Source organism: Fusarium falciforme, chromosome 9 (assembly GCF_026873545.1).
Source record: "Fusarium falciforme chromosome 9, complete sequence".
Classification (NCBI taxonomy): domain Eukaryota; kingdom Fungi; phylum Ascomycota; class Sordariomycetes; order Hypocreales; family Nectriaceae; genus Fusarium; species Fusarium falciforme.
The window spans coordinates 874,313-988,710 of NC_070552.1; the positions used below are offsets into that span (position 1 = coordinate 874,313).

At 50.7% G+C, this 114,398-nt stretch overlaps 37 protein-coding genes and 1 pseudogene across 38 annotated transcripts, besides 1 other annotated feature; 26 read left to right on the plus strand and 12 right to left on the minus strand.

The window, feature by feature from the left end:
• Positions 1–454: 454 nt before the first annotated feature.
• NCS54_01115300 (Protein kinase domain-containing protein) lies at positions 455–2,792 on the plus strand (the record flags this gene model as incomplete). The annotated part of the gene is made up of 3 exons (XM_053156437.1): positions 455–501; positions 556–2,048; positions 2,101–2,792. The coding sequence occupies 3 exons, from the start codon at positions 455–457 to the stop codon at positions 2,790–2,792; spliced, it is 2,232 nt and encodes a 743-aa protein (XP_053012412.1).
• Positions 2,793–3,269: 477 nt separating this feature from the next.
• Positions 3,270–4,629, minus strand: NCS54_01115400 (Hypothetical protein; the record flags this gene model as incomplete). The annotated part of the gene is made up of 3 exons (XM_053156438.1): positions 3,270–3,610; positions 3,661–4,441; positions 4,498–4,629. The coding sequence occupies 3 exons, from the start codon at positions 4,627–4,629 to the stop codon at positions 3,270–3,272; spliced, it is 1,254 nt and encodes a 417-aa protein (XP_053012413.1).
• A 2,347-nt stretch (positions 4,630–6,976) lies between these two features.
• Positions 6,977–11,063, plus strand: NCS54_01115500 (Calcium-transporting ATPase; the record flags this gene model as incomplete). Its single annotated transcript, XM_053156439.1, has 2 exons — positions 6,977–9,793; positions 9,840–11,063. Exons 1-2 carry the CDS (start codon positions 7,175–7,177, stop codon positions 11,061–11,063), a joined length of 3,843 nt encoding a protein of 1,280 aa, XP_053012414.1. The 5' UTR covers positions 6,977–7,174.
• A 359-nt stretch (positions 11,064–11,422) lies between these two features.
• On the minus strand, positions 11,423–12,912 carry NCS54_01115600 (Hypothetical protein; the record flags this gene model as incomplete). The annotated part of the gene is made up of 2 exons (XM_053156440.1): positions 11,423–12,763; positions 12,832–12,912. 2 exons carry the CDS (start codon positions 12,910–12,912, stop codon positions 11,423–11,425), a joined length of 1,422 nt encoding a protein of 473 aa, XP_053012415.1.
• A 673-nt stretch (positions 12,913–13,585) lies between these two features.
• NCS54_01115700 (Hypothetical protein) lies at positions 13,586–17,918 on the minus strand (the record flags this gene model as incomplete). Its single annotated transcript, XM_053156441.1, has 3 exons — positions 13,586–16,669; positions 16,725–17,385; positions 17,434–17,918. The coding sequence occupies 3 exons, from the start codon at positions 17,916–17,918 to the stop codon at positions 13,586–13,588; spliced, it is 4,230 nt and encodes a 1,409-aa protein (XP_053012416.1).
• A 1,198-nt stretch (positions 17,919–19,116) lies between these two features.
• On the plus strand, positions 19,117–19,714 carry NCS54_01115800 (Hypothetical protein; the record flags this gene model as incomplete). The annotated part of the gene is made up of 3 exons (XM_053156442.1): positions 19,117–19,194; positions 19,248–19,594; positions 19,648–19,714. 3 exons carry the CDS (start codon positions 19,117–19,119, stop codon positions 19,712–19,714), a joined length of 492 nt encoding a protein of 163 aa, XP_053012417.1.
• A 673-nt stretch (positions 19,715–20,387) lies between these two features.
• NCS54_01115900 (CTP-transf-like domain-containing protein) lies at positions 20,388–21,578 on the plus strand (the record flags this gene model as incomplete). The annotated part of the gene is made up of 1 exon (XM_053156443.1): positions 20,388–21,578. The coding sequence occupies one exon, from the start codon at positions 20,388–20,390 to the stop codon at positions 21,576–21,578; it is 1,191 nt and encodes a 396-aa protein (XP_053012418.1).
• A 360-nt stretch (positions 21,579–21,938) lies between these two features.
• NCS54_01116000 (F-box domain-containing protein) lies at positions 21,939–23,602 on the minus strand (the record flags this gene model as incomplete). The annotated part of the gene is made up of 2 exons (XM_053156444.1): positions 21,939–23,425; positions 23,491–23,602. 2 exons carry the CDS (start codon positions 23,600–23,602, stop codon positions 21,939–21,941), a joined length of 1,599 nt encoding a protein of 532 aa, XP_053012419.1.
• Positions 23,603–24,397: 795 nt separating this feature from the next.
• NCS54_01116100 (Cupin-2 domain-containing protein) lies at positions 24,398–24,969 on the plus strand (the record flags this gene model as incomplete). The annotated part of the gene is made up of 3 exons (XM_053156445.1): positions 24,398–24,566; positions 24,629–24,682; positions 24,728–24,969. The coding sequence occupies 3 exons, from the start codon at positions 24,398–24,400 to the stop codon at positions 24,967–24,969; spliced, it is 465 nt and encodes a 154-aa protein (XP_053012420.1).
• Positions 24,970–25,031: 62 nt separating this feature from the next.
• On the minus strand, positions 25,032–26,543 carry NCS54_01116200 (Hypothetical protein; the record flags this gene model as incomplete). The annotated part of the gene is made up of 1 exon (XM_053156446.1): positions 25,032–26,543. One exon carries the CDS (start codon positions 26,541–26,543, stop codon positions 25,032–25,034), a length of 1,512 nt encoding a protein of 503 aa, XP_053012421.1.
• Positions 26,544–29,183: 2,640 nt separating this feature from the next.
• NCS54_01116300 (Hypothetical protein) lies at positions 29,184–30,029 on the plus strand (the record flags this gene model as incomplete). Its single annotated transcript, XM_053156447.1, has 2 exons — positions 29,184–29,889; positions 29,959–30,029. The coding sequence occupies 2 exons, from the start codon at positions 29,184–29,186 to the stop codon at positions 30,027–30,029; spliced, it is 777 nt and encodes a 258-aa protein (XP_053012422.1).
• Positions 30,030–31,217: 1,188 nt separating this feature from the next.
• On the plus strand, positions 31,218–32,404 carry NCS54_01116400 (Hypothetical protein; the record flags this gene model as incomplete). Its single annotated transcript, XM_053156448.1, has 2 exons — positions 31,218–31,969; positions 32,116–32,404. 2 exons carry the CDS (start codon positions 31,218–31,220, stop codon positions 32,402–32,404), a joined length of 1,041 nt encoding a protein of 346 aa, XP_053012423.1.
• A 1,530-nt stretch (positions 32,405–33,934) lies between these two features.
• Positions 33,935–36,006, plus strand: NCS54_01116500 (annotated as a pseudogene). The gene is made up of 2 exons: positions 33,935–35,941; positions 35,989–36,006.
• Positions 33,935–36,006: a sequence feature.
• A 212-nt stretch (positions 36,007–36,218) lies between these two features.
• NCS54_01116600 (Hypothetical protein) lies at positions 36,219–37,745 on the minus strand (the record flags this gene model as incomplete). Its single annotated transcript, XM_053156449.1, has 1 exon — positions 36,219–37,745. The coding sequence occupies one exon, from the start codon at positions 37,743–37,745 to the stop codon at positions 36,219–36,221; it is 1,527 nt and encodes a 508-aa protein (XP_053012424.1).
• Positions 37,746–38,450: 705 nt separating this feature from the next.
• Positions 38,451–39,182, plus strand: NCS54_01116700 (Hypothetical protein; the record flags this gene model as incomplete). The annotated part of the gene is made up of 1 exon (XM_053156450.1): positions 38,451–39,182. The coding sequence occupies one exon, from the start codon at positions 38,451–38,453 to the stop codon at positions 39,180–39,182; it is 732 nt and encodes a 243-aa protein (XP_053012425.1).
• Positions 39,183–39,856: 674 nt separating this feature from the next.
• Positions 39,857–41,422, plus strand: NCS54_01116800 (Hypothetical protein; the record flags this gene model as incomplete). The annotated part of the gene is made up of 2 exons (XM_053156451.1): positions 39,857–40,096; positions 40,145–41,422. The coding sequence occupies 2 exons, from the start codon at positions 39,857–39,859 to the stop codon at positions 41,420–41,422; spliced, it is 1,518 nt and encodes a 505-aa protein (XP_053012426.1).
• A 707-nt stretch (positions 41,423–42,129) lies between these two features.
• Positions 42,130–43,956, plus strand: NCS54_01116900 (Nitrate reductase [NADPH]; the record flags this gene model as incomplete). Its single annotated transcript, XM_053156452.1, has 1 exon — positions 42,130–43,956. The coding sequence occupies one exon, from the start codon at positions 42,130–42,132 to the stop codon at positions 43,954–43,956; it is 1,827 nt and encodes a 608-aa protein (XP_053012427.1).
• Positions 43,957–44,339: 383 nt separating this feature from the next.
• On the minus strand, positions 44,340–48,057 carry NCS54_01117000 (26S proteasome regulatory subunit RPN2; the record flags this gene model as incomplete). The annotated part of the gene is made up of 3 exons (XM_053156453.1): positions 44,340–44,756; positions 44,808–47,715; positions 47,783–48,057. The coding sequence occupies 3 exons, from the start codon at positions 48,055–48,057 to the stop codon at positions 44,340–44,342; spliced, it is 3,600 nt and encodes a 1,199-aa protein (XP_053012428.1).
• A 2,037-nt stretch (positions 48,058–50,094) lies between these two features.
• NCS54_01117100 (MRNA-capping enzyme subunit beta) lies at positions 50,095–52,837 on the plus strand (the record flags this gene model as incomplete). Its single annotated transcript, XM_053156454.1, has 3 exons — positions 50,095–52,080; positions 52,130–52,609; positions 52,664–52,837. The coding sequence occupies 3 exons, from the start codon at positions 50,095–50,097 to the stop codon at positions 52,835–52,837; spliced, it is 2,640 nt and encodes an 879-aa protein (XP_053012429.1).
• Positions 52,838–53,987: 1,150 nt separating this feature from the next.
• On the plus strand, positions 53,988–56,012 carry NCS54_01117200 (Hypothetical protein; the record flags this gene model as incomplete). The annotated part of the gene is made up of 4 exons (XM_053156455.1): positions 53,988–54,105; positions 54,156–54,880; positions 54,932–55,327; positions 55,377–56,012. 4 exons carry the CDS (start codon positions 53,988–53,990, stop codon positions 56,010–56,012), a joined length of 1,875 nt encoding a protein of 624 aa, XP_053012430.1.
• Positions 56,013–56,224: 212 nt separating this feature from the next.
• NCS54_01117300 (Hypothetical protein) lies at positions 56,225–58,742 on the minus strand (the record flags this gene model as incomplete). The annotated part of the gene is made up of 3 exons (XM_053156456.1): positions 56,225–57,337; positions 57,390–58,156; positions 58,547–58,742. 3 exons carry the CDS (start codon positions 58,740–58,742, stop codon positions 56,225–56,227), a joined length of 2,076 nt encoding a protein of 691 aa, XP_053012431.1.
• A 1,356-nt stretch (positions 58,743–60,098) lies between these two features.
• Positions 60,099–63,130, plus strand: NCS54_01117400 (Hypothetical protein; the record flags this gene model as incomplete). Its single annotated transcript, XM_053156457.1, has 6 exons — positions 60,099–60,192; positions 60,380–60,728; positions 60,783–61,248; positions 61,297–61,460; positions 61,512–61,645; positions 61,695–63,130. The coding sequence occupies 6 exons, from the start codon at positions 60,099–60,101 to the stop codon at positions 63,128–63,130; spliced, it is 2,643 nt and encodes an 880-aa protein (XP_053012432.1).
• A 571-nt stretch (positions 63,131–63,701) lies between these two features.
• NCS54_01117500 (Uric acid-xanthine permease) lies at positions 63,702–65,529 on the minus strand (the record flags this gene model as incomplete). The annotated part of the gene is made up of 2 exons (XM_053156458.1): positions 63,702–65,064; positions 65,123–65,529. The coding sequence occupies 2 exons, from the start codon at positions 65,527–65,529 to the stop codon at positions 63,702–63,704; spliced, it is 1,770 nt and encodes a 589-aa protein (XP_053012433.1).
• A 2,815-nt stretch (positions 65,530–68,344) lies between these two features.
• Positions 68,345–69,154, plus strand: NCS54_01117600 (Fe-ADH domain-containing protein; the record flags this gene model as incomplete). Its single annotated transcript, XM_053156459.1, has 1 exon — positions 68,345–69,154. One exon carries the CDS (start codon positions 68,345–68,347, stop codon positions 69,152–69,154), a length of 810 nt encoding a protein of 269 aa, XP_053012434.1.
• Positions 69,155–70,082: 928 nt separating this feature from the next.
• On the minus strand, positions 70,083–71,417 carry NCS54_01117700 (WD repeat-containing protein JIP5; the record flags this gene model as incomplete). The annotated part of the gene is made up of 2 exons (XM_053156460.1): positions 70,083–71,101; positions 71,156–71,417. 2 exons carry the CDS (start codon positions 71,415–71,417, stop codon positions 70,083–70,085), a joined length of 1,281 nt encoding a protein of 426 aa, XP_053012435.1.
• Positions 71,418–72,465: 1,048 nt separating this feature from the next.
• Positions 72,466–76,320, plus strand: NCS54_01117800 (Hypothetical protein; the record flags this gene model as incomplete). Its single annotated transcript, XM_053156461.1, has 3 exons — positions 72,466–72,587; positions 72,615–75,617; positions 75,681–76,320. The coding sequence occupies 3 exons, from the start codon at positions 72,466–72,468 to the stop codon at positions 76,318–76,320; spliced, it is 3,765 nt and encodes a 1,254-aa protein (XP_053012436.1).
• A 390-nt stretch (positions 76,321–76,710) lies between these two features.
• NCS54_01117900 (Chitinase) lies at positions 76,711–78,034 on the plus strand (the record flags this gene model as incomplete). Its single annotated transcript, XM_053156462.1, has 3 exons — positions 76,711–76,835; positions 76,912–77,226; positions 77,278–78,034. The coding sequence occupies exons 1-3, from the start codon at positions 76,732–76,734 to the stop codon at positions 78,032–78,034; spliced, it is 1,176 nt and encodes a 391-aa protein (XP_053012437.1). The 5' UTR covers positions 76,711–76,731.
• Positions 78,035–78,841: 807 nt separating this feature from the next.
• Positions 78,842–80,080, plus strand: NCS54_01118000 (Hypothetical protein; the record flags this gene model as incomplete). The annotated part of the gene is made up of 1 exon (XM_053156463.1): positions 78,842–80,080. One exon carries the CDS (start codon positions 78,842–78,844, stop codon positions 80,078–80,080), a length of 1,239 nt encoding a protein of 412 aa, XP_053012438.1.
• An 806-nt stretch (positions 80,081–80,886) lies between these two features.
• On the plus strand, positions 80,887–81,990 carry NCS54_01118100 (Hypothetical protein; the record flags this gene model as incomplete). Its single annotated transcript, XM_053156464.1, has 2 exons — positions 80,887–80,958; positions 81,007–81,990. 2 exons carry the CDS (start codon positions 80,887–80,889, stop codon positions 81,988–81,990), a joined length of 1,056 nt encoding a protein of 351 aa, XP_053012439.1.
• Positions 81,991–83,095: 1,105 nt separating this feature from the next.
• NCS54_01118200 (Hypothetical protein) lies at positions 83,096–84,617 on the plus strand (the record flags this gene model as incomplete). The annotated part of the gene is made up of 6 exons (XM_053156465.1): positions 83,096–83,300; positions 83,350–83,403; positions 83,453–83,529; positions 83,578–83,954; positions 84,006–84,101; positions 84,149–84,617. The coding sequence occupies 6 exons, from the start codon at positions 83,096–83,098 to the stop codon at positions 84,615–84,617; spliced, it is 1,278 nt and encodes a 425-aa protein (XP_053012440.1).
• Positions 84,618–85,903: 1,286 nt separating this feature from the next.
• Positions 85,904–86,438, plus strand: NCS54_01118300 (MARVEL domain-containing protein; the record flags this gene model as incomplete). Its single annotated transcript, XM_053156466.1, has 2 exons — positions 85,904–85,982; positions 86,038–86,438. 2 exons carry the CDS (start codon positions 85,904–85,906, stop codon positions 86,436–86,438), a joined length of 480 nt encoding a protein of 159 aa, XP_053012441.1.
• Positions 86,439–88,683: 2,245 nt separating this feature from the next.
• NCS54_01118400 (Hypothetical protein) lies at positions 88,684–91,236 on the plus strand (the record flags this gene model as incomplete). The annotated part of the gene is made up of 1 exon (XM_053156467.1): positions 88,684–91,236. One exon carries the CDS (start codon positions 88,684–88,686, stop codon positions 91,234–91,236), a length of 2,553 nt encoding a protein of 850 aa, XP_053012442.1.
• Positions 91,237–92,798: 1,562 nt separating this feature from the next.
• On the plus strand, positions 92,799–93,466 carry NCS54_01118500 (Hypothetical protein; the record flags this gene model as incomplete). The annotated part of the gene is made up of 2 exons (XM_053156468.1): positions 92,799–92,852; positions 92,903–93,466. The coding sequence occupies 2 exons, from the start codon at positions 92,799–92,801 to the stop codon at positions 93,464–93,466; spliced, it is 618 nt and encodes a 205-aa protein (XP_053012443.1).
• A 713-nt stretch (positions 93,467–94,179) lies between these two features.
• On the minus strand, positions 94,180–95,823 carry NCS54_01118600 (2-(3-amino-3-carboxypropyl)histidine synthase subunit 2; the record flags this gene model as incomplete). Its single annotated transcript, XM_053156469.1, has 1 exon — positions 94,180–95,823. The coding sequence occupies one exon, from the start codon at positions 95,821–95,823 to the stop codon at positions 94,180–94,182; it is 1,644 nt and encodes a 547-aa protein (XP_053012444.1).
• A 1,218-nt stretch (positions 95,824–97,041) lies between these two features.
• NCS54_01118700 (FAD-binding-3 domain-containing protein) lies at positions 97,042–98,310 on the plus strand (the record flags this gene model as incomplete). Its single annotated transcript, XM_053156470.1, has 1 exon — positions 97,042–98,310. One exon carries the CDS (start codon positions 97,042–97,044, stop codon positions 98,308–98,310), a length of 1,269 nt encoding a protein of 422 aa, XP_053012445.1.
• Positions 98,311–99,510: 1,200 nt separating this feature from the next.
• NCS54_01118800 (Hypothetical protein) lies at positions 99,511–100,560 on the minus strand (the record flags this gene model as incomplete). Its single annotated transcript, XM_053156471.1, has 3 exons — positions 99,511–100,272; positions 100,316–100,502; positions 100,553–100,560. 3 exons carry the CDS (start codon positions 100,558–100,560, stop codon positions 99,511–99,513), a joined length of 957 nt encoding a protein of 318 aa, XP_053012446.1.
• Positions 100,561–102,508: 1,948 nt separating this feature from the next.
• NCS54_01118900 (Hypothetical protein) lies at positions 102,509–102,773 on the plus strand (the record flags this gene model as incomplete). The annotated part of the gene is made up of 2 exons (XM_053156472.1): positions 102,509–102,522; positions 102,575–102,773. The coding sequence occupies 2 exons, from the start codon at positions 102,509–102,511 to the stop codon at positions 102,771–102,773; spliced, it is 213 nt and encodes a 70-aa protein (XP_053012447.1).
• A 1,470-nt stretch (positions 102,774–104,243) lies between these two features.
• Positions 104,244–104,699, plus strand: NCS54_01119000 (Fungal-trans domain-containing protein; the record flags this gene model as incomplete). Its single annotated transcript, XM_053156473.1, has 1 exon — positions 104,244–104,699. The coding sequence occupies one exon, from the start codon at positions 104,244–104,246 to the stop codon at positions 104,697–104,699; it is 456 nt and encodes a 151-aa protein (XP_053012448.1).
• Positions 104,700–114,398: the final 9,699 nt, after the last annotated feature.

Genomic DNA, 114,398 nt, shown 5'->3' on the forward strand with positions numbered 1-114,398 from the left:
ATAGCAGCTCGGAACCTCTCCTAGTACCATATTCTGTCATAAGCCCACTGAGTTCCCAACCAGTTCGCTTTACCCTGCAGCGCACAACTTGCACGAGCACTGAAATATTCAACTTTGACAGCAGAAACAAAGAAAACTCCTCAAAGAAACACACATTCATTTGCATGACTCACCTCTCATCCGACCTGTCGGATATTACTACGTGGTGGTGTATCCCCAGGGCATGTTACCTAGGTCCCTTCCAGGTTGTGCTCCTCCGTAGGTAGGTAGTCAGCAGCCACTAAACACCACCACCTCTTCCGAGCTTCACACCTGAGAAACCCTCCTCTTGCACCTCCTCCAAAGCTCTCCCACCATAAACCCCCCTCCGCCTCTATCATCGCCTGTCATCTTGCCCTCAGCGCATCATGACTGCGATGCTTTCTCCTCAATTTGATGCTTCTGCCTCGAGAACATGTCGCTGATTCCCTACCAGCCCCATGAGGGCCGGGAGATCGTCCTGTACGTCATAGTAACCTTACCTCGCATTGCTCCAACGCCTGCTGACCTCTACAGCCGCCACCACAACGCCATTGTCGTCCGCGACTCTCAATCTCATCGCCTCGAAATCCGCGCCGTTACAGAGTGTCCGACATGTCATCAGCCGCTTACCCGTCCTGACTCGTCCGATGATCGCACCTTTGATCGTTCCTTTGGTCCTCGTCGAGAGAGCTATGTCGACCCTGATTACTTTCGCATGCTTCGCGCTGTCAACGCGAACCCCGATACGACTCCAGAACATGCACCTCCGAGCCCTGTGAGGAGACTCTTTGGGCCTGCCCTCGGCGCCGCTGGCAGCTCTCCAAGCCCAACCTCGCCGTCTCCAGAGCTCCACGACGGCAACGCCGAGTTCCTTTCGAGTACACCTGGTGTTGCGCATACCGAGGGCAGCAGAATCCGAAGAAACGCTTTCAGTCCCAATTACTTTAATTCCTTCTTTGTCGAGGAACGTGAGCTTGGTCGAGGAGGCAAGGGAGTCGTCCTACTTGTGCGCCACCAGATTGACGGCTGTCCACTGGGCCAGTTTGCCTGCAAACGAGTTCCTGTCGGAGACGACCATGCCTGGCTTGAAAAGGTTCTCATCGAGGTCGAGTTACTTGCTAAGCTCTCCCACCCAAATCTTGTGTCGTACCGACATGTCTGGTTGGAGGACTTCCAGCTCACTCGCTTCGGGCCCAGTGTAGCCTGTGCCTTCATTCTCCAGCAGTACTGTAATGGCGGCGATCTTCACCAGTACATTGTCGGTGGAGCGCCTCGCGAGGCCACTAAGGAAGAGCTCAAGGCCCAAATGCGCCGAAGATCCAAGGGCCAACTCGACCCTCCTGTTGACCTCTTCCATGGCAATCGCCAACTATCCTTTGATGAGATTTACTCACTCTTCAGAGATATCACCTCTGGTGTGGCATATCTCCACGCTGCCAACTACATCCACCGTGACCTCAAACCGAGCAATTGTCTGTTGCACCACGAGGGCAGTAGACTCACCTGCCTGATCAGCGACTTTGGTGAAGTCCAGCCTGAAAATGTTATCCGCAACTCGTCCGGGACCACTGGAACGATATCCTACTGCGCCCCGGAAGTCCTCAAACTGGATCCGGTCTCAGGACGCTACGCAAACTTCACCACCAAGTCCGACATCTTCTCGCTCGGCATGATTTTGTATTTCATGTGTTTCGGAAGGCTTCCCTATAAGAGCGCGAATGCCATCCAGGAAGAGCTTGAGGATGTCGATGAGCTCAGAGCAGAGATCACACAGTGGAAGGGCTTCCAGGATGAGCGACGTGAGCGCCCAGACCTTCCTTCCAAGCTCTATCAGCTCCTCAAGAGGCTCTTGTCGTTGAACCCCGCCGAAAGGCCCAGCGCCAACGAGGTGCTCAAGGCCATGAGCATGAGGGAGACAATGAGCTTTGACAATGGGGTAAGGGAAGAAGCCGCCCCTGGACTTGGCCTGAATGGAAGCCGAGTCCAAAATCTTGACTCGCCCGCTCCCCCGGGTACCCCAGTCACCGGTAAGCTCCGTAGTCTTACTTCCTAACAAGCTTTGCCCTTACTCTCATGTAGGTTCCCGGCACCGTCACCACTCGAGCACAGCGGATAAGTTTGAGGAGCTTGGTGCTTTAGCTCGGCCTACCTCGCGAGACTTGTCGCCGTCCAAGAGCACACAGAGCTCTCGCCTGGATCCGAACCGACAATCCGTCTCTCGTCATCGTACCGCACACTCTATGGTTCTTTCTCGCAGCCAAGAGGGTCGTCGTCGTAGTTCTATCGTGGCCACTGTGGGAGACGCCTCTGAAGTGCCAGAGTTGAACGAGAGGAGGAGCTCGCAGACCCCCCCACTGCTATTGGCGCCTCCAACCACTACCTCCAACGCCTTGAGAGACAGGCTGCGCATGTTTCTCCTTCAGATTGTTGCTATGGCAGGACCGAGCTTGCCTCTTCTGAGCTACATCATCCGCCTGGGCCTCTTTGCTGTCAAAATCACTTCCTTGACTCGCCCTTGCTGGCCCTTTATGGTGCAGCTCAACATTGCTATTCCCCTAGTGGCCGTCGCCGCCCTGGACCTCGGCCTACCTCGACTAACGAGCTACCCACAAGCATCAAGAGATTACTTCACAAGCGGACCGCGCGCCTGGGGCTTAGGAACGAGTTTGATCTTGCTGGGTCTTCACTTTACTCTGCTCTGGATTGCGTCTGGATGGGACAATTTCTGTGCTGCCCCTCAGCAGGAGGAATGGACACAGCCAGAGTGGTGATGGTATCCCATGAAGAATGACTATTAAAAAAGAACAGTGTATTATGACGGGATTCTCTTGAGCGATTGGTTTCTTTGGATGCTACAACTAGGTACACGAGAGAGTTGGCGCAGGAGGGTTCAACTGGGCTAGATTTACAAGGTTGTACATGGTGATGGAAAGGGGGATCAATATTGGGGGTGCATAGGTTGGGATTAAAATAGTTATAACGTCTACCATGGTGAATAAAATACATGTTAAATGCCTGTCTTTCGATATTGCTGCCATGGGTGCTTCTTTGTTCATCTTTCACAGATTATCCATGTTTTCTGGGAACCATCCCAGCTCAGTCTCGAAAGCTACCATAACATCTTGAACTATTACCACAGAATACGAATTCAGCAGGCAAACGCATTAAACCGTAAATGAAAGCGGACCACTCCAATCGCAACGCTTCGGGCGCGTACCGACCTCGCGGCCAACATTACATCACCCGAATTATACCTTTCTCAACGACTTTTGAGTCAAGATCTTCCGTCTGTCCATCTCCTTCATCGCCAAAGTAGTATCCTTGCCATCAGGAGCGACACGTTCTCCACAGGTGAGGCTTCCAAACCCAAAGTCTGGCTCTCCCCCCAGGCTGCCAAAGATGTCCCCCACGTAATTATCCGCTTTGACGCCACCCTTGAACTTGCAGTCCCAGTTTTCGACGATGCCCTCGACAATCTTGACACCAGCATTGTATATGTTGTCGATGGCGATAGAGAAGCCGTTCTGCTGAGAATCCGTGAGGTGCTCGAGGTCGGATCGGTTAAGAGGGGCGCGGTCAAAGTTGGAGCCTGTGGTTGTCAGCAAGACATTTTCGTGTAGAACAATGTAAGAGCCATACCGCTTCGGAGGACAATGACCCTCTCAAAGTCAACGAGCTTCTCAATTGCAGCCCTGACCAAGACCTCGAGTAATGCGTTGTCTTCCTGTGCACTCATGCAATAGACCCCAGTCCCGTTGGTCCAGACTGAAGTCGTATTCTCAAATGCCTCCGAGAGCCTGCTTCCGGAGTAGTACACATCGCTGGTAGCTGTGTCACACTTTACAACACTTGGTGGTCGCGAAGCAGCCATGTATGACTCGCCCATGCGGACGTACAAGGAGCGGTACTGCCGCGGCCCATCGGCGTCTGATAGTTCTGCTTTGGAAGCAAGATCATAGGCCTCATCTTGAAGTCGGGCGTTGAGCTCAAATACTTCAGTCCCGTATGTGATGAAAGGATACTCGTGAGGCTGATTGCGGCCATACGAGATGTAGCCCGTGGGAAAATTGGAGGGGAGGGACCTAGGATCGATCTCGTACTGGAGAGCGACCTGGACAGAGTAATGAGCCAAGGCCACGGTGCCCAGAGTGCCATGTTTGGGATTGACACCGGCTATCCCGGCGAGGAGAAAGTAGGTCCTGCTGAGGTCGAATCTGGGTGACAAAACAAGAGCCATGAGCGATGCCGCAGAGTTGATCTCCCCCTCACCGACGGTCTGCAGGCAGATGGCACCGCCTTTTATACAGCAAGTCGATGGGAAGAGCATAGACAGCCCAGGGGAGTGATAGCATGACGAAGTCAAGTTACCAAGGCTTGAATCTGGTAGACGGTCGTACCAAACATCAGCCTCTGGGGACCACTGTCAAGACGGATGAGCAAACGAAGTGCTATAACGCCGAGGTAGGAACGACGAACCATTGATATGATCATCACTTTGGGGGCAATCAGTTCCTTTGACCTGGATGTAAAGGAATGTGGTAGGGCCTGTGTCCCAGGAACGAGGAACATTGGGTAGGCCATCGCTAGGAGGAATCCCAAGAGCTGCATTGTGCCGACATGCTAGTTTCCTGCGGGCCCTGAAAGGATCCTTTCGACCTCGAGCGCGGCTGGTGCAATCTTTAATCTTTGTCCATAGACGGATTGAAGAGGAGCGTCCATGTCAAAACACCAAGACTCTGAGAGTCTTGGCGTAGACGGGTCACACATGAGACCTCCTGCCTGGGGAGAGCCATGTGGGAAACAATGTCTTGTCAGACTAGACCATGAGGGAAGATCCGGTGGATGGGACTCCAGGAATAGGAGTAAAATGAGACAAGTGATACTGAATGTTAACCTCAAGACCGTCAACGAACCATTACCGAGACTGTGGATAGGGATCGGGATAAAGTGGAGTGAAAGAAGGACAATGATGGGGCTTGACGGAAAGCCATTGCCCAGATTGTCAATATCCGAATGGTTTGGGAATTGAGGTCAAACTAGAAGTAACACCAAAGCCTTGTGAGGTTGCTAGTTTTATCACCAAGAATCTCATGTACAAACAAGCTGATACAAGACACCATGCACATACCAGACGGAAGCGAAAGACATCGCCATGTCTTGACATGCGATCGATATTCGGGAACTAGCTGGGGAATGTGACCGCTGAGGACCCTGAGTTTCGCGAAGCAGGGACCGGACTTGGACATGAGTCGAACTTGTCTTGGACGTCTTGTTGAGCCATGGCAGCTTCAGGTTCCTCTTACAGCCGGACGAACACTTGTTTGTGGGCCTCGTAGCTCCCAAAGCTGAACAAGTTTCCCGTTAAGGCCTCTGCAACGCAATACGTCAAGAGCTTCCCGATCGTCTCCCGTGTAACTCGAAGCCCCTGGAAATGGCACTCGCCGAATCGACAGAGCGATCCGAGGGTAGCATGTCTCGGCCGGCAGGGTACCGAAGCGATCGAATCAAGAGGGGGGAGAGTCAATTGGCTACTGCAGACGAGACGAGTCTTGGAGGACCCTGGTCAATGAACAGTTCATAACGCACGAGAAGACATCAAGAACAATGCTCATGGATGTCTTGAGCGGTGTCATGTGATGTGTTCTGTGTGCCGAATACGAAGGTGTTGCAAAGTGAGGAAAAAGAGAACAAGGTAGCAATCATCACATTTGTTGTACCTTGTTGTGCCCGTGTACGCTCTGCATTTGGTGGTTTGTGGGTGGACGCGAGCGGATGTGTCCATGTCCATGTGTGAGTGTGAGGCCTCCCCACGAGAATCATGAGGTTGTTTCGGGATGGAGCGGAGGGAGGGAGTGGACTTTTGCGCTGGGGGCACGTGGTTTGTGTCTGTGTTTCTTGCTCTTCTTGACGAGTTTTTTTATGCTGTGGGATGCACTTTCCTTGCTGTTGGATTTGAGTGCCGGCAGGCGCCCTGTAGCTTTGTCCCTGCCTCCAACGGCCAACGGCGGGCTTCCACTCGATACCTCTCCCCTGTACCTGGCTAAATCCTGAGGTTCATGGATGTTAATATCGACCTCATTTCAACTACTGCCCTTGATAGACATATTGAAAATAGACGAGGACCCATACACTTGTCCTATTACCCATCTTGGATATTTACAACATGGCCAGTGCGGCAGGACTGAAGCAAGAATCAAGAATCGGTAGTTGGACTTTCTGAGGAAGGCACGACCGTTGCCACCAGACTGGACTCTTGGCATCCCTCAACGCCAAGACTTTGCCCAGCTTTGCCAAATCTTGCTCAGGAAGGAGGCACTCTCACTGCGCAAGACGCACCTCAAATCACCAGACGTCGAGGGTTCTCGGCACCTTCGGCCGGCTCCTCACATCATCTTTCGCTCTGTTGAGATGATATCCAGATACACGACTCTCCGCCGCCAAGCCTGATGACGACGACGCTGACATGCCGCATGCGCTAGGTCGGCCTCTTTCTCTTGATCGGCACAATATGCAGCAGCCAAGAAAACCAGACCATCACGACGAGCAGGCCAAGAGGATCAAAAAGACCAGAATCCAGGGCCTGCGCGGCTTCTGCTTCGGCGTCCCCGAGATGACGGACAGCGACCCATGGAAGTGGTGCACTGATCAACTCCCAACCCACCAAGCAGCACTGATCCACAGACTGTCGTCCTGTGTGTTGCAGGGCAGACGAATAGCGTCGACGTGCGAGGTTTCTCCGGCTTTTCTTACTGGGGGAACCGTACACAGCGGATAACCTGGCATTAGCTGGGCCATCCTCATTGCCTGTCAACAAGGGCATCACCATCACCAGCCAGTCAGAGACGCTCTCCAGGTCATTCCGCAGTGGGGCCGGCCTGCAAATGACGAAGTTCTCTTAAGGTTCTTTATTCTCCTGCTGCTCTTTATTGACGCTTGAACTGATTTGGGGTAGACAGAGCCCGCTGCTCCCTTCCGGTCCGACACCAATCCCCCACGCGGCCGGTTCCAGCGCTTCCTCCACAGTCAACGATCGCGATCCGACTCCGTTCTCTCCTCTCTTTTTTGGCCTCTCTCCCTCTCTTTTCCCCGTGGCACAGCGCCCAACCCGGCTTCTGGTGCTTCCTTTTCTGACTTCGTTCTGTGTTCTTCATCTATGGACGAAATCACACCTGCTCCTGATCAACGCCATGGCGGCTCCGGCGAATCATCAATTGAGGGTGCTCGACACCATCTCCAACTCCAACCCGAGACCGACGACCAGATAACGTCTCAGCTCACCAACGACGACAACTCCTCCCTCGACTTCGGCGACGATGAACCTATTCAGGGGAACAATTTTGCCTTTACTCCTACGCAGCTTCACAAACTCGTGACTGCAAGGAGTCTTCCCGCGCTTCGCGCCTTTGGCGGATTGTTGGGCTTGGCTGCAGGTCTGCGCACCGATATATCATCCGGTCTCAGTGCCGACGAGACGACCCTCGATGGCACCGTTACCTTTGACGAGGCTGTGGCCTCTGGCCGCCTAGAACGACCTCCTGTTCTCTCAGCAGCCTCGCCTCCCCCGCCGTCGCCGCTACTCCCCAATGGCCTTTTCGAACATCGCGATAATCACTATGCCGACCGAAAACGAGTGTTTGGTGTTAATCGTCTTCCCCAAATAGCCCAGAAATCTTTCTTGAGGCTACTTTGGATAGCGTTCAACGACAAACTGATCATCCTGCTCACCATCTCGGCTTCCATATCGCTCGCCATCGGCATCTACCAGTCGGTCGACAAGTCAATCGATTCTTCGCGCGTTGAATGGGTGGATGGTGTCACCATCGTTGTTGCTATCCTCGTCATCATAATCGCTAGCGCTGCTACCGACTGGCAAAAGAACCACAAGTTCAAAAAGGTCAATGAACGCAAGCAGCAAAGAGATGTTACGGTTATGCGTTCGGGCAGGCTGAAGCGCATATCTGTGTATGATGTCGTCGTCGGTGATATCATGCATCTCGAAGCTGGTGACGTGGTGGCCGTGGATGGTGTTCTTGTTCAAGCCTCGAGCCTTCAGATGAACGAATCCGCCATATCTGGAGAGTCAGACCTTGTTCACAAATCTGTCCCGAACCACTATGATCCATTCCACACAGTCCAGGCCGACCCTTTCATCCTGAGCGGAACTACTGTTGCCAGTGGAGTAGGCCATTATCTTGTCACAGCTGTCGGTGTCAACTCTACCTACGGCCGCGTTCTCATGTCTCTGAGAGACGATGTCCAGGAAACGCCACTACAGGCCAAGCTCGGCCGCCTTGGTAAACAGCTCATCGTCATCGGTGCTATTGCTGGATCCCTTTTCTTCCTGATCTTGTTCATCCGCTTCATGATCAGGCTGAAGGACCTGACAGGGGGTCCCTCCGACAAGGCCGAGGATTTCTTGCATGTGCTAATCTTGTCTATCACGGTCGTTGTTATCACTGTTCCCGAGGGTCTGGCTCTGAATGTCACGATCGCGCTAGCCTTTGCAGCAAAGCGTATGCTTAGAGACAACAATCTGGTGCGGCTGATCCGATCATGCGAGATCATGGGCAATGCAACCTGTGTTTGCTCCGACAAGACAGGCACTCTCACCCAGAACAAGATGACTGTCGTTGTTGGACGCATCGGCCTCGAGTCCTACTTTGACGATACCGACCTTGGCGCCCCTGACCCCGATACGTCCATGTCCCGCGCCTCGACCATCAAGTGTGACAGCTCGGTGGATCTCGCAAAGTCATTGTCACCAGAATCGAAGAGGTTGATCAAGGACAGTATCGCGCTGAACTCAACAGCATTTGAGAACGATGACTCTGGCTCCATGGCCTTTGTGGGCTCAAGCACTGAGACAGCTCTACTGCAATTTAGCCGTGAACACTTGGGTATGGGTTGCTTGGCTGAGGAGAGAGCCAACAGCCCAATCATCGCCATTCTTCCCTTTGACTCGTCTCGGAAATGGATGGCAGTTCTCATCAAGCTCCCCAATGGTCGATATCGACTATTGGTCAAGGGTGCTGCAGAGGTTGTCCTAGAGTATAGTGCCTTCATTGTGTCGGATCCCACCTTCAGAATACCCATTGCCCGCATGTCAGAGACAGATCGTGAAAGCCTTCGCAACACCATACAGGACTACGCTTGCAGAATGCTGCGACCGGTGGCCTTGGCCTATCGGGATTTCAGCGAAGAGGACATCTTCGAGGGCCCCGAGGATGATCCAGACGCCATCAACCTCGAATGGCTAGCCTCTGGACTGATCTGTATTGGCGTGTTTGGAATTCGCGATCCCCTTCGCCCCGAGGTTGTTGAGTCTGTTCGACAGTGCCAAGCTGCTGGAGTCTTTGTTCGCATGGTCACGGGAGATAACTTCTTGACGGCCAAGGCGATAGCGGCTGAGTGCGGCATCTACACGGCTGGTGGTATTGCTATGGACGGACCTACGTTTCGAGATCTGTCTCCAGAGCAGCTGGACGCCGTCATCCCACGGCTACAAGTTCTTGCTCGATCGAGCCCCGAGGATAAGCTGCTTCTCGTATCTCATCTGAAGCGCATGAACGAGACGGTTGCGGTGACAGGTGACGGTACTAACGATGCCCTGGCTCTCAAGGCTGCGGATGTCGGATTTGCAATGGGCATCCAAGGCACAGAAGTGGCCAAGGAAGCAGCCTCGATTATCCTACTCGACGACAACTTTGCGTCAATTGTCAAGGCTCTGGCCTGGGGAAGAACAGTCAACGATGCGGTCAAGAAGTTCTGCCAGGTAAGATTCTCGTTTGCTCTATCAGTGCCAGACTAATGATGGTCAGTTCCAATTCACTATCAACATTACTGCAGGCATCATCACGGTTGTTTCCGAGCTCGTTGGTGATGCCATCTTTACTGTGGTCCAGCTGCTCTGGATCAACCTCATCATGGATATCTTCGCCTCGCTTGGCTATGCCACCGACCATCCGTCACCGGATTTCTTGAAGCGGAAGCCCGAGCCTCGCAACGCCCCTATTGTCAGCATCACCATGTGGAAGATGATCCTGGGCCAAGCCATGTACCAGCTGGCAGTCGTCTTCACTGTGCATTACGCCGGATGGGACTTGTTCAACCCCGACACCGAGTTTGAGATCGAGAAGCTTCAGACTCTGGTGCTCAACATCTATGTGTGGATGCAGTTCTTCAACCAGCACAACTGCCGCCGGGTAGACAACAAACTCGATATCTATTACCAGGGGATCTTGCGCAATCCATGGTTCATTGGAGTGCAACTCATCACGGTGGCGGGTCAGTTCGTCATCATTTTTAAGGGTGGTGAAGCGTTCGACACCAGTCCGCTTACAGGTGCCCAATGGGGATGGAGCTTGCTGTTTGGCATCATGTCGATTCCATTGGGTGCGTTGATTCGCCAAATCCCGGATAGCATCGTTCAAGATCTATTCACCATGATCTCGCACGCGTGGTACGCCGTCTGGAGACCACTTCGTGCGTTCCTCTCGAAGATGTTTTGCTGTGGCAGGCGCAAGAAGGCAGATGAAGAGCAACAGCAACAGCAACAAGGGCCCCAAGAGATGGGACACGTGGAAAACATTCTCCACAGGATGCACTTGACCCCTGGACCCGAAGAGGATGAGACCCCTATGACGGCGGAGCAGAGGGAGGCACTAGAGAGCTCAGACAGGAGGAGAAAAGCCCAAGAGACGGAAAAGCAGCCCAGAGAGATAGACCTACTTGGTCTTGTGGAGGCAGCCAAGTTGGGACGAGAATATGCTGGTGCAACTCTGGAGCTTCACCCAAAGACACTCAAGGACGACCCCATTTTGAGAACGAGCGATGGTACGACGATACCACCAAGCCAAGATGCCCGGTTTATGAGATTTGTGGCATTGAACAAGGCACGACGGCCGCAACCTTCCAGAAGGCAATCGCTTCGAGGACCACGACGACAAGCGCAACAACAACCTCGCCAACAGCAGCAGCAACAGCAGCAGTCGTGGAGGAGGCATTTTACATGGGAAGCACTGTTGAGATCTAAGAGAAGATGAGGGATCAAGCTCACCATCTGTTTGATTAGATCTTACAGGACAGAAAGAGGAGGATATATACCGGACATGTGCATATAATTGTACTGATATGACGGGTTACGACGTTATGACGGACAAAACAGAGGGAACCAAGATACCAATATACAGGTTGCGATTGTTTAATAGCCAAGGAATCAATCAATAATTCCACTGCCACCTAATAAATAAATGCCGTGTTGAATATGTTGTCTTTCATGAAACCCGTTTAGTTGAGATGAGCCTGGTCATTCCGATCCATCCAACTGTCCTTTGTCTTGATCCTCCAACGCCTTCCATCTAATTCCTCGCTCTTGATTATCCATATCTGATGCCACCTCTTGTCATGTCGTGATGATGGCTTCCTCGATAGCACTCCCAATCTCGTCCCTCGGGAACCCCGGCCCTCGCATGAGACACACGGCCCTTAGCGCCAGACTTGACACGAGCTTTCCGGCGCTAAGCCTCACTATGGCCATGTCGGACTTTGACTTGGACTTGGCTTGCTGCTGCTGGGCTGGGAAGGGGAAGCAGTTGACGAAGCTCCAGCTCGCGGGCTGCTCCGCGCCGGGATCCGTGAGGCAGTGGGCGAATGGCGGACTGGTCAGGTTGAGTTCCAAGGTCTCGTGGTCGATTACCCTTGCGCCGAGGGCGAGGAGCTGCTTCTCGACGCCGATGATGCTGAAGAATCTGCTTAGGCCAGAGAGTTGCGAACCCGCGGGCTTTGAAGGCCAGGGCCAGCCGACGTCCTCTACAGTCTGGGGGTTGAGCTCTGCGCGCGAGTAGACGTGGGGACCGTAGCGGCCGTAGGGGAGGTCGACGACTCGGTACATCTCGGGGCGACCGGGACCGAGGAGCCAGCGGAGGCGGGTTAGCATCTCGTCTCTTGCCTTGCCGCGGAGGGGGTTGCTGAAGAGACGAGCTTCGGGGGCTGTGATGGAGCGGATGTGCGGGTCGTTGCTGAGGAAGAGGTATGCGACTGTGAGTGCAGCCCTAGCGAGGCGGTACGTAAAAGAGTCCTGAGATAGAGGGGAAGACGGTGAGGGGACAAAGTCGATCCTGCGCATTGGTGTTGCTGGTGTAGTTCCTATCCAGCCATTGGCAAAGATTTGAGGGGGTATGGGTATGGGTGTGGATGGCGTGAATGCAAAAGGCTGTGGAGGAGGGGAGGGTTTGAGGAAGGGGTGGTCTTGGAGCATGAAGCTTGGTTGTGGTGTTTTGGGGGGAACGGTTAGAGCTGAAGATTGCGATGAATCCGAAGTCGTCGTGGTGTCGTCGTTGGAATCAGGAGACGTGCTCAAAGTTTCCGAAGTTGACCTGGTCGGTTCCTCCTCCCTGTTCCCCTCCACTTCCATCGCCTCGTCCTCGTCCTCGTCCTCATCGCTCTTCTCCCTCGTCGGCAGCGCACTCATCATGACGCCCTCACACCCCTCATCAGGCCCAACAACCTCATGCGCCAACTTCAAGATCCTAGCCATGGACCTCCTCAGACTCCCCACGAGGACGGGCTGACTCTTTAGCACCGCCTCGGTCTCGAGCACCTCGTCGACAAAAGCCATGAATATGGAGCTCATCTCCTCCACCACCTCTTCTAGGCGACGCACGCGCTTGGCCTGCGCAGCCTCTGCGGCTTGTCTACGCCTGCGAAAGATGTTTTGAGCTTCACGGTTGCGCTCGCGACGGGCCTGTATGTGTAAGTTTGAATATCCACCGAATGAGGAAACGGAGGATTTTTGTTGACGGAGGATTTTACCTTGAGAGTTGCTTCATCGACTTCTTGGGTGTTGGAAGAGGGACGGCCCCGCCGCTTGGCGGGAAGAGGCTTATCTGACATCTAGGCGATCGAATGAATTTGTCGTTGATACGTGTATGTGCAATGTGAGTGTGTCTGGTGTTTCGAAGGTGAGAGATGATGTCCGGACTTGAACATCCGATATCAAAGGGCGCGCGTCGTCGACAAGTAAACCAATCGCTCTTTCCCAAGGCAGGCAGATCAATTACTCAGCATCGAATGTATAAAAAAAGAAAAGCACGTGCGTCCCCCAAGTGGCTGTACTGTTGAGCAGCCTAGAATGGATGTTAATGTTTGGTACTCGCTGGCCTTTGTTTGGTGTCACTGTAAGAGACTGGAGATCACTAATCCGGGAAGTGGGTTTCCCCGCGGGTATCGGGGCTTCCCTCTTCTTAAGTGGTTTCGGAGGAGTTACATCAGCATCCCGACCCCCGAATCCCGTGACCAGGGAATACATGAGGAAAGGGCCTCTCTCGGTCCTCTCCCTTTGCCCGTGAGCCCGCGCGAACCACCACGGAGACGCAACCAACGACACAGTGGTGATTTATAGATGCGCTACGGATGCCGATGCCGATGGATGTTGCATTATCAATCAAGGTGGTACAAGATGCAACGGCTCGAGCCAATCATTGAATGATTGATTGTAGGATTGATATCCAAGGAAATTCTTCAACACCACTAAGATGGACGATACCCGCTATCACGACCCTCAAAATTACAGCTTTTCGTCGCCGCTTACACTGGGAAATCCTCCGCCACTATCACTAGCCCTCGACGACTCATCTCCCGTCCAACCTCCGCTACCTATCAAATGCGCAAAAGGCCCTCTTGCGTGCATCAATCCATGATATGTCCCTTCCTCAACCTTGACTCCATCTTCAAGCACCACGATCCGGTCTGCAATCGCCATCATCTCCTTGCTGTGTGTCACCACCACGATTGCCATTCCGCCGCGATTTCGTCTCGACTTGTTGGCTAGTTTCTGCATCGTCTGTCGAATCATCTCGGAGCTTTCTGCGTCGAGTGCGCTGGTAGGTTCGTCCAGGACGAGGAGGAGTGGATTCCTGGCTAGAGCGCGTGCGATACTCAACCGTTGTGCTTGTCCGCCTGAAAGGGCCTGTCCGCCATCACCGACCCTTGTGTTGTATCCTTCTGGTAGTGACACAATGAACTCATGAAGACCAGCTGCTTGCGCTGCAGACATGAGGTTCTGGATCCGTCGTAATGGGGAGAGCTCACCAAGGCCATAGGCAATGTTCTCGGCGATGGTGGCTGGAAAGAGGAATGGTGTTTGCGGCACGTATCCCATCATCGACCGGAGATGCTCGATATCGACGTCAACATATGAGATGCCAGCAAAAGTGAGCGGTGATGCCGCCCTTGGGATTATGGACTGCAAAGGTTTATAAAGGCCCAGCAACATCGAAATGACGGTCGACTTGCCACAGCCAGAACGACCCACGATGGCCAGACAATCTCCAGCATGCACATCAAACGACAACCCCCGCAAGACTGGTCGTTCACAGCCCGGCTTGTACGAGAATCCGAGATGGTTGAACTGCACTGGTAGTGGTGAACTTGGCTTCTGCATAACCCGGTTCTCTGCCGACAGTGGTATACGCATGTTGGCGAAACCCAGCATCTGAGCTGCCGTTGCTTGAGCCATCGTCACCTGCGGGATCGTGCTGAGGATGCTCGTCGACGTGCCTATGCTGAACAGCAGCAGGTTCACCACCTGCACCACGGCCGTTGCTGTGATCTGCTGCTTAGACGTCAGCAGCACCGTTCCGTAGTAAAAGACGAGCGCGGTGAGGGGATAGTTGAGCGACTGGTACAGTCCAAAGAGGGGACTTGTGTATCCTGCTCTCTTCTTCCCGAGGCCAAGAGTGTGGGTGACAGTCTTGAGGTACTTATTGCTCATGTACTTTTCCAACGTGAGCGCTCTCACGACTCGAATGTTGAGAAATATCTCTGTCAAAGTCGCACTCGAATCTTCAGCCCCCTTGTTGCAGTTCGCCTCCCACTTTCCGCTCACAATCGTATATCCCTTGACGGAGCCCATAACGACCGGCAAAGGAGCGAGTGCCACGAGAGTCAGCTTCCAAGACACAACCATCGCCCAGATGACGGCCACCGAGATCATGACTGTCACGACGATGACGATGGGCACGAATCGGCCGACAATGTTGCGCATCTCCTCGGCGTTCCTATCCAGACACTCGTTGATGCGACCGGGAGAGTTGCGCGATCTGTCGAACCATGGTCTGGGCTGTCGGAGGATTCTTTTGAGCGCCTCTACGCGGATGGCGTTGACCCAGGCTTGGCCGACAACTTCGAGGAGATAGCGACCACCGCCAGTGCACAATCCGTCAGCGACGGCGTTGATGATGAGGTAGATGGCCCATTTCCGTCCTTCAGCCAACTTGTTTCCGGGCGACCACATGACTCCTAGGAGCTGTGAGAAGCAATACGCAAACGTGGGAATGGCTGCAGCTCCAACAAAGCACGTCAAGACTCCAAGGACGAGAATTATTCGATGTTGAGATCCGAGTGCAGGCCAAACGGTTTTCAGAATGGCCACCAGGGACATTGGCGGAGGAAGGTCCTTAGCCTCGTTGCCGATGCCGTCTGCAGTAGTCTTTTCGTTGAACCTGGCCAGTCTGAGTTTCGACCTGTTCCTCCGACGATCGGCTCCTCCAAACAGATACCGCGGCTCATCAACTGTCGGGTCTGCTGTTTCTAAAGCGTCTATGGCGTCTATGCTGCTATGACTCCTGAGCGCTATACTGTGCTTCTCAGATATCGCTGCCGGCGAGCTGATGGCTACCGACTTTGGTCGCTCAAGCTCCAAGGGGGTCTCAGACTCCCAGGTCTGAGCCGTCTTGAGACGAAGGGCTGCTGCTGTGCTTGCTCCCAGCGATACAGGTCGTGATAGGCTGGTCGGGGCCGGACTGAGGGACCGTCTCTCTAATTCTCCGACAAGCAACTGAGAGAACCTTGATGCTTTTGTTGGTGGAGGAAATACTGGGGAGATTGGTGTTTCGGGGGATGTGATGATGATTTCTATCGGTGTCTCCGGTTCGCCTGGCATGATTGATGCAAGCGTGGCAAAGACGCCGTCAATTTGTCGTTCCAAGTCTCGCCTGAAGCCCTCCTGGACCAGAGACGCATTGTCCATCACGTAGATAAAGTCATCAGGCTCGATTTGGGACACATCGTGCGTAATAATGATTGTCGTCTTGCCGCGTCGCCAGTCTCGGATAGCGTCCATGATGAGAGCTCTGCTGACTTGGTCCAAACCACTCGTGATTTCATCAAGGATGAGCACAGGAGGATCTCGAAGTCGGGCCCTGGCGAGTGCTAACCTCTGCTTCTGTCCGCCGCTCAAGTTGTAGCCATCAACGCCGACATATGTATCAACTCCCTCAGGAAGGGTTGCAAGTGTAGATTGAAGTAGTGCTGTGTCACAGGCACTGATCACCTCGGATCGCGTCGCCTCATCGGGTTTACTATGGCCGAATGCCACGTTCTTGAAGAATGTTTCGTCGAAAAGAATGCTGGATTGCTGAATCAAGGTGATGTTCTCGCGTAACCACTGTCGATCGAGAACTCGTAGGGGGTGATTGTCTACTTGAACTTGGCCAGTTGCTGGTTCGTAGAAGCCGACTATGAGGTTACCGAGGGTACTCTTCCCTGAGCCACTCCTCCCGACGATATAAGTTAATTCCCCGGCGGGGAAGAAGAAGTCAGACCGGTTCAGCACTTTTTGGTTTGGGTTGGAAGGGTATGCAAAGCTCACCTAGACTCAATTAGCACAGATCAGGCTGGAGTAGTCAGGGGGCATTAAAACTCACATTGTTGAGCTCGATATCGCCACTGCAGCTCTCAGGCTTCAACGATCCAGCCATGGTCTTGACAGCCCGACCGCCTCTCAAATCTAACGTGATGCTCGACAGGAACCCGCCAGCCGACATGCCCTTTGCTATGACCAACCACTGCGGCATCAAGGCTTCAATGCCCTGGAACGATGCGAGAGTGGCGTAAAAGGTTGTCAACACATGACCTGGCGGAAGACCATCATTGACAAGAACAACGCCATACCAGAATCCGACGACAAACATTGTCACAACCCAGAAGGCGACGTAGCCCATCTGTATCGCGTTGCATTGTGCTTGAACGAGGTAATGCTTCGCCGCGGCCTTGATGGCAGGATAGTACTGCCACACCTCCTGATCATACCCGTTAAACACCTTGACGAGATCGATAGCGGTGATGGAAGCCACGGCAAACTTTGAAGCAGCGGCCATTTCTCGTTTCTGGCCTTGAATGGCGGGTTCGAGTCGTTGTGTGGCGAGCGAGAGGATGATGGCAGAAATTGGGAGCGTGGCCAGGAGTACCAATGTGAGTTTCCACGAATAGTAGAGGGCGATTCCGAGGGAGCCTAGGGACGTGATGAGGTCGCAGACGAGAAGGCCTAGAACTTGGGATGTTGCAAGTTGAAGCTCTCGAATTTGTCTGTCAAAATGTCAGCCTGACGCCAATGGCAGACAAAGAGTTACTCACGTCTGAATCCGAACAAGGAGACTAGAAATACCCTCCTTTTGCGCATCAAACCAAGCCATGTCCTTTGCCAACAAACTAGCAAACATGTCACGTCGCACACTGCAAGCCTGCAACTCCCCAAAGACGACCCAGAGGGCGAGGAAAGCGGTACTAGCGATCCAGTTGCCGATTCCAAGGCCGAGAAGGACAAGAGACCACATGGAGATGTCGGACAAGGTTTCAGACTTGCCGAGGGAGCCGTTTCCGAAGCCGGCGATGACATCGAAGATCTTGCCGAGGATGACGGCGAGGACGGTCTTGAAGGCGGCTGTGAAGGCGGCTGTTATTATGGCGGCGATGAGGGCACCTGTGTGAGATTTTCTGGTGAAGAGGAAGAGTTGTCGCCATGATGATTTGGCGGCCTGTTGGGCTGGAGGATTGGAGTTGGGAGAGTCCATGTTGATAGGAGCCTGAGAATCCATGTTAGCCATGTCGATGTTGGGCATCTTGTCAAGAGCAAAGCATCTGAAAAGTCGACATCTGAAGTAATTCAATCTGGATCAAAGATAAAAATCATGAAGAGCACAAGTTGAAGCGCGATGAAAGACATTTCAGTAGCCGACATGACGACGCAGATATGTTACCCGTGTTAGTAAGAGAACAAAGAACAATATCAAGCAATGACATGGATGTCATGTTGCCAAACTGAGGTTGAAGTTGCGCACAGACTATAATGAGGGTGCGTTAGTATTGTTCTTCCCAAGCGAGTTGGAAATATTGTTCAGGCTTCCAACGCTGATATCACACACGGAAGCGGGAGGATAGAAGCCCCGAGCTTGCGGCCTGCCGAACTGGGAAATATTGAGGCTTTTGGTGAAATGTTCGGGGGCTTGGAAATCCCGACGAGCCGATCCGATGTCAGTAGGCTACTAGTTTGACTGGTGTTGGCAGTGAGTGGTGTTGCAGCCCTTGCTTGAGCACAGGAGGCGCGCTTGACCTCAACCACATGATGTAGAAAATCTGATAGGTCGAATTTGGGCCATGTATTAGGAGATGCCTGTCAGGCAGAACAACCTCTTCCCTTGCAGCTATGAGTAGCGATCACGAAGTGAAATGCACAACGCTGCGTTGATGACACTCGATGGCGCATGAGGATACTGAACGGAAAGATGTGTATACAGCTACAAAGTTAACCAATAACTTATCGAATAGAAATATTGACCACCAAATGTGGCATGAGTCCTTAATGGTTTGGTGTTTCTGCAGATGGTGCACAAATATGAGGTTGTCCGTGATGTTCGCCACTCTTTGACCCGGCGGCTGGTATTGCTAACTGAAGTCACATCACTAGATGCGAAACAGAGGCCTCCGATAAAAAGTGATATTACTCAATGTATACGATACAACCGAATTATGAGAAATGCAAAGATTGAGTGAGAGACGAGATGATGCTGGAGTCTGCTACCAGAAACATGAAGCATCCACCAACTTCTCGCAGGCACCATTTGCACAGTGTCAGAGAGACAGTGTTGATAGGCGCATGCACTATGCGCTGATATCATCCCCCCACATCTTCCTCTTCCTCTGCCCCTCCATCAAACATCTGCCCCACGTTCAAGGTTTTTGCCCAACGACAACTTGAACGATAACCTCACATTCAATTATCACTACACGCACAAGCTGAGCTACAGCTAAAATATCAAGATGGATCCCCTCGATAGCATGGCCGGCGGGCAAATCCCCAAGAACTTTGACGCCGAAAACGCCGGCAACAACGAAGACGTAAGCCTCCACCAGCACCAGGTTCACAAAACCACAAACTGACACTTTTGCAGATCGAGAAGCAGTTCGCAGTCAAGGCCGTCCAGCACATGCAAACCTACTGGGCCATTCTCGAGCGCGTCCGCGGCTCCACCCTCCGCCTGACAAAGATCGACGACGAGATCATGGAGCACCTCAAGGAGGCCTTTCCCGAGTTCGACCCCGCCGCCACCGTGAACGAGGACGAGATGAAGAGCAAGAGCGGAAAGGAGCGCTGGCGAAAGTTCATGATGGCGTATGAGAAGACGGTTGACGATTACAACTTTGGAACCATGGTCAGGAACAGTCCCAAGGTTGAGTATGAGGAGGATACGGCTATTTTTGTGCCGAGGATGCAGTTTTATGCTCTTGAGATTGCACGGTAAGTAATCACTGACATCTGTTCCTTTGAGAGATTCTAACGCTGTGGTTTAGAAACCGTGCTGGTCTGAACGACTGGATCTACGAGCAAGCCCAGGCTGAAAAGGCCAAGTCCAAGTAAAACAACCACCAACGCACCACATGAAAAAACAGTAAAAAGGAAAAACTACGACCAACGCTGAGCCATGCGCCGACAGCTCTGGCCCAGACCGGATCACGCCACGAGAAGAGAGAAAAAGGACGGGTCCCAGGGTACAGACGCGGGACGTTAAAAGGGATATCTTGATGACATTGCATTGTATCTGAATGGGAGCATGAAATGCTCTAGGTATAGAGTCTGATGGGTTGCAATCTTCTGGATCATTCTGTGATACCCTTTGCAAAATATACCAAGAAATTGGCTCTAAGCTGGTCCCTTTACCTATGCAACCTGTGTGCCAGCCAATGGCTTTTCAGCAATCACATCTACAAAGTTCTGAACCTGAATCCAAACAAGCACGTTTAGAGTCTATGCAAGGTCCTTGTTGTTTGCTTGCTTGCATCCGCAGCCTGGAACTCAAGGAATGCCATGCAAGTACACGTAATGATAATAGCGGGGTACAACCTCGGCTTCAATCCGCAGTGAACCTCTGTCGCGACAACAACTCTTGACCTCTCATCATGAATTGAACAATACGTGCAATTTCTCATTCAAGCGCCCTCTTCTCTATCGGTTACTTGCACTTGAGTTTCTAGAACGAGAAATTCCTTCACCTAGACCCAACTTCGATAGTTCAAGTCAAACCTCACCCATCATGTCATCTACACCATCCCTCCTTCTCCTCCCATCACCACCCCGTCCCTCATCCCCCATAACACTCTCCGCTGCATACCGCGACACCCTAACCTCCCTCCTCCTCAAGCTCAAATCCTCTCCCACGCCCCAAACCCTCGTCATCGTCCTCGCCCTCCCGCTCCTTGAAGGTCCAGCCCCACGTGTCAAGTCCATCCGCTGGTCCACGGCGCAGTCTCTTCTTGCGGGTCTGTACACCCTTGTCTCCGTCATTTGCGCAAAGGAGGATATTCCCGTTGATATTGGCGCTGGGGTGGGCAGTGTGGATGTTAGGGTTGTTCTTGTTGATCATGACCTTGGGAGGCGGTATGAGCCGGACTTTGATGGCGGGTATGAGGCAAACTGCACTGCTGTGTTGGACCTTGCTGCTTTTGCGACAAAGAGGAGGCCCTGGAAGACTGTCTACCATCCAAGCTGCGAGGCGGGCTACGAGCTGCTATCCCTGTTTCTCAAGTTCGCCGAGGGAAAGCAGACGTTTACACAGAGTCAGCTCGTGGCTATCGAAGGCGGCATCAGTTTGACGACAGAACCCGGCACTCTATCATCAGACCTCCAGAAAGGCTTCAAGACTGTCTGTCTAGGCGGGACTTTCGACCATCTTCACCCAGGTCACAAGCTCCTCCTTCACGCTTCCGCCCTCCTCCTGGCAATCCCGGATAAAAAGTCGACCGAGACGTGCACCCTCATCATCGGCATATCCAGCGACGAACTCCTCGCAAAGAAGAAATACGCCGAAGAGCTTCAATCCTGGGACGACCGTGTACAAACAGTTCTCTCCTTCCTAAGCACACTGCTAGAGTACGACACAACAGCACCTCAACCCCCAACAACATCCAAACCCGGCGAACTAGTAGCCTCCCTCCGCGAGGGCAGGATCCTCGTCCGATGCATAATCCTCCGCGACCCCTTCGGCCCGCCAATCCACGAGGAAGACGCCGACGCCATCGTTGTGTCCGCAGAGACGCGGAGCGGAGGGAAAGCGATCAACGATCGCAGGGCGGAGAAAGGGTGGAGGCCCCTAGAGGTGTTTGAGATTGACGTGCTGGATGCGACAGAGGTTGGGGAGGGTGATATTAGCAAGACGGAGGATTTTGCGGCAAAGATTAGTAGTACGACTATTAGACAGCAGAGGGCTGAGGCCAAAAGACAGTAATGAGGGATGGTGCGTGACTAATTATCAGAAGAGAGGGATAAGGAAGATGGGCATTGTTAGACTCGATGGCGCCGTTTATAGTCGCCATATCTAGTTAGCCTACGAGTTGATGAACGAGACCAGTCACCCCTAGGAATAGAATTCATACAGGACACGGCCATTGTACTTGAGATAGTTTCATTAATTACATGTTATTACAGCCCGAATCGTTTCTTCGTGGAGCCTTGAATAGACCAGCATTCTCCTAGAGACTTGCCCACTGACCTCTCCGTACTACTTGTACTCAATAAGCCCATCAAACCCATCATGAGACTGGGCGTATTATGTGACCATCACACTAAATAGTCAATTCAATCTCGCTCACACGCTCAAAAACTGATCAATGTCCACCCTCTGAAAGCAACTCACATGCCCAAACTCAATCCAATGATGAGCCAACCGGTCATGGCTGACGAGGATGAGCTGACCGTCGATATAACTGCTCGAGGTGAAGCCTGTGTCGGAGACGTGCCCCTTGCTGTTGACGATCCTCGCACCGCCAAAGTGCGGATCATTTGCTTCGCCGACGAAACCTCCTGGTCCGAGATCCTCTGCAACAAACGAGATTTCGCCGCGTGGTACGTTGGGGTCGCCGGTTAGTTTGATGGCTTCCAGTCGTCCTCGGTGGGTGCGAGCCACGGCCTTTCTCTTTTCCCATTCCTGATCTGATTCTATCTCAAAGCGGACGATACCCAGCGCTTCATCTGTCAAGAGCTCGTCATCGTCATCGTCCGGCTGATGTACGAGCAAGAACTCGCATCCGTGGGTGCTATAGTCGCCAGCATAGATTCCCCTCCACGGCTTCAACGGCGTGGGCGTATAAAGCTTCGGATCGAGTGTCGAATACGTGATCAACTCTTCACCAACATGCATCCCAGGTAAACCGCCAACAGCTGCTGGATGCAATTCGCGCAGGACATTAACGATGCCAGTCAACCCAGCAGCCCGACCAAGGCGAGTCATGCCGCCCGCCATCTCCATCCATTGGCGAATGTGAAACAACTTTTCCGATACCTCGTCCCTTCGCTTGGGCCTGTCGTACGGGGCAGAGAAGGGCAAGCCGGTGACCACAAAGTTTGGTTGACCACGAGTGCGATGATCCGAAGGGATCGCAGGGGGTGGCCATACTTGACTGTAGGGGAAGCGCCCAGAAATCATCTCGTCACTTATATCCCTTTCCAGCTCACGCGCGAGCATAAAGTTGCTAAACATGCCGTCGACACGATCCTCCAGCGCCATGGGCATCTCATCCGCATATCGGTTCGCGTCAGGGCGGCTAAAGAACCTGCTCACGTCCGTCTCCACGTTTGCATGGAACTGCAGAATGGGTTTGTCGAGATGAAGCCTGACCTGAGGGTTGAAATCGTGGATCACAACGTTGGGATGGCCTTCCCACTGGAAATAGTCAGGCCGTCCACGAGCTGCCAGCAGTTGGTAGCCCTCGATGCATCCACGGCGAGGGTCATACCGGACAAGCATAACCCTTCCGGTGAGATCGCGATCGCAGAACCAGATCTTGTGGCGGGGGAGAAACCACAGACGGTCATGGGCGACGTAGAGCTCATGATAGCTGTTGCATGGGTGAGGGCTAGTGAGGGTCACATCAGGGACGTTTTCCTGGACGAGAGGGTGCCAGAGGACATCGGATAGCGCATGCTCGCGAAGCTCACGGCATGTTTCAGATACACCTATAAGTTCCAAAGGCGAGAGGTAAGAGAGGATGGTGGTTATGAGCTCTGAGGGAAGATCCAGAAGGAGGCAGACCCCGGACGTTGATGAATGCGACTCTGATGGATTGCCGTCATCTACTGAACGGGTTAGCTGGTGATAAGAGATAGACCCCAATCAGAAGCAGCGTCGCATCGGAACCTACCTGTGGGGTTTGGTCCTTCCCCGAGCAAGTCTGGGCAAAGGCTCGGCGTCACAGAGTGAGGTATCGCAGATGGTCCAGGGGGCACGGACGTAGCGTCGCTGGGATCCGACATTTTTAGGTGACGATGGGAGCTGTAGCAGGGTCGCGGCGATCTTTTCTAGGGAAGAAGAAGAGGGTTTATTCCCGTATGCCAAGATGACAAGAAGCGAGGGGGGTTTCTGCCTTAGGTGTCGTGAAGCTGAGGTGGTGATATCACGGAAGGATGCACGTAGGGCAATATAGCGGGGGTCGGCACCTGCGGGCTCCGACGCCGGCACCTAACGCTGACGAACCTGTCCAAAAATAAGAACGCATATTATGTGGGGACTTGCACAAAGGTGTCACTATTATTTATGTCAACCATTATGCTGTGCAATGTTTATTATGCTGCAGTCGCCTCGGTTGCTTCCTCCGGTACGTACCCAACTAAACGGCTTTGGGCTCGACATCTCGAAGCGCCGCCATCGAAAACAACAAACACCAAATTTGCCCCTTTGTCATCAGGTCATCCCGCCCGTCCCTGCAACGTGCCCTGATCTCTGGTTTGGTCCAGCATAATGTCTATTGCGTCTTGAGTGTCATCCCCAAGGCTGTTGTTTCGCCCGTCGTATCGTCGATCGCAGTCTCGTGAGCCACTTGTCGACGTCATCTGAGCTTCATCACCATATGGGAATACCTTCATCTTTCACCTCTTTTCCTACTTTGCGCCATATCTTTAATACTCAGCGATTGAGAGGCTCATAATCACGTCTTAATCCTTCCGCTTACAATCTCACGCCTACAACTTAATCCACACGCCTCGAACCTTGAAAGTGTCTCACCTGCATCACCCGTTACACCAGTCAAAACAACTTACACCCACCTACCCATGATGAGCGCGTTGCTTCCGCTTATCTCGGAGATTCTTCCGATGATAATGCCCGCCTCTGCCAACATAACTCGTGCCAAACAGCTCGAGCCGGCTCACCCGACTGTTGAAGGACCCGTTATTGAGCGGCCAGCCGTTGTTGGGAAATGCGACAGGATGTGTGTATCAGGTGAGCATTTAAGAGCGCATCCAGGCTCATGATATTCGAGCATCAGTTCTCACGCAGTATAGTCCTCACGGCACGACCTCACCAAAACTCAACCGTCCGTCACAACAGCGAACAAGGTAATCCCCTCACTCTTGTTTTTAAACCTCATTCTGACCTTGTAGACGCCATCTTCTACGCCGTTTCTGGGAATGGTATCTTGGCCGTCAGTGAGTCAGTGGACTCTGACCCCAAAAATCACGAGCTATCGCCCGGGGACTTTGCCTTTGTCCCAGCCTGGACCGAACATCAGATCAAGAACGAGACAGACGAGGATGTTGTCTTTCTCGTCATTCAAAGCGGGCCAACTCCTATACGAGCAGATCTAACTGACTGGGGCGGCGACATGGTCAAGTCGCGTAAATAAGGCTTGATATAGTATGTATTCTTGCAAGCGTTTGTCTATTGGGTACTCTACCAATGTTGCAACTATGGAAGTGCCAGCCCTCCCGATTTGCATCTCGACCGGACCATTTGGATCAAGGTCTTGCGACTCGGAGCGTCGTCAAACACTTGCGCATGGTCTAGCTTCGGGAACACGACCACTTGTACTCCACCTTCATCACCTTCCACACAAGTCTCGGCATCATCCTCCAAGTATTCCGCGACCGATGCAGTGTCGACAATGAGATCTCGGCCAGCCAAGGTCACTGCGACGTCCCTCTTGAAGCCGTTGTCTCCCAGAGACGTCAGCAATTCCTCCTTCCAGAGGATATTCTCCCGCCAGAAGAAATGTCTTCCCAGGCAGAGCGCAACACCTGGGTCGGTACTTGCAAAGTACCAGAGCTGCCACTCGTTGGCCCTCTTAGGCCTGCGCCGTGTAAAGTTGTACGCCACATTGGGGAGGTGCAGCATAATTGTGACGGGGTCGATGAGTACCACAGAGGGAACACGATGCTGCAGGCTGGGTGAGTGCAGCATGTGGGTTGTCAAAACGGATCCGTATGAATGCGACACGAGCGCAACGTTCTGCCAGCAGTGGTAGTCCAGGATCGCTGTCATCTGGGACAGGAACTCAGCCTTGTCTGGGATGGCAGACGTGAGGCGGAACGAAATGGGTAGAATCTCAATGGCGATGACTCCGACGCTTCTCTTCTTATCGTCCGTCTTGTGGAGACCAGCCAGGAAACGCACATAAGTCCAGAGCCCGATTCCGATGCCGTGGAAGAAGACGACGGGCAGTTGGCCCTCGGCGGTGTGTGGGCGATGCCAGTAGCTGAGCTGAGAGGAGGGGGATGTCCGGCCTGGCCACAACTCTTGCGGACGCGGAGGGAATACTCGAATCGCAGATGATCGAGGACGACGATAGTACTCGAAGCCGTGCCAGAGGAATGCAAGATGCGTGAGTTGATCGACGAAGAAGACGATCACGTACCAGGCGAGGCCACGATACGTTGTCGTGATCCCATCGAGAGTGAGACGAAGACTTTGGACGTTTCCTCTGCCGCTCGGCAACTGTCGTCCAAGTCGTTGCTCAAGCAGAGTCACATACTGCTCAAGCTCTTCATCCACCGCCTCATCTGGTTCATCAACGGAACCATCACCTCGCTCAAAGAAAGCCCAGAGGAGGAACTCTTTGATGTTGTCCCGTCGAATATCATCAGGGTTAGCGCCCAGAAACCACCACGTCAAGTAACTCTCTGGAAACGGTACATTTCGAAAGCACCGATCAAACAATACCCTCCGCTCTTCGCGCGACAACGGTGACGGGTGAACGGCGTTCCGTTTAAGCCGTCTAAGGTACGGCCGGTAGATGAAGGCGTAAAACGTCCCCTCAGCGAGTAACGCCGCAAGAAGCACGCAAATAGACGGAAAGGCGATGGAAAAAGGCGCAACAAGAGGCAGCAGCAGGATCAAAAAGATGTAAATAAGAGGAGCGTAACGAAAGAAGGCAACAGAGAGGCGGATGAGTATCCATTCGCCAAACGAGGTGCCGATCATGAGGTTTCGAGTGTGCCGGTTCTACCGGACTTGTTAGGCTTTAACTTTCGACAATACAGATGCAGTTTTTTGTGGTGATAAGAGAGAATTTGAGGGATGAAATGCGTACATGATGACGCATTTGTTGAAACGGCTCTTGTTGGGGCAGGATGGGATGATGCAGCCTTGCAAGGATCTGGATCCCATCCTGGTCGTCAGGCCAGGATTATTGAAGAGATGTGGCTAGTGAGGGAGCACAGCCACGTGTCTCCGTCAACCAGATTCCTTGACATCCAGAGCGGCCTCATATGTCAGCCGTGGAAACAAAAGACGAGACTTGAAATCTCGGGAGCATGACCGAGAGATGACGGCCGGTGGTCTGATAAGATGCAAAGCGTTGAACAAACAACCATTGTTCGAGGCTGCTTGAGTGATTCAACTGCCGTCAAGGCTGAGATTGGTCAAGTCTTCCCGGATCGGTTTATCCGGTAGCTGCTGATTGGTGAACCGTATGAAGAGACCGCTTAGATCTGTTGCAATGGTGATGGATGCCTGGAGAAGCAGGGCTCTTCCAAAAAGAGAGGGAGTAAAAAAGCTAACATGCTTTGACAGCTGCTTTGACACGCTCCTCGGGCGACGTGATCAATACGCGATACCGAAATCGAGTGTCGAAGCAACGTCTGTCGGTCATTGAGCTCTCATAATTTATGGGTCTGTCATGCAGTTAAGAAATACTCGCTTCAGAAGCGAAGCAGCATCTTACTGGAAGTATATCTCATCAGAGGGTATCCAGAATGTTTTCTTTCAATTGGCTTAGAGCCACCCCACTTTTAGAGATCCTGCATACCTACTCAAACAATCCAACAATCTAACAACCTAACAATCTAACAATCTAATAAGATCACCAGGCTTCAAGGTTCAATGTCACCGTCAGTGTACATCCCTAGAGGACCCTTTGCGTGCAGGGCGTTACGCTTCTTACCCAAAATGACAATGGTCAACATGCAGCCAAGTCTTTGAGACGAAAAAAAAAAAACGAGGTTGCGTGTGCACATGCTCGAGGCTGACAGTACAGCAGCAATACGTACCGCTTCGTGTACCTGGCGGCGGCGGTGCACCCCTGCATTTGCTGCTGTTTCTTACCTCGACCCGTGGGAGGGAGGGAGTGAGAGGAGGGGGGTGGGCTCTGCTGATGCACCGCAGGCTCGACTGCGGGTTCGGCTGGGCCTGGAAGGATGAGAAGTAATGGATACCGAATGCTGCGTCATGGGGTGTTATGGACCGGGTTGGGTATTTTTCCTTACCTAGATCTAGGACTACGCACACGCAGACCCTAGATCCAACACCGAAGTAAAGACACCTGCATATTTTATCGCGTCAGTTAGATTTTGCACCCCCTCCTTCTTCAAGTTCTAAGTAGCAGACGAGCCATACCGTGCCCAGGCGTCACGGCCAGTCATCATTTCTTACGGACTGTGATGTACAATTAACACCTCCCCACGAATTTCTCATTACGCCATGTACTCAGTTGATAAAAACCGGTATTAGTGACAGTGATTCACTGTCGATAACCTCTTATGTCGCATCGTCTCTTGCGGTACGTATACATGCAGTGTCGATGTATGCTTGTTTGCGGACCTCAAAGGCAGGAGGGGTGGGTCTTTTCTCTCGCGCCAGGACCCGCTTGAGCCCAGCTGGGCCAGCCCATGGTACATGCTCCATTGCGGTGCTGCCCGCTAAAGGTTATGTACCAAACCGCCGGCCTTCTCCCGCGGGCCCACCCTGGCACGAGCGACAAGACCCACCGGCGCCATCAACCCCCCGACAACCCCAGATGGAAGATGGATCCATGGATCACTGCACTTCTTCATTCAATACAGCAAACCAGCTTCACACTCCGCCGCCCACTCCGCGGGCGCGACATGTACACTGGGATGGGAGTGGACACCAAAGATAGGGGGAGGAGGGGTGGATGACCTAGGCCTCCCAGTTCGAGCAGCATTTACCAAGGTGACCAAGAGGCAACCTAGGTCAGCCAAGTAGATCATCGTTCGCCAAATCGCAGAAGGCGGCAATCGTGGTCTCGAAAGCAACGCACGAAATGGCGGATAGCTGGCAAACGGGCTTCGTAATGAATGGCACCTGAGAATCGCCCACGACGAGCGTACGCAGAGAGTTTGGATTGGTCGAGGAGGTAGTAGGGCAGGGTGCTTCTTGAGGCTCCTTTGCACGCCATTTTTGCTCAAACCCAAAAGAGATACGATCGAGAACGAATGAAGAATTGCAATGAGAACTTGGATGGGAGGGTAGGCTGGGGTGAGGTTGTGTGAGGTTGAGAGCGCGGCAAGCTGATTGGCTCCGCGGGGGACTTGACCTCCGGACCTCTGGCATAAAGCCCAGCTCTGCCCCCCTCGACTCCCGTTCTTCCCATCTCTTCCCTTCTCATCCTCATTCTTTCCCATCATCAATCCACAGCCATAAAATATCCCACCCCTTTTCGTTGATTGACTTGCATCACTTGATACCCCCAAGAGTCTCTCGAGTCCCACTAGGACTTCGTAGAACTCACACTGGGACCTCCTCGTCGTCGCCCTCGGCTGACGCCTTGATATTGCATCCAGACACCTGGCATAGTTCCACCCCATCATCTACAACGACAATATGTCGTCGCACCATAAATTCATCTTGTTCCCTCAGTCCCTGCCGGCACCTGAACTCAATCGAGCCTTGGGCCAAGCCTCACGGCTCGGCCACCAGCAGATTCGTGAAACGGTTAGGCACTCATCGCTACCCGCAGGCCGAGCCGAGCAGCGCAATCTCGGCGATGGTCATAAGCGTCGTTGCACAACCGTCTCGAATGGGGCTGACCACATGGGTGACGTTGACGCTCGTCCTCGCTCTGGTGGTAAAGTGCCATGGTCACGTGATCCACAACTGTTCCCAGATCCAGTGCCGGCCAAGATCGATTCGTCTTCCCCGAGAGCTGGCCGGGAACGTGGGGATCACTCAGAGCCCCGATCCCGTAAGCGACGCCGGGCTCCGGCCCCTCAAAACATTCGGGTTGATTGGAACGATGGTAGCCGGCCCTCTCACCTCCCAAGGGACGAAAGGCTCTCGCATGCTGGATCTTGGTGCCACTTGGCCCCCCAAGAATCCATCGAGGTTCATGATCCCATTGATGATGAGAGAGACATCCTGGCGGAGGACTGGACTCCAATGACGCCTCGGGATAGTCGACTGTCAACGCCAGATCTTGTACCCTTGTGCACCGACTTTGAGTTTTGCTCGTGTCATCCAGACGGCCTAGACGAGGACAAGATCAACGAAGACTTTTACTTCGTTTCGAGGTCCAAGATGGACATGCAGTGTAAGTTGGCGCCCGACAGGTCCAGACCCAAGGCATGCTTGTTGTTGTCGACTTGCTGACATAGTGTAGTGATTGATGCGCAGGCGCACATTGCCCAGACCCGATCGGGGTCGGGGGTGATGGTACCCCGACCTGAGTGATCAAGTTTGGAATCGCGACAGTTAGACAATGCTGGTTCAGAGTCTGTAACGAGGGCAGTGCAGTTTGGCGTTTGGGGTATAGAGTGTATAAGTTCTTGTTAATAGGTTACAGAACAGGATTGCCTGTCAGCTGGTCAGTTCGAACATTTGTTATCCTTACCGTTCTCGCTTTGTAAGGGTGAGGGGAGTCTGAAGGCATATCCTGTCGTCGTATCGCGGGGTGTTATCCGTGGGCCATACGAAACGGAGTAATGACGCGTAGTAGAAGCAAAGGGGCATGTAATACCAGAATTGAGCGATCCCTAAGTAATACACTGTAACTGGTGATGGAGATGAAGATGATCAAGTGTTGTTCATTTTTGAATGACGTGTAGTTCATGAGTGACCAGCCACCGCTTGAGGAGGTGCGATGTGGGGCGTCACGTGGCAACCCTCAATCTAACAAAGGCGATCTTCAGCCTGAGGCACAAACCAGGGCAGCTATCCAGATGCTCCTCAATGAAGTCGTTCTCCGGTGATTATGCGCCACAGCCACCTCTTCTTTGGCAGTGGATTCCATACGGAAGCATTAGCATGGGGGCCGCACCGCCAACGAAAGACGCGTCGCGGCGGTGAGCGTGTCGAGTTGCAGCCGTTGGGGACATTTCGTCCACTGTAAGGCAGAGAATCTAAAGGCTGCAGCTTGCTTGCATCTGCCAGATGATGTCTGCATCCGGCGCACACGCCATGATCCAGCAAAATCGAAAGAATCCAGATGCGGGCAAGTCCCTTATTTGTCCGCGATTTTCATGCACAAGTTTTTGCTGGGAGAATGCCCGTCTCGAGCGGAGCAAATTTAGTGGCCGTCGCCTGTTGGTGATGGAACCAGTGATGGTGCTCTTTGGCATGTGCTGGCGACTCACGGCTTGAAAAAGCACTCACGTCATCAACTTATAAGACCATTATCAGTGCCACTTTCCGGTTTATCAACACCGAAGCGGCGGCATTGCGAAGCCTTCTTTTCTTCATTTGTGTTCTTATACCTTGCCCATCATTTTTTCTCTTGTTATCATCGGTTAGCGGTTGGCCCATACGTCATTGAAAGATTTTACCTCGCTCTTAGCCGGATCCATAGAACGAAGCCCAAGGGCAGCACATAGAGAAAGAAGACAACAGGTAGCAAACGGACAGATACACCAAGCGACAAGCATGGCGGAGAACAACTACGTCCTTCGGGTCACGGCCGGTCCCGATTACGACTCAAAGCAGCAGGTCGATGTCCTTGTCAACACGGTCGAGCCCATGATCATCAAGAGCGACCGAGCTGACATCGAGCTCAACGTCCGCATCCAGGATTACAAGGGCCTGCCTCGGAACTCACCAGAGACTTCGGCCTACTTCTCAACGGAGCCTCACGCCTATAACCAGGACCAGTACAGCATCTCATTCCGCTTCACCCCCAAGAAGTCCGCCAGTGAGGAGGGCACTGGGATCAATGGCGCCAACTTGCAGTTTGGAAATGACTTTGATCACCCGATTCGCGATCGTCTTCCTCCTGGGTTCGGCACTGCCATGAGCATTGTGCGTTGGTGGATTGATCCTGGTCTGGAAGGTGATGCATACGCTGACAAGCCGTTTCTTTACGGCCCGGCTCTAAGCTCCTTCAATACCATCCACGTGGGCACCGGTGAGTATGATGAAGCGAAGGGAGGCCTATGGTTCAAGGAAGGCGGCGATGAGGCTGGTCTCAAGACTCGCGAGGACATTGGCGCTCCTCTTGACAACAAGGCCCGTATGAAGTGGGCTCTGAGAGCAGACAGCAAAGAGAAGTGGGTGTTTGAGTACGGCAAGACTTACGGCTTCGACTTCTTCAACCCTTACCTCGACTTTTCCAACCTCGCATTGAAGCTGCCCGGCTTTCAGCTACCTATCATGAAGTACTGGGATGGTCAAGCACTCAGGTAAGATATGCCCCTCTCCTTACTTTTGGGCACTGCTGCACGCAAGTCCCTTGTTGATATACGTCCCTGCGGCTCAGAGAGCCGTAGAGGGTACGTTCCTATTATGGATATCTCTCTTACCCCGTTTTCGTTTACCCTCGTCTCAGGTCCGGCCGAAGACGCTCACATCAGCTCAGATACGTCCTGCGGAACAAGGAGACTGAGGAGACGTACCTCGTCATTCTTTTTACGCTGTATCACAAGGACTATGTCAATGAGGATGGGACGCTCAAGGAGGGTGCTGAAGAGTCTCTACATCAGCCGGCCCAGGCCCCCATCTCTGGGAATGACGGCACTTTTGACGACGACGAGGCGCTCAAGGAGGCGGGTGAAAAGCTTGGGGTCAAGTATGGAGAGGAAGAAAACGCGAAAACGACTGTGGACGATGTCGACTGAGGGAATAGCGGCTACCTAGGAAAGCACGGGATGGGACCCGAGATGGGGATTGCTCGGGATTTGGAGCCGACTTTTCACGCCATGGTCTTTAGTTAGTCATGATTTCATAATACGGGTCGGATAATGCACTGAATTCTCTTCTCTAGTTTGTCTAGGAGTTGTGCTCCTTTTGCTCCGTAATCTCAATTCGTCACCGGAGTTTGAGCCTCGCCGTGTGGGAGCCACTCTGATACGTGCGATGGACATGACGGACAGGTATCACCATGCACAACACGAACTTCCGAATTGATACGGAAGCAGGAATAGTTGTTGCACCAAGTATGCCGTGTCTGACTTCTTCAAGACACCAAAAATTTAGGAATGTTCAGTTGTAGAACGGGCTCGCCAGAGTGAGCTGAAAGGTGGTCATCTGTTTGGTCACGTGATGACACAGATCCGCCACCTTCTTTCAACCTCAATGGGACCTCCATTCCCATCAACCGAACTGACATCAAAGATGATTTGAAATCAATATCAATTTCTGCCCCATTCCTACTCCACGCGGGCATCCGGAGAACCCTTGGTTTCCGCACCTCCATGCGGCCAAGATCCGAAGCGGAAATGGTGGGGAAACAAAGCCGAAACCAACCCCATCACCTCTCACGAGATCCCTCGAATCTAAGATCTTTGTTGGCGAGATGGCGCCCCGGTAATAGTCGGGAATATCCCATATTCCATCACCCCTACCCCTCATTTCCGAAGTTGCGTCTGAGCGTGCAGGTTTGTCGGGTTGCGCCAAGCAAAGTTGGTGTTCTCGGGGCTGCAAACTGTTGGTTCCTCGTGGCATGGTGGCATTGACGACATGCTCTCTCTGTGCAAGCTGTTGATTGGAGATTCTCCCGACACCCAATCAGTTCGTGGCCCTTCTCCCTCGGGTATGTGCGAAGAGCTGCAACTCCCTGGGCAAGCTCGAGAATGCCCGGTCATGGCGCCCGAAAGCCAAGAGGTCTGGATGCCACTAAGAGGGCTAGGCTAGCCGTTTGGCGTCCCTGGCGCCGACTCCAACGTCACGTCCAGGTTATTCCCGAGGGCGCCAGCCCCGGGAACGGGAGTCGGGTCTTGTTGCTGACAACGGGAGGGATGCCGGATGATGCAACATGTCCATGTAGGGCGGCGGCATGTCAAATTGGGATGCTTGCCCGGGAACTACCGTCTTTGCTTTTTTGTTCAAGGTTTCTGTTGAGAGACATGCTCGATATCATCAGACGTCTGCTGAAAGACTGGTGGCAATCCCTCGTCAACACCAACCATGACGCTCAGTCCCTCCCTCACAGGCTACCATCCATCTCAGTGCCGCGCCGCAATGGAGATTCTCACCCTCGATGCCACTTCGGGTGCACAGAATCTGCACTAGCGTCTCTCGGCAGCTGACGCTCAAGCGAATCGTTGGCCTCGTACTCGCGGTCCGGCGTGGAGAGGGCGGATCCAGTGCCAAGGAAGAGATTATTCCCGTCGAGATCCCGTTTCCTTTTCCTCATCTCCCGCTACCCCAGCATTGATAATGCCGGGGTTGTGCCCCCGGAGACTGGACCACTGCATTTTTCTCTTGTTCCTCGTCTCTCCTCCTCCTATCTCTTTGTCTGTTCCTCCCTGATCTTATCCTGTGACAACTCGAGCCGTCAGGACTTACAACGATCGTTTTCGGCGAGGAACTCCAAGATCCACACGAAAAGAAGTCTAAACAGACTTCGACACAAAGACATGGCTCAAGATATTGAGGCCAGTCAGGATGGCGGTACTTGGAATCGAGATCCTGGCGATCTCGAGATCAGTATCGAAGGAACACCTCCATCTAGGACACCACAGCCGAAACTCAACGAAGACGAGCCCATCTCCTACCTATATCTAACCCTCAACACCGCCTTGCCAACACCGCCACTGCCAAAAGAGGCAGGCCTTTCCGAATCCCAGGAACTCCCACCGTGCCCCGACCTTAGGCCGTACGCATCACCCTTTACGTTACCGGCAGCACGAAAGAACATTCTGCTTGCGTTGTCATGTATTGCTACAATGTTTACAGCATATACTGCGGGAGCTTACTCGCCTCCGTCTGCCGCGATGGCCAAGGATCTAGGGGCGTCACACCTGGCCGTTCTTGTTGGAATCACTACTTTCTGCATGGGGTTTGCCATTGCTCCCATGGTCCTTGCTCCGGTATCTGAGATTTGGGGTCGTCGGCCTGTCTTTGTCTTTGCTGGGTTTGTCTATGTCATCTTTCAGGCCGTCTGCTCTGTGATGCCAAACCTTGCTGGGATGCTGATTGCCCGTTTCTTCGTCGGAGTCGGAGGCTCCGTGTTCAGCTCGGTCGTCGGAGGAGTCCTCGCTGATCTTTGGGAGAAGGAGGAAAGAAACACCCCCATGGCACTGTTCAGCGGATCAGTTCTATTCGGAACTGGTGCTGGACCATTGGTTTCGGCTGCCTTTGTGAAGGGGCTGACTGATGATACCTTGGCATGGAAGTGGTCATTCTGGCATCAGGTCATCATGGATGGTCTGTTGCTGATTGCCATTCTGTTTCTCTTCGAGGAGACTCGAGGGTCTGTGTTGTTGTCGAGAAAGGCCAAGAAGCTGAACGAGTGGTATGAAGAGTCGGAAAAGGCTGGCGCCTATGGAGTCTGGGTTACCAGCACTCCAGAAGAGACAAGCGCCAGCTCATCCACGTCGACCATCAAGACCAACCCTGGCCATCACACGGAACTCGAGTACAACGGCATCCAGTCCAGGGAACGACGCCTGCAACGAGTTCGATGGCTCGTGGCCGCAGACGAGCAGCGACCCCCTTTGGGCCAGATGATTGCAACGTCGGTGAAGCGACCTTTTTACCTCTTGTTCACAGAGCCTGTCGTCTTCTGCTTTTCCCTCTGGGCTGCCTTTTCATGGGGCGTTCTCTACTTGTCCTTTGCCGTTGTGCCATACCTGTACGCTGCAAACTTTGACATGTCGAGTCGTGTCTACATTGCCATGATGGCGTCAGCGATCATCGCGACCGTGGTTGGCATTCTTCAGGAGAACTTGATGAAGCATCCTCTGTGGCAAGGACAGGGCGATGAAAAGTCCGTATCGCAGTTTTGGCTGTTTATCAGGAAGCATTTCCCAGCGGATGCTCCAGAGGCGCGATTGTACTTTGCTTGCATCACGTCTCTACTGCTTCCTGCCGGGCTGTTTGCCGCCTTCTTGAGTCCGACGAGTACAAGCCACTACTCGATTGCCATTGGAATTGGGCTTGCCAATTGGGGTATTTACTCGGTTTATTTGGCCACGTTTAACTACCTGGCTGATACGTATCACCTTTACGCCTCCTCGGCGTTGGCTGCTCAGAGTTTCTGCCGCAACGTGCTTGGTGGAGCGTTCCCGGTGATTACTGGCATCATGTTTGGCAATCTCGGGTTGAAGAATGCTGGCTGTGTTCTGGGTGGCATTGCCAGCGGATTGACGCTCATCCCTTGGGTCCTGGTACTGTTTGGAGAGAGGATCCGGTCGAGGAGTAGCTTTGCGATTGTGAGTATTGACACTGGTCCATATGTTCAAGTGCTAACAAGTCATAGTCTCTGCAGAAACAATAACATGTTACTTGACGGGATGGATGTGTGGATGATGGACGTGGCGTTTGCACCAACACAAACGGAAGAATCGGTTGAAGGGAAAAGAATCAGTACACGCGTCCATGGTTGATTGAGCGCGCTTTGATGAGGGTATCATATGCTCCCATATTAATGTCCTAATGACCTAGATGCATTGCTGCTTCCGTTCTATCTATCTTGTCCCATGTGTCTCGTCACAATGTTGCAAAAGCTTCCCTCGTGAGAGTCCTCTGCTTCTTCTTCTTGCCATACTTTTTCATGAACCGCAGAAATCTATTCTTATCGGATCCATTTCCAAGTCCCCCAGTTTCCTTGAGCATCTGATCGCACGTCCGCTCCGACAAACTCGTGACTGTCCTTGCGTATGGACTCCTTAGTCTTTGTAGATCTCCCACGATGGACGGGAGGCTTGGGTTTCCTTCTTCGTCGGGGGTTGAGGGAGGGAGCTGCACGCATCCTTCCCAGGGGCGGTGCGCTACTGGGGCGTTCAAGGCTGATTGGACTTGGTGATCGTCTAGTATTGTGTATCCATCTCCAGCGTCTAGACAAGACTTTTGCCCGTGGAGTCTAGGCCATATCGTCGAGGGTGCTACCCGGTATGCCTGTCCGCCGTTGACATCTGAGAACAATGTCGCCATTAACCGAGTCGTGTACGTCTCATCGAAGCCACACATTCGTAGGGAATTGATTCGTCCTTTGAGGTGTATTATGTGGTTGCAGAAAAGGAGGTACGAGTTTGGACAGTACCCTGATTGTGGCAACGGCGACGGCATCGGCGTTTCGAATGGACTCGACACGGTTTCTTCGGCCATCTGCTTCAGGAGCTCGTCCATGGACGCGTACATCTCGGGAGACTGGAACCCCATGTCTTCGGCTGAGTTGGCTCTGCTGCTACTGCTCGCCCCGCTGGAACGTCCCGTGTCTGGTCTTGAGAGTGAAGGACCGCGACGGCCGTAGAACCGTCGACAGAGGAGAATCAGACTCTGCAAGGGAAGAGATTCTTTCCGTCTTAGTTGCGAGTCTACAAACTCGCAGACGAGATCCTCAACGTGCTCGATATCGGGAAGAAGACAAGTAGCACTATCTGCCGGCCCACAACCCAAACGCGACATGTCAACCTCGACTGCAATGCTCTTCGCATACGGTCCATAGCGATTAAGCCAGGTCGTGGCTAAGGGGTTAACCCTGCATCCGACAAAGGGCGAAAAGACGGCATGCAGCGTGACGCTCTGGAGGAACGCCACGAGAAAGTCGGCGCAAAAGGCAAACGAGACTTGGAGGTACGGAGCTAGAGGGAGGAGAGCGTCGGTTGGCGATGCGAGGTCTCCTTCACGCCAGACATCGCGGGTGAAGAAGAGGCGGTTTAGACGCACGGGACGATCGACGACGGGAAGGATGAGGTTGCATATTCGCAGGCGGATGTCGTCTGGGAGGCGAAAGTAGCCTGAGTCTGGCTTTGAGCGTCCGTGATTCTCGAAGAAACTGGTAAGAGTGTCGGAGAAGCTTGGAGTGTGGCTGCTGTTGCTGTGGTAGACAGCGTCAAAGGCACGGTCCCAAGCAGGAAGCCCTCTGCGATGAGAAGGCGGTTCTTGGACAAGAAATCGCAGCGTGGTTGGCGGCGAAGCCACTTGGGGGTTAGACTTGCTCCTCCTTCGGGCGCTCGAAGGGTCTTGAATGTCAGTGCATCTCTGTATATGCGCGAGAACATACGTACTCATCATTCTCAAGAGTCCGAGGCGCTCAGAGAGGTCGTTTCTGTGCGCTCTCACGGAACCAACACGACGGAGAAGGGATGGGGTTCGAAGTGATGGAGAGGGAGATGGTGAATCATCACCACCTCTGGCGGCAGATGCTTTGTTTGGGGATCCCATTGTTTGTTACCGTTCGCCAGTTTCTTGACACTGCTCTGACGGTTTCCATCTCCCCTCTTTCTTTATGATGTTCTAACGAGGGTGTTTGTTTCCCATCGACAACGCCGACAACAAACAACATGCGTGAATTAAACTCGGAAGAGGGAGTACACCTTTTATACTTTCTAACTTGCCTGAACCCAATTCATATAGTTCTCAAACAGATTACTTGGCTTTCCAAGTCACGGGACTCTATGTAAATCGACTGAGTCCTGGAAACTCCACGCGGGAGTATTCAGGGACAAGCTTTCCGCAGAATGCAATGCATGTTGATAACTTCATTGTTTACAAAGGTTAAAGATCGAGCTTTTCTCATGCACGATGGCTCTTATTAAGGTGACTTACATAGATGGCATGTTGTCCTTTTGTCTTGTTCCCCAACTTGTCATCTTTTGTTGTGTAATGGCTGAGACTCCATCACCATCGTCAACTCGACTCTCAAATACTCTCAACCAATAACAACAACTCGAAATTTCGATTTCTTCATTACGAAGACGAAATTCACTCGAAGTCGCCATGAGTCCAGTCCCAAACACCGTCGGCCCCTCCCAGAGCCAAAACCCCTGGTCCATTGACCCCAATGACCTCCGAACTTTCGTCTTCTCCTACGCGATCCTCAGCCTCATGCTACTCGCCTTTGTCGGCATGATAGCCGTCGACATGTTCCGCAAGCACCGAACAGGAGAGCTCCAAGAGTCCATGACGACGCTGGGCAATTTCTTCAAGCTCCTGCTCATCACGATGCCCAAGATCATGCTAGACCCGAGAAACCTGTACAAGGCGTGGATCCTCTTCACGGATCAGTTTCGAAATGTCGAAAATAAGCGGTACGACAAGAAGAAGGAGAGCAACAGGAGAAAGGATACACCCGAGAAGGAGTTTGACAGCGAGGCTATCATCAAGAGGATGCACCCCATGTCTTCCTCAGACAAGAGCCCCACCGACACATCCAAGCCATCTCCCAAGGGAAAAGAAAAGGAACCTTTCTTCACCGGACCTCTAGAGGAAGTCAAGCTCGTCACAACAGGTTCATCCGCCTTTAACACCGGCATAGACCTCGAACTCGGACACGGGACACGGCACGGCAGCAGTTCAGCAGACGACTGCGGCGTGGGATCCAGCAGCACTGCCGCTGGAGGCTCTGGATCTGATGGTTATTCTGGGGCTGTTGGTTATGGGTCATATGGCTGTGGTGACTTTGGATCGGATGGTTGTGCTGGAACAGAGGCTGGAGCTGGATGCGATTAACTTTTTCGGTGATAAACAACGAACTTTTACCACATAGATATCCCATTCCATCGGCAGGGCTTCGGTACATCGAGATAATGTTGCTGGGGTATGCAGAGAGCAAGTCGGGTGCTCGAGAACCTTGTTGGCCATGGAAGGCATTGGAAGAGAAACGTTGTTCAGTCGGACTTGATTAATACTTGTTGGAGATGGTTGCCATGGACACCATGACGACCTTATGCCAATTCTATGAGCATTGTTGTCCTGGTCATTTATTTGTTGGGGCTTTGGTCAATATCTAATCCCAGAGTGAACAGTCGAGTTGTCTATTAGACACACTTGGCAATACAAAGTTGAACATCCAATCTGACCAAGAGCCTGAACGGAGTAAAGTCAATGGTCATATCTGAAACGACCGGCTATCCGGTCCATTACAGGGTTCTGTGTCCGTCTTGAACGTCAGCTGAGTCTCACGGCCATCCCATAATTGTTATCATTGAACGCCCCTCGCTCAGGCTCGGGCATCAGCACTAGATCTCGACAAGTCAGATACTCCACCCACACGTGAGCAATGGTGGTCAAAAACGAAGACGCTTGGGTAGAATTCCTAGTGCATGGATATTTAAATAGCGTTTAAGCCGCCCGTGTCGTTCAGGAATGTCATTCAACTCTGAAGAGCTCGACTGTCAACCGCCATGGACGCTATCCGGGGGCTCTTTGGGACCAACCCACAACGAGGCCAGCTTCCTAAAGTTGAAAGCGATTATGTATACCCAACGTCTTTGCTCGACGACACATATCTTTTTCGGGACCTGATTCTTACCTGGACCTTCTGCTTCAACGATGTCCTCGACGCAGACAAACTGCATTCATCGCTGACGAGGCTGTTGGATATTGGTGACTGGAGGAAGTTTGGTGGTCGGCTGAGACTAAATGTACACCTTCCAGCACGACGAGAATGATCTGATCTGACAATTCATTAGGAAGATGGCAGACTCGAGATTCACGTTCCCCGAGAGTTTACTCCTGAAAGGCCAGCTGTGAGATATACCCACGAGGCATTCGACATGAGCATCAGCAAGCACCCCGTAGGCAAAACGATGCCAAAAGCTACTGAGAAGCCATCGATTCATCCTGGAGCCCAAGAGTTTAAAGAGTTTGCCGTGACGAAAGACGATCCAGTGAATGGATCTGACCTTTTCAAGGGCGACAAACCTCAGATGTCACTCCGGATCGTATCATTCTCGGACGCAACCCTGGTTTCGCTTGTGTGGCCACACTCTGCCATGGACGCCGTGGGTTTCCAGGCCATGCTGAAGAATTGGTCTCTTGTGATGGCAGGGAGGGAGTCAGAGGTCCTCCCGGTTCTTAGGGCGAGAGATGACATGGCCTACGAGATTGCTGAACCACCGAGCGGGATGGAGGAGACAGCGCAAGAGGAATTGCATCTCGCCCAAAAACGCATCAGCGGCTTGAAGCTGGTTCTCTTCGGTCTGTGGTTCCTTTGGGATCTGCTCTGGCAGGGAGCTTGTCAATCAAAGTCCATCTTTCTGCCCAAAGAAGCTGTCGCAAAGCTGATGCGCCAGGCTTTGGGAGAGGCGGCCGTGACGACACCTCCCGGTGACGACAAGCCCTTTGTCAGCGAGGGTGATGTATTGGCAGCCTGGACAACGAGGCTCATCGCATCATCAGATCCCCGAAGACTCCCGGTGACAACACTTACAACGGTCAACTTGAGATATCGGTTCAAGTCTCTGATGCAGACGACTGGCGTTTATACCCAGAATCTAGCCAGTGCAGCTTATACGTTTCTCTCGCCAGCGATGGCCAGGGGCCCGATAGGTCCAATAGCCGTTGCGAGCCGTCAGCATCTCGAAGCGCAGACGACTGAGCCCCAACTCAGAGCGATAATGCGGGCCCTCATAACTGAAAAAGAAAAGATAGATACCACACTGCTATTTGGAGAGCCCAACATGTTGCTCGTGCTCATCAGCAACTGGACAAAAGCAAAGATTATGCAGGCTGCCGACTTTAGTCCGGCGGTGATCCGGCACGGTGAGGGGGCAGAGACGAGGACAAACAAACCAGGCACCATGATACAGTTATCTCCTTCGACCATGAAGCAGAGCATAGTGACTAGGAATGTCATGGTGATCAAGGGCAAGGATCACGAAGGGAATTACTGGCTCGAGGGATCTCTATTGCCACGGACTTGGGTCAAGGTCGAAGAGGAGCTTACAACATTGGGGGCTGAGACATGAGGGGAAACAGATGGCAGTTCCATTGCGGTCAGCTTGAGACAAGACACGTGTGTCTCACGCAGGAAACCAAAGATAGCAAAAAGACCCGAGATAGAAAACAACAATGTTTCTTTCGGCGATTGCTTCACCTCTCAAATGAATGACATTTGTTACCATCCCCTATCAACGTCGCATCGCCAATCTCAAAAGTAGCTGCAGGTGACTTACAGGGGCCCCGTCCACTAAATTACCCTAGCTCCCGCTTCTCCAGACAGCTTCCACTTGGGGTCACCTTCGGTGTGTCAGCCAATCATGCCCCTCTCATAGGTGTCAAGTGACGTACTTGTCATGGCTTCCTGCGGCATCCATCGGCGATTGCTTCCCTCTAATCGGCGACCAAAAGGGCGATTCTTGTGCAAAACGCGACTCTTGAGTGTGACCCTTTCACGATGATTGTTCGTGTCTCGGCATCTCTTGCTGTTTTCCTTGTTCCGAGTCCCGGCGTTGTCCACGTGTCGCCTCCGGTTGACCGCTGCTCAACAAACATGGCCTTGACATCCCCCGGACATCGATCTCGTCTTGAGATCTGACCTGACTCTGCAAACGTCATCTTGTAATTGTTCGTGGTCTTGTTGACCGGGGACAGTTGCCGCACGGTCAGGTGGTCTCAAATCACCGTCGCACAAAGTCCCGGAACCTCAATTGGTGATGCTTCCTCCTTCGATATCATGACACCTCCACCTCCAGCTGCCTTGGCCATGTTCTCGCGACCCTTCCTACGCCTGGCCAGGCGCTCACGATCCTTGCCTATCCCACAAGCTGCTCCGAGGGCACAAGCTCGCCTGGTTACTACTTCCCCCATAGCGAGAGCCTCATCAACAAACCCTCATATAACAACACCGAGATACCCAAGTGCTTATATCACCATCCTCCTCGCTGGAGCTGCCTCCTTCTACGCTGCTTACTCCTTCGCCAAAGCTCCTCCCACGCGATGCGATGCTCCCTCCGACACCCGCGACCCTTCTCTCCCTCGGTATCGCATCTCTGAAGTCCGCAAGCACGATGCTCACTCTGACAACCCTTGGGTCATACACGATGACAAGGTCTACGACATTACTGAGTGGATTGGCGCCCATCCTGGAGGCAATGTCATCCTCCGTGCCGCAGGCGGTTCTATAAACCCCTACTGGGACATATTTGCCATCCACAAGAACCAATATGTCTATGACATCTTGAATCAGTATCTCATCGGTTACGTCGACTCTGCGGACCTCGTCAATGGAAAGCCAGCACAGGAAGAGATTGAAGATCCATTCGCCGACGACCCTAGCCGACATCCAGATTTGATCACCATGACGGATAAACCCAGAAACGCAGAGACCCCAGCAGATGCCATGACTACAGAGTTCCTCACTCCCAATGACCTCTTCTATGTTCGCAACCACATGTGGGTGCCGACCATCCCCGAGAACGCAGATACACACACCCTCACTGTTGAACTCCCTGATGGTACAACAAAAGAATATACTCTGGGCGACCTCAAATCCCGTTTCCAACCTCGGAGGGTCACTGCTGTGCTCCAATGCTCCGGCAACAGACGCCGCCACATGAACGAAGGTTCTGGGCACAAGACGAGTGGACTCCCCTGGAGCGCCGGTGCCATTTCCAACGCCTGCTGGGAAGGAGTCTTGCTCTCAGACGTGCTCGCAGATGCTGGCTTCGACCTATCATCTGGTCTTACGGGCGAATCCGAGGCCAAGCACGTTCAATTCTCCGGGCTAGAAGCATACGGCGCGTCAATCCCCATCAAGAAAGCCATTGACCCCCAAGGCGACGTGATTCTCGCCTACGGGATGAATGGCCAGCCACTCCCACGCGACCACGGGTTTCCCCTGAGGGCCATCGTGCCAGGCCATGTAGCTGCACGCTCAGTCAAGTGGCTAAACCACATCGCCCTTAGTGACGAGGAGAGCACGACGCAATGGCAGCGACGAGACTATAAATGCTTTGGACCCAATCAGACACATGTGGACTGGGATACTGCCCCTGCAATCCAAGAGTTACCAGTCCAAAGCGCCATCACAACCTGCAAACTCGGCGATTGGTCAAGTCCAGACAAGGACAGCTCAGAGGCACACACAAAGACAGCTGCGCTCACAGGCTACGCATACTCAGGGGGCGGCCGTTCCATCATCCGCGTCGACGTCTCACTCGACAACGGCAAGACTTGGTCTCAAGCGTCTATCCTCCCCGACTGCACCACAAAGGACGGCGCCCCGTCTCCCTGTCTCGGCCACGGCTCTTGGGCCTGGCGACGCTGGAAGTTTGATGGTCATGTGCCGCTTACCGCATTTGAGGGAGATGAAGCATCAAAGGGCCAGAAGCGATGTGCGACATTTGTCGTCAAGGCCACGGATGAGTCCTACAACACACAGCCAGAGAGCCATGCCGCCACATGGAATATCCGTGGGAATCTGGCTACAGCGTGGCATCGCATGAAGGTCTGCACCGAATGTCCTGCCGGGACAGGGAGTCAACCACCAAAGCATGGATAAAGTTGTATGGGAACTCATAGCGATACTCTTATCGAGTAGAGAGGCGTTTTGGGGTTGAGGAGTTTGGTAAATACAGCCTCGGTTGTCCCTTGTAAATCATCAAAAGCTAGTTGTTACATCAAAGTCAGACAAGTCCATTCATTAATTGACAAGACTCGCCCTGTCATGATGGACAAGTCCGATAATTTCTATTCTTCTGACCGTGTGCACATCCCTTCGAGACGTATTATACACCATGGTGCCTTCTCCCAGAGCTCCTCTATTCCCTTCGCCGACCCTTCTAGTTGTACAATCCAACTTTCCCCCAGAACATGGCCTGCCTGTAGTATACATAGCATGCCCCTGTTCATCTTGGAGAGACGCCCGGTGCCAGCAGATTACTCTTATTCTTCCTCCTCATCATCGTCGTCGTCATCACCGTCGGAGAAGTATTCGAACTCACGAGGTGTCTTGGCCTCCTCATCGCCCTCGTTATCCTCGTCAACCGCCGTTAGCACACCTGCGGCCGCGGCAGCACCAGATCCCACATTGCCAGGGGTCTGGGGCTCAGCTCCCAAGTGGGCGAAACCTCGGCTCTGGTTGCGCAGGAGCTGTCCGATCATGGCGCTGTTGGATCCTGGCCGCGAGGGGTCGACAAGGCCCTCAAGCAGCGACCGTCTCTGGTCAGATCGTCCACCACGAGTGGCTTGCTGACCAACAACAGGGGCCCGCTCGATTGTCACCTTCTTGAGCTTCTCTTCCAAAAGGGACTTTTCTTCATCTGGCTGCGTGTCATGGAGCAGCAGAGGGCCACCGGTAGGCTATAAAGCGTTAGTTCAACTCGTCCCAACTATTGGATCACTATATCTCACCTTCTTGACAGGCTTGTATCGGCCAGCCGGGAAGCTAATGTACTTGAGTTGGCCAGGGAGGACTCGTGTCATGTTCTCAATCTCGTAGCCAACCTTCTCCTTCTCAGGCTTCTTCTTGATGTCGGTCGAGGCGGCCTCTTCCTTCTCTTGACCCTCCTTCTTGTCCTTGGCCTCTTCTGTCTTCTTCTCCTCATCCACGTCCATCTTGTCGCCGACGTTCTTAGGAGGGGCGCTGTCGATGTCCATGCTCTCTCTTCGCTGAGCACGTTCCTTCTTCTGGGCACGTCGCTTGGCCTGGGCGGTTGTCGACAGGATAGCAGTAGCGATCATGGCGGGTCCCTCCTCGGCCTTGACCTCTTGCTCAGGCGGGTACTCGAAGAGGCTGGGTCGTGTCGCGCAGTGGAACTTGAAGTCGGGGATCTCCAGGTCGTGGTCCAGTCCGATGATGGATGTGGGCGAGAAGCTCAGGGACAGGAAGTGTGTGAAGGGGAACCAGTACCAGTACTGAGTGAAGACGGCCATACCGACAATACCTGCCATGTTGAGGTTACCCGTCTGAGTCTGGAGGCCAATGGTGCAGTTGCGGCCACCGGCATCGATGATACCCAGAGCGAGGGCAGCACCAAACTTGGTCATGGCATCCTCGTGGCGATCACCAACCACCTTCTTGAGAGTCTTGCGGATAGACGACACCTTGGGGTTCAGGACCTCGTTCTGCTGAACGAGAATCATGGCAAGGGAGATCAAGGCTCCTTGTCGAACAAAGTCGGTAGGATCCTTCATCATGGGCTCGAGGAGGTCGATGGCCTCGTCAAGACCAGTGCCAGCACACGAGATACCAAGGGCCATGGCGGAACCATATCGGACGTGGGGGTTGTAAGACTCGGACAGAAGCTCAACCATGCGAGGAACACTTCCCGGCTTGCGGAAGAGAATGAAACCCAAACTCATAACCGCAATTCGGCGCACATCATCGTTGACGTCGCTCACGGCAATGTGAAGAAGCTTTCGAATGGCCTTGTTGCTGCCAGTGCCACAGTAGGCAAGGGCAACAGTCATGATACCACCATATCGCAGTGTCGGATCAGGGTCGTTGAGGAGACCCTCGATAAGGACATCGGCTCCCTCCTGGCGACCGTACATGATGAGAGCCATACCAATGGCAAGGCCGCGAACAGTCTTCTCGTGTGTGGTCTCGTGAGCATAGGTGATCATGTCCTCCAGAGCCTTGCCGTTTCCGGTGCCCAGCATGATGAGGCCCATCGACAGACCAACAGCCTCACCATTGAGAGCAGAGTCCTGGAACAGAACCTCTCGGAGCTTCTCAAAGATTTCCCAGTCCCCAGTGGCCATCCCGGCAATACCGAGACCAAGAGCACCGCCATGCTGAACAACCTCCTCCTCCGCCTGGCCGAATTGATTCTTAAGATAATCCAAGGCCTCGTCGCCGTGGTTGGCATGGATGAGTCCATATGCGTAAAGAGCACCACCCTGGCTGAAGATGGAGCCACTGCTAAGTCCACCCTGCCTAGGAAGGTAGGGCTCAAGCAGTTTGCGAGACTGGGTGAGGTTGCCTCGGTGAATGACACCAAGCGCGGCAGTAGCGGTGAACTTGGACCAATTCACAGCCTTGCCCAGCCACTCGAGGTTGTCGCGAAAGAACTTGTCGTTGGTAGTTCCCTGGTTCATGAAGGCATTGCAAAAGGTGACAGCGGTGTGGAAGATCGAGTTTCGGCCCTCGAGGCTATCGCGGACCTTGTTCAGGATGCTCAGATCGGTACGGTTGTTTCGGTAGAGGAACTCGAGGTTCAGGCGGATCGTCTTGCTGCCGTCGAGGATAGACCTGATGTTGCGGTAGGCCTTGGCTGTCTCATCGGGAAGCTCATCTTCGGGAGCCTCCTGCTTGTTTTGCAGGAGAGATTGGTTTTCGTTGGATTCCTCGGCATTCTCATCTGTGGCCAACTTCTCTTGGACTCCAGAGGGAAGGGACGCCATGACGTTGCCCAAGAACTCCTGTGTTCCGTTGTCGTAAAGGTCGAAGGCAATTTGGTAGGCGTTTGCGATGGAGGTGCGGTCGCCATTCTCAACAAGAGTGCGAAGCATGCGGGAGGCTTCCACGTCGGAGTTGAGGTACACGACACACTTGGCAATCGCAAAGTAGTCGGGATTGGGAATTTCGTTCAGAAGGTCGAGAATCAGGCTCAGGATCTCAGTTCGGAAGCCTCTCTCCTGAACAATGTCCATGCAGACACCAAGAGTGTACTCCATCAAGTCCTCGGTGGGGCCAGGAGCGTTCTCCAGAGGATTGGACTTGGCCTTCTTCTCATCGTCACTCGCACGCTTGATGACCCGTCGGAGAACATCAAGGTTCTTGGCCTCGACAGCGATACCCACCACTTGCCTGTACCGACCCTCTTGCAGGCAGCTCTCGAAGAGACTATCGATTACCCGTTGCAGCGAGTCAGTGGCTTGAGAGGGGAGCTCAGCGATAGAGCCGGATCGACCCTGCTTAAACGCAGGCTGGAAGGTCGCCTCGAGCATGGTGTTGTCGATGGAGTCGCGGGACAGAAGTGACTTGGGGGGCAGAGTCGTCTGTGAGAAAGGCGTTGTGGGCGACATCACGGCATCGGTGCCGCTGGCGAAGGTGGTAGCAAGCTCAGGGAGATCGGTCGTCTTGGAGGCTTGGGGAGCCGACTTCTTGGCAGCAGTGGTGGCGATGTACTGGTCGACACACTTGGAGATGATGGTCTCCTCAAACTCGCCAGGAGCATCAAGCTTGAAGAGGTCGCCGGCGGCGAGCGCGAATACCATGCTGTCATTGTATGCCTGGAGGTGGTAGTAGACCTTGGCAAGGACGAGGGCAGCAAGCTGCCGCTCGGGGAAGGACTCGTCTTCGTAGAGAGCCTCACTTGAAACACGAAAGTCAGTTTGTGGAAACACAGGAGCAGCAAGATCGAGTCGTGACCATGACGTACATCTGGCTCAGCACAGCAGCAACCTCGGTCCAGACAGTGTCGATGTCATCGTTCAGGGTCTGAAGGGCGAAAACCTTGAGCTCCGGCTCCTCATCGGTGAGGAAGGCGAGGACGCCGGTCGCCGAGACGATACCAGGCATCTTGAGGGATCGCGACGGGTCGTAGGGACGTGCGAGAGAGGTCTGAAGCAGAGCGAGGGGCGACGCGAGCGGTTGCTGTGGCACAAGTGGTCGAGTTGAAGAGAAGGGACTATTTCCGTACAGGCCCAGGGGCATATGCAGAGCCCAAATACGGAGGAGTCGATGATGGGTTCAACAAAGGAGACGATAAGAGAATTGGGGGAATAAGAGAAAGATGGATCGGTTGGTGTTTTGCTCCAAAGAGTAACTCGAGGACGTCCACGTCAGGCACAGCTCTGCCTTGCAGCGGGTGCACGGACCAGCGAGAGCTTCCAGGCAGGTGCAAGATTACATAACTCCCCTTACTGACTCAGCACCCCACGTGACTCAAGAGGGTATCGCATGGAAGCATCGCGAGATTCCGCGCGACAGGGAACATGTTGCGTCACAGAGACACGGCTGATAAAACGCGGCTTGACTCAGTATTCAGCGCAAAACGCGGGCGCGGGACACTCGATCTTGGCATAATTGAGCAGCCACGCTAGGCGCCTCTGCCTTTATTATCACAGAGATCAGTGAAACCCCAGAAGCACGTGCAGTCTTGTACCATCTCCAGGATAAGGACATCCGCAGGGATGCCATATCATAATCACCGCCACGAAATCGAAGATGAATCTTTCAGTATCTTGTTCATTGCCAAATCATGGTTCTGATAGATCGATTGGACTTCAAAGTTCCATTCACTCTCTCACGTGCGACTATCTAGTGCACATGCTTCATAGAGCTCTATGCATCTTTCAGCCTCGGGGAGTAAGGCCAGAGCACAATGCGATCAGCAGTGCATTTTATTCCATGACTCACGACTTTCCATATCGGGGCTTTATCACAGATTGATACCCGCTCGGGAGTTTTATTTTGCATCAGTATCAGGATGATCATCTCTATCGTCACAGCTTGAGCGCACAGAAGCTCCCCAAGACCCCTACTGACAAGGATGACGTCGACGTACGAGCACGAAGCTTGAAACTTTTTGTAAACAAAGTCTTGCGATGAAGAGAAATGTTCCATGAGGAATCACTGGCGACAAGGCTGAGGACCAAACCATTCATGTAGAGCCCCTGAAATAGAACACAGATTGGCCTCCACAATCAAGCGCACGGCATCTGGGTAGCTATCTAATGCCTGCTGCTCAGTTGGCGCATTACTGCCGGGCCCTGATGAGGAGTGACAAGTAGCGCGTCTCACCTCAGGGCTAACCTGACCTGAAATTGTGCTAAGCTCCCCAGGGTCGAAATGAGCGGTACCTCGTTCGCCATACTGATTCGCTCGTTCGCCCAGGTATCCGCCATCAGTCGCAGCACGACCGCCAAAAGAAAGAAAGAAAATCCTTAACAAATTCTGCCCAGTCACCATGTACCGTGGCACGCAGGTCGACAAAAAGACAAGACATCCGGGCAAAGAGGTTCAAATAAGATTATCCTTCTCTAAAGGCAGCTATGAAGACATAATAAAAGCAATAAAATAATATATAAGAAATATCTAATGCACTTACTAGATTAAGGTATCATTTTAAGACATTTATGTAAATATATGGATAAGTTTTGAGAAGAGTTAGATCATCTTTGCCGTTCTGGTGTCTCGTTTATTTTCTGACCTCCAGGCTACGTGCTTGGGCACCCCTGGAGCTCTAGCGCCAGGCTGTCGCCCATCTTTCTTTGTCGCCAGAAAACGACGACAAGACACCAACAACTCCGGCGTGCAAAACGATCATGGCCATTTGAAGTGACACGCAGCTTCCACGACCCGCCAGCCTCTCCTTCTGTCTGTCCGCCGTTCAGCCGCGTCCATCTCGTCCCGTTTGCGATCATCGGCTATCAATCGTCAATCGTCAATTCGACAGCGTGGCAGCCTCGCCATGGCGGCTTAAAGATCCCCCCAGTCATCCATGTCCGCTTGCGACGCCTTCTCCCTGGCGCGACGACGAACGCCATCCATCATCGCCCACGGCCGCCCAAACCACCGCCTCGACCGCGGACACAATCTGTTCATATTCTGCTGCGCTTCAGTCGCGTCGACGATCTGATGCGAGACGGGCCATTGCCGCTGACATTGTTCTGTCGTCGTCTTCCTTCGCGCCGACCCAGGGCGGCGTAGTGTTGTCGCAAATTCCACCCTCGGCTTCAATCCGTTGCCATGGATCTTCGATCTGTCCTCAACACGTCGGATGCCGGCGACCGCGCTCCGGCCAAAGCTCCTCCAAAGCCGCAACAACCCCCTCCGCCGCCTCAACAGCATTCACAGCCTCATCCGCAACAGCAGCCTCATCATCGTCCGCCCCAGAGTCCAGCTGGGGCTCCTCCTCCGCAGTATTATCGCGACTACAATCGTCAACCACCGCCTCAGCCCTCGCCGGGCAAGCCGGTACCGCAGGAGTATCCTCCGCATGCTGGCCGTCCTCATCATCAACACCAACAGTCCCAGTCACGACCACAGTCGCGGCCGCCGTCGCACCCTCAGCAGTCGCCTCATCAACCCCCTGCCGGGGCATACCCCCCTCCCTCACCGTATCAAACGCCGGGGCCAGGTCCATATCCAGGGCGTCCTGCGCCGCCGCCTCTTCAACCTGCGGGTTCTTTCCACGACGTGCGCTCACCCAGCGGCCCAGCTCCAGCTCAGTCTCCCTATCGAACTGCGGTGACTCCATCTGCATCTGGTGGTGCTGGATATCCTTTCCCTACGCAGCCCCCTGCGGAGATGGCCAGCCCGGTACAGCGTCAACAGTATCCACCGCAGTATCGGGAAAGTTTTTCTCAAGGCCCCCCAAGCGGGCCCCAAGCTCATCCATCTGCCTATGCCGCGGCTCAGCAACAGCAACAGCAGCATAGCGTTCCGCACACTCCACCCGTTGCGACTAACACTCAACCTTTTGTTCATCAACGCTCCCAATCGACACACTCAACTCCTACGCCCACCTCTGCTCAATCTCAGCACCCATACGGGCCGCCATACAGTCACGGTAGCCCCGTCGCCGCATCGCGCCCGCCTCCTGGCGAATACAATCGACAACCTTCCCAACCTGCGACGCCGATTGGGCCTCCTTTGTCTGCTGGCTCTCGACAACCTTCGAACGCAAGTGGCTTTGCGCAGCCGCCCAGTCCCTATCAACAAAGGCTATCCGCGGCCGCCGCTCCAGTAGCGCAAGCACAGGCACAGGCACAAGCACAAGTACAAAGCTCACCACCACCGCCTCCCCCTCCGGTCAAGCGTATATCTAGCAGCTACGGCTCGCCTGCCCCGGACATGCACCGACGATCTCAGTCTCACAGCGAACGAGCACCAAGCGCATCCGTCAGTCCAAAAACACGTGTACCATCGCTCCAAAGTAACCCCGATCCCCTCGCCGCATTTGCAGCAGACGCCAAAGCCAAGCAGGCTCAGGCGCAACAAGCTCAACAAGCGCAGCAAGTTCAGAAGGCCCGGCAGGCCTCTATTCCTCAGCCCATGGCTATCGACAGCGAACGCGCGACAACCCCGGCGAAACGAAAGCTCGAGGATCGCGACCTAAGCCCCAAAGAAGAACCTGAGCATCAGGAAAAGCGCGCTCGGCCCAGTGGGGTCAACGGCAGCCATGCTGCTCAATCCGTTCGTGGATCACAGCCTCCTAGCTCACCCGTGGTTCAAGCACGCAAGAAGCGGAGGAATCGCGCTCAGCCGCCAGTTTGGGCGCAGGATGTCAGAGAGTTGAATAACAAGATGCCCAATCACGCAAACTTTGTGTTGCAGAAGAGAGTGCATTCACATATCAACGGAAAACCCGAGGCCAGCAACCGCACCAGTCGTCACGCTTCTCCCGAGTCAACAAGAGCCAACCCACCCGCTCCCCCTGCTCCTCCAGCCGAAGCCGGACCGCAAGACATTCTCGGTGCTTGGGAGCCCAGCATCACCGGTGTCAAGCCTTACGAGGAGATCTCGAGAAGAGTGGCTGACTTCTTGTTTGTCAACATCATCAGCATTCCTGACATGGGCGAAATTGTCAGCCGAAATATCCAGTTTGAGATTGAGGCAAAGTTGGGCACACTCATTGACAAGGATACCAACCATCGAGTAGACCGTGCTCTTGACTCGGAATGTGTTTTGCAAGAAACCCAGCGCGTTGCCTTCCGAAGCAGCATGACTGAGGTGAGTTTAGGTCTGATGGCGGAGGTTGATTCATGCTAACAACCGACAGGCACAGCACAAATACTTCAACGACTTCCTCAATGAGATTGTCAAACAAACTCATCCACGCGCTCCCAATGGAGGCAACCGTGTCCAAGTTCACTACAAGCATCGACGAGAAGTTGACCGGTTTTTCGAGCTTCCGCCAGAGCTGCAGGCGCGGATTCCCGGGTGCATCCGCAGTCGTCTTGGCTCAAGGATGAAGAGCGTCCGCGCCAGAGTAACTTACGACCAAAAGACCCGCGAGGTTCTTGCCAAGATCATCAAGGCGCGTGTGGCAGATCTCGACATCCATTTCCCTCAGTGTCCAATGGACTGCCGTATCAGCATCAATCTCGAAATGAACTGGGACGGTCCTGCAGAAGAGCTGGAGCAACTAGGGAACCATCCAGATCGCCAGCCTGATCGAAACAAAGATCGCCTCAGCTATACCCACGGACATTACCAAGTTGACCTTACTCAGGTCACACACGCAGCGTCTGGCCCAGGTGTAAGTTTCCATGCCCAACATTCACCCTCAACACACCGTACTAACGATTTTCAGGGCGCACAGCGGATGGAAAAGGAGCACGAACTCGAGATTGAGCTCAACCCCACCGTCCTCGTCGACCAAGGCCGCAGAGCTAGCAGTGGACAACCGCACCGTTACCAAGAGCTCGTCGAGGGCTTTGTCGACAATGTGCGCGTTCTGGCTCGCAAAGCAAGGGATCTCCAATGAGACACCCATGCGCACGGCCACAACACTCCCAATAATGATATCATAATTTTTTGTCCAAACGACAGCGGTTCTTTTTTAAAACGGCGGGAACGAGAAAGGGCGCTCATGGAAGAAGGCAAGCGAGAAAGCAAGAAAGCAAGAAAGACGGGGTAAATTTACAAACAAACAAACAAAACAAAGGTAGTGTTAGTCAAACGAGAACGAGGTTCTGCATCTTAGCTAGAAATCCGGGATTACCAATTGTTACCTTTATGGGCGGGTATATGCGAAAAAAATGGATGGGCCTTGGGATGTCGGGGAGAACAAAGCGTGGCGTCATTCTTGATTTACCGTTTAGGTACCTATTCTATCTTGGTTTCTTTGTCAAATACTTTAACCTCTTGATTCTTTTGTGCTCGTTGTGGCCCTTGACATGGACTTTGTTTGGGAGAGCGAGGATGTTGGCTGTTGGTGTGTTTGTAAATACAGCAATTTATATCCACTTGAATGGTTGATATCTCCCGTTTTGAACCTCACTTCAATCACTACGCAAGGCCTGTTGTTATTGAGTTACAGAAACTAAGGACATGACGGTGTCTAAAGGACTAAGTCCTCCAATATCGATGAAGAAAAAGAAAGATGATCATGATCAATTAGCCTCCAACCCAAGATTGGTGAACCCTTGAATTTCTGATCGCTCTAGGGTGTTAAGGGTAAGAAACGTACATGGATAGCTTCACTTCGCACCAGCTCCTCTACAAGCACAACCTATGGGATATCTCGCTGAAAGAAGAAATATCTTGTTATATGATCTTGTGTCAAGCATATTTCGCTCGAAGGAGAAATATTTCCATTGTGTTCTCATTGTTTTCTGAGTTGTTCGTGTAAGTGAATGGCTCGCACGCGAAAACTGCCATTTTGGTAAATTCAGCATCGACGCTAACCAGAAATGGAGAATTTTACAACCTGTTTCAGTCCTCCTCATATTATTCTCACACTGCTGCACATACTGACCTTGACCAACAGCTTACCTACCTATTTACACCATTGTTGCCTTGACACCTTGAAAGTCTTCCATCCGACATTTCGTCTCCTGATACCACGTTACTCAGTTCAATCAACATTTCCAACTACATGATATCTTCTTGATTTCTCGAAAGACGATTCCAACATGTGCTGGTGCGGTACTTGCTCTCCTCGAGAATGGGAACGTCCCAAGCACTGGCTCCCACCCTGGTGTGGTCTCTGTCAAAACGATGTTTTTGACTGCAACGACCTTGTTATCTTGGGTGAGGCTTTTTCTTCATTTTTGTGGCTTTCATCTTCTTACCGGGTTCAGTGATCCGTCAGAACCCAGAGGGTGTCATCGAAGTAATCGACACATTACCAGGGTACAAGAACGAAGCTCCCGGCATCACTCTCACTTCAGAGCTCCAAAGCACAGGAATGGAACACAACATGATCAAGCTGCAGGATTCCAGCTACACCAGAGAGAGGGTGGTCTGTCACGGTGAATGCCTTGAGGCCATCGCGCCGTCTCGGATCCCCGAAGTCCTGCAACGGGTGGCTTGCACTTTTGTCCCCTCCAAGGTGGTTCGCGAACGACGGGAGAACTGGCTCATCTCGAAAACTGCTCAGGTTGTGTCAACCAGTGTGAAGTGGCTGCCTCCCGAAGTGTCCATCGATATCGCCCAGCAGTGCGCTTCAGCCTTGGCCCTGTCGCACGCCGAGTCCCTCGCAGAATCGGTCGCTAGCGTGGCAGCCCACCGAAAGCCCATGTTCATGGCCATGGTTAAGTACCCCGTGTGGGCTCGGTATGTCATGTTTGATGGCGTTGCCTACGTTGCGGAACTGTCGAACCTGCGGTTTCCAAAGGGGGTGATGGCCGTTCCCGTGCCCCGGACAAGCAAGATCGACACTCTTTATGTCGCCCAAGATCACTTGGGCATCAGGAGAGTCATGCTTGGGAACTCTGAAGAAGCTCCCCGGGTCTCTCCGGAACCTGGTCTCTGGTGGTGGGCAAGTTCATTTCAGCAACCAGGACAACTTCACAGTCACTCCGACGTACGTACAGCCACACCTCCTCCCTGTAATCACTGCTGACATCTTGGGCAGGGTATCAAATTGCGGAAACTGTCAGCTGTGTCTCACGGAATCACCAAGGAAGTAAAGCCCGAGCATATGTGGTCTATTCCTCAACCTTTGAAGAAACGGCTTCGCATCCACAAGGGAGGATATAGTTATCGCATCCCTCGATTCACCTTTTTCGAATGCAACCATCCGGACATCGTTGGCTATTCAGCTTGCTGGTACAAAACTGTCAGAGTGATTCGCCCTCACTTTGCCGGCAAAGACATGATCTTCTACAAAGAGACAGCAGAAGAACACCCAACGGTAACCTGGCTGTACATGCCGGTGGACAAGGGCGAGCTAGTGACGGAGCTCTGGGAGTCACGGGTCGAGATTCACGACGTCGGTAGACCAGAATCTCGGAGGATCCAGTCCCTAGTGGTACGTTTACTGGCGTCGCATAAAACAATTCGTACTGACCTTTCCACAGATGAAAACAAGCCAGGGTCGCATGTGGAACATTGGCCTACACTCGAGGCGCCACCCTGGCGTCTGGACTCTGCTGGATACGCCATCTGCGAGTCCTTCACGCATCTATATCGAAGATGCGCTGAACGAGCCACCCCAACTGGCTTTCGAGTCCCCCGACCCGAACGAAGGGCATGAAGCAAACCCGCCACGGGTACCCTACAGAAGCTCCAGCCAGCACTATCAACTGCAGAATGGGGGCTTCGATGACGAATACTGGTCCCCTTGGGACAACGACCTCGACGACGAGTATCTCTACTCGTCGGCTCCGCTGTGTGGTGTGACCAAGCTGTCCTTCTGCCGGGGCGAGGCGGATGGCATACCAGACTGCGTCCTGGGGATCCTCCTCCACTACGGGGACGGGTGCAAGAGGGCTGTGGGCAGTGTCCGTCCGGATCTCCTCGATGCGGTCGTCGAGGTTGGAGACTCCAAGGAGATGTCTTTTCGTCTGAACAAGTGGAACAATGTGGTGGAGGCGACCTTGTCAACAGTTGACCAAGTTGACGGGTGGATCAAGGTTCTATGGTCTGGTACACTGGTGTGGTGGTTTTCGAGTTACCGCTGTGAGATCTCCCACGAGGGAGGGGCCGCTGATTGATGAGTTGGTCAAATTCTGCCTCTAGTGTTGTAAAAAACCCTCGCGTCTTCTCATCCAATATCATAGACACGGTCATTAGCTGACCTTGGTTGAAAGTACTTGAAGGTTAATGACAAGTAAAATAACTATGACACCCAAACACCAACCCAAGTAACCCATCCTGGGCCTATTGTTTTCCTGGTATCCCATTATCCATCAGCTTCTAAAGTATATCAGTTACCCCTATATCCAATTCCATACCCTCCTCCGTTGTGCTGCTGTCCATGACCTCCTTCGTAGAACCCCTCAAAGTCTGTTCCTGCGTATGGACTCGTCGAATGCATGGGTACTTCCTTTGTCTGATTCTGATACTGCCCCGTGTCAAAATCCCTCAGGGCGTTATTCTCATCTGCCTCCCAGCTGTGGTACACCGTCTCGTGGACAAGCACATAGCCACCGCTGCCTCGGCCTGGCTTGCCTCCCGACTCAGTGAAGTCGTCGGCCAGCTCGAACTCGGGTTTCTTCTCCACCACGAAGATCTCGCTTCTCTTCTTCTTTCTGCGCCAGGCAAACGCAACGAAGCCGATGAACCAGATGATGCCTCCTCCGATGACTGACCACGAAATGGTGGGAACAAGCCACCATGTGAGTGTTTGTGTAATCTTTGTCGTGGGCTTGATCCAAGTTGTGACGATGGGCCAGAGGCCACCAACAGTATAGATTGTGGCGCAAACGACACTGAGAACAGGGTTGAAATGCTTGCCTGTCATCTGGCGCCATGTTTGAGGAGGTGAGGTCGGGTTGTGAGGCGCGTCGGCATCTGTCTTTGGCGGGCCTCTGAAACGCAGGATGAGAATACCCAAGCCAAGGAATACGCCAAAGAAGGCATTGATGGTGTAGGCGCTCAATTTCGTGAGCAGGTCGTAAGCATCATCGTTGCTCATCCTCCAAGTGGCAAAGATGAGAATGAAACATGAGACCAAGTGCAGGATGAAGGCACCAACTGGTGTCTTCTCACGATGGTCCTCAGGGGAGAACCAGCGGATGCGCCAGAGAGAACTGAACATTCCCCTTTGGTAGAACCAGTTCAGCAAGCGTCCCAGAGAGATGTCTCCATCCTGAGCAAAGAACTTGGCGTAAGGGATGATGCCTTCCTTGGCAATCTCCTGTTTGACGCGCGCAGCGGTGTATGTCATGACAATAATATTTCCCAAGCTAGAAATAGCGAGGAAGGCGTTGAAAATTCGGAATCCAGTGTCACTGCTGGACAAGGAGCCAAGAGTGAGATCGAAGAATGCTTGCGCCACGTTTTCTTCTTCCTGCGTCTTGGCGGGGACGACAACCATCTAAGAGGGATTAGCAAATGCGTGCTTCCAACTATGATGAACTCGTACTTACATAGGAAATGTTGACGGCCATATAAAGCAAAATGACAGTGCTGATGCCGATGATCATGGCAACTGGGTGTTTCCGTCTAGGTCGGCTGATCTCGCCCATGACATAGTTGGGCTGCTCAAAGCCAGAAAAGCTAAAGATGATGGCAAGAAATGCATGGGCATATCCGTTTGCATCCTTTGAGGAGTCGCTGAAGGCTTTTGAAGGAGTGGTGTTTTCGGATATGACATTCTTGGTGTCTTTCAATCCACCAGCACCGGCCACAATAGCAGTAACGATGATGAGTAACAGGATCATGACCTTGACGATGGCCAACAGGTTGTTGAGCATGATACCACCCCTTCGAGAAAATGTATGGATAAAGCAGGTCAGGATGGCAACAGCAATGGCAACACCCCTGACGGTACTAGGCTCTGGGTCACGTTGCCCTGAAGCCATGAGCACTCTCATAGCGAAGCTGATGCAGTTACCAGCCATGTTGCCCAATGCGATGAAGCCAATCGCGAAAAGAGAAGTGCTCAGAAGTACTGTGCCCTTCCTGTACGCCGGCTTTCGGTAGACGTACTGGAGATAGTTAAGGTCACCGCCACTTCGAGGAACACTCTGTTCAACCCCGTTGATGACATATCGGGGTACATTGAGGCCGTATTCAATGTACACGTGGGTGCCGGCGAGACAATAGATCATCCCGGCGAACCATAGGAGAAGCGAAGCGCCCGTCGAGTGAGTCCCTTCCATCACACGATGAGGCGAGTTGAAGATTCCCGTTCCTGTAGTTTTCTGGTCAGCATCTTCTCAGCTTCAGGGTAGCAATCATAGAATGACGATGCACAATGCACAATGCACGGCGCAGCGCAGAGTGGATTGATCCATCGCAATGTCGGCAAAGTGTACAATTCAAGATCTGGGGATGACGCCAAGTTCAAGAAACGAAGATCGCTCGCTTGACAAATGGAAACTGAAGCACTGGCCAAGCAAGAGCGATCGATCCTTCGTCCGATCTTGCCATGACAGCGGATATCCCCACTTGGATTGTCACTGACACCTTTCTCGCAACTTAAATCCAACCTCAACAAAACATCCCCAGATCGTCCAATTGCTTGAGTTCTGAGAGCTTTCTCTTCCTCAATTGCGAGTTTGCGAAAACCAAAGACACTTACCAATCATTCGGTTCACCACCAAGCAGACGACGTCGAAGTATCCCAACTTGAACGCCTCCTTGGGCGCAAATGTGACAATCTCATTGGGATTGTCGGGATCTCCCATGATTTCCTCAATGTCGCTGTCCATGGCCGGTGCCTCTCTATTCCGGGCTTCAGCTTGGTGCCCTTGGTTGAATTGTGCAAAGTCCTCCATCTTTGCGCTGGTGTATCGCCGTCAACGGCCCTCTTGTGCTAACTCGGAGCTGGAGCTAGATTGAGGCCAGTTCAAGAGCCAGGCCGAGCAAAGAGCTGGCATGAAGTCGATGCAGTCGTCAAGTCAAGTCAATTAAACCACGCATAGGCAAGGAGCGAACCAACATTCAGATTACGGTTATCTGGGGCAGTGATAGTTAAGTAACGCATCTGGTATCCTGGACGCAGGGCGCGACAAACACCACCAAAGCCGGGCGCACAGCATTGAACAAGGATCAACAACCGACCAAGCAAAACGCGCCGCTTCAGCCTCTTCACGCATCGTGTGACCTATACGTCCTAGGCAGACTCGTCATTAGCTTGGCGACAAGCTCCCTACAGCCTTATCCATGTGTCTGCCTTGCCGATACGTTCCAACCGCGTCAGAAGCCGGCCGCTAATAATGGGGTTCCTAGCGCCTCCTGTGCCACTTGAACCACCAATACATTACCCCTGCGTTTGCACAGCCCCCAGACATATCAGGCAAACGGACGGGGCCAAGCCGAGCTGAAGACCTGGGGACGATCAAGTCTTTACGCGGGGAAGCTTGCTCGGAACTTGGGTTGTGGGACTCGGCTCAAGATGACTAGGACCCATTATCAACCGCCCTCTGTCCGACATTGATAAGGGAAAATCCCTCTCGTCTCTCCGACGGCCTACGGCATCGATGACCGGAGAGCCAGGTGTCCAGGATGAGAGATAGTTATGGCACGACGTCCGCCTCGATTTGCTGTGCCCTTCCAAACGCCCACCCCACCGAGACCAGGCTCAAGCAGATGTGCGTGTGCTAGCCCGCATGAGTGACCGATACCATCTCTCTCACCCGGAACAACCGCCCATCCCTCCCAATTTCCGTTACCCCCGCTGCCTGGTTGGAAGCAGGGCACACGAGCTCTTCTGTCTTTGTCCCCGGGCTGGACTCACGCTGTTTGGTCCTGTCTCAGCCAGTTCGTACGCGTCTGACGCCTCTGTACCAAGTCCTGCACACCCACTTCTTGCCTCTCATTTCAAGAGGCTCTTCGGCCCTTGCTTTTTCGCACCTCTCAGACGGCGGACCGGTGCGATATCCCCCTCAGATACCCTCTAACCAAGCCCTGTCCTACTGTTCACTCGGTGGCCTCCCAACCGACAGCCTGGCTTATGGATCTCTCTCTTATGAGGATACCACCCACGCACCCGTGAGGGAGCTCCTGCTTGCCACCTCTTTCCATAGTCTTACTTTTGTCGACGCTGCGCCAAGTGATCACCTTCACTCCTCCACCAACATCTATCTCATGCCACCTGAGGCCCTTGTTTGACACCGGCGGAATCGTACCTGATGGCAGGTCCTCTCCAGATTGGAGATCTTGTCAGTCTTGGGCGGCTAGCTTGGGAGATTTATGATGCCGGTTGGTCTGAAGATCGCAATGCAAGTAAGTGCCCAATGCTCCAACCAGTGTTTCCAACCTCCACGTTGGGTTGCCTTGCAAGGCTCCCTGGGCACATCGCCGTCGTTGGCTTCCTTTGCGCTCGACTCCTGTACATGATGTCCTTCAAAACTCTATCGAGCTATTCTCTCCTTCCTTTTTTGTTCAACTAGTCATGCTGACTGTCATTCAGCAAAACAGTATTTGGAATTTTGGAGAGATGTGAGAGGGCTTGCCGAGAACCTCGACATCCTCAGCAGCGTGATTACACAGGCGGACAATTCCCTCCAGAGAGAAAGACAAAGCGTAAAGACCAGAGTGCGATGGGATCGGAGATCACTGATAGAGATTGTCGGCGACTATGACGGTACACTTCGAGAATGCCGTGAACTTCTCGAATCAAACATACGGTATCGTGGGGGAAGCGGCCCGCTCCGCAACTTAGAATGGAACATCCTCGTTCAACCCACAGCCGACCGGCTACGCCAACGCATCATTTTGCACAACTCCAAGGTCCTCCATATTTTGAAGCCGTTTGAGATGTAAGTATGACTGGTAGGGTAGTTGCTGAGGAATTTTGGCTGACAACCATGAAGCGATCTTCTCTATCGAGTACGACAAGACATTGAGTACATGCACGCAGACATCGCCTACAGGCTCGACGGCATTCATCATGATATCAAAAGACTCATGGGAGTTCTCATCCCTGACCTCGATGAAGCCCTGAGATTGCGAGAGCAGCACACAACGGTCCTCCTGGAAGTACCTATGAACCTGGCAGAGCAATTCCGATTTGCCGCCCTTACTGGCCACTCAGAGTATCGCACCGAGAGCGACTTCGACCTAAGCGAGCTATCCGATGCCTTCATCATGAACTTCAGGGGCAGCACTGTCAACTTCCAAGCCGGCATGCTGGTCACGGACCGTGTCCCACCTATCGATCAATATATTAATCTCCTCAAGTGCATATGGCTGTTTAGAAGGATCCAAGGGTCTCGGGCTCTCCAGGAGGCGGATCGGGACATCTCGCACTGGCCCTCCTATGCCCGACAACTTGAAGATGTGAGCAGCTCCGAGCCAAGTTTTTGGGATTGTTGCTAACCCTAGTAGGATCTTTCATTCGAGTGCAGTCGATTCGGTCGCGAGCTTGTTAAACCAGAGTTATCGACCGCAATACTGAGGCGCGAAATGTTTATCATCTGGCCGGAGAAAGACCCGACTCCTCTGGTCGATGTGGTGACCCAAGATGAGATGATGCAGGAGCTGCTCGAGGTGTAAGTTGACCCTGTTAACTTCAAGTTGGATGGATAACTAACCGATTGTAGACCTCTAAGGGGCTCCCACCCAAGTGTCGAAAAGAAGGCCAAGCTTCTCCGGCGTCTTGGTGCAGATGGACGTCGATTCAGAATCATCATGTCAGGCTCAGAACAAACAGCATCTGGTCGGCCTAGACAACAGAGTATGTGAGACTCTGACTTCTTCGTGGGCTCAATACTAACACTCAGTAGCTGAAGTCATCGACTTCGATATCACTTCGGCCGTTGTTAATCCCCAATATGCCATGCCCGACCTCCCAACTGGCCCCGGTATACCACAAGAGCTACTTATCCGCCGTGACGAGAGGCTTGCAAGAATGACCTTTATGGATATGAGCGACATCCTCAAGTTCCAACAAGCTATCACCGGATACAAGGTGTGGTCTACTTCTACATATCACGGGGTCGTTGTTGCGTTTGTCATTGGCGACAAAAAACTCATCGAGAAGGCCACCATTCAACTCTGGGTTCCAAAGGAGACCGAGGGCTCGCTGGTCACCAATAGTGATGCCGCAGCCAGTACCACCAGAAGTCCCAATGGCAGCCGACAGAGCTCTATTGCTACCTTTAGTTCTGCAGTTCCTCAACGCCCTGGCCGTGGCTCCATCGCCTCGCTCTCGACTACGCTTACCGGAAGCAACTCACCACCTAGCAACAACGGTAACGGGTTCTCAGTATCATCTCCGACAGTAATGTCAGGGAGTAGCCCACTCAACGGAGGCAATGGGACTTCTTCCGGTCGCTTTTCGTCTCTCTCAACGATCCATCAACGACAAGCGACTGGTCCTGAGGCGTTTGGCCTGCCAAGGCAGACCTCACCCGGACCAATTCGGTCGTCGCCTCCAGAATGGCAGTCTCCTTTTGGAGGAGCTCCACCTCGTCAAATACCTCGGAAACCAGTCGGACAGCCCCCTTCCCCTCGTCGATCAAACACTTTGATTGGGACACCATCAAACAGTACGAACGGGACGAACAACAGGCGCTCCTTTAGCGTATCCAGCGGCATATCGAGCAACAGCAACTCGTCCAACAGTGACGGCCGCAGCATCAGCATCTCTACAGGAGCTAAGACCACTGGAGTGCTGCTGCGCCGTCGACCCCCGAAACCCATGCTTGTCCTGTTCACGCAAAGCTTTGAGACTGGCAAGCTATCCTTTGTGACTGTCCAGATTGACGAAGACACAAACTTGAACCCGGAACGTTGTAACTGTCGCAAGTCGGGCAAAGATGGGGCTGCCTGTGCCTTGGCGCCCATCGAGAAGCGCAAGGGTGACGCCAATCTCGCGGCTCGACGATATGAACCCTCGCCGTCGGACGGAGAGATGGACTGGAACATGGCCCGGCTGGCACTCAACAACCCAGTAGCAGCGAGTGACGATGTCAACTGGCCGAACCTCAAGCGTCTGTCCATTCAGTTCCCCAACTCCACTGCGAGGGAGAAGTTTGTTGGAACTCCGAACAAGTGTCGTTGCAAGATCAAGAAGCAAGGAGAGCTGCAGAAATGTATTCAAGAAGGTCACCGTGGGCAATGGGGACAAGTACAGGAGTTTCATAGGAGAGACGTCAACAAGTTCCACAAGGAGAAGAACGAGGGCCGACAACATGTCGTCTACGGAGGCATGAGCTGATGAGATTTTGTCTGTGAGATGCATGGTATCGGCTGCATCAGCGTTGAAGGAGTTATCTGGCTGGGTCGGAGCAGAGGAGTATCGGCGTTTGTCTCTATCTAGGGGAGGATGGCGTGAGGGCGTGCAAAAATCTGATGATATCTGAGGCACTCCCTTTGATGTAATTTAGGGTTAGCTTGAATCTTTGAAGCCTGTTGATTGTGATATCTGGATGGCTTGTGCTTGCGATCTGACTGCTGCTCACGCGATATCACACCTGAGGGCTTCCTTGTCCAAGGCGATATCGTTCTGGGGACTGATTCGCACGCTTGTGTTGATGAGATTTGTACATCAGGCGAGAGATTGTGGCGCCTATCGGAGCTGCGGCAAGGCAGAAAGAGGGGTTCGAGATGCATGCCGCCTGTGTCTCGCATCTGTTGGATCTGTCGTCAACTTCACAGGTCATGTCGAGTCCAATTCAAGCCTAAATGGCGTTTATTAAATGTATGGGTATATGTGCGTGTATAGAAAGCCAGTGTGTTTGAATATCCTCCAACTCCTTTTCAAGAACGTAACGATCGTAAAGTGGTCATCAGCCCTGCTTCTGCTGCTCAATGCTATGCTCTCTGCTCAGCTCAGTGGTGGTCTTATCAGGCTGAGCTTCCTCGTGAATAGCAATGTTCGTTGACGAGCGTCCCGCATCGATATCGTCTTCCATCTCCTCCGGCAGAGCAAGGTTGAGGATGACACAGATAATGGCAGCAACGGCGAAACCAGTCTCCATGATGAGAGTGATGGCATCCAAAAATCCCTGAAGCGAGCGGTTGTCGCCCTTGTAGGTAAAGATCTTGTCAAAGTAGTTGGGGACAAGAGTGGCTCCAAAACCCAGAGCGAAGCCAGCGGTAAGGATGAAACGGTTGCGACGAGTAAACGGCACGCCACGGGTGATGATAGACATGCCCGAGACGGCGACGGCGCTGAAGAGGAAGGTAGTCATGCCACCGAGGACAGCGGAGGGGATGGCGATAAGAGAGGCGGCGAACTTGGCAAAGACGCCCATGATGATGAGGAACATGGCGCAAGCAAGACCAGCCTTGCGGTTGGCACAACGGGTAAGGACAATAACACCGTTGTTCTGGGCGAAGACGGACATGGGAGTCATAGTCATGAGAGAGCCAATACAACCAGCAAGACCGTCCGAGAGGATACCGCCCTGGATACGCGATTCGTACGTCTTTCCGGTAACTTCGAGTCTCGAGACATCGCAGGTGGCTGTAATATCGCCGATCGCTTCGGTGGCGCAAACGAGATAAACAGCCATGAGAGGGAGGACGAGAGGACCGTAAACTGAGAGCGGGAATGTGTGAACCCAGGCGAAGGAGGCCACAGGTGCAGCGTCGATGCCGGATCGATCAAAGTAACCGCAAGCAGCAGCAATAATGCAACCCGTTAACAATCCGATAACCACCGAGGTAGACTTCATGATAGGAGAACCGAATCGTTCGCACAGGATAATGGTCAAGAAGACGGAGAAACCCAAGCCCAGGAACTCTGCAGATCCCCAGGGGAGAGGGTGAGGCGCGTTAATATCCGGGCACATGGCAAACAGTCCCTCGGTAGCCGTCATGCAGACTCCGCTGCCGCCCATCCAGTTAGAGAAACCAGACTTGATGAGCTTGATACCAATGAGCATGACCGTGGGGCCAGTGACAATTGGGGGAAGCACCCGCAGCAAGAACTTCGCGGGAATGAATGAGATCAAGATGTTCAGAAGAGCACACACTGCAGATGTGCCGATGATGGCTCCGTAGCCCTTTGGACAAGGGAGGGGATTGCCTTCAGAGTCGGAAGGGCAGTATCCGTTGGCGTACATCTGAGTGAGACTGCCTTGGGCAACGGGAATGACACTGAAAGAGACACCGACGACGGAAAGCAGACCAGTGCCAATGAAGTACCTAAAAAGAGATCCAAGTTAGTCGAAGAATCAGGACATTGTTGGGAGGATGCGCGTACGGGGTGCCCCAGATCTTGAAACGAGTGATCTGAACAGCAGAAAAGATACCTGAGACGATCAAAGCGGTCGACACAAGGTACTGCTTCTGATCAGGTAGCAGATTGGCGCTGCTGCTAATGATCATGGGAGGAGTAATAACACCAGCCAACATGGCCAGTGCATGCTGAAAACCCAGGAGAAGACCCAAGAGAACTGGCATCTTATCGTTGACGCCAAAGAAGGGGCTCGCATTAGTGCTCTTCTTCATGAAGGGCAGGTTTGGTCGAAAGAGGAAGCCATAGTTGTAGTCGCCAATAAGGCCATGCCTGGTGGTGAATGCTTTCCTGATGCCATTGAGACGTTGGCCGATCGACTTTCTGGGTGCTTGCTCGGGCACGATGGACCGCGGACCTTGATCTTCATCCATTTTTGTGGTGTTGAAAGGAGGAGAAAGAGAGATGGGTCGATGATGGCTCGCTTCGACTTGATAAATGTGGTCTTAGACGGCGATCGTTGAAGGAGTCGACACTAGACAGGGGTTCAGCGTCGATCGACTCTTGTGCATGAACAGCCTAGAGCAAAATGGGAGACCAATTGGCAGGCAATTGGATGAGCCGAAGACGAGATGATGTCTGAATAGTCGAAACAAAAGTTGTGAATCGGCCGGACATGGTCGAGTTAAAGTATAAAACGCCAACTGACTCTGCGGAAATCGGCCCAGAGTCAGAATAGCGTTCGGATGGGGCCGTTGTCGCGTGGTGCTGGAGCCTTTCGGAGCCGGCGGCCAACTTTGGCGCAGATAGTTCAAGGTCTCAGCACTGACAGCTTTGTTCCAGAGATAGCTTATCAGCCTCCTTCAGCTCGGTGAATGGCCAGGGATGGGGCTTCGAGTGGGCGTATGCGGGTCCCTGAGGCCATCTTCGGTATAGGATGACATCGAACGACAGGGACGGTCAGGGCAGATCATCTCTTGTGTCCCCGGTGAGCTTGCCTGTGCGCAGTAACTTCTGGTGAAATTGTAACCCTGAGCTACATCCGGGATGTCAAAAATTTCCAGCTCGTTATCACCGAAGGCGGGGAGCAGGTCGAAATGCGCCGACGGCGTGGGGGATAAGGAGGATGGCCTGGAGCAACCATTGGGCTGGGACCGAATCGACGGGTGCATCAGTCCATCGTCCGGGGTAAACTCTTCGCCACAGATTAGGACGCTTCGCCTAATCGCTGTCAAGAAAAGGTGGCGATGACAAACAGAGCTCGATTGGAAAGGTAATGCATGTGATGGCTTCGCTTCGGTCCTCCAGCCCGCGCGCTAGATCAAGCATGGCCGGGGAAGGGGGCGCCATCGCGGAGGTTGTGGCACCAAGGACATGGATTTCATCGCTGTGACCATCCAACTTGCTTCTGTTTATCTTGCAGGTGGAGGCGATTCTTGGCTTCAGACAGAGTTCACCGAGGCACGTTGCTGCCCGCGGCCATGGCTCAGCTCTGGGCATCCAGGAAGGAGTAGCGCTATCAGATAAGATAGGGCGGGTGCGAGACCCCGGGTTTCGGCCGCATCCGCTGCGATAGCAGAGGTGATTGGGATATCAGAGGACGGAGTCGGGCGGTAGCGCAAGCGTCGATGGCATCGAACTTCTAAACATAAAGGGTCAACACCGAAGTCGACGAACGGCGATGACCGTGAAAAGAGCTTGCCACGCAACTCATTCGTAGGCAGGAAAGGAGAATGGTTGACAGTCGGACGGACGGATGGATGGTTGAGATCTATACAGAGAAAAAAGAAAGGAGAAAACGAGATTGCCGTAAGATATCCAGTCTCGCCATGTTATGAGATTGGCGAGGATGCTGCCGTCGTTTACGGAAGGTGCCTACGTGACAGTTGACCTTGCCCGGAATAATTAATGCGTTCTGCGATACTGCAGCACACAGTCGCCCCGGAATCGAGCGACGAGATGGAAATAAGGTGGACTTGATCTCTGCGAAATTGTTTGTAACGAGATCAAGAAGATAAAAAATGGTATTACGTACGTGCTCGACATGAATCACGAAGCCTCAAGCTGTGGCTTCCCCAGATCTCCCAAGCCACAAGCGATGCAACCCCCTCCCTCCTCCCCTCCCGAAAGCCCGCCTCCGCGGTTTTTGATCCAGGTTACCCACACACCGGCGTCGGCTACTTGTGCAAAGTTGGGTAAACGATCAGCGTCTACGGAGGAGAGACGTATATATGATGGCATCCGGCCCTCGGTGACTTCTCCATCGCAAGTTCGGCTTTCCCAAGCATTGCCCTCCATCTATTTCAGTCACTTCTCATTTTTTTTCTTTTCTTTTCTTTTTTTTCTTTTTCTGACCTGACTCTCGTTGTTGCCTCTATCATAACCGCCTGAGCGCTGTTATCCAGATTATGGCCCAGCTAGGGTACTTTCTGGTATTGCAGTAGATTCAATACAAGTCTGTTATTCCACTATCGCAATAGAGGTGCGCAATTGTCTCAAGCCTGCCCAGCAAGGGATGGCAGTACAGGACTCGCGCAGTCAAGCCTTTCTGGGCGGCCATGACCAATCATAGTTGACGGGAATCTGCTCCGATGGAAGCTAACATGGGACCCGCATCCCCGACGCTAGAGCCTTGCATCCCGAAGCCACGACTCCGGCCAAGACAGCCGACGGGACGGAAAACCTCCTCACCCCCTCAACGGCGGTCCCTCCAGGGTCCGAAGCTCCCCACCGCACTTCCCTTTGACGTCTTTTGACATCAACGGGTCTATCCCGTGGCCCTCTGGATCCCCTCTTTGTCGTCATTTTTTCAGGGTCTTGCAGGTTTTTTCCGTCCTTGATGCAGGGACCGAAAAGCATGTTAGATGCACTGTGCGGTAACAACGCAAGAGAATGGTTTCATTTGTTCTACGGAGACATTGCTCCGCTGTTTGACTCCCTTAGCTTCTCGTCCCGGGAGTGCCTTTGCGTGCTTTACGTTAGAGCAAGGGGTGGCGTTGAATATTGTGGCGAATAACACAACAAAATGCTCCCATGGACAATGGCACGCGTGTTTCGGTTTGCTGCTAGCAGTAGCAATATTTCGCTTCCAGGTCATGTTCATCTGCCCATATTCTTCCCCCTTGCCATTGTCATCTCCTCCCACAGGTCCCTTACATTTTCGTCAACTTCATTGCCATCAATCAACCACCTTTTTTTTTCTTCGATATTTGCATTGATGTCGTGCGCGCTCAAAGTCTCAGTATTCAGATGAACGTCGCTTCCGCTTCGTCGGACGACAAGCGTCCGTCCGCCTTAAAGATCCGCTCTAGCAGCACCCTACAGAGGCTACCACCCCAGAAAGCCACTGATCCGGACCTCATCGCAATCCGCGCCAAGCTGCTCAACGCCCTCGCTGTCAAGGCTTCCGCGCTCGTCACTCCTCGGTCCTCGCGCGCCGCTTCTCCTGGTGCAACTCCTCGTCTGCGATCCCGCCGTGCGGCCCACAGCCCGTCTCCCCGTGTCGTCGTCGGCCCCAAGGCCATCAACTTACTGCCAGTTGAGCTCGCAAGTTTGCGCCTGTCGTCGCCGCTCATCGTTTCGAGCCCTTCTCGACTAAAGATCGCTCGGAAGATTCAGGCCATTATTCCAGGTCTCGACACTCGCATCCTCAGCTCCGCCGTTATCACTGTACCTACTCGAATCTCCGGCCGAGACTGTGTTATTAGTGTCGGCGGCGGTTCGGCTGTGACTCTAGCCCGGGCTGTGAGTTTACGCAAGGGGATCCCGCACATTTGCATCCCGACAACCTTCAGCGGCAGCGAAATGATTCCCGAAAGCAGCACTCCAGTGCCCCGCGAGCGCGGTGGCAGTGAAGGAAGCAATTCAAGGGCAGCGAGGGAGATCGCTCGAGAGTCCAAAACACTCCCTGCTGTCATCATCTACGACGACGACCTCACCACGAGCTCGTCAACCCGGTTCTCTGCTCCAAGCGACGAGGACATCATGGAGGACCGAGCCGAACCGCACCCCAAGTCAGAAGACGCCTGCTGGAGCTACATCAATCTCCCAGGTGTCTAGGGCCACGGGGTTCCCTACTCAGATTTCCCATCTCCTTAGACTCGGTACTCCCAGTCTTGTATATTGCGAGCACCTGAGGCTCCGATTCTCATACTGTACACCCGATGGCGCCGATTTCTCGGACTTGAGATGAATTTATGCGACATACACGACATGCGACCACTACCTACCGCCCCCCAAACACCATCGGGCATGCCATACGAGCCCGAGAAGCCAGTGCCCGGCTCGGCGAGTGCGCAAGCGCTCTGCGGAACCCGAGGCCTGACACTTCTACAAGATGGCGATTGACGGCCGTCTCAAAGGATGCTCAAGACTTGAGCAGTTCTGGGGATGACGCCACCATTTGAGTTTCTGAAACCTAATGTTTCAAGAGCAGGAGCCCCAGCTGCCTCTGCTCAAACCAAACAAGAGACGATCTCACACCTCGAGTCAAGACTCGGGGTTGGAAGAGTCTCATGATTGGAGCCTGTCAGGCTTCGAACTACCACGGGGCCGCTGGGCCCCAGAATACACCCTCAAAGGCCGTGTAGCATCGGCCGAGGCGTGTTTTATTTCGACTCGATGGAGGGGCTCTTGGTTATTTCACTTTGTGATGCCTTCGTTTCGGAAGACCACCAACCGCACACGGGTCGTTGGATGTCCGTCTCCTAGGACGGACTTCTTTGAATCGCCGGATAGCTAGCTTCTACTGCTAGTGTTATCAATAAGGCTTCTTGCCAACTTATAATATGGCCAGACTTTGTTTCCCATCTCTGATTGCATGTGTGAATTACCAATGCCATTCGATACGACATGCCAGCTAGCAACTGTCTCGGGTTGCTATCCATGTTTATAACCGTTTTTGCTTTCCTTTCCAGAGCCATGTTCACAGGGTATCACAACGTGAGTTGTCCTCCATCAAAATATCATCCACGTACGCCTCCCCTTTTTAATCCAGACCATCAAAGCCCATGATGCCGTGAGCTCCCATCGGTCCCAGCTTGCTGCTCTGCACCTCCTTGCGTCGCTTTGCCCGTCGCTTCATCTCGGCGACTCGCTCGTCGTCGCTGTCCTCGTCGCTATCACTATCCGCGGCTCGCTTGCCAGAGTTGATTTCCTTATCATCACTGTCATTGCTGTCCTCGTCATCGTCGTCGTCGCTCTCGTTGCCACCTTGTAGCTCCGAGAGCTCCTCCCACAGCTTGACACTTTTGCCTCCAGCGCTAATAAGGCGGTTCTCCGAATCGAAACCCAGAGACACAACGCTCTCCATATGATCGTGGCGCAGGTTGGCCGAGACATCGACTTCACGGCGGACCAGGTCGACGACACGAAGGCTTCCATCACCGACGCCACAGACGACCTTCTTTCCGAGTCCCATTTCTTGGGGCACCAGCACCAAGGCGTCGATGCTTTCACCTCCGCTCTTCTTACCGCCGTCGACAATGATGCGCTCTTGTTGATCATCCCATGCGCCCTTGTCCCAGAGTGTCAGGACACCAGATCCGGAGCCAATGGCCAATATGCCATTGTCACGGTGTCCCTTGGGACCCATGCCGGGGACGAAGCACGAGGTTAGCAGCTCGTCTTCTTGATCCTCGCTGCGCACAAGCACTCCTCTCCTGACATCTGTGACAGCCAGGGTCGTACCACCAGTGCTGACCCATTGCTTAGGAAATCCGCTAGTGCTCTCCTTGGTAGGCGGCAGAGGTGTGATCGAGGAGACGTAGTCAGCGTGGGGGAAATGGGTTTGGGCAGGCTTCTTGCCAGGAGCGCCGTCGCGAAGGTCAATTATGTGCAAGGCGCCTGAGTCGGTCGCAAGAAGGAGGCTCTGAGGGTTCAGGACGTGGAGCAGGGTAGGCGCATCAGGCATCGATGTTGTACTCGGGATGGCGAACTTGGAAATGACCTGGCCAGTGGTCGGTTCAAAATGTTTGACGAGGGAGTCGGTTCCGGCCGAGTAAACGGCTGTGTCCTGTCAGTATTGACCTAGTGTGCAAATGAGGCTTCAACGGTGCTTACCTGAGCCGTCATGGGCATAAACAAGAGACCTGCAACTGCCCTTGTGCCTTCGCGTGCGCCAGACAGAGTCAATCATACTCTTTCCATCACTAAGGACACTGGTATCTCCGTCGGCGCTCTCGTCAGAGCCGGTGCCGGGAGGCAATCGAAAGGTCTCGACATGTCCGCTGGAGAGACCAACGGCGAGCAACGGCTCGGTAGGGTGAAGGGCCGTAGCGAAGACATCGGCGGTCAGGGGCAGCGTGCAGGTGTTTTCGAACATGGTTGTGGATGATTGGAGGACGGCGCGAGTCGCAGCTTGGAAAGAATAGAGAACAGGAGAAGGTAGGCGCAAAGAAGCTGCGAATTAGAAACAGAGCAGGGGCCAATCAACTCCAGTGAGCTGAAGTGTTGACACTTGTGCTCGGATCTTGTACAATGGGAATGATGGGCTGGAGCCTGGTTGAAACTGGTCAACTGCAGATCGAGATGTTTCGCATCTGAGGCTGGAAAAAAAAGATGGCAGCCCAGCTTCAGGAAGCTTGTACAGTGTCGATACTGCCGATAACTCAGATTGGGCACGGTGGAGGCGGGTACCTGCCTACCCTACAATTCTACGAACTGATCTCCCACAGTTATTGCCCAACGTATCACTCGGTCACAACAGCCCGGATGAATAACTTGAACACAAATAGTGAAGTACCTAGCTTGGCGCTTTATTACCGCATTACTTACGGTGGAAATGGGTTCGTGGTTCGTCCCGACTGTGATGTGGAAAAGCTTGTTTCAATCCTAGTAATCTTGCCTGTTAGAATGGGAGAATCGAGAAGTAGGTTTCAAATCGCATCTAATGGATGCTCATAAACAGGAATAGCATGATTAGCTAGAAGCCTCCCCACATAATGTCGTCAATAACATCGATCAAAGCCAAATAAGGAACACAAGACACTGGTTATTGGTGGTGGCTCTATCCAACGATGGAGATCCATGTCGATTGCCATCGAAGTTCGATCCCGATCGGAGCCGACAAGTCAGATGGTGGCCGCCTGGCGCCGTAGCTCCCTTGTTACACCACGCCTAGTGCCCGTTTCTTCTGTAAATCTGGGTCTAGAATGACCCCACCTCCTTCAATGTGGCGATATCCATCCATGGCCGTACCTAGTCACTACCTACTACTGTATCTCCCTACTTACCTAACTTGCCTACTGCTCATATGGGTCTCAGACTGGTCTGCACACAAATCGAGACCGTCGATTGTTGAGCCCTATCTTTCTTCTTAAATGCGCATTTCCACTTCCGCAACCCTTGGCTCGTGCGCATGAGTCTCGACCATGGCAGCTGAAGGGACCACAGAGGCAATTCGAGAACGAGAAACGTTCAAGTACGTCATGCCCCCTGTCAGTTTCCAGCTGGGCCCCTTCGCCACGACCACAAGCATCCTGGCGGTGCAAGAGTTCGTCTAATTCTCCGTCCATGTTAGATACGACTCGATCCTGATTGCGAACTCGGTCCGCAATGACATCGCAAACCCCATACCCTCGTCTGCACTGCACTCGTGCTCTGATCCATCCCTGACAGCCCTGGCTCAGGTCGCTGTCTTGAGATTAGGAGCCTCTCGTGCCCTCATCTCCTTGTTCGACTGCCAGCGTCAACACATCATCGCCGAGGCCACGCCTACGCTGAGCATATCCGCCAACGCCGAATCACCAGCCCATGACTCAGAGCGACTCTGGCTCTGTGGAACTTCCATCCCTAGGTCCTCTGGAGTATGCGAGCACGTTCTTACCTCTCAAAAGTCGGACTCGACATCCGAACCACCTTCCGCTGGGGGGCTCCCCGTCACCGTCATTCGCGACCTTTCTGAGCACGCCATCTTCCGAGAAAAGAGCTTGTGCCAAAGCTGGCCCCGGAATCGGTTCTACTCGGGTGTACCAATCCAGTCCCCCAGGGGCATCAACATTGGCGTCTTCTGCATTTTCGATGGGAAGCCCCGCCCAGGCCTGGATGATGCGTCCATTCACCTCATGCAGGATGTCTCGAAAGCCATCCTGAACCATCTAGAACTGCGACGATCTGGTGAGGGCCGTCGCCCTGCAGAGCGCATGGTGCGCGGATTGGGGAGCTATGTCGAGGGAAAGGCCACAATGTCTGGCTGGCAGGGCAGTTTCAGCCACGCCTTTGACACGAATCCTGCCACCGAGGAGGGCTCCCTGAATTCTGGGCAGCAAGACTTGCAACGTCGACAAGATGAGCTTGAGCCCAGCTCCATCGTCGACACCACCGAGCCCGAAAAGATTAGACCGCTGGCAGAGCCCTCTATTCTTGCTAGTCCCACTGAAGCCGGGACACCCGCATCGTTTGGTCCATTGAGCGATCAATCAATACCGCTGGTAGAGCAGCCCCGACACATACAGTTACGCCGAATTTTCTCAAAAGCTGCCAACATATTGAGGGAATCTATCGAGGTTGAGGGTGTACTTTTCTTGGACGCGAGCGTTGCATCTTTTGCTGGCCTCGTTGGCCGTAGAAGCCTACCACGCAACTCGAGTGCCAAAAGGCGGCCATCCTCCTCATCCTCCTCCTCAAACTACAGCGAGTTCAATGCAAACTCCGTATCCTCGAGCAATTCGGATACAGCGCCAGCTACCTGTAGTGTCCTGGGGTTTTCGACTTCTATATCGTCCAGCATCGATGGCCAAGATCCAACAGCTCGCAATCAATCACTCCCTGAACGACATTTGCAACGATTGCTTCGCCGTTACCCAAAGGGAAAGATTTTCAACTTTGATCATCATGGGGTGTTGGCTTCGAGTAGCCGTTCTGGAGAAGAAGCCACGCCTGTTTCTGGTCAAGGTTCAACTGGGCACGAGAATGACCCGAGTGATCACGCAAAGCTCCCACGACGGCGTGAAGAGGTATTTTCACGCAAGAATGAGGGTAAAGTCATTGCAGATCTCTTCCCAGGAGCCCGCAGCGTCGCTTTCGTGCCCCTCTGGGATTCAAACAAGCAGCGTTGGTGTTCGGGCTGCTTTGCCTACACCATGACGCCCACACGCATCTTTACTGTTCAGGGTGAGCTCAGCTATCTATCGGCATTTGGCACAGTCATCATGGCCGACGTGGCAATGATGGACAGCTCGATTGTCACCTCGGCATCCACCAGTCTTCTCAGCTCACTCTCCCATGAGTTGCGATCACCGCTCCACGGAATCGTCCTGTGTGCAGAGCTCCTCCGCGACACTTCGTTGGATGTGTTCCAAGGCGATGTGCTTAGGTCTGTTGAAGTTTGTGGCCGCACCTTACTTGACACGATCAATCATTTGCTTGATTGGTCAAAGATCAACAACTTTATCCAGAGTCCAAGAGAGCCACCAACACATCTGACCCGGCCTCCGAGACGGGGCGTGCAATCTCCTCCCCAGAGGAATTCGATGTCGGATGGAATGATGTACATTGCTTCGGATCTGGATGTGGACATGTTGGTGGAAGAAATCGTCGAATGTGTCCACGCCGGACACACCTACCAAGAGCAATCCCTGTTTCGTTTCCGTAATCAAGAGTCACCGGAAAGCACTGATGCCCATCCGCATACTAGACTCGATGGCATAGATGCTGCAGAGAACTCGGGTGCGTTTGGGAGTACAAACAACAGATCGCAGCTGAGCTCTGAAAGAGTCGTGGTGATTCTGGACATTGACCCTACAGTGGAATGGACGTTCCGATCTCAACCGGGTGCGCTTCGAAGGATCATAATGAATCTCTGCGGAAATTCGCTCAAGTACACGAATCGTGGCTTCGTCAAGGTAGCGGCCTACCAAGAACCGCCTACTCAGCGCGGGTCGAGAGACCGAGTTGTTCACATCGACATTATCGACACTGGACCTGGAATTGGGCCGGATTATCTCAACCATAGTCTGTTTAAGCCCTTCACACAAGAGGACACGCACTCTGCGGGAGCCGGTCTTGGTCTTAGCCTTGTGAGGAAGTTTGTCAGAGCACTTGGTGGCTCGATTCATATCCAGAGTCTGGTGGGTAAGGGGACGAGAGCGACTGTGAAGCTTCCACTTCAAGTTTCTAGTCTCGAGGCGACTGAGACAGTAACCGAACGGGACGAGTTCAAGGCACAAGTGATTGAGCTGTCTCGTCTGCGCGTAGCGGTATTGGGATTCTCGCCTTCCCACAGTGGTTTGGACCCTGCTCAGTGGAATTTAAAGGAGTTTGACGAACAGAGGTCTCTGGAGAAGATATGCCAAGACTGGTTGCGCATGCAGGTTGTTGCCATGGATGAGAGGTCAGAGTTTCTGCCAGATCTTATCCTTTGTGACGAGAACCATGTTGGACTCCTCACGAAACAACCGCGCAACGAATCCTCGTCTCCCGTCATTGTCGTATGCCACAGTGTGGCAGAAGCTCGCAAGAAGGAAAGATCGCACAAGTCATTGCAAAAACTCAACGGGGGTTTGTTCAGCTTCATCTCTCGCCCGTAAGTTAGCCCCCCACACCTTAATTCGATGATTGGTAGTTACTGATAGTCTATGATGCTCAGTATTGGGCCTAGAAAGCTGGCCAAGGCCCTGGTGCTTAGTTTCAGGCGTTGGGTGAAGTTGCAGGCATCGGCTGCTGAGCTTTCGAGCATCTCGACGATACTTGACCGGCTCCCTCCGCCACCAGAAGTCGATGAGACTCCCTACGAACCCAGTGACCAGAGCAGCGATGCCAAACGACGGCGTCTCGAAGTTACGGAATCCAATGACGAAGCCAGTACCCCTAAACCGCCGGCTCAAGAGAAACCCCAGGATACTCGCGAGCCCCGATTCCTTCTTGTGGAAGACAATGCCATCAATATGAGGATCCTCCAAGCATTCATGAAGAAGCTTGGCCATGTTTACGACGCAGCAACAGATGGGAGACAAGCCGTTGATTCCTACCGAGACGGAGGTGGACGCTATCGATGTATTCTGATGGACATATCCATGCCGGTGATGGATGGGTTCGAGGCGACTCGCCTGATTCGGGGGTTCGAAAAAGAGAAGCACCTTCCACGGTGCCACATATTTGCCATATCTGGGTTGGCTTCGAAAGAAGCGCAAGAAGATGCGTTTGCGACGGGGTTGGACCTGTTCCTCTCAAAACCGGTGCAACTCAAGGAGCTGAGCCGGATCCTGAAGAGCCATGGCATTGTCTAACGAACATGTTAACAAAGCAAAGCAACAACATATCCTGTAAACAATACACCTAAATTAACTATATTGTAGATACACAACACAACCACATCAAGGCCGAGTCGCGTATTAGCCGGCTGCCATGAACTTCTCCGTATCTGGCTGAGTGAAAGTGATCTGCATGCGCGAAAGAGTCCATGAAGGGAACGCAGAAGATTTGATCAAGATGGATAAAAAATGAAAATATAGGAGCATCTGCGCTATTCCGATGAGTTGGAAGTACTGCATGAGCTGCAATAGTCTGCCTCTAGCTGTTACACGTACGGTGTTATGGTCAGCTGCAGTGGCCAACACCTGCGAGTGGGTGGGTCTTCACCACCCAACCTCCCTTCCGTCAATATCAACACTGTTCTTGTCATAATTGAGACCGACAAGATGCATTTCGTGAGCCTCTTCTGCGCATGGCTCATGGCGCTTTCAGCAATGGTGACTGCTGATTCTAGCAAAGAGCCTTTCCGCTGCATCATGTACCTGACTGGGTGAGTTCTGTTGCGTTACGAGAGGTGGAAGGATACCATGAAGTTGAGGTTGGACAATACACTGACTGTATCCCAGCCAGCACAATGTTGTTCCCCGAAAAGAAGACACCAGAGATGTATCCCACGTCATTCTTGCCTTTATGCGATCCGAAGTCTTCAATGTCGACGAGACTCCCGATGAATTTCCTCTGTTCACCACGGTCAACGAGGTCCGTTCTAGCTTCCCACGCGACACCAAAGTCATGGTGGCGATTGGAGGATGGGGCGATACCCAAGGTTTCGAGGAAGGTGCAAAAAGCGAAGCGTCGAGGAAGCGATGGGCTCGTCAGGTTGCTGCCATGGTTGATGCGACCGGGGCAGACGGCGTCGACATTGACTGGGAGTACCCAGGGTATGCCCTCTCTATTGACACGGACCGAAGACTTACTGACGTGAAAACTAGAGGAAACCGTGACGACTACAAGCTGGTACCGAACTCGAAGCGCGAATGGGAGATTGAGGCCTTTGTCTCGCTCCTCCAGCATCTTCGCGCTGCCCTTGGGCCGGACAAGCTTTTGTCTGCGGCGGTGCCTGGCAAAGAAGTCGACTTGATGGCATTCACATCCGATACGGTCCCTAGAATCATGAAAGAGGTCGATTTTCTCAGCGTCATGACGTACGATCTGATGAACCGTCGCGACAACATCACCAGGCACCACAGCGGCGTTGCAGACTCACGAGACGCCGTCCAGCGCTATATTGACCGCGGTGCTTCGCCAAAGCGGCTCAATCTTGGGTTTGGGTACTATGTCAAGTGGTTCATGACGGAACAATGCGATGCCTCAAACCCGATAGGCTGTCCTACACAACTACTCGAGGACCCCAAGTCTGGGGCAGATCTAGGCAAGACGGGTGCTTTTAGTTGGCACGACGAGATTCCCGGCGATGTGGCTGAATCATTTGCCCGTGCACGAGATGGGGGAAGCTACGACGACGATGGGAGCTATTACTATTGGGATCCTCGAGAGCTCCGATGGTGGTCGTTCGATACTGAGCAGAGTATCCAGAGGAAGACGGACGATATTGTCCCGCAGGTCAGCGTGGGCGGGGTGTTTGCTTGGGGCCTCGGGGAAGATGCACCGAAGTTCGAGCACTTCAAGACGACGACTGAAGCAGTTCGTAAGATACGAGCAGCCGATGGAGCTAAGGACGAGCTATAACACCAAGAGGCCGCCTCCACGTGCTCACCAAAATGCATATGCAGGCTATGAAATGACTGCCAAGCCTTGTCGACTCGGCCGTCCCGGATAGAGATATTCATCCGCGAATTAAAGATTTGTCTCGGGGATATTGGTGTTTACCTTAACCAGGATATGCATAGCTCTAAGCTAGGGTCCTCCAATTGAGCTCCTGCATGACGAATCATAAGCTTTAAACTAAACACGCATCGACCACGGCTGATCCTCTGAGTGCGACACTGCAGAGTATCTCCCCCGCTCTTGTCCTCCAACGATACCAGCCTCCTCTCCACACGTGCCCGTTGAGATACCGTTCCTCGTGGGCAGGGGAGCTTGTGTGCCCACCGCGAGCTCCCGAAACCATGTGTTCTTGCTGCAGACGTTGACCTGTGAAAGCCTGCGATCGGCGTCATGATCCCTTCGCCTGGGTTGGGGCTATTCCAATCCTAAACACCGAGGTCTCGGCGAAGGACCACCAGCTGGAGCACCCGCGGCGCCATGTCTGGTGAGGAATCGACCCGTCCCTGCGAGACGGGACCCTCGCTGCGACGTCATCTGGGTGAACTTCCTGAATAGGCTTATCCGTCGCGGATCGCTGTTCCCAGGACGTGGTTGAACGTCCATAAAACCTGGAGGGTGCCCAGGCTGTATTGATGTCTCTGGTGTTTTGGTCAGCCTCAGTCTCAATTGCGGCCTCAATTCCTCGCTCCTCACCAGACCGACCTGGTGCTTTGGTTCCCTTGTGCCGTTTGTCTCTTGTGTCTATCAATTGACTCGTTCTCGTCCAAGATGCGCTTCTCGACTTCCCTCCTCGCCGGTCTTGCGGTTGTGAGCCCTGCTGCGGCCGCGCCTAAGCCCAACTATGGCGAATACAAGCCCATCAAGCAGATTGAGCTTGGCCCGCGACCCTACTTCCTCGCCAACAACATGGACGAGGGTCCCCTCAAGAAGAAGCTCCAGTCGTGCTCTGAGAAGCGTCAGAAGCCCTCGGAGTGGTCCATTGCTCACCGCGGTGGTGGTACCCTCATGATCCCCGAGCACTCTCTCGAGTCCAACCTTGCCGGTGCCCGTATGGGTGCTGGTATCCTCGAGTGTGATGTGGCCTTCACTAAGGACCGCCAGCTCGTGTGCCGACACTCTCAGTGCGACCTCCACTACACGACCAACATCGTCACTATCCCCGAGCTCAACAAGAAGTGCACGCAGCCCTTCACGGCGGCCAAGGATGGCAAGCCGGCTTCGGCCAAGTGCTGCACCAGCGATATCACTCTCAAGGAGTTCAAGACGCTGTGCGCAAAGATGGAGGGCTTCAACGCCAGCGCCACCAACGCCGTCGATTTCCTTGATGGCACGCCCAACTGGCGCACAGACCTGTACGCCACGTGCGGCACCGTCATGAGCCTCAAGGAGCACATCGAGCTCACCAAGTCGCTCGGCCTCAAGCACACCCCGGAGCTTAAGACGCCCGAGGTCAAGATGCCGTTCCAGGGCGACTACACGCAGGAGAAGTACGCGCAGCAGTTGATTGACGAGTATAAGGAGGCCGGCGTCAAGCCCAAGAACGTTTTCTTGCAGAGCTTCCTGTACGATGATATGCTGTACTGGCTCAAGGCCGAGCCCAAGTTTGCCCGCCAGGCCATGTACCTCGACGAGACGGGCGACACCCCCGAGACCTTCAAGACTGCCATCGCCAACCTTACTCGTTATGCTGCTGATGGTGTGAAATACATTGCGCCTCCTCTGCCTTACCTCGTCACTCCCAAGAACGGCGAGATTGTCCCCAGCGAGTATGCCATCCAGGCCAAGAAGCTCGGTCTCGACATTGTCACCTGGAGTCTGGAGCGATCCGGTCCCCTCAAGAACGGTGCGAACGGCAACTACTACTATGCCACCATTGCTTCAATCGTCGACAACGACGGCGACGTGTTCAAATTGCTGGATGTGTTCCGACAGATTGGAGTCGTCGGCGTCTTTTCCGACTGGAGCGCTACTGTGACTTATTACGCCAACTGCTTTGGCCTCAAGTAGAGGAATGATGAGATGATAATGATTAGAAGATAGATTTGAAGAATTGAATATGTCTCTTCTTGCACTACCTTTTACCGCGTATGGGTTGTCGTTAAAGCTGTTAATTAGAGTTGGGTGGGCAAACGCCTTTGTTCTAGAAGGCGCCTCGTAACGGTGGCTCATTAAACTTGCATCTCAGAACGACGTCAAGAAAGGGGCATCAGACAACTAAAAAGGTTCTGGAAATATTATTTGTTTAATAACAAACTCGCAGAGCTTCCTCTTTGACATCACCTCGTGGAGAGAATTACCCTTCTCGACGATCACCTCAAAGAAGTAATTCCCAACGACGACTCGCCCTTTCGAGGCAAGTTTCGCCGGTGGAAACAACCAATAGAAGACGGCGCTATAGAATAGCTTGGTTTGAACCCCAGCGTGGGCAAGGATGTGAGGTCATGGCTCCTCCACCATCCGCCAGTTCTCGTTGTGCGAATGGTCGAAACATTTTCCCCATCCCTTTTGCTCACGCGAGACTCCGGGGAATGGACAGGCTAGAGGAGTATGGAGTCGGGAGACTTGAGGGAGGAATAACATGTTGTGACATTGCTCGAGTCAGTAATCCCCGCCCCCGGATTCTACCCCATGGAGACCCCGGATTCAATGGGTAATTCGATGCTAACCGTGAGGGTTGGGTAAGGGAGGTTTTTGCCTCAACCAGAAACCCTTTAAACCTTCTTCGTCCCCACATCCCTCCCGCTCAGAGTAGTCTTCGTCTTACTCGATACATCTCTTCCTGTCCTTGACGTTTGAGCGATCGGCGGGACATAATGTCTGTGACAAGCGCCGGCGATGGCAAGGTGACGGGGTTGACATATAGCTCCGAGTCCGTCATGGTCATTGTACGTCTACTCGAAAGCGTGGTGTAGCGGTGATTAATCTGTTGATAGGCCTGCTCGGCTCTGGCTTTGTACAACGGCCTCGAACTCCTCGCACTCATCTTCACAACGTTCAAGCACCGTCGAGGCCTCTACTTCTGGAGTCTTCTACTCGCAGCGTTTGGCGTTGTGCCATATACCCTCGGCTGGCTGATTGACTACTTCGATCTCGTCGTCAGGTATGTCGGCATGGCCATCTGCAGCGTCGGCTGGGTGCTCCTCATCAGCGGACAGTCTGTCGTGCTATACTCGCGACTCCATCTAGTTCTCAGCAACATCCAGATCCAGCGCGCCGTATTCTGGATGATTATTTTTAATGGAGTTACGTGGCATACGACTATGACGGTGTTGTTGTTTGTTACGAGGTCTTCGTCAAGCATGAATGGGAGTCAGACTACGCCTCTGTACAAGATGATGGAGAAGGTCCAGATGACGTTTTTCTGCGCCCAAGAGTTCATCATCTCGGGGTTGTATATCTGGAAAACGGTCGACATCCTCAAGACGTCGTTTGGAAGCAAGCGCAAGTTCATGTGGCACCTCTTCATCATCAACCTTGTCATCGTGGCAATGGACATTGCCCTCCTGGTCATCATGTACAAGAACCACTACACGCTGGAGCAAGGGATAAAAGTGGTCGTCTACTCGATCAAGCTCAAGCTCGAGTTTGCAGTTCTGGGCAAGTTGGTCGAATTTGTGCAGAACCGCGGCGGCTCGAATCCCTCAGGCCCAGAGTCGCATCGCCGTCACACGGGCGGGTTTGTCGAGTTATCAGGAAGCAGGCCCAATGTTGGAAAGGTGCGCTCGAGGAGCAATCCCGAGCCGGAGACTGTGTATCTTGAAGAGCTGCCGTCGTCGCGGAGGGGCAACGAGCAGATTACTGTGACGACAAAGATTGAGGTAGAGCATGAGAGGAGCGGGATGGAGACGGGGGAGGATGGCAGTACGGATCAGCTATATGATGCTGCGATCAAGCAAATATCCAAGGGAGGGAGCTGAACTTGTAGTAATATAATTTCTTGAGTATATTAACTCTTCATGCCGCCCCTGCTCTTGGGCCTTGTCATGTGGAAGGACTGGCGTATCGACCCATGCACCTGACTATTTGAAGCTATAATGGCTATTTTGTCCTACGTTCTTGGGCAAAGATTTCAGCCGGTAATGTCCACTCATATAAAATACTGTAGCTGAAACGAAACTATGCGCTGTCTTGTTAACCGTGCGCGCCGTATGCAAAGTCCGAGTCATGGATCTGGTGGAGATGTTGGCTGTCCTGACCCGACCCCTGCAAATGCGTTTGTTGATTGTGGATTGCCGTCATATTGTTTGAGAAGGGGATGAAAGATGAACAAAACTAACGGTGGAGGTCTCTAGGAGTGTAGTTGAAGTTGCGAAGGTATCACCAACTGGTCCTCAGCGCCCGCCATATCGATCCTTCGAAAGGCAATCAGATCTTAAACTCAAAGACGCATCTGACATCTGACGATAAAATCACCATTTTCTCCACTCCCCGCAATCGGAAAGCCCCCGAAAGGACGCCATCCCACATGGGAACGCCATCCCGGCCGCTGATCCCCATCACCATCACATCAGTGGAGACCTTCCTCTCGGGCATCTCCTTGCGGACTCCGTCTCACGACTGCATCCTGCAGCGTGTCCCAGGGCAGTGGATGGCCCGTACCTTGTGCAGATGGATAAGGCTGATGCTGGATTGTGGAAAGAAAAGTGGTCTTGGAGGATTGAAGGATTGTTTCGTGGGTTTAAAGGGGAGATGGTTTAAGAGCAGGAGTCCCCAGGTTGTTGGGTCTTGTTCACTGTTGGTTCTCTTCTCGTGGAGCTTCTTTTGCTTGCTTTTAGAGAAAGCGTTCATTGGGTTGATTGTCATTTCCTCTTTTCGGTTCGAGTTTGCGGTGTTGAATCACTGACCTGGTGTGAGATTGTGTTTCATCAAAGCCGATTTGCGAAGCGTTCTTGAATCCGACGACGTTGGCATTAATACGAAACGAGAAGCAATACAGGCATCTGCGAAAAAGAAACGAGCTTCATCGATCACCCAGCCTGCATAAGACACCTCTGGCAACTGGGTGCGGCAGAAGAAACCACCATGCCAGAGTTCCCAGTCGTCCACGGCGTCACAGTGGCAGTCGCACCGCCGGATGATTACGATGTCGATTTTGAGCACCCGAAACGGCGGCATGAGATCGAGTCGTATGTGGTATCGGGTCTCGGCATGGCGATAGCGGCTCTTTTCTTCTTGCAGTTCATGTACGTCAAGTTGGGGCTTCTTCGGAAAGCGGATGGAGAGACAGGTATGTGCCCCTTTGGTTGCTTTCTGGGATATGTGCTGAGTGTGGATAGCATGCCTTATGCTCGCGTGGTTATCCTCCATCGCAGTTCAAGCCGTGGCTCTTCGTAAGTGTCAGCTCGACATCGTGTTAGTGTTTATGATGTTTACTCCCAGCAGGATCGTATTATTTGGGTCTGATGGGAGTGCACGCATGGGAACTCTCGCTGAATGACTACATCTTTGGGAGCAAGGTGAGTTGCGCCACTTGACCAACGTGAATGGATCGCTGATAATCTCAGTTCATGGTCATCTCGCCAATTCTCTATGCAATCTGCACTGGTGCTTCCAAGATGTCGCTGATCCTCTTCTACCGCAAGCTCTCACCACAACGTTGGTGGAGGTGGAGCGTGTACTTCGTCCTCTTCCTTGTGGCTGGGTATAACATCTCCATCTTCTTCGCCATCATCTTTGGCTGTCAACCCTTCAACAAGCATTGGGATGTGAGGGTGACTGAGGGGAGCTGTGTGAACCGACCGGCCATCTACATCTGCACTGCAGTGCTTGGCATCGCGTCGGATCTCTTGCTGTTGGTGATGCCGATGCCAATGATCATGCGCTTGCAGATGCCGCCGAGGCAAAAGGCTGGACTGGCCCTGCTGTTTGGGATTGGATCTGCGTGAGTAGTTGAGGGGATATTTTGGGTTGAAGGTCATTAACCGAAATACAGCACACTTGTGACGTCGGTCGTTCGGTTGATACTCTTGATGCCGATTCTCACCACCACAGACACGACCTGGGTTATTTCCAGTGCCGTGGTCTGGATGTAAGTCCGTCACATCCTCAGGAAGACCGTGGCTAACAGGGTCGCAGATATGTTGAAGCCAACCTTCTTGTGATATGCGCCTCATTAACAACGCTCCGACGGTTCTTCATTCACGTAGCTCCCAAGCTCATTGGCGAACGAGGGTCGTCGGCTGGATATGCAGTAAGCGGCAGCAAGGGAACGCGAGGGCACCCGTTCCGGACGATCGGAAGCGTCGCAAACAAAGGAAAAGTCGACAAATACGGAATGGATATTGAAGAAGCTGGCTTCGACTTGAAGACGATTGGACAGGCCGAACCAACAGAGACCGAGGTCAAGGCCTATGAAACAGGTGCTCAGCCGCAAAAGATGATCAAGCACCTTCGACGACAAGAGTCCATCAACAAATTTGGAGACGCTGCATCTGAAACGCGGCTTTGGGACCCACGCAAGGACAGCGATGAGGGTGACCGGGCGATTGTTCAGACAACAACTGTGACGGTCGTGTATGAGGATCGGGGTAAAAGAGGCCTCTGAGGCATTGACGGGATGGTTAGGGCGTTTGAATAGATGGGATACAGGAGTAACTGATTGATTTCTAGTGATTTATTTTGAAGCCTGGCGACAGGGTTAATTTGATATCCTTTGGGCTTGTGTTCGTTGGTTGGGAGGCCTTCGAGGCCGTTCGCGTGAAACGTTGGGCCCAGTGGTTGCTAACCAGCAAAGCATGGAAGCGCCAAGGGACTCATTGGATGGATCTTAGGCCGCAAGACCTGAGGCCGACCATGAAACGCATTTCCACTGCCGTCGTCACATTCCGAAAGAACCACTGGAGCCAAGGCCACAAAAACCAGGATGAACCCTTCGACGCTAAAAATGGATTGGCTACCGTACGGCTTTCAGCTGCCGAGCCAAGGCTGTGTTCGTTTTTTCAGTTTCACGGCAAACGCGCAAGCTTCAATTGGGGAATCGGAGGCGACGGAACCAAAAGAGTCGTCGCGTCGGGCGGCTCGTCGTCGTCAGGAGATGATGCTTGTTTTGATGGCTGAGGAATGCTGAGACCTCGTGTTCGGGTTCAAGCTTCTTGGTATCATAAGATTTTTTGAGCCCCAAAGTTCTTCAGCGGGGAATTCTAGCGCTCTTTAGCACTGAAGCTGCCCCGGAGAGTTTCCTGCCGGGTTAAACTGAGCCACGTCCAAGCCACGCAGCATGACCTCATCTGCCAAGGCTTCACTGGAGCACACCAAAAACGTCAGAAGATGGGCAAATCTTGAGCACAACACGTCATTCGCGCGACGCCACGCTCTGCCATTCTTGCCCATCACCACCCAATCTGCCGTGACAAGAAGCTCTCGAACCGGGAATCCAGCCATTCAGCGTCGTCGTCATCGGAGGGATCCTCGCTCCACCTGCTGTTCTTTCACACCCACTCGCTGCTTGTGTGAATGCATTTGGTTGGTCGACGACGCTCTTGGAAGGGTTCAAGCCGGACTTGATGACTGCCGACCAAGAGCGAATGCGCTATTCCGTGGGCTTGTCCTGACGTATCGACTTTTCTTGTCCGGTAGGGCTGGGCTGGCCTCGTTTCCTTGAATGGGCTGGGCCACCTGACAGAGTTCCGTCATTGCTACAGTGAAGTCACTGCCATCATGCCGAAGCTGCCGTCTTCTTAAAGTGCTACCTTCGCTCCTCGTTGTTGCTAACCATCTAGATTTCTCTTTCCTCAACCCCGACCTGAATCTTGCAGTGCTCGCCCCCAGAACTCAAATCTCACTCTAGACAAGCTTAATTCCTACACCTAAAGCCCGACACAAACCGTCGCCATGTCTATGGGAATCATCACCATTATCCACGCCGTCCTGGCGATTTTCCTCATCATTGAGCTTGGTCTGACGGCATATGGTAAGTCCGAACTGTGGGCTCCCTCACAACCATCACCACGCTAACACTTGCCCAGTTGTCGACATCACCAACCCTCGCGGCTGGGGCGACACCCCTTCGTCGTTTGCCTTTATGCTCTTCAACTCGGTCTGGTCCATCATCATCCTGTTCTACCTGGCCCTGACGCCCCTCTTCGCCTCCCGCCTCTACCACAGCGTCGCCGCCCTCGGCCTGCTCGCCATCACCACCATCTTCTGGTTTGCCGGCTCCATCGCCATGGCTGCCAAGATTGGCGTCCCCGACTGCCACGGCTTGACCCCCTGCCAATCCGCCCAGGCTGCCGTCGCCTTTGGCTTCTTCATCTGGGCCATCTTTACTGGCTTGACTGTCATGGAGGGCTTGGCTTTCATGCGATCCCGGGGTCATGCGGCCCACGCGGACACCACCAAGCCCGCCATGAACCACTACGGTGCTTAAGCGATGTGTGAGAAGAAGCAATTTGGTGTCACAGAATGACGGTGGTAATGGTTTCCTACGCCTACTCGTCTCTTGTATGATTTTTGAACGTTATGCGAAACGGCCGGAAGATACCCTTCAGGACTGACAAACGCGTTGGAACGCGTCAACATTTATTTGGGTGTTTCTTGTGTATTACACAATGGTAGATTGCCGTCAGTCTGTTAATAAAAGATGAATCACTTTTCTCAACTGTTATCTCTTGCGTGAATGGGTTGTTGTCTCACAAGTGAATGGGTGCAAGCCAGTGGTATTGGTGGCTTGGTCTCGCATTGATTCACACAATGCGTGTGATGTCGCCATGGATAAGCGGAGTGTTTCGTTGACGTTTCTGAATTAATTACCGAGGTCACTCACTACCTGGCCAAGACATGTCTTTGACTATTTTACCAAGTGCGTGCTGGTTGAACTGATAATCAGCAACTTGTGCTTGTTCTTGTTGCGATGATGTAATTTGGAGCCATGTGCCAGATGACCACCCACCCACTTCATGGCTAAAGGCGCGTGGCATGGACACTTCCATCTCGATTGTCAATATCGCAAAGTTCCGTGTCAGGAATCTAGAACAATCACTTTTGGCTGTCAAAGAAAAGACATAGCAAATTATTACTATCAGTATCAACACCTCGATAGGTTCAGTGCTGCGCCGCTAATCACATGCACAAGTCAGACTTGGACCCCTACCGCGCCGCGCGGTGGCTGATTCACATTGGAGGAGATCAATGCCGCACATTATCCCGAAGTTGACTCTCCTCCTTAATGATCTTCGCGATGGTTATTCCGTGTCTCAATTGTTGAACCTTCGTTCTAGCCCGCGGTTTGATGGTAGACTTGTGTTTAGTTAGTGCAAGCGAGCGCCTGATAAGCACCGTTCGGTCCCCGCGGGCCAGACCCTGGAGGCCCCCAGACATGGGGGGCTCTTAGCGATTTGTGTCGCTCATGACAAACCGCAACGGGTGAGCACCTCACTCCACTTGACACTCTCCCCGTTATCTGTTGATCGCTCACTTCCCCAAGATTCGAAAAAGAAAGGCGGGCCACCCACTCAGGGGGCTCACGCTCTCCGGTTCGGCACGATGCTACCATCCCGTCGCGTTAGCCCAATTTGAGAATTGCCCTTTGGTGATACTGTTCGCTGCTCTTTATATGAGCCCGTCTCATTCAAGGGTAATCGTAGTAGTGCTGTCATCCTTATCAGCAGGCCGGCACAGAGATATCGCAAAGTTCCGGGATGCTTCCAGGGTCTGAGGCAGACCATCCTTATCAACACATATGCCAATTCCGGAGATGGTCATTCTTTTTTGCCAGGTCAACATGGAGAGACGGGATAGAACTGAAGGGTTCTATCTAAATGGCGAGCACGTCCTTGTCCTGGGCTGTGGATCTTTTCGTCTGGAATCATCCTGACCTTGACAAGTCCCACTGCTTCTTCACCTGGCGATGTGAGGGTGAAACTTGGACTACAACACCAAAGCTCACTCTCTAGTCAAAGCTCCCGAGCTTGATTCTCGATCGACATTGAAGTGGACCAGCCTTGACTTTATTCACGATACATCGTGCCCAAGAGAGCAGGGCCCCTTGACAGTCTGGCAGCAACACCCTCCAGACCCGGCCCTCCGGCACAGAAACAAGCTTCGGCCCTGACCCCGAACGAAGCCAAAAAGCTACGACCAGAGTTTGCCTTTTGCGCTAACGAAAAAGCTGCGATCCTCGTGGGCTCAAGGGCTCTAACCAAGCTCCCGGTGTAGCGGGCGCAACTGACGTCGGGGCATCCAGTTAACGGCCTCGGATGTGCGCTCTTGCGCCCGGTGTATAAGAACTCTGGGGGGGACCATCTAGGGCTCGACCGCGGTCCAGCGAAAGGCGTCTGACGGCGTTTTGCATCTTCAGAGTCAATTACCTGAGTCGAGCCAGTTGAATTGACTAATCTCCTAACTCCGTCCGATGCTGGTTCCTCTGGGCCAGTCTACTCATCGTCGTGGTCTGCATCTTGAACCTATCTCTGACAACTTTCGACCTCTTTTTTTTTTTTTTTTTTTCCACAACAGCGAGCGTCATTCTTACCACTGAGCTCCAGAAAGGCTCTTTACACCTAATCGCCATTTTTAATGTTTGACGCGAAGCATTGCCATCATCTCATCCATGATCGATACTATCCGAAAACTACAACTACACCCTCGATCCGAATCGACGCCACACCAAAGACATGTCTGGACGGAGCGCGATCGCGCGCAAAAAGGTCACCGCGACCAAACAGAAACAAAATGAGAGCACCAGTCGTCCTCGATCTACAACCACGGTCTCCAGCAATGATGACCTTCTCCCCGACTTCCCCATGCCGCCTATGGGCACGAGCGCCTCTTACCCGAGGTATGCCAACCAGCTGCCGCAGATTCAAATTGGCGAGCCATCACCGGGAATCCGAGGAGGCTGGAACCCGCCGGAAAGCCCAATGATGAGGGGGGACACGAGGCGAGACGTACACATGAGCAATCTGATTACTTCATCAGATGCCTGGCCGCAGAGGAGAGCTACACTACCGGAGCCGAGGATAGAAGATGGAAGCGGCATCGAGAGGAGCGGACTAAGGACGATTCTAGACAAGCGGAGCGACGATTTTCGAAAAGGATTGGCAAAGACGTTTGCTTTTCGCAAGAAGGATAAAGAGGGGGGAAGACGGGGGAGCAGTGATAGACCTCCGAGTGTCGCAAATACTTTACCAAGCACCACTTCAAGTCAAGAAGAGGGTCACACGAACGCTCAATACTCTCCGATGATGATACAAACGGCGCCGACGCCGACACCGTATGCGTCTTCTCATCATCCCTTACCTTCGCCGCCTAGTCCGCAGACATTACTGCCTCCCATCGGTCCACCACCGACGACGAAGCTGCCTGCGATCCCACAACCACCGTCCGCACCGGTGCCACAGATGAAGAGGTGGCTAGGCGGAGGACGTCCGGTTGGAAAGTGGAACAAACTCCGCAAAGATCCGGAGTTGTGGGATCCCAATGGGGATGTCCTCATCTTTCTCGGTCGCAAAGGCCAGAAGTTACCGAGCTTCCGTCTATCGTCACACATCATCGAGGGCACCGGGAGTCGCCCGCTCATCACGATGTTGCGTGAAGGATCGACGGAAGAAGATATACCTCCACCTCTCTCACCAGGTGATGGATCTTACGGTGCAACTCTTGGTCGAGGCTTCGCCGATGAGCCACTTACACCCCCAGCCTCTGAAGGTACGAGCATTGGGGATTTTGAAGGTCAAATCTCATACGAGATGTACTTCCCCCCTCCTCGGAACCTTGGCCGAATCGAAGAGCTCCGGCACCAAATAACCACCCGCAACGTCTTCGCGTTGCTATGCCATGCCTCAATCGTCGGTTTCTCGTTGCAACAAGCCCTTTCGGACCTTCATGTGCGTCTCGACACTTATATGCCCCCGTACAACGACAACGTTGGCCAAATAGTGCGGTACATTCGCAGTCGCGCCCTGGACGATGTGAGATGCAGCCCGGCAACGGCAGTGTCACTCCTCATTTGGGCGGAAGGGAAGGGCGTGAGATGGGCGGACGGTTGGAGGCAGTGTTTCACGCATTGCACGGGCATGTTCCCCAGTGTCGAGATGTGCAAGGACTACAAGTCCCTGACACCGATCTCGAGAGCCCTTTTGGAGAAGGCGAGCCTGGAGATGCAAGACCGTGTTAACGCCGCGGAGGAACGTCTGGCTGGGTTCGAGTACGATGATATGTGGACACACTATGGAGAAGCTGGTCAGGCGAGGGGCGCAGCTGAGAGACTCAGAGAAATGCTGTACTGCCACTATCAGCAAGTATACGGATCCTGGCCACCTTCACCCCTAGCACGATCCAGAAACCAGTCTGTTACTTCAGAGACCAGCGCTGAAGAGGACACATGGCTCACACGTTCCCTGATGAGGGCGTTACAAAAGGATTTCGGCGCGCTGTACGATTTCCTCGTCAACCGAGATATCGTCTGGGACGTCTCAGAGGCGCGATCGGGACGGAAGTGGATGATGGTACCGGAGAACCGCAGCAGCATGTTTGAAGCAGACACTGATGAAGTGCCGATGACGGACATGTTGATCGAGTTTGACAACAAACATCGGTTCCCACATATCCCGCACCCATACCCTCTGCTTCCTGAGTCGATATCGCCGTTGGAAATGCCATCACGAGGGAAACGGTCAGAGACCCCCAGCGGAGGCCGTATGGGTGCGCTGGAGAGAAGAGTGCAACTTGCTTACACAGAGAGCACAAACATCTTCAAGTTGGGAAGCGAGTTTGCGGCCAACAAGCTCGTTGAGGCGTTCCAACGGTTTGAGAAGAGTGGCCGAGCCGATGATGTAGATCCTGCGAGGGCGCGACGAGGCCGATGGGTGCTTATCTACGGAATCTTGCAGACGCTGGCGTCCGTCTCTGTGGATGACGAGATGGTGCTGCACACTGATCGGGTCGAATACCATCTGAGTCCAAGGCTAGCGGGAGCGAGAATACCACCATGGAAGGGCGGAGAGGGTGATAGAATTGGACAAGGGGCGCACGAGAGGTCATACTGCTGGGTTGCGGACGAGAAATGGGAGACAGATGAAGATGATGGACCAAGGGAGGTGCGGGGATGGAGAGGAACCGGGGCAGCGGGGGATGTAAGTCCGGTGCTGGGTGGGTCTCTTAGCCCGGGACCCGGGACACCGTGGAGGAAAAGCCCCGAGAGACGAGGAGGAAGAGAAGAGAGGTAAATCAGTAATGCAATGGTCCACGAATAGGCACAATGTCTGCATCCATGTGCTGGACATTGAATTAATCACCCCACTATTAATTGATAGTTCGAGGAGGAACAGATCGTACCTGTTGATCACGTCTCCCAGCCACCGATTAACAACACCAAAGCTGCAGGTCTCCGCCAAGCAGGACCCTGAGCGATTATATCTACGGAGTAGCCGTAAACGACGGTGGAGTTGCAGCTACCGAGATAAAAGGAGACTTACCCGCCTCCCGCATATTTCGATCCGATCTTCGTCTGTGTCCGAAACGAGCGAGACGGCCCAGGGAGTGTGCATTGCGCCTCGCCTGTTCCTGAGTTTTCTGTACCTGGCGAGATAGAATCTCGTGGGTATTTCCTAGCCACCTGGCTTTTTGACACTGGCAGCCGAGACAACAAAGGACGCTATTGAGGTACAAGCAGGGGCCGAAAAGACGTGATTGACTGGATGGTTGGGGCCGCCTTCTCGGCGACCCTTGAGGGCATTCTGAATCTCGTGTTTTTGGCCGTCCAGCCAGCCTGTTTTTTTCTCTGGGCGATTTCTTTTTTGGGGAGCTTTCGGGGGTTTGGCCCGTTCCCCAACCCCGCGATTTCTGATGACGTCGCAACTGAAGGGAGGCCTGGAACATCTATCCTTACCCTCCCGGCATCTCGGTCTGTGTTCTTCCACCTTCTGTCTTGGGTATCAATTCTCATTGTCGCGTTATCGCACCAGACCCGTGTAGAGTGCTTGCATGGTTAGTGCCAAGCCCGACGTCATGTCCAAGAAGTCGGCACGGCCGGCAGGGAAACATGATTCTGACGAGATGGAGGGAATGCCTTAATGAGCTGTAAAAGTCTGGGGATGCCGAAACTGGGCATGAATCCATGTCTATGGAGGATGGCCGGCTATAGCGGTTCATCCCAATTCCGGCTGCATTTTTCCTCGAATAAATTGACTTTTTCTTCTTCAAGTCTCTGCATGAAACCCCAACCTACCAATTCTACGCCCTACCTCGCGTGGGAAAAAAAGACGGGAGAAGCTAAAGCTGACCAAGGCCCTGGAGGAGCTGACAAGGAACACGCCAACGGGTCGCCCAACCACTAAAAAACCAGAATCGCAGGGGTGTGCTTGACAAGGGTCATCCCCCCTCCTCGTGGCCCTGCGCCATCCTTTTCCAAGCCCAGCCACCTCACAAACCAAGGATCCTAGATGCAAAGGCAATTGGCGTGTGTGGGATGGATTGGATTGGGAAAGCTTGGAACCGAACTGAGGTTATTTGTGTGTGCTACAAAACAGACGTCTCTTCCGCACTCTCCATCATCTTTCCTCTCCTTCATTATCATCCATCCAACGACAATATAAGTTGCCATCACTATTGGGCATTGACAGCGACTCGCTTCTCTCTGCTGCCCTCCTTCTCTCGTCCGCCTCGTATAAGTCGTCGCACACGTCATCGGCTATTGTCGCAAACTCCCCGCTTCTGCGACTTTTGGGCGCAAATCCCCATCACCACCACCCTCGTCGCATAGTCGCATAGCAGAGAAAACACCGCCAAAATGTTCTTCGCGCTGCTGTTCGTCTTCTTTCGGGTCCTTCAGATCGTCACTCTGGTTAGTTACTCTGCTTCAATCTCGACTCTACATGGCTAACAGTACCTTAGATCCCCTGCATGGGCATGCTCGCCTGGTTCGTCGATGGTTTCGTCAAGCAAAACGCTCTCACTCCCGACTCCATCCTGATCCTCTTCATCGTCTCGGTGCTCGCACTTGCCTGGACCCTCTTCACCCTCTTCAGCTACCACCGGTCCTCCACCAACGCCCACTTTGTCGCTTTCGTCGACATCCTCTTCTTCGGTGCCTTCATCGCTGCCGTCTACTACCTGCGCTATGTCCGCTACTCAGACTGTGTGAGCATCCGCCGCGCTGAGGACTGGGATGTCACCGTGGGCGATGTCCGTGTCATTGGACCCAGCTACAACCTTGTCAACGACAAGCCCTGCTCCATGCTCAAGGCTTGCTGGGCCTTTGGCATCATGAACATTATCTTCTTCTTCACCACCGCTGTCGTCGCTTTTATGCATGGCGGCCACATGAGCGCCTACGACCGCAGCCACAGCAGCCGCCGCTCCTACCACTCCAGCCGCCACAGCCACCGAAGCAGCCGATCTCGCTCTGGCTCTCGCTACAGCGGCAGCCGCCCTCACTCTCGTCGTGTCTACGTCTAAGCGGCTCAGTCGAGTACCTGAAACAAAACGATCCAAAAATAACATGGAGCTGCGCTAGTCTGAGACACATTCCTCGGCTGTCACCTGCTCTCCGCATATACGACTACCCCAATATCACAATACCCAACCTAATGACCATGCGATGATCGCATCCCCACGAGCTTTTATTTGTCTCGAGACGATAGATACCCATGCACTACAAATGTGCCATGGGCGATGAGCCCTACTCCCTCCCAATAATGACGAGGTTGTACGGCAGACGAAAAATGGAACGAGCTGAAGAACTGATGTAATGATGGCCAAAGGATTGGTCTCACGCTTTATGACGCCCCTAGAAGAATTTCCTATACTTGAAGGATTTGGATGGATGGATCTACGACCAACATGTCTGAATGTTGATGATTTCCTTGTCTCTACGTATTACGAAGCCCGCAAAGATCTGCTTCCGGATTTCCTTGCACATGTTGAACGGTTTATCGCGAAGGCTTGGATTGATATGGTAAGTGAGGAGTGAATGCCCTGGAGGCTGCTCCTAGCCATGATTCTCTTGTATATAGCACGACTCATCATTTCACGAGTCAACTTATGAGCAAAATTACAAATTTGAATGAAGTGAGAATAAATTGGACTCAATCCCCGTGGTCTATTTTCCCATTCCAAACGCCATATGCCCGAAACTGGTATCGCCATATATGAACAAGTCCGGATTGCCTTCAATGGCGACCTCCCTCGCCAACCTGATACCCTCTCGCGATCCCACTTCTGCCTTCTTCAATAAGGGTACTCGCTTCATTGTCAAAGTCACCACCCAGACCCTGCCATGTGCGCCCCGATCGGAGGAATTCTGCACCTGGACTCGCGACACCGTTGATGCTCACCAATTCACCCACTGAGTGTTTGATGAGGGCTTCTGTTTGATGAGATGTCCCATTTGCGTCACCGTTGGCTGTGATAGCACCTGCGACGGCTGAGGGATTCTTGCGAACTGGTAGTCGCATTGGCCGACTCGAAGAAATGAGTCTTCCAGTGCGGAGGTCGAATTCAGGTGGTGCAGACTCTTCGCCTTCAACGCCACCAGGGACATCGTCGAATTGATCCTCCTCCGCGACGTCATCCTCATGGCCATTAGCTTGAGGCGGATCTTCCTCTGCAGGAGCAGGCTTGTCATCCAACTTCAGCTTCTCAATACCTCCCCACCATTCTCCTCCCCAGACTCGCTCCTCCTCACTCATCAGGGCGACTTCGAGCTCGAATGGTGTGATAACAGGCCGCCAGTATCCAGTATCATCCTCAATAAGACCGCTCTCCCAACATCCGACAACGACCCAGCCCTCGACCTCTGCAAAGTTTGCGAGTTTCGCAGGGTTGAGTTTGCCCACGACGACAGTATAGCTTTTCTTGTCCGCACGGGCAATCTTTTCGCGGATAAGATTGATGGAGGTGAGGTAATTGGCGACCGAGAGAGTGTTGACAAGGATACCGATGACGCCGGCGGACGCGAGAGACAGAACCTTGGCGAAGCGGCGTCGCAGGAGACCAGCTGTGCGGAAGGTCGGGTTCTCGAGTGTCGGGGAGGGTGTGGAGAGGATGTGTAGGGACGCGAAGCGGGAGTGAAGGGCGAGAAGCAGGGCGGAAGGAGGATCGGAGATGTGGATAAGGGAGTAAGACTTCCAGTGCTCTTCGTCGCTAACATCGGCGTCGGAAATGATCTTGCGGTTGGGGATGAGGGCCGCGGGGTTGTGTGTGACGGCTGTTGATACGACGTTGGCAAAGCCTCGTTCGTGAAGCAGAGATACGAGCTTTTCGACGTGGTTTTGATATGTGAGGTCCGCCATGACGACCAACTTTGATTCCTTGTCACTGAACTCCTTCTCCAGCTCGGCGAGCGTCGCATCGTAGTCTAGGTCATGGCTCGTATAGACATATATCGCGGGGAGATGACTTGTTGGGCTAAGGCACGTGCGGCCATAGTGAACGACAACATGTGCAGATACATGCTCGGCCGCGATTTCATCGACACAGCAGGCACTGTAGCTACTATCCGCGAGGATGTAGATCCTCCTCTCTCCCTTGCCCTTGTCCTCGGCCGAATCCTCGCGCTCGTCCTGGGAAGCGAGTTCCTTCAACAGCGCCTCTACCACACGCGGTGCATCAACGAGCATGAAGTCTGGAAACTGTAGCCCTACACGCCGCCATCCTCCAGCGCGGATCTCTGTGGCCGTGCGAACGACCTCGTATGTGGAGCGTAGGGCATCGTTGGAAAGGGAGGATGTGGGGAGGGAGTCGGCCGCAGGGATTTCGAGGATATGGTCGTCCGGGGTGGAGAGGACAGGGGGAGCGGAGAGCTCGGACGACATGACGGCAAGAGAGGAGAAGGTTTATGTTGGTGGTAGAGGATGGTGGAATTTTTTGTGGTTGTGGTGATGGCGATGGGAATATTTCATGGTGGGGTTGATCGATGGTTTGAGGAGAGCGGGTGTGAAGGCGGGGTGATGGTGCGAATTTCATTGACATTTTGAGGGGGGGAGGTACCAATTCTAGGTCGCGGAGTATTCCGAATATCTTGAACCTCTAGGCTGATTAGTGACATCCTACCCAGATGTTTGCACTTATGGCGATGTAATAGTGTTTAGCAGTCTCTCCAATTTGAGTTGTTAAGAATTTCAATAAAGATATCTGGATATTTGTTGCTCAAAGCGCCGTGTTGGTCAGACTGGATCGCCCCAGCTTTTGGCTAGCCAGATGACGAGCGAATGAGACGACGAGCATTACAATCGCGACTGTCCCGCACTCGTAAGGCTAGATCTCTGAGAAGTGCAGGGGAGGCTACCTAGCTCGAGTGCTTTTCCTGAGATGCCCCTATAAAACCACACATGTCTTTTCCCGTGGTATTCTGGTAGTCATGAGCGCCGACGATCATCTCTCTCTCAGGCATCAAGATGCCGGGCCGTGCCCTTTTGAAAAGTGCCCGTCGACTTGCGCCCGGCAAATGTTGGGGTGTGACCGAAGAAACCTTCTTCTGGAAGGAAGCCCGGAGCGACATTGCTACGTCGTAGACACTTTGAATCCTCCGTGGTAATGAATTCCGAATTAAGAAGATATATCCGCCTGGTGACGACGCTTCTGGGATCAGTGAGCCAACGGTCGCATGATTTCTCGTGCACTATCTTTCACGCGAAGCTTACGCAATGAACAATAATCCTACTCTTCCCCACGGCCCCTGAAGAGCCGTTTTAAGAGAAGAAATTACACCAAACATATCGCGGGAGTGACTGTGGCCGTCAGGTCCCTTTGGACGGTGTTCGTGACCTATCCGAAATAGGCAATACGTATTCTGAGAAGGGAAATCAGTAAATGCACGGCTCAACTGCCGTTCGGGTTTAACGGGGGCTAGCGAACTATGGCGACACTTGGCGACGTGCCCCTAACGAATATTTACGACTACCATTGTCGATATGTTTGTGTAACAAGTATATTTAATGACGATGTGTCCTTTATCGAAAATGCTCTGCGTTCGATGGATCTCCTCACCTCTCGACCACTTCGCATTGTGGAGATAATAGCCAACAGTCACCATGGGCAATGAGACCCCAAGCCACCACTTCCTCGAAGGCAAGACGATCATCGTTGCTGGAGGAGGTATTTCTGGATCGGCATTTGTCGTCGGGCTACGCAGGCTTTGGAACCCCGCATGGAACCCGCCAAAAATCCTCATCTATGATCGCGACTCTCCAGAAATCACAGCTCAGCGCGAGGGCTACAGTCTATCACTCACCGGTTACAACACGTCAGGAGGGCTCCTCGCGCTACGGAAGCTGGGGCTTCTCGATAGGATCATCGACAAGGCTGTTTCAGGGCTTGATGGGGCTGGCGCCTTCAAGATCTGGGCGCCTGACTGGAAGGAATACATCACCCTGAGGCACGAGCCTATCGAAGGTTTACCCTCTTCCAGCATACGAGTGCCGCGAAAGGACGTCCGCCAAGCCATTCATGAAGGGCTTGGGCCGAGCGATGCGGTTGAATGGAATACGCGGTGCGTCTCGGCCCACCGACTTGATAATGGGCGAGTTCGGGTTCAGGTTGCGAGAAAGACACAGAGCCAGGACATCGTCACAGACGAGGACTGTGATCTTCTCATTGCTGCAGATGGCGCTAGCAGTAAGATCCGAGCCTTTTTAAGACCAGATGACAATCTCAACTTTGCCGGGGCCATTCTTCGAGGTGGCATATCGAGATTTGAGCATGATCCTCCTGCTCCGGTGGACAAAGACTGGGGGTTCATGCTGTCAGGAACCGGCATATCATGCTTCTTCTCTCCGGTTGACAAGAATAGCATCTTCTGGGGTATTGGGCATCTCGAAGCCACTCCAGTTCCGGTGCTTGACCTGGAAAATTCAGAACAAGTCCAAGCTGTGATCGATCGGGGTCTTGAGCTAGGTGCTGCGTTGCAAGAGCCGTTTAGGACTATTGTCGCGCACACAGACCCAAAGACGGTTCTTTCACACAACGCACGAGACAAGCCAGCCTTTTCCCACGGTAATATGAACGAGCTGCCCGTGGTATTTATTGGGGATAGCAACCATGCCGTGAGCCCATTTGCTGGGTTTGGTGCCAACTTGGCGCTGTGTGATTCCTGGGACTTAGCGGAGCAGCTCTCCAACGGGCACTCGCTAAAAGAGGCTATATCGGCATATGACAAGCTGGCGGTACCACGAGCGATGAAGATTCTGAAGGATTCAAGGGCTCGATTGAGGAGTGGACACAGTTCCGGGTTGCGATATTGGATACTGTGGCTGATGCTAATGGTGGGCAACTTTGTCAGATGGGTTGTAGGGAGAAAGTGAACTTGAACTTACCCATACGAGGAATTGATATCACGGAATTGAAGGAGCGGGCATTATGTGAACGTGAGAGGAGAAAAGTTAGGTTGCTTGATGGCAAGATGTTGGAAACGAGGCAGATGGAAGGGCTTGATGCAGTCAGGCTGACTACCGTTCAGTGATACCCCCCTTTAGTCGCAGAATACGCAATTTTGATATTGAGGTTTCAACTTCTTTCAAGGCCAGTGTCCTTGTCTACCTCAACATGGAACATAGCACAAGTTACAGAGGTAGGTGTATTCCCAGTTGTCCTCTACCGTTACGATGCCGCTGAAGAACTAACGTGGTATTGTTTAGGGAACCGTGCGCAATCTTTCTATCTACAGCCACGGCCTCATTCTGGCAAATCATCCAAAGCAAGTGACTGGGCCTGCTGTATCAGCAATCCATATGTTTCTTGATTCCTCTTGAGGGAAGGATAGGGTAGGGGACCGGCTTCCAGTAACCAGCATCAAAATGAATCTTGGGCAGGTTTAACGAACCTGCCAAGTGAAAGATGGAGGATGAAAGAACAAACATAGTTCAAATGTCACCAGACGTGGCAAACCCCGTGAGGCAACCCTAACTCTTAACGTCTTTGCCTAGAAAGGCGTTGACTACCTAGTCTCAGGCAAAGGTAATCTCAGGAGAGTATAAGAAGCCATCCCTCATAAGTATCTGCGGCTCACCTGAGAGTTTGACCAGAGGAGTTATGAGGACTGCGTGCCACCATGTTCATGTTTTTCTTCCTCTTTCTTGGTGTGTTATGCCAACTGAAGGGCGGACATGTCCTCTGGAGGGATCACCGTTGTGAAGGAAAACATTCACCAGCTATTGTTGAATCTCAAAGCACGAAGGAGAAAATGGGTGATTCGTGAGCAAATGAGCCAGCGCGGTCGACAACGATTTTCAGCTAGGTAGTATGTGAGCCTCGACTCCTACTCACTGACCAAAGAGTAAAACGTAAACGCCACACTCCCGTCGAAATAAACCTCTCCAAAAGTCTGAATGAATGACCGCTTGGAAGCGCTTTGGCTGGATCTGATAAGTTTTATTCATGTGTTAGAATGGCCAGGCCCAAGAAGACTGACACTTACCCGCATGACAACGGTCCTGGTGACAGTAATCAGAGATAGATCACCTCAAGCTCGAGAAATCAGTCTCAGTTGTCAAGTTGTCAAGTTATCAAGTAGAAGGCGATGCTTCCTGTCTCGCCTGATCGCCATCTTGCACAGAATCTGGTTTCGTTTGCGATTCCAAGACCGGTATCTCTTGACCTTGAAACAGTCCACCATGGTTGACCTGGCTTTCATGGAGTCTTCTCTTCGACCTGGGGTTGAACCTGGTCAATCGCTTGTCTGTGATAACCTGGCTGATAGACTTCTTGCAGCGGGGGGTTCGATCCCTTCGTGCAATGATCTTCTTAAGAAACCTGTCCAGGAAGCTCTGGCAAAGGAAAGTGGCAATGAACACTCCAAAGTCGACCTTGACCCTGCTAAAAGCTTGCTGAACCTCACCTGGTGTCAAACGTGTCTTCCCAACCATGCAGATGTAGCAACCGGCAAGGTAGTAGGTCATGTGAAGCTCAGGAGTACCTCCCACGCAGAGTCTCTCTGGACTCATATGATGAAAGCCCGTTCTCGGATATAGTCGGACACCGTCGGTGACGTGTGCTTCGAATCGTGGAGAACAAATGATTGAGTAGCGGTAGGGTGCATTCCGTACGACACGAAGCTCGTATACTTTCCCAAACATGTAGAGTGCCCACTGCCTGGGGTCGCCTTCGTCGTCGATGTGTCGCAGGAGCCACACAGGCTCTCCTTTGGCCTTGCTTTCGGAACTATCACGGCTCTCTTGGTCGGAGGACTGGTCGTTCTGTTCTTCTAGGCTATCGTAGCCTTTGTCGTCAACAAACTGGGCGCTCTGATCCTCGTGTTGCTCAGGGTTCTAGGCCAACAGGCATGCCGCCCCTGTTACACCCGCCACTAACATACACACGACAATATTGAGCCTGAGCATCGTGACCACTATGATTTCTGGCCGGTCTGCGGAAGGTCACTGGCGGGTTGAGACTGAGAAGGCTAGGGTCGGTACGTGCTTGGAGAGGAGAACTGGCCGACGAAATGGGGTCGATATTGGTTAGAAGACTGGCTAATGAGGAGATTTTGGGGTTGCTTCTGGGCTACTGTTGAGAATAATGGGGACAAAAGAATAGAAGAATGCTCACAAAGGCATGCAATAGTGTTGGAGGATCGAAGCAAACCAAGTTCACGAACGCAGGAGCAGGGCATATTGCAATCATGTCACGTTTGCTCTATTCAACAGGAAGCTGCGTTGGCCAAACGGGCCGGGCGGGGCTGACAGGGCGATTCATGAGAACTTTGAGAAGCCACTAGCTCATGACCAGGAAGCGGATGGTGCGTTCGTAGCGGTGATAACATGATGGATCTCCCCTGAGCCCTCGCACTGAGGGGTATGGTGTTTGTGCTGAGGTCGGTGGTGATGCTGGTCAGATTGGCAACAACATATGACAGCCATTTTGTTTTCAGCACCATAATCTTTGAAATGAAAACGAGTAAGTAACTGGGTCAAGAAGATGTAGAGGACTGCTTATAAGAGCAAGCGCTGTTGGGTTTGGCACCTTCAAAGGGCAGGGTCAGGAACATATGGCAAGGGCAAAAGGTGGGGAGAAGATTTCTACACCCACGAGGGTCATTCTGGCTGGCCAAAGGTGCAACTTTAGGGAATGATAGTGCAAAAATGAGACAGAGTTGCTGGATCAATGGGTAAAAAAACATACAACAGCGGGGATTCGCTGGTCGTCACCGACCCAACTACTAATCCGCCCCTCACCGGCTTATCTATGGGAGAGCGGACGGGATCCCGAGTTCTCCGGTGGGTATGGTCGTATGTGATGGACAGCACTCCGAATGCCGATTATATTCTCCGAGCTTGAAGCCTGGATATACGGATTTATCGCTTTGTCAGCGGCTTGAGCCTGGTTTCAAGATCTTCATGGGCCGTTGAGTTTCACGTTTCAGGACACCAAAGTTAGGGTGTCATCTGTTCCACCGCCCACATCCCGATCAATGAAACCTCTTCTGACAGGGGCGATGACACAAAAGGTCAGTGCCTGATTTGCATCAGAACTGAATCTCAGCTGCTTTCTAATTGCTTGTTTCGTAAACGTCTCCATGATGATCCAATCACAGGCGAGGGATGACTGGAGCCAGTCTTCTCGGCACACCTGCAACGATGTTTGAGACAACCTCTTCAGACGGCTTGGCTACACGTTGGGACATGGATGCGACAAGAGTTCGTCATCGCGGGAGCAAGATTTGGGCAATATTAGCGACGCATTGCGCATTCTTGTTGTCTCGCCCACTCTCGGGTGGTTTCGAGTGTTGCAAACAAGGGCTCAAGAGTGGATGTTGCCCGTCTTTGTAATGAATTTACAACCCCCAAGATTTATCTATAAGAGATGTGGCGTGACCAAAGACTCCAGAATCCTACCTTGGATCTATCCCACAGCGCTGGCGTCTTTTCTCTTCTCTTCGTTCTTTCTGTCTTATTCACTGTAATTCCTACCGAGTACAATCTCGGGCGGTTGAAGGTATCACTGGAGGATACATCATTCACAGCCTCTCCTTGTTCTACGCATTACCGAAGGATAAATGATCATGTTAATGTTGGCATATGGGCTACTGGCGGCAGTCGTCGTCGCCATGCCGCTTATTGAAGTGCATCAATCAGAGCCGGCTCTGTTACCGAAGCTTGAAACGAAGAGGCAATTTACAAGTCAGTACCTCGATCTGTGTTTGAAACTCCCAAAAGCTAAGACATGGTAGTTCGAACGAATCCCCCCCTCGAGCGACGAGCCAATAGGCTTATACCGGTGGTGGTTGGCGGTCCCCAGGACACATTTGTTCCCAATTTGATCAGGGCCGCGGTTGGCGACGTAATCCAATTCCAGTTCAGCTCAGGGAACCACACAGTCACTCAGAGTGCCGAGGACGCCCCATGTCAACCGTTGCAGGCGACGGTGGCTGGAGCCATCCATAGCGGGCACATCCCGTTCGAGGCTGGGCAGACTACGGTTGGGACCTTTAATTTGCCTTTGACCAGTACAGACCCCATCTATCTCTATTGTGCGACTGGTCCCCATTGCCAAAACGGCCAAGTCATGGCAATCAATCCGTAAGAGAGATCCTTAACTCGGGCTTGAAGCTTGCTAACTGAACTCTCATAGGCCAAACGAGGCTTCGCTGGTCAACTACTCGAAGCTCTCGGCAGCAGCATCAGCCAATGTTGACGGAACCGAAGTATCTGGAGGAGCTGTGGGAGAGATTCCACTGGACGGGGCAGCATTTACCCCTGCCAAGGAGGAAGAAGGACCGCCGCCTCCTCCACCCGTTGAAGCTACGCCTTCGGCAACTCCAACCCAATAGATATGACTGTGGCCTGTCTATAGTAGATCAAATTGAGGTACTGGTACTTCTTTCGATTCTGGTCAATAATAATGTGCCTCCGAAGTTGTTCTTGCAGACTCTGAGTATCTCCCAAACTCTCTTAATAAACGCTGCTGGGGAAGGATGCTCTGCACTCAGCATCCTGTTCATGATCTACGTGATCGTAACTTTCCTGTGTCGGTCCACAACCACGATCGAACCGCGCCATCCACTACCCTATCCAACACGACCATCTGGCAGCTTGCCTCCGACGCTTCCTGAGCTAGGTCCGGTGAGGTATATCCCAAGCCCGCGTCTCCCGGGACGCCTTGTGACTAAATTCACCTCATTCGCATGCTCTGTGAGCGCCAGCTCCATGGCCTCAGTGGACAGGAGGCGATGGCCACCTTCTGCACTTTTGCCGCCAAGCTAGAAGCAGGGGAGGATCTTGACCATGGCCCTCGCGTTCGTGTGGCCGTTGACTGAGCCCAACACGCCGGATCTCCAGAACGCAGTATTGGCGCCCTCGTCTGTGAGTAGGGGGTTAAGCGACGTACGGATTGTGATTGAGTCCGGCTCGCATCCCATCTGCTGAAGTGGCTCTTGGATCAAAGCCCCGGCGGAGGCACGACAGGGGCCAGGCCTTCTCGATCGATGGGTCAGCGAGCCCCCCTCTCCCCAATATTTCCACCACATTTTCGTCGCCATTAATGTTCAGGCACAGACTGGCCCCGATATCATGTCCGGACGGGATGGACTATTGCATCAAGTCGCGAAGCTTGGAGAACCGGGGGTCGTAGAAGCCAAGGATCTGAGCCATTGCATTTGCCTCGTCAGATACACAGCACGTGATATTTCAACCACCAGCCCCGCTCCCCATCTTTGGGGGTGCAGAGGCATGTAAACCCTCTCCCTAATAAATTGCTTCATTGCATTTCAACGCCAACGCCAAGTGGCCCAGGAGCATTACTAATGAGAAACCTCACAGCATGTTCCAATTGTAGGGCAATAAGGAAGAAATGCTTCCGCCCAGGACCCGGAAGACCATGCGACACATGCGTTCGACGGCACCTTTCCTGCTCGTTTAAACAAGGGAGCAAGCCAATAGCCACCATTGCTTATCGTCCAACAACAACTACAAGCTCGACAAAACAAACTCGAGCCTTTGATCTTTCTCCCGACATGGTTCAGGATCTTTTTGAAAACTACGTCCATTACGTTCTTCACAGGCCTCATAGCTTGTTTCACCTTCCCACCCTCCGGACTCAAGTGCGCGATTCGAGCTTGAAACGCGGGCCGCTCTACGCGATTCTGGCTTTTGGCTGCCGTTTTCATCCACAACAAAGACTACGTTCCATGGAATCCTCCCTTTTTGCTGAATCAAAGGCTTTTCTACATTCCGACGTGGGAAACGTCTGCCTAGAAAATATCCAGACCTGCGTTCTTCTCGCCAACCTCTCATATTCGGCCATGGACTCAAAGTCCGAGGCCCTCTATATCAGCATTGGCATACGGATGGCTGAAATTCTCGGATTTGACACTCCGAACCCTGAAGACTCTCCAATTTTGCGTGAAACCAAACGCAGAGTGTGGTGGACATTGTACATGGCCGACCGATGGTGCTCTGCGGGATGCAACTTGCGGAGGGCCATGGGAGACTCTGATCAGGCTTTGGGTCTACCAATCGATGAATATGTCTTTCACCGCCTCGATGGCAATTCAACTGACTCTGATCTTGTCCGCCAGGCTACCCCGGGTCTGTGGGCATACAATATTATGCTGGAAGAGCAGTTTGGACCAATTCATGACTTGAATAAGCAGTTGGTTCAGGGTGAGCTCACCGACGACTTTGTTGAACAACGTGTCGCAGTACTTGCGGAAAACCTTCGCCTCTGGCAAGCCGGGCTTCCAGACGACAAAGAATGAGTGATGAGAATGTCCACTGTCACGCCAGGAAAGGACTTGGAGGCCCTTCTATGGCCCTTCATACTGGATTTCATCATTACTCAACTCTTCTGTTCTTTCAGTTCCTCGACATCGATCGACCGAAAACCAGCAAGTCAAAAGCGTATGCGGCGCTTTGCAAGCAGCATGCTGCCTCTCAGAGTCGACTCATTAAACTATCGAGAGAACTTCCAGATTGCGAGATAATCTACGTAGGAGTGGGGTACGGGGCAGTCGTCTCCTCGGCCGTCTTGCTTCATATGCTTATGTTTGGCGATGGGCATGATGCCGCTGAGATTCGAGCAATGTTGCAGTCAAATTTTGAAGCCATTACAGAGCTTGAAAGATACTGGCCATCTCTATCAAACTCGGTAGGTGATAACTCCACGGTGCTTGATTGTCAACTTACAAGGCTTCTAGAAAAAGTGCCTACACATCTTCCAGGAGACCTGCCTAAAGCCTTGCGAGTTGCAAACGCACAAACATGACAAGTGGATAGTCAGGTTCCTCCTGGAGCATCACCTTCCTCTGGAGGACCCTGGCTTAGAAGCTGCATCAACCGGGGCACATCTTGTATAACAAGGGGACTTGACGAATCGTAATACATTAATAGTGCCAGTAAGAGCCAAAAATCTATATTACCATGGAACCCGATGATTGGGGACAGATGGGGTCTTTGCAGGCGCCCAGTGAGACTTTTGGCGAATAACGGCATCGGATGCGATCACGACAGTCGTTCGCTTCGTGTTGAGCTTATCAAGCACTGGCTGGATCTGGAGGCTACTTTTTTGCATGATCAGAGGGCGTTGAAGGCGGTCGTGCAACCGTCGATTGTAAACAAGACTGGACTCTCTTCAACTTAGCAATTCCTTTCAATCCTGGGGAGACTGTCTGCCCCTGTTACACCTCATCTGACGCAGAGGAAGCGTTGACATTCCTGTCTAATTTTGAGACAAACAAGCCAGCACTTTCAAGCCTTGCTCAAGAAAATCCCTAAAAGAATTTGCCTCTCCTGACTACCTCTCATATCATTAGATCACTTCATTTTAATCGATGCCATCACTACCCTGCATTCGTGGAGTCAAGCCCTCTGTAGTGAAGACCATCCAAGCAGGGGTCGGAGAAATAGCCAATGAAACGAAAACCCGCCCCGACACTCCGCTGCTTTCCCCATGGGGCAAGCAAGCACACCAGGTGACTATCGGATCATGTTTTCGGTGCTATACTCATCCGACTTGGTGCTGGGTCTGCTTCAGATGCCGATTATTGGGTAGCCAAACCTGACTTGTCTCGGTATGTAACGTTGAGAACAAAGCCGGAGAGTACAACTCTCGGGCCAGCTTTGTGCGAAGCGACCGAACAATGCTTGCAATTTGACAGCAAGCAGTACGCGTATACGCTCGATCGACGGGACTTTCCCCGCGCTCCCGAGATCCTGGGTCCGGGGGCGGGGGCTGGAGCTGGAGCTGGAGCCGGGAAATGAGTTGGCATCTCTAACCCCGTTAAATGTGTTGCTGCAAGCTCTTTACGTGTACTTGAGTGACCGTGTATAAAAGGAATGCTTTCTGCACGCACAATACTGACCAACACATTGAGGATATACGCTCTCATCTACTTCACTCCAAACCCGAGCTGCAAGTCATTAGACACGACAATGAAGTTCCTCGCCATTCTTGCAATCGTTACAGCCTGTGACGCAGGCTCAGCAGTGCTCAGTCTCCCAAAAAGCCCGCCAGATCGAAGTGCCCTTCTTGACCCTGCTCCGTTGGATTCTCGTTTGCTTCCCCATCCTGAGCACATTGATCAACTTGGATGAGCTGGCTGTCTGCGTAGCTTTGCTTATGGCTTTGCAGAGTACCTCCAGAACGTGAGCCTCACACTCAAGTGCATGGGAAACCTGAAGAGCGTTTCCGGAGTCTGGCCTGATGTCCGCCTGGGGCGGGAGAAGAGTCAGTTGCAGGGTTTTGGCCAGATTGAAGAACTTCCGCTGACTGTGGAAATAGTGATTGGGGTGAATACAAACCAGACCTGGACGAATATCTTTACTACTACGAAATTGAACCGGGCTCCTTTGACAGACGCTTTTACTACGGAAAGCGTTATCTTAAAGCAACCGCCAAGTATCCTGGTCTCTCTGTGTTTGGTACATCCTACTTGTGACAACCCCATTGCATCGAACAGCGACTCATTAAGTGCCAGGGCTGAACCGGGGCAGCGACAATCTGACCAACGCTATCCTTGCTGCCAAAGACATCGCACGATACATGCCATCTGTCAGGGCCGTGGAACTAGGCAACGAGCCAGTGAATCCATCTACCCCTTTCTGAAGGGCGAATTCCTCTAACCCGACTGCGCAGGATAGTAAGAGTTGATTGGCAACCGCCGCCCGAACAAATGCTGATCGTTTCCAAGTTTACCCATACACCGGACCAGGTGGAAAGCCTCACGCTGTCGTTACGAATGCTGGATTTGTTAACACGACCTGGACGCTAGAGGCAGAGGCCTCTTCCGAGTCCAAGTGGAATCTGGCCGTGGGCCGCAGTGTGGGAAAACCCTTGATCCAAGCTGGCGGGTACTATCTTCCAACGTCTTCGGGGTGGAGCGCTAAGTCTCTCCTTACATATCTCAAGCCGGCCGCCAAGAACTATCTCAAGTTCTTCTCTCATCACAACTATCCACAAACTGTCTCTGATCGTGTCGCCAGTGGTCTACCACGACCGACCTGAAGTCATTGATGTCCCATGTCAATGTCTCTAGCAACGTTGGACAGTACCAAGCGGATGCCGCCCTTTTGGCATCTCAGGTCACTCAACACGTCCTCGGAGAGACCAACTCTGGTAAGTCAGAACTATAACCTCTACCTCTCGAGTCCTGACAGTTAGTAGTATCTGGAGGTGGTAATATAGAAAATTCTCCTACCTTTAGGACAGGGCTCTAGGTTTTTAATTATTTATATATATTATAAGTATTAATATTTCTAAGCTTAACTTTTAATTTTATAATTTAATTAATATAAAATTTATATACTTAGAATTATATATAATATTAAAAAGTAATTTAACCTTATAATATATAATAATTATATATATTCCTAAGGGATAAACTAGTTATACTAGGTTTATATTAATAAATAAGATTAATTATTATTATTTAACTTTATGCCACCTAAAATAGGGATCAAAGTATTATAATTAATATCTTAGTAATTTTAATAATAAAGGCTCTATACCTAAAGCTAAAGGTCTTAATAGGCTTAAATTAATAAGGTTTATCTATATAATTATTAATAGCTTTAATAACGTATTAAAGCTAGCTCTATTTATAATAAATAGCTTATATCTTAACTAACTAAAGAGGTTAAAATCCCCTTTATGTAGTAGCTTTCCCCTTTAATATTGAGTTGGGGGAAATGGGTGCTAAGCCGTTTTGGGCTATTGGGCAATTTCTTGTACGTAGAAAAGGAGTTAGAGGCCTTAGACCTTCCACTATTATCATCTTCTTTACTAATTAAGTCGAGAAAGGGGAGCTTTGGGGCTCTCTTTTTTGGCGTGATTATTATTACTATCAATTGATTAGTTGCCCTTATTATTTTCTATGATATTGAGATTACGGAAAAGTGTGTGAAATCCCTCTTCGAAAAGTCACTGAAAGAAAGATGTATTAGAAGATTTTTGGCTGTGTGGTTGGTGTGTTTTGTTTTCTCTAATAAAATATAATGATTGTGTATATTCCTAAGGGATAAACCGGTTATGCTAGGTTTATATTAGTAGATAGAGTAGTTGCGCTATGCTTAAATGATAGGGGTATTATATCTAGTAATATACTTAAAGGTATGAAGTATAACTAAGTTATATTAATAGCTAAGGTAGCTATTATATAAGAAAATATAATAAATATATTTTATATCCTTATTATTATTTAATTAAATTAATTATTTTAATATTTAACCTAAGGTAAAATTAATATTTTTATCTTTTAATCTTAGGACTAATAAGAATAAAATTTAATCCCCTTAGTCTATTACTTAGTTAAGGTATTTTATTAGGCTTCCTTGCCTAGCTTATATTATAATTATAATATAAGGTCTCTTTTTTATTAATCTTATTCTTAAGATTAATTTTAGTAACTAAGTATTATTAATAAATAACTTTAATTTATAAAAATCTTATTTCTTATTAATATAATATTAGGCTAAGTTTTTAAATATATTTTTTTAAAGAAATTTTCTAAAATATAAAGTCTTTTTTTTTATATTAAGGCTTTTAGTTTTAAGATTATATTTTATATATATTATTTTTATTAAGATTTAGCCTATAAAGTAATCTTTAATTATTTTAATTATTATTTTAATTATATTAATATAAAGGTTATATATAATAAGGCTAAAATAGCTTTTTTTTATAGGTATATATTAGCTTTTTTATAATGGTTTTATTAATCTTAATAGTAATAAAAAATATCTAAGAGTATAAGTATATAGAGGATAAAGAGGCTAAGGTAAAGGCTATTTTTAAGGAGGTAATAATTAAATATACTTATATCTAGAAGTAAAAAAGGCTATTTAAAGCGCGGGGTAATAAAGCTTTTAAGCATAGTTTATATGCTTTAGAGGAGTTAAGTAAGCTCTAAGAAGAATTATTTATAGTTATAAAGGTATATTCCCTTAGGGCTATTAATTTAATTAATTAGAATATTATTAGTCTTAATAAGCCTATACTTAGTATTATTAATAAAAGTTTTTTAAAAAATATTATATATTAATAAGGTATTTTAAGGGTTTTTATATATTTTCTAAGTCTAGATAGTGTTTTTATTTAATAAAATATATTATTATATTATAAATTTTATTTATATTAAGGATAGCCTTTATAATATATTTTTCTAATTTATGAATTTTAGTTTTTAATTTATTTTTAGTTTTAGCTTAAATAATATTTTTTATTAATTTAAGTAATAATATATAAAAAATTAAATAAAGCTTAACCTTAGGTAATAAGTTTAATTTATATTTATATTTTAAGATTTTTTATTTAATTTTATATAATCTAATATATTTATAATTAAGTTTTTTATTTTATTATTTTATTGTAATATTTTTTATTATAAAGTAAATTATATTTCCCTTTAAAAAAATTAATTTCTTAATTCTTTTTTTATTAATATAATTTATTATTTTATTCTTAATAAATTAAAGTTTTATTTATATTTTATTATAGACGTTTTTAAGTTAATTATTAATAAGAATTACCTTAAAATTAGTAATTATATCTCTTATTTATTAATAAATATCTAATATAGATCTAAAATAAATATAAGCTAATATAATCTTTATACTCTTATTTATAGCTATATTATAGGCTAGCTATATAGCTAATAGCTTCTTAACTTAGTTAGTTTATTTATAATTAATATAATATTAAAAGTAATATTTTAGTATTTAATTTATATATTTAGTATATTTATTAGTCTTTTTATAATATAAAATAAAGAGCTTATAATTAATCCCTAAGTATCTTATAAGGCTTTATTAAAACTTTAAAGTAAATAATAGTCCTTAATGTATAATAATCTTAAGTAGTATATTATATATGTTATGAATATAAAAATCAAAAGGTAAAAAAATTATTTAATTATTATTAATGCTTAATATAATATAAAATAAATTTTTTTTATAAGTTTATTTATAATAATAAGAATATTATTATAGAAGTTATTTATAATTAATTTCTCTAATAGGGGTAATTTTATAATAAAATCTATAATAATTAAATCCTATAGTTATTATATAACTAGGAGTACTTATAGTTTTTTATATAGTATATAGTATTATACCTTAGTTTTTATATAAAAGTTATATTATTTAATACTTTTTAAGATAATTTTCTTTATATTAAGAATAGCAAATATTATTCTAACTTATTTTAGGATTTTATTAATTCCTAAATATCTATATAGCGGGTAAATATATATTTTATATATAAGTTTATAGTATAATTTATCTAGAATTTATTATTTATTTATTTGTATTATCTAAGAGTTATTTATTATATTCTTAGAATTTATTTTAAAAGTAAATTACTTTATTTTATTATATAAGTAGTTCTAAGATTTTTATTTACTTCTTTAATTTCTTTATAATATTTCTTATATTTATATATCTCTCTTTATACTATACTCTTAAGGTTATAGTTATTATAGTATTATTCTATAATATAAGTAGTTTCTTTTAGGTTATTATAATATATAGCTTAGTAATAATAATAATTACAGATAATTTAAAATACTTTATTAAGGATAAAGATTTTTCCTTTATAGGTCTAAGCTTTATTATTTTCTTATTAATATCTTTATATATAACTAATAAAGTCTATAATTAGTTATTTATATTTCTTAATAAGTATAAGGTATTTTAATAGAGATACTAGTTATTAGGTATATATAATAAACTCTTATTATATATATCTTTTGGGTATAAGGTATAATAATTATTTAACCTTATTCTTTTTAATATTAAGGTTAAGTTATTAGCTAATAATATTAGCCTTATTATTCTTTAATCTTTTAATATAAATAATAATATAATTAAATTCTAAAAGATATTTAATATATTATAATTATTATTTATTAAGTTCTTGAGTTTATATAAAATAAATAATATTTTAATAATATCTATATACCTTAATATAATATTAGCTTCTAAGGAAATAATATTAAAACTTTTTAAAGGTATTAATAATTATAAGGAATTCTTTATTATAAATAAGGTAATTAAGTTTTATTTTATATAACTTATAAGAATAAAATATAATTAGGTATAAAAGTCCTTTAGTATCTTATTATTTAATCTAGGCCCTTAATATAAAATCTAAGATATATATTTTAAGTTTAATTTATTAAGATAAATTAAATATCTTAAGTATAAATTTACTTAAGATAAATTTTTTATTTATATTAAAGGCTTTTTTAATTTTGTCCCTAAGTATAAATAATTTATGATTATTTATAAAATTAATAAATAATATAATAATCTTCTTAAATTTATTAAGAAACTTATAGTAATAATTAATAAAATTAAAAAAGGATTATATTACTTTAATATTTATTAATTCTTTTTATTTTTTAATTACTGGGATTTTCTTAAGGTTTATATGTATTTTATTATAAGAACTAATATATCTAAGGAATTTTATTTTTAAGGTATAAAACTTATTTTTCTTAGGTTTTCTTAATAACTTAATATCTTATAGTATTTATAATACCTTATATATATATTTTATATATTTCTTTGTATTTTAGAGAAAATAAAGATATTATCTAAGTAATATATAATAAATATATTTAGATATTTTTATAATATATAATTAATTATTTTGTAAAATATAATAAATATAATAATAAGCCTAATAGGATTAATAAGATATTTAAATAATTTATATTTAATATAAAAAGTAGTTTTATATTTTATTTTTTTTTAATTTATATAAAGTTATAAGCTCCTTTAGGGTTACATATAATAAACTATTTTGTATTAAAAAGTTAATTTTTTAATTAAATAATATAAGATAATAATATATAATCTTAAATTATAATAATCTTAAGTATTTTAAAATTAATATAAAATTAAAGTTTTTTATTTTTCTAAAAAATACATATAATAAGGTATTTAATAAATAACTTACTTTTTTTAATATATTCTTTTTATAATATATCATTATTATATTTCTTAATATTAATAATTATAATATATTAATTAAGTAGAGTTTATTAAAGCTAGATTACTTTTTATTAATATACTTAATCTCTAGGTTATAATATATATATATTTAGGTAAATCTATTTCAAGTTCTTTTATAAAGAGCTTTTTATAAATATAATATTATAATATGATATTTTTAATTTATGTTTTTTAAATATCTTTTTAACTTATTTAAGGTTATTCTCTAATAAATAGAATTATTATATAATATATATAATTACTTATTAATTTTATTAATTTTAATTAATTTAATTAATTTTAATTAATTATATTTATTATAATATTTATATTATATTTCTTTAAGTAAAGATATATTTTATATTTACTTTTACTTAATTTTTCTAGTATTTTTTATAAAAATTTAAGATCTAATATTATTTCTTAAATTATTACTTATTATAAAAGGTACTTTATTATTAAAAAAAATACCTAGCTAATTCTCTAATTAAAATATAAATTATATTATTATAACTATAAATACCTAAGTATAAGATTATATTACTTATTACATATAATATTAAATAATATTTCTTAGTTTTTTCTTTTAATAAAGACCTTAAGGTAATTAATCTTATAATTAATAATTCTATTATTATAATTAAAAAGGGTTCCTTCTAAGTTAAGAATTAAATATAGTATTTATTTATGCCCCTATAATAGCTTAAGTTTATTTACTATTATCAAGCTAAAGTAGTTTTACTTAGCTTTATTATTTATTAAAGTATTTAATTATTCTCTTTTAATTTATACTTTTAGTTCTAAGTATTATTACTTATATACTTTATTTATAGAATATAAGGCTTTTTATAGTAATTACTTATATTTTTTTATTTATAGCCTTATAGTTAGTGGTCTTCTTAGTTTTTTAAATTCTAGGCTTATTATTTTTCCTTTTTCTTTAATTATATTTGTTTCTTAATAGTATAGTTATTTAATCCTGAAGCTAGTTTTTCTTTGTTATTGAAGACATATATAATATATTTATACCTATAGCTACTATTATTATATTTATTATTTAACTTTATACTACCCAAAATAGGGATCAAAGTATTATAATTAATATCTTAGTAATTTTAATAATAAAGGCTCTATACCTAAAGCTAGAGGTCTTAATAGGCTTAAATTAATAAGGTTTATTTATATAATTATTAATAGCTTTAATAATACGCTAAAGCTAGCTCTATTTATAATAAATAGCTTATATCTTAACTAACTAAAGAGGTTAAAATCTAATCCCTTTATATAATAGCTCTCCCCTTTAATACTAACCTTTTAATTACCCTTATAATTCTTAACTACTTAAAGAGATTAAAATTACTTCTATTATTCTCATAAGAGGAGATTTAATTATAACTAATAATAACTATAACTAACTAATTAACTAACTAATTAATTAATCTATAATTAATTAATTAATTAATAATATATTAATAATTATACTAACTTTTTATAGATACCTTTAATTAAGTAATTAAAATAATATAACTAATACTTATTAATATATCTTTTAATATAATTAAAATAATTATAATAAGGAGATTTATAAGCTTTATAAAGATATAAAAAAATACTTATAATAAATTATAAAAAATACTATTATATAAATACTTTTAAAATATTATATTAAATAATAATCTTAATACTTTAAAGTATATTAAACTTATGATTTATTATTATAATATTTTTCTTTTTTTATTTAGCTTTTTTTTACTTAATAATTATATTAATAAAAAGATTTATTTTATTAAAAAAAAAGCTTTTTTTATTAAAAGCTTTTAAAAAGAGGCTAAAGAAAGGCTAAATTTTTATTAATAAGAAAAATTAATTCCTTAGGGACTTAAAATAGAACTAATATGCGATATAACTTATAACCCTTATTATAAATATTAATACCTTTTATTATATTAATTAAAAAAAATTAATAA